The sequence below is a fragment of the Cololabis saira genome, chromosome 19, assembly GCF_033807715.1.
Source record: "Cololabis saira isolate AMF1-May2022 chromosome 19, fColSai1.1, whole genome shotgun sequence".
NCBI lineage: Eukaryota > Metazoa > Chordata > Actinopteri > Beloniformes > Belonidae > Cololabis > Cololabis saira.
In genome coordinates, this window is record NC_084605.1 from 25,552,696 (window position 1) to 25,696,874 (window position 144,179).

The following is a 144,179-nucleotide window of genomic DNA, read 5'->3' on the forward strand; positions in this document are numbered from 1 at the left end:
CTCTACAGTAGATCATTTATGCCTAGTTAGTAGGGGTGTAACGATACACTAATCTCACGATACGGTACGATACACGATATTGAGGTCACGATAACGATACGATACGATATTATAGCAGTATTTTTTTAACAACCTTGAATGAGGAACATATGACTGGAAAAAATTGTCTTTTATTTGAAAGACACAAAATACAAAACAATACTGTGCGTTTGCTCTATTGTTCCAGTTTGTAATGCTTTATAACTGTTTAAGTTTTAAAGAGAAAGTCAGGCCAACCATTTTCCACAAACTGAACTAAAAGTAAATGTCAGGTTTGCATTATGCATCTTCAGTAAACATATTTTGCCACAAACTGAATAGTTTCTCTCATGTATGATTTGACTTTTTTCTTTCTAATTTAACAACTAAAATTAAATAAATAAATAAAAGTAAATAAATACATACAATTTTGCATCATAAAAAAGATTGATTCATGCTCACCTTATAAGTGTAAGAGGAGATTTATTTTTGTTAAGAAGTTTATTTTGGTAATTCAGGGTTCATTATTTTATAAATATATTCTTTATATTCTGATGTAAATCAGGGACTATAATGACACTAGTCAGTTTATCTGTAGTTGTTAATATGTTTTAGATTGGGCGGAGTGATACAGCACTAGGTGCTGTGTTGATGTTCTAAAATCCTACGCTGTTGAGCGGACATTAAAGTACACTGGAGCTCAGCAGAAGTTGCCCGCGTGTTTATCCTACTCACGACCCGAAAAAGGTTTAATTTAATAAGGTAAGATTTAACTCTACACCAGCCTTACATAAGTAAAAGTTCAGAGCTCAAAACGGGACCACAAGACGGGACTAGTTTCTTCTGAGCGGAGTAAGATTTTGGTTCCCGGGTCGAGGTGCGGTCGCGGTCGCGGTCGGATGCGCGTTTCTAGTCAACCCAATAGATTAATATTAATAACCCAATATCGCGATACACTGTGTCACCTCCACGACACGTATTGTGACGTTTTTGTATCGCGAAATTTCGTGGCACGATATATTGTTACACCCCTACTAGTTAGTCCATAAACCACCTGCCGTGATATGATAACTGAGCTCCAGGGGGGTAATGGACAATTTTGGAGGTTTCCGGGCTTCCAGCCAGCAAATTTCCGTTATTCTGCATACAGTAGGAGGGGAGGTTGGGGCTTCCTCTTCTGAGGGACTGTTTGGTTCCCCAAACTGGGAGATGACAATGAAAAATGACAACTAGAAGAAAGACAGTAAAGAATATATAAAAAATTCACAATTAAATCAATAAATTAATAAAAATGCATAAAATGCCTCACAAGTTATGAAACATTTTTAAAACCATGAATTCAGTTTAATTGAGCTTATTTAACATTCCCACCTGTGGTGTGTGTTACCTCTTTATAAATCAATCTAATCTCTTTATTTCTGTTTAACAGGATGGAAACAGCCTGCAAACTGAGCAAAAGCATCTCCGGGGTCTGTCTCAGATAGACGCGAGACCTGTAACAATCCAGTATGTTTGTTAGTTAAATCGACCAAAGCTTTATTACTAGATGGTGTGAACGTAACCTTTCGTCAGGTGGCCAAACAAAGTTGATTAAAACAGTTTTGAGTCACAATGAAATATATAGTTTTAGCATATTAGCTGTCAACATTAGCATAGAGGACAATGTTAGTATGAATTATTGTTTACAGCTTCTGACAAGACTGAAAAATATCATTTCACTTAGGCGATAGAGATGATAATCCTGCAGATGAACCAAAAATCTAAGACAAAAAGGATTGCTTGTACAGGAAATTGTTCGTTGAGAGAGCTTCGTTGTCTTGAGTACTGTCAGCAGACCCAAAAGGAGGAGAGTTCATGAACTCTGCTTAACACTTGCCTGCTTCATCATGAATATTCAAGTACTGATCCAGTTCGGTTGAAGCAGACGCCATGAATAGTAAACGACTTAGACAGACTCATGACAACAGCAGGAGCGAACAGAAAGGACATTCCCGACTTTCCTTTTGTTTTGTTTACATCCATTCTCTGCGTGCAGGTTACCATAGCAACCATGTGAATCTGAGAACATCGGTCAGAGAGGGAGGATTCTGATCAGACACGCTAAAAGTTGGATTCGTGCCGGCATTATGAACATAGTGTCATGTTACTTGACATGTTATATCACACTCCACCTTGTATGAACAGGGAAAAAAAACCCAAAAAACAGGATATATTCTCTGCAGGATCGATGCACAGCAGAAAGCAAGAAAGCAACCCTCACACACACTGTGAACTGCACTTAAATCAAACATCTTGCACTGTAATTGAAAGGCAGGCATTTAGAGGGTATAAAAAGGAAAACGTATTTGTTCAACCTCTTCACGACATTGCTCTTCTAAAGAGCGTCGAGGATCCCCACTTAGCATTTTATCCCTGAGAGAGCCCACTTTACCTCCGTGTCTTTGACTGCTGCGCTATCTCAACACAGAAAAGGTATCCGGAGAGACTGGATGGTCAATTCTTTTGATAAAACAGTCATTGAGTTTAGAGGGTGGTCTAACAGTGCACTGCTTCTTGCATTTGATAATCGGCTTTTGCCAGGTGATGCTGAGCGGATGTGCTCTATGGGCCCGATTTACTAAGATCCTAAATAAAGAGTACTAAATTGCGTGTGCACTGAAAAAGTTTGCGCGTGCTGTTGTTGCGTGGTTTGCGGGTGATCAACTAAGATTGCATGCGCAATTGATAACAGGTGCAAACAGCAGTATTTAAATGAGCTGTTGCGTGTCTTAAGGTTTGCGAGCGCAAACTCTGCGCCATGGAGAGTGGATGGAAAGCACAGTCACAAGTCACAAGCGCAAAATGAAATTGAACGAGTTGGAGTTAGAGATATTAGTGGAAGAGGCAAATAAACACATTCATGAACTACAGCAAAGAAATTTAAACATTACCAAAAGAAACGCAATATCGGAGAAAACCTGCGATAGAATAAATGCAGTTGGTAACACAAAAAACGGAAAAACGTCTGGTTTTTCATATTTCAATTTTAGGCACAGATCAAAAATACGAAATAGAAAAACGGGCCACAGGACTGAATTTGATTTTAATATTTAATTGGTCGGGTTTACGTGACCCCGCGGTGCTCGGCATGATCTGAGGAGAAAAAGACATCAGACACAGAGCTGGAGAGCGCTTTGATTCATCTATTTATGAGTTAAGTTTTTATTCAGATGTCCACAGTATATTGCAAATATTATATATTATATAGCAAACACTGACAGTAAATGTGTGACAGACGGGACCATCATATGGCCGTCGATTTAACGCAGAACCATAATTCAGGCGAAGCTGCAGTCTGTCAGCGGGTCGGAGCGGATTTGGTCATGATGTTTAACCTGTGTTTTGTGATTAATAAGCACGGGTTTTAATTAAATGTAATTTACGAAGGATGATTTCACGTTCAATAAGATAAATAATCAATAAAATACAAGTTTTGGCACAAAGGCTTGGCCTGCTTGTGGGCGAGTGGAGGGGGGCACATTAAAAGAAGGTGGCAAGAAGGCGAAGAACTAAAGAAAAAGTGGCCTTTAATAAAACTTGTGCAACCATTTTTAAAATAGCATGCAGCAGAATAAAGACTCTCTCTCTGCGTATTCTTTGATTTTGGATGTCGCCTCCTTGCCACAATAACAGCAGCAGCAGATTAGCACCTTCCTTTCAAACGTATTAAATACAGACGCAATCACAATACGCGCAATTACTTTCAGGCTTGGTAAATCTCATTGCGCGTGGTAAATGGAACAATTTGCATCTTCCCCTCCCAGTATTTAGGATTTCTGCCGGGTACGCCCCATATTGATTATTCATCAGGGCAAAAGTACTAAATGAATAGCGTGCGCTATTCTGCGGATTTCAGAGACGCAGTCGTCTTTGCACGCCGTTAGTAGATCAGCTCGCACATTGGTTTGCGGGTGCTGTCAAGTTTGCACAGGTTTTAACACACGCAAACCTTTAGTAAATCGGGCCCTATGTGTCATCCAGTCCTGAGAATCCCGGGCCTAACTTTATTTACGCCGCTCAGCTTTACAATACCTCCCACGTTTTGTTTTAATCAGCAGGGCCACAGCCAGTAACAGGAACTGGATGAAGTTTGGAGTTGCAGCTATTCAGGCTGCAGATGTAGTTGCTGATCACAAGTGCTTGTGGGAGAAATGCCAACAAGGCGGAAACAGAGCTGAAGGGAAAAGGTAAGAAGGATTATTATTCCACTGTAGGTGATGGATTCACAACTGGCATAAATGGGATTTGGTGAAGTGTGCCAGGTGGCATGTGTGAGATGCAGTCAGAAGAGTGTAAGGAAGCTTAATTAAATAATTGTGATTCCATCTTTGTCCACTGTTTTCCTTTTGTTGTATTGCTGGCCTCATTTTGAATTTTTAAACTAGGTTTTTTGGTCACTATATTGTGTCTCATTGTTTTTGTGCCCTCTTTCAGAGTATCTGTTTTATAATATTAGTCATTAGCAAAACATCTAAACATCTAAAAATGTTCTCTAAAGATGGTCTTTCACCTTTTTTTTATTTACATTTTTGCTTCTTTCTGCCTGACCTCCTTAACATGGACAACCTCAAACCTCTGGAGTCTTTTATTGTGATATTAGGATTATTTTTATACTCCCAATTCATTTTTTATGGGAAGGTTTATAATCTTGATCAAAATAAACTGGAAAACTGTAAGAAGAAACAATCAGGGGGGGAAAAAACAGTTGTAAAATAAATGAATAAAGGCTCGATAGAAACTAGCATGAAATATTTGCACAGACATGGTACAATTTCTTTTTTTTTTTTTTTTTTTTTTTTTTTTTTTTTTTTTTTTTTTTACCTTGTCTGCACACATATTATTGATTGATACCATGACGGTAGAAACCAAAAGTGTATATATGTGCATTATTACTATATGTAATATATACATATATATACGCACACATATGCGTACACATACATAAATATACACATACAAACCCAGTGTTTTTTTTTTTTTTTTTTTTTTTTTTTTTTTTTTTTGGGGGGGTGGGGGGGGGGGTGACGACATCCACTGCCAATCCAGGAAGCAGGAACACACGGAGACACACGTCAAGCACTGGAAATCTGCAACAAAAAAAACCACAAACAAAGCACGAAACCGGCACGGAGCCATCCAAAACACGAACAGCAGTCGACCTAAATCTTGAGATCTGATCGCAGTCTGAGCTAAGCTATCGCTACCGCTACCTAAACCCAAAAACTAGAGAGCCAGCATGCAGGTGAACAAGCCAGTGTGTATGTCTATGTGTGTGTGTGTGTATGTATATGATCATGCATGTGTGTGTGTGTGTGTATGTGTGTGTGTGTATGCATGTGACTAAATGACTATATGTGTGTGTGTGTGTGTGTGTGTGTGTGTGTGTGTGTGTGTGTGTGTGTGTGTGTGTGTGTGTGTGTGTGTAATAAACCAAACAAAGCTCCACCTGAAGTGTATCTATAGTGGGGGAGGGGGGGGAGCAACCCCGCCACCCGCGAGACCAGAGGCCGACAAGGAAGAGCCCGGAACCCAGGCCACCGGCAACCCCACAGAGGGGAGAAGTAGGAGGGAGGCAACCCACCGCCTGCGAGGCCCCCCCCCCCACCCGGCGGCGGCCGAGGGGGCCCGCGGGCGGGGCCCCCACGGCGCGGAAAGAAGCAGCCAGGGATCCCGCGGCGGCGGACCGCGACCCAGGCAATCCCCGGCCACCCGGTCCGGGCCGGACACGCGGCCAGGAGGCCCTCACCCTTCAGGCCAACGACCCCCACCCGGCAGGGGGCCAGCCTGCCCGGAGAGACAGAGCCGCCCCGGCCGCCGACGCGGGCAGGCGCACCCGTCCCCCACGAAAGTGGCCCTCCAAGACCAGAGGGGCGCCCCGCCGTAGAGGCAGCGGGGGGGACCGGAGACGGGCCCGGAGAGAGGGAACCCCCCAACAAGGCGACACCCGCGCAGGCCCGACAACGGAGGGCCCCAGACCCAGGCATCCCATTCATTCATCCATTCACCTATTCGATACCTATACTAATAATAATATAATATACTATACATAATAATAATAATAATACTAATAATAATACTAATAATAATAATAATAATAACCATCTTTGTATAAAATAATATTGATAAATTATTAAGTTTTTGATGTCCTGCCAATGGAGGCTCAAATCCTCCATGGCAGGACCCTTCCATACCGCATTCCCACCGACACAGACATACAATCACGCACCGTTTCCCCCTCCCCGGGGGGATCCAGCACCGCCAGAAGGCACCCCAGGCTGCACGGCGGGCCCCGCCAGGCCCGGGTAACCCGACCCACCCGTCCCAGGCCCAGGCCGGCGAGGGAACGCGGGTGATGTGGGACCCCCTCCCGCCCCTTGTGTTGAGTGCATGTGATTAATGCCATAAAAACAGGGAGGAGGGAGGGCCAAGTATCGATTGACACAGACCCCCCCCCCTCCCGAACTACGTGTCCTTGTCAAATGTATTTATTAAGTGTTGAATGTGCAGTGTCTATTTTGCTGTTAAAACCGTGAGGCGGGGAGTGCCAGGCCCCGCGGGACAGTGCCCCCCACGACCCGGACCCCCCGCCTTTCGCCTATGTGCGTATGAATCGTGTAGGGGGGGCAAGAGGGGGAGCGGAGGCCGAAGCCAGGAAGCAGGACCAGCAAAGCCGGCCCTGATAAGACACCCGCGTCCCCCCACCGGCCGTCCAGTAGACGGGGGCCGGCCCCCCGAGCCGGGCAAGGGCCCCACCGTACCCCCAAGGGCGCCCCCGGCGCCGCCGGAGCCCCCAGACGGAGGGGGAAACGGTCCAACATCCTCCCATTCATACTGACAACATAAGACATAGATACCTGGGAATGGTGCCACCCCGCCGTCGCGCCCGCCCGTGCACCCCCCGGTCAGGGGAGGCCCCGGACATGGTACAATTTCTAATCTCAAACAGAAACCATTACTATGGTATGAGAAGACGCTCCTTTGGATCTTCAAGTTCAAACAAACAGTAAAAGCTGACAAAGTGAGTCCCGGCGCCACTGTCAGTGGTTTCCCCCCCAGGCTCTACATCGTCTTCTCTTCACGGATTAGAGCGTGACTCCTCCTGGTCTAAAGCTTTGGGAAGGAATGGCTCGTTTTCACAGATACAGGTTTTTGCTGCCATGGGCCATAAGAATATCACATGCAGTTTCTCAGAAGATGACTGCTGTTTTCAGTGATTGTGCTGTGCATCAAATGCTTTGGAGATGAAAACACACAAATGACTCAACCTGGAGTCAGCACATTACTTGTGCATTACATAGTAGAAAAGACCAGAAAGGGTTGCTATTGATAACATTTCATTAGATCCTCTGATGATTCTTAAACACTAAATATTTGATAACCAAACATCAGCTCATGGTTTATTAAAATGATGGACTATTTCTTGTAATCATAACAACTGTTACAATAATATTCCCATCTAACTGGGATTCAGTTCAAATACAATTCATTCCTATAAAGTCCAGATTCAATATTCTTGTAATGCTAATTCATAAGGGAAAGCTTGCTCAGGAACTCAACAGATTCATCAAATCTTTACTTCAGTGCAATCTCCTTCAGAGCAAGCACGAGGCGACAGTGGAAAGCAAAAACACTGGAGAAAAACGATAAAATCCAGCAGAATCAGACTCAGAGAGGCATGGGGTTCTGAGATGACAGGAAAGAGAAACAAACAAACAGAGAGAGATTAGTCCAAGAACATCTGTGACACACAAAACAGAACAATTTAATTGTAAAAGTTATGACATATACATACAACAAGATTTCATTACAACATGCCTTTAATGATTTTTTTCCTTTTCAAGTTCGCAAAATAAGTCTTGAGTCATGACATGCTGAAGAATATGCAGATGCACAGACTTGTAGATAATAAGTCAGAAACATTCCAGTCATTTTGACTTTCTTGGAATATAAAACAGTTATTGTAAAATGAAGGGACTGTGTAAATATTGATTTAATCCATACTTTCTGGCTAAGTGACAGGTACTGATTATTATTATTACTCATTCATTCATTCATTATCTTACCCGCTTTATCCCTTGCGGGGTCACAGGGGTCTGCTGGAGCCTATCCCAGCTCATTTTAGGTGAGAGGCAGGGGTTACACCCTGGACAGGTCACCAGTCCATCACAGGGCCACATAGACACACAAACCATGCTCACAATCACACTCACGCTCACACCTACGGGCAATTTAGAATCACCGATTAACCTAATATGCATCTTTTTGGACTGTGGGAGGAAGCCGGAGTACCCGGAGAAAACCCACGCAAGCACGGGGAGAACATGCAAACTCCACACAGAAAGACCCCTGCCGGGCCTGGGAGTCGAACCGGGGACCTTCTTGCTGTGAGGCAACAGTGCTAACCACTAAGCCACCGTGCTGCCCTAATAGCTGCCTGATAGTAATATTATTATTACTATCATTGATTATAGATCAAACTTTATAAAAGTAGATGTGTTGGTTCTTTCCAACCAAGGAGTGTCCAACCAACACCACTGTTACATGGATAAGGGTGATGTTATAGCACACACTGTAAAAACGAATCTGATACGGTGAAATACTGGCAGCTGTCACTGCCACAATTCTGCTGTAAAAAGAAAGAAAATACCTTCTATTTTATGGTAAAATAGTAGCAGCTGTGGTTGACAGAATTTCACTTTTAAAAGTACAATAAAACCTTTTTTCACATTACAATAAAGCACTGTTCATTTTACAGTTATAATAAATACAAAATATTATATTTGCCACTGAGAAGTGCGTCAGAGCACAAACCATTGCACTGTTTGTGAATGGAAGTCCAGCCTTTTATTATGGATTCATGTGTCGAGAAGATTTAACAATCACTGTGCTGAGCTGCAGCACACAACCAGGATCTGTCTTGAAGCAACATTCTGATTATATCTGGATTGTCATAAACAGTTTCACCTTCATCTATCCAGTACTGTAGTGAACAAAACACCCAGCTTATAGATTTTTAAAGATGCAGAAGTTGTTTACTGTGCTTTAACTGTATGTATGCTGAAGCAGGAGCACTGTTAACAAGTCTAAACCATTAACTGCTCAGCAGAATACAAGCTAACGGGTCAAAATGCAATGATTCAATATAAGTAAAAGCAAGTACGAGAAGTTTTCTAGCTTTTAGTTTATATAATCATGATCAAAGGCAGTATAGCTAGGAAAGATAACAGTGTGACTGATTTGATGGAAGGATTAAGAACTGGATTGTATTTAATGATGTATTGATAAGCACCAACTTAATGAAGCAGCACAGTGACAACAAAAATAATGATGACGATAGTGTGGATGGTGACGATGCCCCTGAAGACTGAGGTAGAGATCAGTGCCAGATGGCTTTAAACACACAAAGCGCTCTCGTTGGGCGGCTTCGCTCTGCTGAGCAGGATTCAGGAAGGTAGAGAGGGATTGGCAGGGGAACAGAAAAGAAAAGCAGGTTTTCGCTTTGTTTTGGGTTAAATTCCCTGGACTGCTTCCTCACAGCCAGCAGCTCTGGCAGCTGAGTAATTAGTGTAAACTCACATTATGTGAATTGGTGCATCTGTTTGCATATGGATAGGTGTGATTGTAACTTCTGTGTGCAGATAAAAGGGATAGTTTACTTACCTTTTTAAAAATAGCTTCTAAAGATTAAAAAACAATCAACTTTCACAGTAGGTAGGATATTTTACCAACTGTGAAGCTTCATTTGAAGCTCAAGGACACGCAAACTCTCATACTGCACCTCCGTTTCCATCTATTTACGCATACATTTGAATATTTCCTTGCATTTATGTCTGTAAGCATACAAGCATTTAGTTGTGAACACATTGTATTTTTGGACTAAGGGATAGTTCATCAACTATTTCCTTTTTTAAATCTAAATCACAAAAAGCTACATCACAAAACGTGAACCACAAATCCCACACAAAGCTCAATCAATGAAGGCTCAAAGCTCAATGAAATACAGGACACTGTTGGGGACGACGACTTTATCTTCTTATCCTTGCTCGGTGCTGTTCATGTAATATTATTTGAGTGGAGCGATTAGGCCCTATTCAGAGAATGTTTATTTCATATTTCAAATTGTCTCATAAAGCTGTCTTGACTTTGAGCACATTCACATTTATCATAGTTTTTTCATGGTTTGCATGAGGATAATTTCCATATAATATCACTTTCAGACATAAACCCCATTTATCTGTCAGTTGCAACTCAGTGGTAGAGAGAAAGTGTGACAATTCAGACACACATTTAAATACCATTTAAAAAATTGTTAGCCACGATACTTCAGAACCTCCGGTCTCTTCTTCAGTGTTGTAGCCAGCGGGCTTCACCAATCACTGGTCCTTGCGTTCCTGACTCCTATCAAAACTGCTCACAACAGCTGTTTTGGCTCACAGAGAAAAAAACAACAACAATATGTCAAGCTCTTTCGGGAATGATGATCATTGATGTCATGAATTTTCTTCGGAGGGATTTCCGTCTGTTAATAATTTGCAATCTGACTCCATAGATGCCTCTTTAGTGGAGAACTCCAAAATGATATTGTGAATGACTGTAACTGTTTAGTGTCGCCTCCATCCTCGGCATGAGCAGCCAGCAGTTCCTTGATTTTATTGCTTCCTGCTCTTTCTTTCCCAATTGCTTCCTTCCTGAATGCCCTGACGGACTGAAGTACTTTTCTTTATCAGTGATACGTGGCAGAGCGACTATGGATTACAGAATCATCTGGATCATAAATGCTTATTTTTGTTTCAGACTCAACACAGTTTAAAGGATATTTTAGATCAGATGATTTTAAACCAGATTCGCCGGATGCAGAGTTGGAACTAGATTAATACAGTTGGTGTCCCACTGTACCTGATGGATTGCTCCCAATGCCGGGATCCCATTTATTTACTATGGAAAGAGAGTAGGTGTGGATGTGTATATCTTAAGAAACCATGCTGATATTTGTGCCTTTTAACCTTCGTCGTGAAGACAATGGACCTAGATTTATGGTTATGATTGCAAACAAAAATGATCTAGAGTCGAGAAATAGATCATAATTATGGGATCTAAAAGAACAATGTCTCTTCACCGATATTTTAATTTACATTCTCATGCTGTTTTTATTAAATTAATTGACTTGTAAATCCTTGTCTGAAGAAGGGTTTACTTTAAATACAACAGGAAATTATTATGAAAAGAAGGAAAACAAAGACAAACCCCCCCCACTTCCTGGTAACTGGATAAGATTAGTTTAGTAAGGCCAGCTGAAGTTAATTATTACCAGAAACTAAATTTTGATGACTTTGGATTTACCAACTACGTCACATCCAGTGATGCTGGAGACGTGCAAATATGCAAAAAGTATTTGCATTACACTTTTGCACTAAACTGGACCATTGACACGTCTGAAAACCCACCTCACAAAAGCGGCCGACCTCAGTTGCAATCCAAGGGCTTGAATCGGGATCCTCCAGATCCCAGCCCTCCTCTGTAACCACTAGGCTACCACTCCCATTTTAATGCAAGCTCTGACATTTTCCTTGTTATTTTTTAGCCTAATCGAGTTACCAAATATACATTCACTCCACAAAACTGTGAACTAAGTGAATTTTGGATATTTTTATTTTTATATGTACCAAAGATCCAGGAAAACCTTGAGAAATGTAACATCTTAATTTGTATAACTATTATTATACGATTTGGCATAATTCTCCCAGACTTTGGCCAAGCAACACCATCCTCATATTGACACTTCTAATCAGACTGCTTGATATTTAGATGAAGGTGGACTGTACAGATGATGGATAGCACCACAGATGTGCTGTAAACAGGGCTGGCTGCTGTAAAGACACAGACAAGACTTTTCTTTTTTTCTTTTTAACTTATTGCAAAATTGTAAACCATTAACTTTTTTTTTTACTTGCCTAATTGGTGTGCACGTGGAATGCATTACATGCACCTCAAAGTAGAAACGCTTTCAACAACCTTGAATAAGGAGCAAATATATATCAGAGTTGGTTAAAATTCATTTATGGAGACTATTTCCTAAATAACCATGACACACCATTGTTTCAGTTTAATCTTGATTTCTTTGGATTAAAGTTTGATGTTTTGTCTCTGCAGTTTTAGTTCTTGTAGAGCTGAGATTATACAGTTATTTGTATGCTCTCATTTATTTGAGCATACATCGTTTCCGGTTAAATGCTTGTGACTAAAATACCTAAAAGCTGCTAACTGCTTTTGGTTATTGGGAAAAACTGTCTCGTTATGAACAAGCTCGTTGGGCTGGAGCATAAAATGGAGACTTAACACATGAAGTGGGAGCAGTAAAGGCTTTATTGTGTTATTAACAAACATCAAGAGCTTTGCAAAACCAGACCTTAATGGCTGCAGGTTGAGCAGCAGCAAGAATGGTGCTCACTCCTGCAAGCCACACCGGGTAAGATGTAACCACACGTGCATGGGTGCAGCCAGTAAAGTCAGGAGAATTTAGCAAAGCTGGTGGTAATACAAAGGAGCAAAACAATCTGAGATGGATTATTTAAAATGAGACTTGTAGTTCAACAGAGTAATTAAAAGAAAAAAACAAAAATGTCCAGGATCTTGATCAGGGCTCATAGAAGGCCTTTTTTTTTTTATCCCGATTTTTTTTTTCCCTTTTTTTTTTCACCTAGTGCTCCTACCTAAGTCAGTCCTGAGCATTGCTCCCCCTCTGCCAACTCCGGGGGCCCTGCACTGAGGTCAAGCCTCCTTCTTACTTGAGGAGTGAGCAGGCTAGTCCTTTTCACCAGACAGGATGGGGCTTCTCTGGCCGGACGTAGCGCGTGGAAGGAGGACGTTATCACGCATCTGACGCCCCGGCTGGCCAGAGGGGGCAGTGTATACCCCAGGACAACTGCATGTTTTTGTGAGAGTAGCTCACATTAGCTACCTAAGGGAACAAGGGCAGGACATGCAAACTCCATACAGAAAGGTGAGAATTGAACCCAGGACCTTATAGCTGTGAGGCAGCTGCCCCCTTGCCACTTCAGAGTCATCCAGTGTTGTATTCTTAGCCATTCTTGGCTGTTTTTAGTCATGCAATTTGGGTCATTATCCTGTTGAAGAACCCATAACCTGCATCGACAGTTTTGAGATTTCACTGTATCCAGCACAGATTGAACACCAGATGCAGCAAAGCGGCTCCAGAACATAACCGAGCCTCCTCCGTGTTTCACAGTCGCTACAGTCTTGTTTTTCTTTTTAATGCTTCGATTTTGTATCTGTGAACATAGATGTGACTTGTCAAAAACCTTCAGTTTTGCATCATCTGTCTGAAGGATGTTCTCTCTTCAACATACATTTTGACTAGTCTGTTGCTTTAAGATTTGTTTTCAACGGTGGAATCGTCCTCGGTCTTCCACTTTGGCTCAAACAGTGACGGATGGGGTGATCTGACACTAATGTACCTTGACCTTGGAGTTCACCTGAAATCTCTTTGGAAGTTGTTCTGGTCTCTTTGATTACCATTAGCATTATCTGTCATGATTTTTCATCTTGTGGGCACATCCAGGAACCCTAAACTTCCATCCATCCATTTTCTATACCAGCTCAATCTTAACCAGGGTCACGGGGGTCTGCTGGAGCCCATCCCAGCCCTTTACAGGTGAAATGCAGGGGGTCACCTTGGACAGGTTGCCGGTCCATTCAAAGGGCCACACATATGGGCAAACAACCATGCGTGCTATCACCAGTACTCGAGTTGAGGGGGGATGAGGGGAGATGGCATCCCCCCTGAAATAAAAATGGTCAAAATCATCCCCCCTGTAAAACTGCCATCCCTCCTTTCTATCCCTTATGTCATTTCATCAATGAATGTGGTCAATGAATGTGGTTATTTCAACATTTAGAGTCATCACCAGAAAAATAACACCAGAAAAATAACTTATTTGACAATTTTCACCTGTTTCAAGTAAATTTTCAATTGAAATAAGTAGGAAAATCTGCCAGTGGGACAAGATTTATCTTACTTTATCTTACAAGCAATAACATCTTATTCCACTGGCAGATTTTTCTACTTATTTTAAGTGAAAATCTACTTGAAACAGGTGAAAATTGTTGTTTTTTCCAGTGATGAGTCTTGTTTTAAGTGTAATGAGATTTTTTTAATAAAATGAGACATTTTACCTAGAAATAAGACAAATATTCTTGTTAAGATTTGGAGTTTTTGCAGTAATCCATTTTACTTATCCTGTGAAGGACAGAGGCATATTGATAAGTTCAGAAAACGTTTTTTTTTATTGTTGTGTTTTGATGTATTTGATGTAAGCCCAGTGGATATTTAAAGCTTACAGAAGGCTGCATTTAACTGCTGCTATGTCATTCCTGCAGTATTTCTGCAGGTGTTTTGGTCAGTGCTATTATTTGCAATATATTATATTATTTGTAATCAGCACAAATTATCTGTCCCCATATGATAAAATCCACCATCCCCCCTGATTTTTTTTTACAACTCGAGTACTGGATCACACACACCTATGGGCATTTAGTATCATCAATCAACCTGTTTACATGTTTTTGGACTGTGGGGAATGCATGGAGATGGTCTTCTAACATGCTTTTCTACAATTTACTCTCTGATCTCCTCAGACAACTCTCTGTTTGGCTCTCTTTGCTCTTTCTGGAAATTTACTCACGCCCATGAAATGCTTGTAAAAATCGTTGAATCCAGGTGGTGATGTGTTTGTTTTATTTCCAAATCAATTCCAGTTCTTTCCTAACGACATATCGTATATGAAAGTTTTGCTGGGAAGTAAGCAGCCAAGGGGTAAACGAGGGGGAAGTGAGAGTGGATACAAAGAAGGGTGAAAGGAGAGGAGATAAAGAGGAGCTGAGGGACTGTGCAGTATCTCTTCCTGAGGACAAAAGGACAAAGAAACAAACAGACACGCCAAAGGACGGCAAAGAGAAGAACACTTTTACAGAAGTTATCTTTTATTGCCACGTAAGAAAGTTGTATATATAACAATGGGAATATACTGTCAGATGGCAAATCAACAGCAAAAGAAGAGCAAAAACTATTTCTTTCATCCCCTCCCAAAATCAAAGGAAAACAGTCATAGCAACACTATGATAATATATTTCTTGGACAATACGTCTGCTATATTTCTTTCCTTTTTTTTCCTCATTTTTATTTTTTTACAATATTTGTAAAGTACCAAAATACAGCTTTCTCATAACGTAATTTCACAAATTAGAAAGTCTATGAACACTAAAAGGACGATGGGGGCATCACGCTGCATATTATAAGCTACTGTGCAAACAATAGTGGGAGATGGGTTCTAACAGAGAAAATATGCTTTACTTGTTACGCATAAATGCTGTGTGGGGCGGGCGGCATAAGTATCCATATACACATATGCATAAATATCACAAACTGGTCTGGACATCAAAAATAGAACATTGGTTCTTATATAACTTTGCATGTAATGCATGATTAACACCAAAATTAGTTAATCGATGAACTGTTCTATAAAAAAAGGATATGTTTGCTATAAGGGAGGGTTGTTGATTTGCAAATAGCTGGCTGATTAATCAAAAGTAACGGGAATTCTGGCCTATTCTTATTCACCGTGGATCAAATCCCTCTAATCGTTTTAATAGCAAACATATTGATGTGGGCTTATGGTGAATATCAGACATTTAAAGGACACCGTCGGAGCAAGCCCTATCGGAGCAGACGCTGACCATTATTTCACAACAAACACTGGGCGTCTTCTGCCTCTGTGTGCATAAGTGAACGACTCCTGATGGGTGGAAAGAAAGCACTTAAAAACCAACACTATGCAGAGTTGTAAACATAGTATAGTGACATATGGATGTTGTATCATATAAATGCTGTTCTTGTTTGGCTGTAATGCACACCACTTTATCAAGTCTAACAAACAACATTGGCACAGGGCACAAAATAAATAAAAATTAGAGAAGGAAAATTGTTAAAATGTAGCTTCTGTTTAAGCCCTTTAATGGTATTCCAAATAAACTGTACATATCACATTTTCAATTGATGATAACACTTCTCTGCTTTCTCACCAATAACTTCATCAGTATGTTTCCGATTCAGACTGACGTCAAGAACAATCACTGCTTCTTGTCTTCGGTACAAAATAAGACGAGTAAGAAACAAATACTCAAACCAACAACAGGCAGACAAAATGCACCAGCACATTTTAGCCAATCTGTCGGGATGGATCAGCTATTGATTAGAGGATCCATTCAGCTGCTTGTTCTGCACTAATTATCAAGTGTGAGAGCTGCTTGACGGTAGCAATGCTGTAGAAATAACTGGAGAGAGGAGTTTCTGTGTGCGGATGTGTGTGTGGAGCTGCTGACTGCTGCTTCCAGTAGATGCATATTCAGATTCATCCATCTACTGTTCATTTTTACTTCCTTTTCTGTCTTTGGGTGCTGTTATTAACTGCGAGGTCTCCTTTCTGGCAGCGAAGACCTTCCAAACCCCGACCATCTCTGGGGTTCTGTGATTAAATGCCACGGTGAAGAGTCGTGGTCGAGCTGTAGTTGGCGTTGTTTTGTTCCTTCTTATATGTCCCATGTGGACCAATATTCTGCCATTTAACCCAAACAGCTGGCTGCTCGGTCTAACAAAAGGGACAGATTTCAGGATTTGTTGATGCTATTCTTGTACTATTAGGCCTTGCTTTAAACCTTTCCTTTCCATTGAGCCCTTATGAAATTGAAACCAGGAAACACCAGGAAAGTCCAGCATCAGATTGTGGATTTATCTCACAACATCTGAATGTGGTCCTTGCTGGTTTTGCTCTTTAATTTGGGGGTGATCAGTTCAATTTCCTTCATGCAGCACAGCGGGAAAACTGGTAGCTAACTGGCAGTGAGAGCTGATAAAGGTTATGGTTTGGCGCAAGTGGGGGAAGGTTCATATTCCTGGAAAGAAATGAAGGTTTTTATTTTGTTATTGTTTTTATTTAAAGGTAGCTTTCCTCAACCACTAACATAGCGGAGTTAAGTATAACCCAATGTCAAAACTACATTTTTCTTGGGATTTGATTTTTCTTTCTGAATTGTGTCAAGTTTAAGTGTTTTGCAACATTTGGAAGTGCTTTGCAGGTTGGATATCAGTTAGATGTCGTCAGGTAGCAAGGCCAAAAACACAAAATATTTAAAAAAAAAAAGGTCCATAGGTAAGATTTCCCCAGACAATTTATCTTTCAGTATGTCTCTTGGTTTCTTCTGTTTTTATTTAGACGAAGGATTGCATCTTAACAACAGAAAATTGCTTATATAGCTTTCTTTTGTAAATACGAAAAAAGATTATCAGACTGTGAAACATCTGTGCGAATCCGACTGGATTTGATTGGATTCAATCTGATTTGGAGAAGGTTGAATGTCACGTGATTTTTGGTTGCCTTTCATCACTAACGTTAAACGTCAGCATGAGATCTTCTGATTGATTATAAATGGGCAAATGGTTTGTTAGTTAACTTGACAACTTGTCTTCATATACACCACCAGAATAGCTAAAAATGTGTGGTGGAAAACACCTCCGATTTTAATATAGTTTAATCTGTTTGGGATTATCTACCTTTGAAGGCTTGCTCTTTGTAAAAAGTGCAAAAACAAGTAAATTCATGACTAAATACCACTGTATTTAGTATTATATGGCCCCATTACTTATTTTGAGCCTGCACACTACCTGTGTCTTTCTGTCTCTGCTGTTGCAATGTTTGTTGACTGACTGATGAACAATACCGGACACGGCTGCCTCCCGAAGCCTCTCCTCTGTCGCCCTGACCCCGCCAACCGTGACCCAGTCAACACAAGCCCATCTCCATTTTCTGTCAGGTTTATTTTGGCACTTTGAATGACTAATGAGGGATGTTTTGTTTTGTTTGTCTATGAACGGTTTCCTCTGCCCTACCTCTGTGGCAGCTGTTCCTGTTGCAGCATTTTTTTTGTTTGTTGCAGAGCTGAATTTAAAAGCAACGAAATGTGCACGGTGTTCAAGAGGACATACAGTATACTGGTACACAACTGCAAACAGAATTACACTTTTTTTACTTTTTTTCTTTTTTGCCTCACAAAATCAATCACCGTTACTTCCTGCAATGCACATGGGAAATACCACAGACATTTCTAAAGGTGCAGCTGAATTATCATTAATCACGTTCTCAACACGACTGTACTCCACTGTAACAGGAAAGATTCATCATAGCCCCGTTATAGTTTCTGATATTTCTGCACTCAAATATGGATGGAAAAAGGTGAAAAGAAGCGTATAAGAGGAAAGGATGTAACGAAATAGATAACGAGAGGAAAAAAAGGCTATATATACTCATATATATAAAAAGCATAATATCAGTAATCGCTACAAAGGGCCAAGGTCTGGAGTTTCACAGTCTTTCATGTACAACAGGCGCGGTAACGTAGCTGACTTTGTCTCTCTGCTGTGATGACACCTGCCGCTCGGCACTGTGGGAGCACAAGAAAAGCAAAGTCCACGCTGTAATATTCTGAGTGTGCCTGAGTGTGTGTGTGTGTGTGTGTATGTGTATGTGTGTGTGCCGTTGAGATGTTAAAATGCTCTGTTGACTTTTTAAATCCTGTTTCCTGCCTTCAGTCAGGTCTCAGGTTTCCAGTCACATGACCCTCAAGGCAGCAGGGTGTTGCACAGCATGAGGCAAAAAATATCCCCCTTTTTAGACCCCTTTATCTTTTGCTCTGCTGGCTTGGTCTTTTTTTTTTTTTTTTTTTTGCTCTTTTTAATATTATTCAGAAACTGTTGGTTTATGTCCTCCTTTCCACCTCAGCTCTATAAGCAGTTCTACTGGTACTGGCATGAAAGTTCATCTCTGGATTTCATATTACTATTGAGCATTGTTTTTCTCCCATCCGATTGTCACATGCATCTCTTCCTCTTGATTTATCTCGATTTAAAGTGAAATATTGACCCTTTTTTGCATCATATTTGTCTTCTAAAAATGTGGTCTTTTGGAGCTTTTGGCAGCCGATTGTGCTTCAGTTGAGTCCAAATAAGCTTTGTAGGAAAGATCTTAGGACTTACATGCATGTCAGTGCTCGCCTCACTCAAACAGGTGGAAGCGGCACCGTAGATGCCAAAATTACAATCATAACAGTGACCGTTACTGCTGGCACACAACAGAAAGATGTTAAATAGGCTTGAAGAAACCCTTCAACAATTTGGCCCATTTATCACACTCACAGGTTTATTTTTATGTTTGAGTCATGTACCCCACATAGACATTTTCCAGCTGGTTGTACTGCTTTTTTTCTTTGTTTGAGTTACTGCACGTGATGCAGTCAAGCTTAGTTCCTTGTGCCAGTGACTTACGCTCACAAAAAAAAAAGTTATTTTGTTTATTTTTTACTCTCACAAGGCCAACTTTTCACCACAGAAACCTCTGTGCAGAAACACAATATTGAAAGTCTAAGTCTGATAGTCTAAACTTAAATTTGGTCCACTTGGATTTCGCAGGCTTTTTGTTGCTCAGGACTTACAAGTGCTGTCTGTTATTAACGCATGAAATACATTATTTAACTAAAGTAGCTGTTCTTTACCACATCCAGCAGGATTAGAGAGCGCTCTGCCAGCAGCTACACCACTTTGTTTATTGCACATGCTATCTTTTTTCTTTAAGAGGAATAGTTCAATGCTTTGTTGCCTGGCAACTTAGCGTAAAGTTCGATCACTGTTAGTTTTACACGTGACCTTGTTTTTGCTCAGATTAAATTAATTATGTACAACATGTTCATTAGAGTTGTTTTAGGCCCTTGTGGGCACATTTATTTATTTTATAATACCATAGGACTACATTGTTTTCTTCCTGTTTCCAAAGTTTGTTACAGTTTGAGTTAATTACCTGGTGCCACTAGCATTGTAATTAAGGTACAGATGTAAACGTGGCATAAACCTTTCTCACTTGGCACTTGGCAAAAATTCACATGTATCAAAACAGCAACAATCGCTTTAATTGTGCAATTATTTTGTGAATAGCTTTTAAATGTATATATAGCTGCCATTTCTAACAGTTGAATTTTGTAGGGTCTTCCAAATGAGCGTTTGATTGCTGTGGTGACCCAAATTTATTGATTCAGATTTTTGTTTGAAGACTGATGCAAATTGTATATTTATTTAAACTGTCCAGAAACCTCAAATGACACGCTACGGTGTTCAGAGGTTCTGCTCTGAAAATTTCCTGGTGTGTGAAAATGTGTCCGCATGTATATATTTCTGAATGTGTGCACAACAAGCACAATGCTCCCAGGATTCTTGACTTAGCTGCAGCCTCCCTGCTTCCTCATCCCTCCTCTGGCCGAGCTGTCACCACACAGACGATGTGAAAAGCAAGCAATGCCAGTGCAACAGCTTCCAGTCTGTGCAGGAGTCTCATGGAAATGGGCGACCTTCAGCTGCATAGCATCTGAACGTGCTTCTGAAGAGCCACAGCACAATGCATGTCTGCAGTCCAAAGCCCAGTGCCACCATTAGGCACATCTGTGTCAAAGCCGCAGGAGATTTGGGTGTGAATCATGAGGGAATGCCTTTTCTTCCAAACCACTCTTTATTTGGCAGATGAGAAAAGCTCCTGTTGGGGTAAACATGTTGTATTTTCTTCTTTTCCATGATGTTTTAGTGCTTTATCCATTATATTGCTTCTCAGGTTTGGTTTGTGAAGCTAATCCATTTCATTTTCAGCAGTTACCCTCTTTGACATTTGCTTATAGCATACCTTAATACTCAGACATCATTACAGAGCCGATTTAAGCTGTAAGACAGCACTTTAACATCACTTCAAGAATGCAGATGTTCCTCCTCCTTAGGCTCTTGCGTAAGCATTGTTATCGGTGCCAACAACTGGGACACCATCCTCCTGAATATCAAGGTCTTTTGAGTGATTTGATTGGTGAGCTTATTAAACAATAACCACCCGGATACACTGTCTCAACGAGCCTCAGCTTCTTCACACAAACACACGTGGAGATCTGCACCTCTGAGTACCCCAGAACTTGGCGACTCTGTTCATGCATTATTTCCCCTCGTTTTTCTTCTCTTTCGTGTTCTCTCAAACAGTTACCTCTGTCTTGCTGTTGGTCACAAAATAGGGCTGCGTGGGGAGGAAGTGTTGGCTGTGACTGTGGCCTCTGTTACTGTGTAGCTGATTCGGCTCCAGGACGGTACACTGGGGCCTCTTGTGCCCGTAGATCTTCCTCCTGCCCACCGTTTCAGTCCCATCCCAACCCTTTATGCCAAACCCCATTGTATGCCCGGCTGCAATTGTGTTGGAACTGTACGTCAATGGGCGGCCCATCGTTGCCGAGCTTGAGCCAAAGGCGGTCTGAGCAGCCCTTGAGAGGCCGAGGGATGTACCACCTGGCATGGTCCCTGACATATGTGCCAGGGACGTAACCCCAAGTCCTGGTGGCTTGCTACTGTGGCTGTGAGCATGAGTGTAAGAACTGTGAGAGCTATGAGAGGTGTGAGCAATGTGACTATGACTGCTTTTAGGTTTCTGACCATTTGGCTTGAGGACCCCTCCTCCTCCTCCACCGGCTATGTGCCTCTCTGTTGGCAGTGTGGAGACAGACGAGATACTGGGCATCTCAGTGATGTAAGTGGCCACTGGTTCAGGAGCCAGTGGACCCAAGGAGGTCATAGGCGTCATGGAGGTAATCGGGGTTAGCGTAGTCATCTGTGTCATAGATGTCATGGGTGTCATAGACGCCATTTGGGCCAATGAAGTCATCTGCGTGATGGTGGGGTTCATGGGATTGGAGCTCATAGGGTTCGAAGCCATAGGGTTGGAGGTCATTGTAGTCATTGACGGCATGTTGCCCATGGAGGGTCTGGAGTTACCCATTGGTTGGAGAGGAAAGCTGCCTTTCGGTGGCAACTCTACCATCAGCCGACGCTTGTTGTAGATTTCGCCGTTGTACTTGGCAGCTAACAGAAGAGGGAGGGAGAGAAAAAGAAAAGATGAGGATGTTGCATCGACACAAAAGAGCTTCAAAGGAACGATTGGAGAAAGTTAAAACGTTACTGTATATGTTAACACATACAAGTATGTATCACCGCTACACAAATATCTAAATTTTACACAAGCAGTCTGAAAATATTACAAAACAAACCTGACAAATCTTAATTTTGATTGTGAGCTTTTTCTTATCTAACTGACCCAACAGGGTGAAATTAAAGGGAAATACCAACATATCTACCCCACCATGCCTCTTATAAAGCCAGGGAAACACCTAGTAGTTATCTTGTTTAATAAATGTGAAAAAAGAAGTAATATGTGGGAGAAAAACATTCAACAGTTGTAAAAGAATCAGTGATCGTTATCAGAGGTAGCTAATGAGCTGTTTATCCTCTATTAGGGACATAATGAAGAGAAGATTTGAAGGAGCCATAAAATCACACTCCCTGCTTTGGCATCACGTCTGTTGTTGATGCTTTCCGTATCTGAATGAGTGCTCCTTTGCATATGCATTTCACAGCTGCAAAAAGGAATAGGTCATTTAATCACCAAATGGGCCGTTTTTACTGCAGCTGTGAAATGTTTGAGAACAACAACAAATGCAAAACACATATTTGAGGAAGGAGAACTTGTGTAAAATCAGGAACAAAAGAGTTAAACCAGTACAGGATACCATAACAGGGCAAACACATGTTTGGTGTTGTTCCATTAAAGGCAGGGTCCTTGATGTTTGAGAGCTAGCAAGATTTGAAAGTGGCACCTCCTCTAAGCCCCGCCCCCTCCTCCCCCTCCCAGCTTAAATCATGTAAAAACTCTAACCAATCCGTTTCATTCGGTCCGAATGAAACGGATTCGTCCAGGACCAGAGGCTTGGCAGGGGGGGAAAGAACCAATCAGATGCCTTCATGCCGCCCACGACCCCTCCGCCCCTATCCCATGCGCGCACTCGCTTCCAGCCTGACGTGTCCACTTCCCACGGGTCCTCCTGGGCTCACAGTGTCCCAGTGTAACCCCCCTCCCTCCCCTCTGCCACGGACCCCCAGTATGTAGTTATTATGTAGTTATTTCCAGAGCGGCTCAGTCCCGCTGTGTGTGAGAGCGGGGAGCAGAGCGTCGGTCCGGGCTGCTGCTGCAGGACTCTCCGCCCAGCAGCAGCAGCCCCCAGGGACACGTGAAGCCGCACTGAAGAGCCGCAGCAGCCGGCTCGGAAGCAGTATGGAGGTCCGTAGGGATGGAGGCGTCTCCATCCCGGCGAGAGCGGAGAGCGCCGGTGCGGCTGGTGGAGCGCTGCGGTGCCGTGCAGGCTCTGTGGCCACAGCCCGTAGCCTATGCCGTAGCCTATGCCATAGGGTACGCCGTAGCCTACGCCGTAGCCTACGCCGTAGCCTACGGCGTACCCTACGGCGTAGCCTGAAAATGTGCTGTCCAAAATGTCCTGGAAAACACGACTCCTGCAAATACGCGTTCCCCAAAGTTTGTGGGGGCTTGGCTTTGGACGGAGCGCTGACGGGAGGGGGAGGAGGGGCGGGGCTTAGAGGAGGTGCCACTTTCAAATCTTGCTAGCTCCCTCTACGCTCAAAGGACGGGCAAGAGCTGTTGAAGGACAATGAGTCTATAAACAACCGATGGAGAGAACACTTTCAGGAACTCCTCAATCGCAACAGCACAACTCAACCAGATGTCATCAGTCACCTCCCTCAGAGTCCCATCAAGGAAGACATGGGGGAACCTCCCACCTTAACAGAGGTCCAAGATGCCATCAGGAGCCTCAAAAACAACAAGGCCACCGGTCCAGATGGGATCCCAGCTGAGGTCCTAAAGGAAGGTGGACCAGAGCTCCTGTGCCGCCTCCATGCCTTCCTTCTGAAGGTCTGGAAAAAAGAAGAACTCCCCTCAGAGCTCAGGGATGCTCTGATAGTGACCATAGTGACCAAGAAGGGGGATAAAGCAGATTGTGGAAACTATAGGGGCATCTCACTCCTTTCAACCGCTGGCAAAGTACTCGCTCGTGTTCTCGCCAACCGTTTACTACCGCTGTCTGAGGAAGTCAGAATCACAGTGTGGTTTTCGTCCATCTAGAGGCACAGCAGACATGATTTTTACAGCACGCCAACTCCAGGAGAAATGCCTTGAACATAAGCAGCCTTTGTACATGGCTTTCATAGACCTGTCAAAGGCCTTTGACACGGTAGATCGTCAGGCCCTGTGGAGCATCCTTCTGCATTACGGCTGTCTGGACAAATATGTCCGAATACTGAGGTTACTGCATGAGGGAATGACAGCCACAGTACTCAACAGCAGCGGTTCCTTGTCTGAGCCCTTCACTGTGGGGACAGGAGTCAAACAGGGATGCATTATTGCACCCACTTTGTTTTCAGTTTTCATCTCTGCCATTCTACACCTCATTGGCAAAGAGCTGCCACAAGGAATTCCGATCTGGTACAGGACTGATGGCAGGCTCTTTAACCTTAACAGGTTCAAAGCCAAAACTAAGATTCAATACACCACCATCATGGAGCTCCAGAATGCAGATGACAATGCCATCGTAGCACACTCCGCAGAAGACCTCCAAGAGGCATCCTGAACGCCTTTGCTAAGGCATACAGAGCCCTGGGTCTGGCCTTGAACATCAAGAAGACCCAGGTGCTACATCAGCCTCCTCCCAACCAGCCACCTACTCCACCCACCATAAAAGTGGACAACACCACGCTTGAAAATGTTGACCACTTCCCCTACCTCGGCAGCCTTCTCTCCTCCGAAGCGGACATCGACTCTGAGGTCAATCATCGCCTGAGCTGTGCCAGCGGAGCTTATGCCAGACTCCGGAAAAGAGTCTTTGAAGACCGAGATCTCTGGGTTGACACCAAGCTCTTGGTTTACAAGGCTGTGGTTCTCCCCACCTTGCTGTATGGGGCAGAATCATGCACAACCTACAGCAGGCACCTCAGAGCTCTAGAACAGCACCACCAGAAAACCTTGAGAAAGATACTCAGGATCAAATGGAAGGACAGACGCACTAACATTAGTGTTCTGGAGGAAGCCAAAATGCCCACCATCACCACCTTAATAATGCAGCACCAACTCCGATGGACTGGCCATCTCATCCGCATGTCTGACACCCGTCTCCCCAAACAAATTCTATACTCCCATCTGGACAGAGGTCCGCGAGCTCCAGGTGGGCAGAAGAAACGCTTCAAGGACAACATCAGGAACAATCTGAAGAAATTCCTGATAACATCTCAGGACTGGGAGCACATGGCCTTGAACAGGCACTGCTGGAGGGCAGCGGTGCAAGAAGGTGCTGCACATTATGAGAAGGAACTCCACCGTGTCGCACAAACCAAACGACAGCTCCGTAAGGAAAAACAGAAACAGGCTCCAGCACGACCACAACCCACCACCACTTTCCCCTGTCCACATTGCACAAAAATATGTGGGTCACGGATCGGCCTCTACGCCCACCTGAAGACCCACAAGTAGACGACCCCGCGAAGAAGACTGTCATACTCGTCTCGAGTGACCGCCGATGATGATGAGAGGTAAGGGACTGAACTATTGTGTTTCACATGTAAGACTCAAATATGAAATTAATATTGTAAAATCACATCATGTAAAGATCTAATTAGGATGTTGCCATATGTACAATAAGGTCAATTGTTAGAAAATTGCTTTCCATGTAAATATAGTCATTAAAAGTTTGTCCCAGTTCCAACTGATTACAAATGTCTTTTGGGCATAAAATTCAATATGAGACTATATACTTTTTTAAAGTTTCATAACATTTATAAGAACACAATAACAGAGCATTGTATATACTGTGTTTGTATTATTGTAGTTGTAGCTGAATATTAATTACAAATTATTATTAGAATGTTGTGTTTTTTATGAGAATTGTCAACTTTTTGAGGAAACACAGATGTTGTTGGAGTAATAGCGTTAGCAGATCGAGCCTCAGTATAAGTGTGTGTGAGCAGTCAGCTTTAAAGCGTCGCATTTATTCCTCGCTCTGTCAGTTAGTGTCACCACGCTACAATCCCTCTTATCGCTGTAAAATGTGACCTTTTTTCCCCCCGTCAAATTCACGTAAAAGTCGAGTCATTACTCTTTGGCTCCTTGTTGCCTCCACATCCTTGAAGATAAAGTTAACACACTCAGCGAGTTTGCTTTGCTGCTGTAACTATAAATCTAGTTTATCGCTTCATGAGCAGTGGAGAGAAATGAGTAAGTGGCGCTGCGAGGGAATAGCAGAGCAGAGTTGTGGCTGAGGATGGGGGAGAAAGGGGTGGGGGTGTTGGAGGAACAGCTCTTCTACCGCCGAGTCGCTGCTAGACCGCCCCTGGGGATCAAAGTTGCTCAGGCGACAGGTGAATCAATCTGAAGGTAGTCAGCTCGACAGTGCAAACATCCAGCGGCGAACGTGAGTGGAAACGTAAAACACCGCTGTTTCACAATGTGGGCTCTGCGTGCTTCTGCCTGAGAAAGCCGGTATCCCACAGAGACTGACATTATGCATCAGGAAAGAGAATGAGCACTGCTCCTCTGAAGCCCCACAGTGCCTGTAACATAAAAACCTTATTAGGGTGAGACCTGTACGTCAGTCTGCTTTTTCTGAGGCAATTAGGTTATGCGCTGTCAAGATTGTGAAAGGCTCAGTAGCTCTAAAGGTCTTTTTACATTTTTACACATATATACATTTTTCTTCTTTTTCTTTGCCCCAAATGCAGCTCGCTGTGACATTTGAGATTCTTTTAGGGTGTTCTTTTTTAAATATTTTTCATGATGCGGCTCTTACAAGCAACCACGTATTCACTGATTCACAACCTGAATAACTTATTCGGCCGCTTTGAGGCACAGAACAGCGCTCCTGCACGCAAATCACCAACTCCGCCAGAGGACCAGGTGCTTCAACTGTCCCCTGCTAACGTGAGACAATCCCTTTCCAGGATTAGTGCCCGCAAGGCCGCGGGCCCTGACAGCATACCTGGTCGTGTACTGAAGGACTGTGCAGTGGAACTCACTGATGTTTTCACAGACATCTTTAACGTCTCACTGAGCCAAGCTGCTGTTCACACATGCTTCAAAGTAACCACCATCCTTCCAATACCCAAGAAGGCCTCCCCGTCCTGCTTCAACGACTACCGCCCCGTAGCACTGACGTCCATCATCATGAAGTGCTTCGAACGGCTAGTCATGCAGCACATTAAATCTATGCTCCCTCCCACCCTGGACCCCTTCCAGTTTGCATATCGGGCCAACAGGTCCACCGATGACGCAATCTCCACTGCATCCACTCAGCTTTCACTCATCTAGAAACCAAGGACTCATACGTAAGGATGCTGTTCATCGACTTTAGTTCAGCATTTAACACCATCATCCCCCAGCAGCTTATACAAAAGCTGGACCGGCTGGGAGTGAACACCTCTCTGTGTAATTGGCTGTTGGACTTCCTGACCGGGAGACCACAGGCAGTCCGGGTTGGCGGCAACACATCCAGCACCATCACTTTGAACAAGGGGGCCCCCAGGGATGTGTACTCAGCCCCCTGCTCTTCACTCTCCTAACTCACGACTGCACACCAATGCACAGCACCAACATCTTTGTTAAATTCGCTGAAGACACCATTGTGCTTGGTCTCATCCGCAAAAACGATGAGTCAAACAAGCAACAACAACCTCACTCTCAACGTGGAGAAGACGAAGGAGATCATCGTTGACTTCAGGAGAGCACACACCCAGCACCCTCCTCTGGCCATCAACGGGACAGCTGTGGAGAGAGTGACCAACACCAAATTCCTGGGCGTGCACATCACTGAAGACCTCTCCTGGAACACCAACACCACATCACTACACAAAAAAGCCCAACAACGCCTCTACTTCCTCCGCAAACTGAGGAGCGTCAAAACCCCAGCCCCCATCATGCTCTCTTTTTAAAGTGGCACAATTGAGAGCATCCTGATCAGCTGCCTCACTGTGTGGTTTGGCAGCTGCACTGAACTCTGCCGTAAGACCTTGCAGCGCACAGTGAGAGCAGCTGAAAAAAATCATCGGTGTCCCCCTTCCATCCCTCCAAGATATCTACAATACACGCCTGACCTGCAAAGCCCTCAAGATCGCAGGGGACATCACCCACCCCACCCATAGCTGCTTCACTATTCTGCCATCAAGAAGGAGACTAAGGAGCCTTCCGGCTAGGACCAGCAGGCTGAGGGACAGCTTTGTCCACCAGGCTGTTAGGAAGCTGAACTCTCTGCCAGCCCCCCCAGTCTGGTCCCACTGTCCTTGGTCTAAGGCACTTGAAACCCTCATAGCACTTTATTGCCACAACTTGTTGCACTATTGTTGTCTGTTTTTATGTATTGTTTTATTGTTTTTTTACCTGCTTTTATTGCACCGTGGATGAGAGGGAAACACAATTTCATTCCTTGTATGTCTGATTATATATTTGGGGTGACAAATAAAGGAACCTTGAACCTTGAACATTGTACCTTGATCTGCACCTCTGCTGTTGAGATGCTCTGAATTCAGGCAAGGTTGTTGAGCTATTCATTTTTCATACATAAGTTCACCGCTTTGATCCACACTGGAATGTTTAATACCCTTCTTATGAAATGTCTTACATGCCGTACGTGCATCGTGTAAGTGTAACCCAGCATCTCCATTGTGGACAGTTTTCAACTATGTTGTTTACTTTGATTTATAATGATAAACAATTTTGTTCAGAAGTATTTGGATGACAAGAGGGTCTTTGTGATTTAGACTTCACACGCCACCACAATAAATTAGAAGATATGTTAAGGTATGAAAGGGTAGAATTTCGTATCCAATTCTAGATATTACACAAAGAAGTGGCATTTTCATTTAGGAATTACAGCTATTTTAATGAAAGCACTTTCATTTTTGGAGGCTCAAAGGTATTTGAGCAAAATCACAATTTTGTAACTATAACCAAATCTTTCATACTTTGTGGGACGTTTCTTCCCTGGAGATCTTCTTTTCAAGTCTGTTGCAATCTCAGATATTGTGCCAGTATCTGGAGATGCTTTATTGGGTCTTCACAGCAGCCTTTGTTAGTATTCTTCTCCATATTTCTCTTTCCGTCATTCTAGTAAGTTTATCTTGGTTTTCTTTGTCCAAACAATCTGATTTCAGAACGTGGGAGTTTGACTTCCCTGTTCTCGAATGCTACCAGTGCTTTTTACTCTGTGTTTACATTCATGAAGGCATTTTGATTGTACATTTTGACATACTTTCTTCAGAGTATTCTTGGTATTCTTCTTTTGTTGATGTAAAAAAATGTTTTTTCATTTCACCATCTACTTTAGTTGTCTTCAGTGGTCTTCCAGCCTGTCGATGCTTTTGAGTTCACCAGTCCTTTCTTTACTTAAAATGCCAACTCAACAGCTGATACCAACTCCAGATCTTTTATCTGCTTCATTTGTCTTTTCAATCAATTGTCCAAATCCTTTTAAGCCTTAAAAATGGAGATCATTTGCTTTAAATTGCTGTATCCCATATTTCTGGGAAACCTCTTGAATTAAAACTGAAAGTCTACACTTTAATCAGATCTGAGCTGTCAAGCTTACTTTGGTTTTTCTTGTTGTTTGTTGTTTACGATCATTAAAGCTAATGGCACCAGCACCAGCATTACATTCATTCAATTAAGAACTTCCTCCCAGAGCTTCAAGTGTTGCTAATGATTTGTTGGGTCCACATCAATATTTTCGATTATCTAGGTGGTTTGAAAAATAGGGTGACAATGACTGGCTATCTTGATGATCAATCTTCAGATTATTTGAGCTTTGAAGATATACAAAACACCTAAAATATAAGCAAATATATCCACCTCTTGTACTATTTCCAACAACCGGGTGAAATAGTTATACTGCATATTTGCCGATCCTAAACACAAGTCATAATGACAGACATAATGAAAAGAAAATCAATTAAACAGTAACAGGGATGCACTCATGCACAGACACCGATTTGATCACTGTCTATTGTCATTTCGACAAAAATATAGATTGTCTCCGACAAAAAAACACAAGATAAGAAAAAAGAAAACCTTTATTGGTCCCACCAATGGGGAAACTGCAAAGCTTATATTTCATGTCAGTGCCTCTCTCGTCCAATTAACGTGAGCTGAAGCTTCTTTCTGTAACACATTCGTTTTCACTTTGACAGGCAAATACACAATTTACTCCTTAACTTGTGAGAAAAGGTAACGCGGCAGGAAGTGTGAAATCTCAAGTGGCAGTTTAACTGATCAATCACGAAACTGAAAGAAAAGAGATGTATGGATTTCTGACGGTTGCATCAGCATCTGTCTTTTGGGTCTTCTGTAAAACCTTACCTTCTACACTTTTCCCTGCTGTGTCATTAGCCTCTGCCGTTTTTCTCAAACGTTTCCTCCAGAGGCAAAGAAGACAGATCCAACCTGTGCACTTCAAGAGATGCGGAGCTGGAGCCTCCCCCATAAAAGGTGTTTTAACGTTGGGTGTCGTGCATCGTAATGCAGACCCAACTAGTCCTTGATGAAATCTGATTTCATCCGTCACATGTAGTTGATTTTTGTTTGAATTAATTTGTGAGATGTTGGCGCCCTGTTTGAAATGCAATTTAAATCTGATTTACTCAAATTTGCCATGCATTCCCAAAGACATGAATGTTGTGTCACTTGCATTGGCACATGTTTCACTGATAAAGCATCTGGGGGGAGGAAGTGCCGAGCTGAATCGGTGCCGCTACTAACATAGCATTACGAAACTCCACAGATAAAAAAAAAACGTAGTTTGTTTTTGAGGGAGCTTTTATTTTGGAAAGCTGCTTCACCAGAGGGGCAATACATTTACCAGTATGTACAAATAATACAACTAAGTAGGAACTTCAACTTAACCCTTGAAAGAAATCGTTTCGCTGCTTTTTTACCGTTACCATGTTTAAACGTTAACAGCCATTGCCATCCCCTGAATGTGCGATATCGGATGTCTTATGTCCTTTTTTTCAGCACAACCTGTCAAGGTTGACATTCCCCCCAGCCTTCAGTTTCTGTCTTGCCCCGCCTGTGTCCCATCTGCCCTGATTGTGTCTGCACCTGTGTCTCGTCATGTCTCGTTATCCCCTCAGTATATCTGGTCTTGTCATTCCCTTGTTCCCTGTCGGACCGTACTGTTTGTTCCCCATGTTTCCTGCCTCGTTTTGCTCTTCAAGTTTTTTGATCCCTTTTTAGTTTGTTTTGATCCTGCTCTGCAGCGCTTTAGTTTGGGTTTTTGTTAATAAATCCTTTTTGTTTTTTGAGAACTCCTGCCTCCCTTTCTCTCCTGCGCTTGGGTCCACACCTTACCCCCAGACGTGACACAACCTCTGCCATCTGATGAAATTACACAGCCGTGCAAAAAGGACATGGATTGATTTAAAAAAATGTTTGCCTTCCTATATATCATCAATAATATACGTCCCAGTTCAACGTTCAATAATTGTTTATATGAACAAAAATTGTCTATTTTGTGGGTTCTGTGCAATTATTACTACTTCCAATTAAAAAAATCTATATAAAATTAATAATACTTTTAACGACACAAAACATAAAAAAGACACAAAAAAAAGTTGCAAAGCTTGAAGATGCGACCTATAACACACACTCCTATGATGTCCATATAGAGTTGTCTATTATTCCCACAGCATTTTACAGAGGGTGCACCTCCAGTGTGGAACCCTGTCGTTTGAGCTCTAATGGTCAAGTAATTAAATCCGCCTTAAGTTATTATATGGTTCAAAACTGGAGCCAAGTATGAGTTACAGTGGCCTACTGATGATAAGTCAATAAAATACAAAATGTCCCCATTTAATAAGATACTTTGCCAACGTTTTGAAAAAAAAACTTAAGAGACAGACAAGATAAGGGCTGTTATGAGATGTAGCAAAGCGCGCTGGCCATAATTGGTCATTTGTACTTGCAGACGACTGCTTCCTCCTTCAGGCTGAGATACACTCCTGCCTCGAGGGACTTTTTATTAGGTTTTTTTTTTACCTTGATTGGTGTTAAAATTCAATAAAGTGACCTTATATAAATGTACAGGGGGCACTGGAGATGGGTATTGATTGACAGAAGCATGGCTTATGGGACTGTTGGGAAAGTGGCAGAAGCAATTAGGAAAACCATTGGGTGTGTTGGGAAGATAGAGCTGATCTAAGGCAGGGCTCCATCTCTAATGGGGTCAACGTGCAGTGAAAACACAAGTCCTTGCTGAAGCCAAATGTCTTCTGGCATAACTTCTGCCTTTCTGTTACTCACACATGCATCTTCCACATCTCTTGTGTGGCGTTTCCATTATTGGCCTGCCAGTAATGGAAGTCCCTAGAATCTCAGGCTCCAGCGCTGTGTATCTCCGGTTTCCAATCATTTTATAGATGCCTTTTTGAATAGCACATGTGGAATAGAAATCTGTCAGTCAAGTTAGAGCCTAGAGGGAGGGGGAGGAGGCCTCCCTTCAATTACAGAAATGGAATCAGATATGAGCAGGTATAGGAGAAGATTGCGATTAGCTGTCCAATGATTCATTGATGAGCAATATGGAGCGTGATGGATTAAGGTGGAAGGTGGGCGGTCAGTGGGGGGTGAAGCAGAGAGGGTGTGTATTGGAGGGAAAAGGAGGTTAGGAAAGTGCAGAGAGGAGGGCAGGAGGTAAATGATAAAGGTGATGACATGAAAGAGAGAAAAGTGAAGATGGGAAATGGGGAGAGTCGGGAGGAAATGAAGGGGACAGGTAAGGAGGCAAGCAGAGTAGGAGCCCAGACAGGTTACGAGAGCAAACAAAAGCGAGGAAGATGGTATAAGGAGAGTGGTGAAAGGAAGATGATGGACAATGAAGATATAGAAGAGCAAAGATAAAGAATTTAGCTCAAAATCGCTGCCTGGACTCATTTCATCTTCAAAAAGGAGCTTTGTTAAAATTTGAATGTAAAATATTTGGATCTTTGAGGATGACCGACACTGGTTCTGCTGCACATTTGATCCCATTAACTTCAAATAATGGACCCTTTAAATTATTTCCAGACATTTGAACAACATAACAGTGTTTCAGATTGACTTGATAGCCTTTGGCCAGTCTTTTTTTGCTTTTTTTGCCTAGCAGTGAGGTTTGCTCCTCATTGTCTGAGTAGATAGCTTAAGTTAGCCTGAGGAATACTAAGTTTCTCTGCTGCATCTCTTTGCAGTTTGTCACCAGCTTCAGGAAAATGCATTTTGTCACTGAAAGAAAATTACTTTCCTTTTCACATCATCATGTCAATATATACAGAACTCCTGCCTCACTCAGCCAGAGGCAGAGGGGCGACTGTTAGGCAAAGTTTGAGATTTTCAATGAGTAGGAGTACAGATTTTTTTTTCAATTTGTTGTCAAGCATAAAAGAAGTAACACTGACACAATTGACACACTAATTCATAGTTATACGCACATTATTTAATTAGCATTTTATTGGATTTCTACAAGACTGCTTCTCTCACAAATACACAATTCATCACTGTTACAGTCATGTGAAAAAGAAGATACACCGTCTTTCATTTGGAATCTTAATGTCCTAGGAAACAATATCTAAACAGGTCTCAGGTTTTACCAAAGCAAGGTTGCAGAGTAACATCTATTAGGCGTCTCAGCTATTGTGTCTCTTTTTTTACAGTTACGGACCTGGTAGGATCCACTGATCTAGCAAACTGCAACTCCATACCACTTGGCTGTAACTGTGCACATGTGCTTTGCTGTTTGCATACACTGAAATGGTGGCGATGACTTGTGCTTAAAGGGCATCAGTTCTTGCACCCAGCTGTCTTTTGGGGCTGTGCTGGAATACCTGACACAAGGCAGGGATTTATTTCAGACCCATATAAGTTCCCAAAAAATGTGCCACGTTTGAGGTGCTGTAAAACATTTGTGGACCTCAGTTAAAGGAAAACCCACCTAATCATAACCTCAGATGACTAACATCACATTTCATATTAAATCCCTTAATAATTTACTGAAACATGGGGGAGGGGGACTAGTTAGTGCTTCCACAGGAGTTAAGAGCATTAGTAGCAGCTGGGTGCTACAAAGCACTTACACTTCAGTAACTGATCATGAACAACGGTCAGTCCATCTAAAATGGAGCATTAATGTGTGGTAACACAATGCCAGAAGGAAAGACACCAACAAAGATCTTAGAGAAACATCTGTTGCTGTCCGTAAATAACATAAAGGTTGCAAGGCCATTTCCAAATCATTTTGAATCCATCAATCTACAGTGAGAAAGACCCTGCACAACTGGAAAACACTCAAAACAACTGCCAGTTTTCTCAGAAATTGATTTCCTAGCAAGATTTCGAACTTTGCCATGTTCACAGCAGTAGGAAAAGACTGCAAATGTGCCTTTTAAGGATGTCAGCAAAAGGTGTGGTCTGAGAAGAACATGGCAGGATTTACTTTTAAAGTTTAATTTGAACAAACCCCTAGAAGTCTGGGAAAATACTCATCCGTAGATATACTACAGATGATACTAAAGTGGAGAGTTTTTTTTTAAGATGCCTGGTTTTATTCGTTTTTTTGCCAAGCAAAAACCGAATAAAACATATTAGCTCAAATACCCCATACTAACTTTCAGAACTGGTGGTGGAGGATTGGTGATTAGGTCAGGTTTTATCACCCTCAGGATCTTAGTCCCTCACGGTCATTAAATTCTCTCTATAATAAGTAGATAGTCAAATGTGAAGACATCTATCTGCTACAACTAAATCATGTAACAGGACAGTGATCAAAAATACACCAATAATCCTACAATAGAACAGCTGTAAAAGCCAGAATCAAGGTTATTCAAAAACCCAAAGTTAGTCCTAAACCCAATTAATATCTTGTAATAGCACGTTAAGTAAGATGTGTGTAAATGACGTCAATGACTTGAAGCAGTCACGCAAGTGTATGCCGAAATTCAATTACAAGAAAAAAAGTACGTTTCAGGCTATTACAATACTGCTTAACTGCCTTTTTGGAGAATATAATATATAATATTTTTAATTTGAAAAAGGCAAATTTCCAGATATCATCGTCATTTACTCCCAGTAATGCTATGAACAACCATGGCTAATTTTCTTTTTAATCTTTTTTTTTCAGTCAAACATTGTACTGTGTGCTCTGGTTTTAGAAAGAAAAACTTAAACATACAGGCAGAGAATAAAAATCACCCACTTCTTTTGAAGTTTATCTTGATTATCTGGGGAAGGAATTGTGTCATAGTAAATGAAGAAAAGGTGATATCTGACTAAACATCTAACAGAAATATAATAAAAAGGTATTCATACTTAAATATATAAGTGGTTCGTAGTATGTTGAAATGGGACGTTTGCATCACAGAAACAATCACAACTGAAAATCTATTGTTAGCTTTGATATGGCGGACACAAATTTAGCTGAGAAATTGAAAAGACAAGCCAAAGTTTGCTTTGGGGCATTGTGATGGAAAATTTAGCCTTGGCCACTTGATTAAACTAAAAATGCTGAGAGTGGCAGAAATTTAACCATGGGCGATTAAGTGTACAGACTGACAGTCTGTCCCAAAAACATTAACATCCACCATAACAATGTTTCTTCATTTAGGCCTTAAAAGAATGATGCTTCCTTTGTTTCATTGTCATCCTGCATCTAGATGCCTGATGTTTGTTCTGACCCTATTGCATGCAACTGCTTAATTTAAATCTACTGAAATCTGGCTCATCTCTCAAGTCTTATTCTTCGAAACCTTTAGTCAGTTTCAGCCTGAATATTCACCTAGTTGGAAAGAACATATTAAAGAGCATTTAATAGGTTTTTGTACAACTGGCACCATAACACCAATGACTGACCCTAATTGAGACATTTTTAAAGCCTTAACTAAATTACCGTATTTTCTGGACTATAAGCCGCTACTTTTTTCATAGGTTTTCAACCATGCAGCTTATACAAAGGTGCGGCTATTCTGTGGATTTTTCTTCCACCGCTCGGGGGCGCTCTAACCGGAATTAGAATCAAAACTAAGACAAAATTAAAGCTGCAAGCAGCGATGAACGGGCCCTCGCATTCACGGCCACCGCCCCCCATAAGCATATAAGAAATGACACCACCCACGACTTCCTATGTCAAACCATTCAAAAGTTATAGCAGAAAAAAGGGACAACCAATCAGAAGAAGGGGCGGGGCTAATTCAGGCCAATGAAGGTCAAGGACTCATTACAGAGACCCATGACACCACCCACGACTTCCTAGGTCAAACCATTAAAAGGTTATAGCAGAAAAAAGGGACAACCAATCAGAAGAAGGGGCGGGGCTAATTCAGGCCAATGAAGGTCAAGGACTCCATAAAGAATCTGATGACACCACCCACAACTTCCTATGTCAAACCATTCAAAAGTTATGGCAGAGAAAAGTATTCTAGGGGGCGCTGTTGAGCCGTTAGGCCACGCCCATTAATGCAAACCATGAAATATCAAATTTATTGCCAAGTCTGGCTTGCATGCAAAATTTGGTGACTTTTGGAGAACTATCAAATATGGACCAATCATATTTCAAAATGGCCGACTTCCTGTTCGGTTTCGGCCATGACTCCAAGAGACTTTTCTTTAAGTTGTGACATGATACAGGTGTGTAGCGATTTTCGTGCATGTACGTCAAACCGTATTGTGGGGCTTGAGGCACAAAGTTTTCCGGGGGGCGCTGTTGAGCCATTTTGCCACGGCCATTAATATAAACCATGAAATATCAAATTTACCGCCAGGCCTGGCTTGCATGCCAAATTTGGTGCCTTTTGGGGAACTATCAAATATGGACCAATCAGATGAAGGGGGGGGCGCGCTTTTTGGTGTCTAGCGTCGCCACGGTAACACTTTTGAAAGAGAAAAGTAATGCGCGTAGTCGCAGGATGGAGACGCACATTTTGATGTATAACACACCTGGGTGCACGATACGGTTTGGGCCGTATTAATTCTCGAAGGAATGGCATATATTGCTCCAAAATTACGTGATTAATTCAGAATGTTCAAATTGGCCGACTTCCTGTTCGGTTTCGGCCATGGCGCCAAGAGACTTTTCTTTAAGTTGTGACATGATACAGGTGTGTACCGATTTTCGTTCATGTACGTCAAACCGTATTATGGGGCTTGAGGCACAAAGTTTTTTCTGTCTGATCCAATCAGATGAAGGGTCGGCACGCTTTTTGGCGTCTAGCGTCGCCACGGTAACACTTTTGAAAGAGAAAAGTAATGCGTGGTGTCGGAGGATGGAGACGCACATTTTGATGTATAACACACCTTGGTGCACGTTACGGTTCGGGCCGTATTAACTGCCGAAGGAATGGCATGAATTTCGCCAAAATGACACGATTAATTCAAAATGGCCGACATCCTGTTCGGTTTCGGGCATGACTCCAAGAGACTTTTCTTTAAGTTGTGACATGATACAGGGATGTACCGATTTTCGTGCATGTACGTCAAACCGTATTGTGGAGCTTGAGGCACAAAGTTTTCCGGGGGGCGCCGTTGAGCCATTTTGCCACGCCCATTAATGCAAACCATTAAATATCAAATTTTTCACCAGGCCTGGTTTGCCTGCAAAATTTGGTGACTTTTTGGGCATGTTTAGGGGGGCAAAAAGGCCCTCCTTTTGTCAGAAAAATAATAACGCGAAGAATTCCTACAGATACAATAGGGCCTTCGCACTGAAGGTGCTCGGGCCCTAATAAATGCAAAGAAGAATACGCTACTTCTTCTTTAGCAGATAGAAGTAGGTAGAAGCAGATTTCAAACCGATAAATAGATAAATAAATAAATACCGGTTATTTTCTCTTGGTTCTGTTCTGTTTTAATCAGCAAAGTTTCTGCCGTGTTAAAAGGATCTATTTAGGTACAAACATGTACATAATTTACAGTTCAAAATCCTTCTGTACATGTAGTAAATATCTAATCTAACAACATAAATATCTGCGGCTTGCATATCTTTTTTTTTAAATAGAGCGGATGCGGCTTATATACAGGTGCGGCTTGTATATCTTTTTTTTATTGTTTTTTTTTTAAATAGAGCGGATGCGGCTTATATACATGTGCGGCTTATAGTCCAGAAAATACGGTATATGGCTCAGATTCCTAAAAATAATCAAACGATGAGTGATATTCACAGATTAAAATATAGCTACAACATAAATAGTGTTTAACTCGGACATCCTTCAGACTTCAAATGGAAGATTCCTCTGTCCATCCATCCATCCATCCATCCATCCATCCATCCATCCATCCATCCATCCATCCATCCATCCATCCATCCATCCATCCATCCATCCATCCATCCATCCATCCATCCATCCATCCATCCATCCATCCATCCAGCAGAGGCTCACACCTCCCCTCTTGCGTCTTTCTTCAACACTTCTAAAGAATTGACCTTTTGTTAGCCTTCTGATTGGTCCCAGAAAAATCATCCTCCGTTGCTACGGGTCAGAATATCCGGTTGGACAAAACAGCCGTCTCTCTCGTTCACATCAGTGGAAAAAGCGTAGTTTTTTTTTTGCCTTATATCGAAATTAAAAAGACTGGATTATTTTTTTTAAACTTTGTATTAATAAAAAGGAACACTTGGGAGCACACTGCACACAGTGCAGTGAGGGTGCAGCATATTCGATCCGAGCCGTACTTCCAAAACAAAGTCGTTTCAGCAGCAGGCTACAACCCATAGCTACAACCGCGAAAGCATTTATTTATTTATTTATTTATTTATTCATTTATTTATCTTAAAACGGGTAAGTGGTGCTCGGGGCACTTGTAAAAGTGATACCCGCTACCCAGAGAAAATCACAGGAATACATTTCATCCCAAAACCAACGGTAAAGTACGAAAAATGTCTGCTTTGGATAAAGCTATGTGGACAGCCAGACCTTCCACCGTGCTATCAGCTAAACTAATCAAAATATCTTGTTTTCGCAGAAAACCTCAATTTTTTAAACTCACTACACGGTAGCCTACCTTTTTATTTATATCTAGTTGCTGTTGATTTTCTTTGGTCCAATAATTAGAAATAAAGTAATGTAAAACCCTTTTTTTACAATGGAAGTGGACGGGAGAGATGACAGTTTTGTCCGACCTAGCAACGAGGGCGGGCTTGACAAAGGGTCAATTATCAAGCCGTTTCCAAGTCAGCCAACAGATACACAGTAATCTCTCCAGGTCTGTGCGAGGACATCCTTACGGTAGGTCGTCCCTGAGATACCGCCCGGAGAAAGGCATCCAAGAGCCTTCCTAACCACATGCCACATCCACCTGTACTGCCTCCTCTCAATGATGAGAAGCAATGACTCAACTCCAAGCCTCTCCTACACAACTGAACTTCTCAACCTATCTCTAAGGGAATGTCCAGCCACCCAAGAAGAAACTCATTTTAGCTGCTTGTAGTCACAATCCAATGACCGTAAGTGAGAGTTTCATCTCTTGACTCTGCCCTCTCTTCACCACAGATGACCTTTGTAGGTGCAGATGCTGGTTTAGTAATGGTTTAGTAATCTTGATTTTCAGTCACTTCAGAAATAAAAGCACTTAGTTATTTTCAGATAAAGATCATGAACTGGGTTACAATTCACACTTTACAACAATCACATTAGAAGGAAAACTTCTTCAGTCTGAAGCAGTCATCTTCTCCATTTTGCAGAGGCTGAGCGTGAACTTATTCAAACAAAGAGAACAGGTCTCCTACGCACGGGTGCAGATCCGATGTCATGATTGGGGGGGACACCAACGTGATTTTAATTTTAAATTTTTTGCCAATATGCAACTCATACCATGCCATAAATTGGTAAAGGCTCGCCAAAAAATACTGCACAGGGAATCATTTATTGTGCTTACCTTTCTTGTTTATTTGTCCTAAACAGCCAACAGTGTGTGTCATTGCTTACTTAACTGTTATATTCCTAAATCATAATTTTAAGGGTTTTGGGCATGTAGTGTCTACTCATCTCAAATTCTTCTTACCATCTTCCTTTTATCCTATGGGACTACTTTATGCACGATCAATTGATATATGGATGAAATATGGAGCCCTAAACAAGTTGTTTAAACTAACTGATCATGTTTTAACACAGTTATGGTGGTAAACAGTTCTAAAAAAAAAAAAAAGACCCATTGTTTTCATTCTGTACACCTCAAAACGGACCGTGGATGTATTATTTTTTTAGAAATATATTTTTAATCAATATTCTACATATTCAACCTTTAAGTTTGAAAATACATTTGTTCAATTTTGAATAATTTAAGGTATTTTTATTGGGGGGGACAATTCACGTTTTTCAGAAATTGGGGGGGACATGTCCCCCCCATCCCCCCCGGGATCTGCACCCATGCTCCTACGTGATCTGGGTTTCATTCTGTTTATTAGAGACCAGGACAGATGATACACATCTTCTGGCTAAGTAATAATAGAAAATTGGACATAGGAAGCATAATTATGGAAGCAATAACCTGTAATGGTAATTCAAAGGGCTTTTAATATTCTGGTTAGTCACTTTTTCTGTATTTTTATTGAAGAGGAGATGCAAAATTAAGTTTCAGAAATGTTCAATAACTCTATTTCAATCAGTCGACTCTCACACTGATCGGTGCGGCCCATTTACCACTTTATGGGTACAAACGCGCAACATTAAACAAGTGTAGTGCAAATGGTTGAAAGCTTAAATGAACTAAAGCATCACTAGATGACAATCCCTGCCGCAGATGATTGAGAGGGTTGCATGTTTCAGCTGGCTGTTTGCAAAAAGCCTCTAACAAAACAATTTGGATACCTAGTGTGACAACCAAATGTCCACCGAATGAACAAATACCCTTATGTTTTTGCATCTAGGCTCTGCTCTAATCTGTCCCCACTTACGTAGATATTGGGGGGTGATGAGCACAACTAAACTCACAATTTGTTAAAGCAGCACAATGTAACTTTCAGCTTTTGTTGAGTTTGGCGGCTCCTTTGGACAAAAGCGGTAGTGCTTTACCAGTAGTGTGGAAGGGTTCCTACCATGCTCCTCAAAGTTACATAGTGCCAGTGAAGGCGATACAGACCCCTCAGACCATGACAGAGGTGTCATTAAACCTGCTGTAAGTTGATGTACCATCACAATGACTCTGGAAATATTATATTAAGGTGGAAAAGTTACATTGTGCTGCTTTAAATCAATTTCGAATCAAAGGCTGGGGAGGAGGTGGTATTTTAAATGAGCTTGGTAGGTAAGACATCAGATGGCATATGAGAGACAAGTACCTGTTGCTCTTTAAACAGACCTATAAACTAGGATGAAGCAACTGGAGTAAACCATGCAGAGGGGTGAAAGGGAACGTAAAATGTTGATCGACATTGCAAGTTTGAACTATCTCCCAAGGGGTTGGATCATTTGTTGCAAAAATATAAGAAAACTTATGAAAAATAACTGCTTTAATTTGTTTTATACATTGAAAGCGAATACTTTGCTTTTTTTTGCCTTTTCAGGTTACGTTGTCTGAATATGTAGTTTTAGAGTGAATGCCTTAACGCAAATAACTGTAATGCTTTGAAACATAACACGTTAACAAGTACCATCCTTTCTCAGTCTGTAATAATGGACACATTTTTCTACCTATGCTAAAATATTCATGTACCTAATTATTATAAACCCGTCTCATTAGCTTTCCCTGCAGGCAGAGGTTTCCTCTGTTTGCAGTCTCCAGAGGATGTGGCCTCCATCTGTTGGGTTTACGTGCGGTGTGATGAACTAGAGCAGGAGTCTCACACCAGACAGTGACGCTTTTCAGCCGATAAGCCGGCAGGTTTCCTTCCATGCTCATGGCATGTGGTTGCTCTGCAGTCCTGCTAGGGAAGAAATGGGTATGTCCTCCCCGTCTATGATGATTTGTTTCTCCACGTGGGAGATTGGTGCTAAATGTGGAGGTAAGACAGAATCAATGTGATCTTCTTTGATCTTCAGGGACTGAAATCAAGAAATACTCGGTTGGCATTTAAGAAAACCGATATTCTTTCACGGAGCCAAGCACAGCTGAAAATATCTGACATGGTCTTGGAGCTATATTTGTCTGCTCTTTGGGGAATTACAAAAATACACTACAGAACAATAATCTTGAGCGGCTCCAGCAGTCACAATGACAGTGTTTATCATCACTTTCGCTCTGCTTTTTCTTCTTTTTTTTTTCAATGCCAGTATAAAAATGCACAAAATGAATTAGTTAATTTGCTGCTGCTTATTCATCTGTTTGGGTGTGTACACGATGTCTCCCTGCCTCTATATTCACCAGCATTCACTGTGAGCTAGCGTAGTTACGGGGTTGAGTCATGGCAACACAACCGCAGACATGCTGACTTTTGCACACAAGCATAAAGGAAACTAAATCTAGTGTCTTTACTAAACAAAAGAAGCAACTCCTTTTTCATTTCAGAGCGCTCCGTCATGTTCCCTGTATCGATTTAGTATTGGATTTATGTTGGGTGCCCTTCCTGACACAACCCATCACATTTACCGGCCTTGTCACTTATCTGAACAACTTAATCATATTTAGTCATCTACAATGTGTTGTAAGACTCTTTTCTTCAGGATTCAACGTGCATTTGTAACAGCAGACAGATCTGGACTGCAGGCCAGACAGTCAAGGACACACTCTGGCTGCACTGAAGCAGTGAATCTTGACAGAGAAGGAACTGCTGCTTCAGAAACAGTTCACTGAATGTTTTATGACGAAAAAAAAAACGAAAAGACAGATGATACTTTCTCCAGATGTAGCAGTGCGGCCGGCTGATTTGACAGGTGTCATCGATTGTAAAACAAAACTGGATGTGCTGTAAGACAGAAGCTGCTCATTGAGCTTTTTGACCAGTCAGCGTATGCCATATCAATGAGTTAAGCTTCCCTCACATTTCTCATGATGTTTGGCAGTGGCATCACTATTTCATCACCGCTGCATTCATTTGAGACTAATGCGATTTCTTTCAGTGTGTGTTGGTCAGGTTGTTGGGGTTTGACATTTACCATAACCATCACTTGACTGAAAGGGTCAACCTACTATGCCACCAATTATACACAAAAAGCTGCCTGTTTAAACAGATACTTGATGCTACCTGGTGCATATTTGCACTTTATTAGAGAAAAGACCAATTTAAAGCATGTCTTTAAAAATACCTTTCAGCAAATTAAACTGCAGTTACAGAAATTGATTTTCATGGCCAATGTGGTTAAATAGCTGTGGCAGAGTGGAGGAGCTGCAGCCACTCAGGCTGACGGGACACAGGTGTGGCCCGTCAGCCTGCCAGCCTTGATAAGGAGGACTGGGAGACTGCAGCTGGGTCGGACTGAGGAGCTGCTGCACAGAAGGAGAAGCTGCTGATCGGGTGGTACTTGTGCACGTGTGTCCTGGGTGAAAGTGCTGTAATAAAAGGGTCTGCACGAAACTCTGTGTCTCTCCATCCTGTCGGTCGGGCCCCGTGGCAGCGAGACCTGCTACACTGGCGCCCAACGTGGGGCCCGATGGGAGGAGAGGCATGGAGCGGGCCCTGGACGCGCTCGCCCAGGCCATTGCGGACCTGGCCGCCCTGCGCCGGGACCAGGGCGGGCATCAGCTCGCTGTGTTGGCGGCGCTGATGCCCGCGGACCGACCCACCCCTGCGCCACGCCGGAGGTTCAACGAAGCAGCGCGGGAGGAGCTGGCGGCGCCGCAGCTGAGAGGCCGTGAGGCAGAAGCTGCGGGCCGCCAGGCGACGGCTCCCGAGGAGGTGGGACCCGCGGAGCTGCCCACCCCTGCTCCACGCCTGATGTTCACCGCGGCAGCGCTGGCGGCGCTGCAGCCGACCGGCCGTGAGGCAGTAGCTGCAGGTCGCCAGGCGACGGCTCCTGGGACGGAGTCGGAGGCGGAGGTGGAGTCAAAGGTGGAGTCAGAGGTGGAGTTGGCTGTGGAGGCGGAGTCAGAGGCGGAGTTGGCTGTGGAGGTGGAGTCGGAGGTGGAGTCGGAGGCGGAGGCGGCTGCAGAGGTGGAGGCGGACCAGCAGGGCGCCGTGACGGAGGAGGCGGTGGTCCTGGAGGCGGACCAGCGGCCAGCGCGGGTCCGCGTCACGGAGGACGGGGTGGTCCTGGACGCACTGTCTGACCCGAGGCCACCATGGGCCCGGTCCCGAGAGAGGCTTTCTCGGCGGTCGGCCCGTCGCCGAGGACGGCCGCCCGACCGTTCCCGCTGGTCGGCCCGTCGCCGAGGGCGACCTCCCGACGGGGCTCGGCGGCCGTCTGAACCAGGAAGGCCCGGGGGCGCAGACGGCTTCCTCTCCCGCTCCGAGGGGGGCGGGGGGGGAGTAGGCTCGGCCGGACAGACCCCGGCGCGAGTTTGGCGTTGGGGGTGTGTGGCAGAGTGGAGGAGCTGCAGCCACTCAGGCTGACGGGACACAGGTGTGGCCCGTCAGCCTGCCAGCCTTGATAAGGAGGACTGGGAGACTGCAGCTGGGTCGGACTGAGGAGCTGCTGCACAGAAGGAGAAGCTGCTGATCGGGTGGTACTTGTGCACGTGTGTCCTGGGTGAAAGTGCTGTAATAAAAGGGTCTGCACGAAACTCTGTGTCTCTCCATCCTGTCGGTCGGGCCCCGTGGCAGCGAGACCTGCTACAATAGCTACAAACCCATCTTTTAGAAAGTGAAGCCAGATACGCCCTCATAAAAGATGAGGAAGTTTCCACGATGAGCAGATTCATTCATTAGTGGCAGGGGAGGGTGTTAGGAATGGATATAAAACAAGCAGCCGACATAGGCTTAGTCTTTCCACGTAGAAACAGGTTGGGACTCACAAGTCTGTGGCAAAATTCATCTCAAAATTATCCTTCAAAACAGAGAAAAACTCGTGCCACAGGGACACAATGGAAAAAGGAAATCCAGGGAGATCACAGTCCGTAAAGGCAAAGACTAGAAACCACAGCGGATGTGTGACTTTCACACTAGTGGGAGGGGGGTAAGCTTGGGTTAGTGAAAGGAGCTAAATCCATCACCCAGCCTCCAATACTTCTTTACAAATATGTATACATACATGCATACGCAGGTCTAGATTTGATTATTTCATCAAAACGACTTACATTGACTGGACAAACAGTTTCTAAAAAAAAAACCTGGCAGAAACTGTTTCTAAAGTACCAGTTTCTTCTTTTCAGGATTCTCTGCTGATCCAACGCAGCCCTCTTCCTACACGTGTTCAACAAGAACGGCAGCATCCCAGAGGTTTAAGGTCAGGATGTCACATCTCTGAGCAGCAATATCATAAGCTCGTAACCCCCTGTCTCAGTCTGTAAGGATGGTTCAATACTTGCTTGATACTCACCTACAGCCTTCAGGGTGGCGTACTTGTTGAGATCTTTGTTGTGCTGCTGCTGCTGCTGTTGCTGCTGCTGCTGCTGTTCGTACACATGAGCCAGCTGGCTGAGGGCAGGGTGAGTGTGCTGCTGGCCCATGCCGGAGCTCGCTCCCACATTGTTGTTAATCTGGCCACCCTCTGCGGACAAGGACGCAAGACAGGAACAAGATTACGACCACGTTCAGAGCTGTAATTGTGTTGGCTAATGAGCAACTCCACTGAGGAGCACGCAGTGGTCAAATGGTTTGTTAAAAAAGGAAATTGACACGAACAAGCCTCATTCACAGTTTTCAGAGCCCACTTACTTAACCTGCTTCACTTGTGCGCTTTAACTTCAGCAGCTTCATACATTTATGAAGACTCGCTTGAGGAAGTCTAGTTCAAATGAATATCTATTCAGTCTTCTATCTATCTATCTCCAATTTCTCACCATAAAAGAAGTGTTTTAAACAGAAACATGTCATTAAAATTGTATTTCTTTTATATATAATGATAATAACCAACCTCTTATTGAAGAAAAAATGTTAAAACTAATTATAGTCATGATCCTCAAGGTCAGTCCTTGAAATTTTCAGCATTCAATGTCACAGTATTGTGTCTTGAGAAGGAAACTTCAGACAGTCAGATACTAGAAGCATTGATGCAATTACCTTGTGATTCATAAAATATTCTCATTTACTCTGATCTAATCTGAAAAGTGCTTGTGGATAATTGTGAGATCAGAAATAATATAGTGTTAATGAAGTTCAGCCTTTCAGTATGAGGACATTTTGCTATTTTAGCTCTTTCCATCTTTTTATCCATTATTTATTTAGCCAACTCTGTATCTTTTACTTTCAGATGAATAATTCAACCGTTTATCCAGTCCATTTACAGCTAGAATTTACTGTCCAACAGCTTTTTTTAAAAATGATTGTGGCCACAAATAAAACCATTATTATCGACAATTAGGGTTGTCCCGATCAGGATTTTTTAGCTCCCGATCCGATCCCGATCACTTGAGTTTGAGTATCTGCCAATCCCGATTTTTCCCGATCCGATCACTTTTTTTGGCTCCCGATACATTTCCGATACTATTTCCCGATCAGATACATTTTGGCAATGAATTAAGTAAAAAAGTAAAGTAAATTAAGTAAAAAAAAAATGTATTGTCATTCTCTCCAACATGGACGTATTTTTTTTTTTCACTGACTTCCTCATTGGATCAAAACAAAGCTTATCAGCTCTGGTGCCACAAAATGTAGAAACATGAAATTGAAATGACATAACATGAAATAACAGAAATAAATCAATTTCACTTCAGAAGGAGGTAGTTTACCTACTAGGTTCAAAAGTTGAATGACATCCAGTCAAACTCACAATCAATAAGAAAATTAAAATACATTTTGGCTTAACCTTAGTGCAGAATTCTCAACAGCATGAAATGAATAGCAGCATATATTCATCGCGGCTGTTATAGTTTTCTGTCACTGTGTTGTAATGTCACGCAGAGCGTAGGAACCAAGTGTGGTTGTTCAGAGACGGACCCTTTAGACCGTAACACCAGCCCGCAAAATAGCAGTCCGTCATCCCTGTGTTGTTACCAAGTCAATAAAGTGGACCAAAAGATGATTACGAGTGACGGATAATCATTTACATAACACTACAGTCACTTTTCTCCAACAGCTTTTCTTTGTTTTTAAAACTTTCAGACCGTTTATCTGAGCGTAGGCTGGCTGTTGTTAGCTCTCTGTTAGCCGCGCTTCCTTCCCCACCAGCACAAACGATTCTTCAGCCGCCGGCGCCGCCCAAAATCTTATAATAAACACACATCAACTGTCTGTATTGTTAAATGCAATTATAAACGATGTAATAATTGATATATGTTAAAACATAGGCACAGAGCAACAAATAAGCAAACAAATAAGACGAAGTCACCTGGAGCTGCTGGCGGCCCCGCTCTGAGCTGCTGGCAGCCAGAGCGGAGCCGCCCGGCTCTTCTGGCCGCTGCGGCGACTCCGCGGTCCCAGCGCTCCCGGGTCGCGGAGTCGGACACCAGCCGGCCGAGCCATAACAGTATGTCCCGATACTTTTTTGGCCGATCCCGATCTTCTGAAAATGACGTGATCGGGCCCGATCGATCGGGTGGCCGATCGGGTGGCCGATCGATCGGGATAACACTATCGACAATATTAGATTAGCACTTTGAAAGGTGAGTGCTGCTCAAGTCAAAACCCAGTTTATCACTTTTAAGCTTTAGCTAGATGGTACAAAGCACCTACAATCTCTTTTGTCATTCAGCCACAAAATCTAAGAAAAAAAGCGGGAAGCTCCCATGAGAGATGCTTCCCTGAGAATTATATGTTCAATAAAAAGACGAGATCAGAAGACAGAAGATGAGACTAGCAATCAAAAGTACTCGGACATGAACAACAACACAAAGGCAACACTTTAACGTTTAAGCAGACTGAATTTTGCATAGAAGTTTTCATAAAAATGTGCACGGCTATCTAATATAAAACGATCCTGCGGATACTGCAGAAGTGGATTGTAATGAAAACATATTTTTCTCTGAATCGACTGCATCTTGACTTTTTTCCCAGAGTCATCCCTGATTTATTCTGATTCAAACACACAGCAGATCAGAACTAGAAACAACCCAAACCCATTCATTTCTTCTACCTGTACGGGTTCGTTCTCTTTCTGCACTTGTGTGTTGGAGCATCAGCATCAGAGTCAATGACTCAAAGAAACTCAACAAAGAAATAAAGAAGTCTGGCTCTGTGCCGCTGACTGCTCTGGAGCTCGTGGAGTTGATTGTGGAAAGTAGACATTTTAGTTGCAAAGGACACTGCACAAGGTCTACACATCAGTGATTAAACAAAGCAGAGGCTTTACTAACTCTGCTGCAGTGTGGACTCCTCCTCCAGGAGGTCAGTCCTGTCAAAGACTTCATATAGTGACTTTATAATACTGACTGAATGACTCACTGACCAACTTCCATTTAATTTCCCTTCTATGCTCTCGCTTCTGGCTTATCGTTTGCACAGATGACAGTTCCCTCTATAAATCAGAAAAATAGTAGCAAACACCCGATCCATTGTAAAAGCTCAGTAGTGAGGATGCGCTAATCCAATTTATCCGGTCTCAATACTGACATTGATCGCTGGGGTTTGCATGTCTGTCAATACCTGATACCAATCTGATACCAGTCTGGTAAAGTGTCTGAATCAAGTTGAGACTAAAAGCATCAGACTTGACTTTAACATTTATTTCCAACAAAAACAATAATTTACAGCCAAAATAAAACAAAATAACACATGTGAGCGTAATGAAAAAAATTAACAACTGAGCACAAAGCTGCTGGATCAGCAATTCAATCTATATAGACCATACATCATATAACCGATGCACATATGCTGTCAATACAGGGGCTGTTATAAACTCATTTTAAACCCTGACAAATCTAAATTACAATTACAATTACAGTAAATGTTAGATTTGGGGTTTTTATATCAATATTCATATCATCTTTAGTGCTTCATATTCAGAGTCTGGTTAAAATTGAGTCTGATCTTTCACTTAAAGCCCCCCCCCCCCCCCCCAACAAAAAAAATAGGCAAGTCTTGACTATGGTGGTAAGATTTATACGCATGTTTTTTCACAATTTCATAATTAAGTACTCTGGACTCTGTTTATACTGGCACACTGAGGTTTAAAGCAAATCTCAAAGATCACACTCATCTGCAGCCGTAACAAAATCCACCAGCTCTTGTGTTTTCCCCAAGTATATAATCCCATTTGCTGCAAAATGACCTCCAAAACTCTGCTTGATTTTCTGAAAGCCATGATGATCCCGTCCTCAACTCTTCAGTTTTTGAGGTGATAATTAGGTCAACCAACCTTCTGTGCCACCCCCTCACATGATGTCTTGGGGTTCTTGGGTTGACCATATTGGGAAAAAAAGATAGATATAGATACCGCCTGTTTTATTTTGAGTTTCTGTTTTCTGGTGCACTACTTTTTGTTTGACTTTCCTGGTTCTAATATTCCCTGATTGTTTGCATTTGTGTCTTCACCTTCCCTCTCCCCTGCTGGTCCATCTCTGTGTCTGTTGTCCACATTTCTTTCCCGTCGGTGTATTCATGGTTCTGTATTTTTTCCCTGTCTGCTTTTTAATAGTAAAGAGTTTTGTTTTTTTTGTTGTCATTGGATTCCTGCCTAGCAGCGCCCTTTGTTTATGATAAAGTCCATTTGCTTGCAACTCTTGCCGCCTCCTACATTTGGGTCCTCACCTCACAATTCTTACCAGGCTTTTAAATCTGCAGACTTCCTGGTTAAATAAAGGTCTGATTGTTAGCATGTCCTCATATTGCAGCAGTTCATCCTCACTTAGTGAGGTGAAAATGTTCCTTTTGCGCTTGCCTAACCTCCACTGCAAAGTCAAATAAAATGAGCAGGTTAATGGCACTCACTGTACTTCTGACCGTTGACACACCCACAATTTTAAAATGAAAAAATAAACAAATCTTGCTCTATTATGCAGAAAATCAGCACGCAAATCATTCTACCGGCTTATGGTCTAAGAAGAAGCGGATGTCTTATATTAATAACAGTGACTAATAATTTCTTTGCCTAATTAAATAGGAGAAGATTAGATTTCAAAACATGTGCAATGGGTTAAATGAAATTCTGAAGCAGATCTGCACAGTCTGACTTCAGAGCAGAGCCAAATGATAAAAATATTATGTGGGAATTGTTCTCCTCCACGTGCTGAGCCTGGCAGATAATTGTAAATTTACTGAAGCGAAGGTGTTCTTTCGCTAAGTGAATACATTCTGTTAAAAGCCCCAAAACCGACACTTGATGATTTGAAAAGGAGAAAAGAGAGACAGAGGGAGAGCGAGGGAAACAAGGGGAAGGCAGAGGGATCAAGACACAAAGAACGGAGAGAAAATGTTACATGAACGGTTGGAACAGACACAAAGAGCGTGTGAGAGGGACAGAGAAAAGAGCCTGAGAAAATGTGTTCAGGTAGAAAAAAACAAGAAAGGCAGACATGAGAAAAATCAACTGGTCTTCTGCTCCCCTATCTGTCTCTTAAAGGTTCCCAGACAGGTAGCCACTTTGGCTTCATAGCAAACAGAGAGGAAGTTGTGCAGCAACAACTAAACAATATTGATTTCCTCCACCAAATCCTCTTTGTTTTATCGCAGCGGTGCATCACTGAGCCGTGAGGTGCACTCGAGGGCCTTATAAACCTGCACAGCTCAAGTGTCAAGACAAAGGAACTTGTGCTGGGATTAATTAAACACTTAGCTCTGGCACAGACTCAAACCACACACCAAAACACACACTGACTGACAAGGAAGAGGGAGAGCAGAAACAATTAAAAAGAGCGCCACAGAGACAGAGATAGGGGGGTGATGTGGAGGAAAACACACTCCCTTGAGATCCCAAAAGGTGTTTGGTGAAAATGTGAAGTTTTCTTGCAAATTACCTCCCAGTTTCTTCAGGTCTGACTAACCCTTTACCTGAACATCGTCTCTTCTTGGTCTAAGGCTAGTTTGGAAACACTGGTTTACTGAAAGCTTTGCGGGTTTGAATGTGAGGAATACAACCTGAAAGGGAGATGAGAGAAATCGTGGAAGTGAGACAGTTGTGGATGGTAGGAATAAGGAAGAAAAGGAGTTAATGGCATGATTCATTACGATGCTGAAGCCATCGCTCTCCGGATTTAATAAAAATCCACTCCGGTCATGATAAAAGCCGGTGCACTGCTTTATCTTTCATAGGAGGCAAAAACGGCCGACATGAGGTCACCAGTTTTCTCATTTCATAATGGATTTTGTCTGCTCGAGGAGGACATTTGTAATATTTAATACACTATCAAGGCAGGGATGCACCTTCTTCTTTTGCGGGCACTGTGCCATGAACTGACTCAGAGCAAACCTGTGAATGGGAACGGCTGCCCAGAACTACAAAAACAGAACATAGAGAGGCTACTCATATTTGTACCCTGTTCACTAATCACAGCATGTTTTTAAATAAAAAACAGTCAAAGAAGACAGTGAAAAGATGCCATGATTAAACCTGCTTTCAAGAGGAGAAGGGTAACACCATCCTTTTTCGTCTTTCTAAGGAACATGTGAAGATAAAGAAAGCTCACAGAAAGCTAGTGTATCTTAGTTTAGTGTGATGGCTCGAATGGTGAAAGGCTCAGCTTCACCCCATCCAAAAGCAGTCTCACATACTGGCAAGGTATTAATAATTTAAGTATAATTCAGGTGTTAATAATTTAGTCTGCCATATACTGCAGGATCCAAATCTTTGACAAAACCTGTCATTTTGAGCATGATTCTATGCTTAGTTGATGTAGGGAAGTGGATTTTGAGAGCATTAGCACACAGATAGCAGAGGTTGGAAAAAAAGTCATTTTTGCCGAGATGTAAATATTCAACATTGAAAGGGAACTTTTAATGTGCAGCTGAACTTCTGACAGACCCATTCTCACACTCACACACACTTACTTTGTTTCTTACAATGAGCACTTGCTCTTAAGACTTGAATATCTTAACATGTGGGGATCAAAAAGTCACCCTTTTGACTTGAAGATGACCACCTCACCATTGGACCCAGCCAGCATGTCCATGCAGGCGCCATCGGGATTAAAAGTGGGCTAGTTGGATATAGAATAGGCTTGGAATTGAAAGGGGAAAATTACATAATCTCTTATGGTTCCAGTCTAATGGACTGAAATTTAGTCCAAACATGCATGTATATAGTAAAGTAAAAGCAGAGGTGGAAAAAGTACAAAAATATTGTACTTAAGTAAAAGTACAAATTTTCTGCTTGAAATTACTTAAGTAAAAGTAAAAAGTACCCATTAAGAACATTACTTAAGTAAAAGTATAAAAGTACCTCAACTTAAATATAATAAAGTACCAAAAGTACATGGTGTAAAATGTACTTAAGTACAAAAGTAAAAAGTACAAAGTACAAAGTACAAAGTACAAAATTCAAAGTACAAAATTATTTTCAAAAGGATTGCAAAGAAATGAAGAATCCAAGAATTTGCTTACAACTCTAAATAATGGTGATATTATTCTGACCCATTTAGCGTTTGTCTCCATTACCCCATTTTAATTTCTCCCTTTGCTCATCACTGCTGCTGTACCCCATTGGCCCCACTGACAGGTCCACCCCCAGCCTGTAGTATGCAGTGACAACATTAGGCAACCCCAGCTGATAAAGGATGAGACTTTTGAACTTTTAAATGCCAAAACCACCTTAGAAGGGGTGGAATCAAAGAATGGTACGCATGGACACGCGTCGGCTGCCGCTCAAGGCTGATTTATGGTTCCACGTTACACCAACGCAGGGCCCGTACCCTACGGCGAGGCTCTGCGTCGATTTAACGCGGAACCATAATTCAGGCTTCAGTCCTCATCGGTACTCGACGCGACTGCGGTTCCTCCGGCCTTCCGGCCCGCCTCTGCGGCGCAACTCTCCCGGGAGCTGCGGCTCCTTCTCTGTATATTCACGCGCCCCCCTTCCTTCCCGTCCGCCTTATGGTTCCGCGTTAAATCAACGCACACCTTACGCCGTAAACTACGGCGTAGGGTGTGCGTCGCCGCGTACCCTACGCCGTAGCTCTGCGCCGGTGTAATGCAGAACCATAAATCAACCCCCGCTGTGCTGTTCTTTAATTTGTAGCGAGTAACGACGTGTCCAATTTTAAATATAGCGGATTAAAAGTAAGATTTTTTCCTTGAAAATGTAACGAAGTAAAAGTAAAAGTACAGAAAAATGAAAGTATCAATAAAAGTACAAATTCTCAAAAATCTTACTTAAGTACAATAACGAAGTACTTGTACTTCGTTACTTTACACCACTGAGTAAAAGTAAAGTAAAATTGTATTTATATACCACATTTGAAGATAAAAATCACAAAGTGCTTCACAATAAAACACAGGACAAAATGTAACATATAAAAACAAATCAAAACTAAGCAAAAGCAAGTTAAAAGAGATTACAGAGTCAACCGAAATTGAGTTACAATGATCGAGACATGGTGAAATGAAGGCATGAATGACCATCTCAGATTGTGACACAACTGGAATCACCTTGGCAATCTTTTTTTAAATGATAAAAAAGAATGAACAAGTGATTTAATGTGAGAATCCAAAGACAAAGCAGGGTCAAACCATAAGTTACCCTGAGGTCCGTCACTGAGGAGTTAACAAATGGGCACAAACAAGGACTTCAGTGTTTTCATCATTCAGTTGAAAACAATTGTCAGTCATCCATCTACTAACATACTGTAATCCAAACACCTAAGCAAGGTCTGTATCTTAAAAACATCCTGAGGTTTAAAAGAAATGTAAAGCTGAATATCATCAGCATAGCAATGATAAAATATATCTTTAAAAGAGCCTAAAATATGCTGCAAAGGGGGCAGATATAAAAATAAAATGAACAATAAAGGCCCCAAAACAGACCCTTGTGACACACCAAATGTGAGTGAAGGAGAAGAGGACTTAAATTTAGCAGCAACCACAGAAAATAATCTTCCAGATAGATAAGAGGAAAAGCATTCCAAAGCAGAACCTGGTACTCCAGCCCAGTGTTTCAACCTGTCGAGCAGGACATGATGATCGATGGTTTGAAAAGCTGAGGTCAAGTCTGACAACAACAGGATGGAACAATGTCCTGCATCACTTTGCATCAGGATGCCATTACTGACTCTAAGAAAGGCTGTTTCGGTAGAGTGAGGCCTGCCAAAACTAGACCGAAAGTGATCAAGGATGCCATGTCTATCTATAGTGCTCCTTAGCCCAGGTTTTTTTTTTTTAAGTGGAAGAATGGAAGTGCTCTTGAAATAATCAGGGACTTGACCAGACAGCGGGGAGGAATTAAGTATTGTGAGCACACAGGGACCAATAGACTGGAAGACATCTTTGAAAAGGGAGGTAGGTAACACATCAAGAGAACAAGAAGATACTTCCATTGAACTAATCTGACAGGGAGAAAGCTGAGGGAAACAAGGAACTTTTCAGCTCTGACTTTTTCAATGAAAAAGGCCAGGAATTTTTCACATTCATTGTTTGACAAAATAGAAGCAGCCGGAGGAATAGGACCAACAATAACGCTAACGGTGCTAATGTATAATATATGTATCAATACCCTCTCTACCTTTAAAATTAAGTTTAAAACCTCAGTTTTTTGACAAAGCTTTTTGAGTTAGGGATGGCTCAAGTGACCTGAAACACCCTACAGTTATGCTGCTGTAAACCTAGATTACTGGAGAATCTCCCATGATGCACCTCTCCTCACTGTTCTCCAACTCTATTAATCACATTGTGGTTTTTGTTATTAATTTGTGTTCCTTCTTCCGAGCAGCAACAGTGTAGTTTTAGTAACATAAATTGCAGGTAGATCCCTCTCAAAGTCCATGTGGGCAAACCCATTTAGAGCTAGCACAAAAACTCACATGGGGCCTATTTTTCAGCCCATTGTAGCTCAAATACGACCCTCACAGAAAAGCTGGCTGGGGGGCCACGCAGTGAGCCACACTGAAGTATTTGCTAGATGAGGTATGCGTCCTGCTGGTGCCATTCCATACCCAGCGAGCCAGACTTGTACAAAAGCATTAAACTCTGCTCGCCATCCCCTCTACAGCACAGTCGATACTTAACAGATGAAAATGCTTCTGTAAAAAATGATTATGCATCATAAAGGGTGGGTCGCAGACAGAGGTGGGTAGTAACGAGTTACATTTACTCCGTTACATTTACTTGAGTACGTTTTGGGACATTTTTTACTTTAATAGTAGTTTTGAATCACTATACTTTTTACTTTTACTTGAGTAGATTTGTGAAGAAGAAACTGTTACTCTTACTCCGCTACATTAGGCTACATTGAGCTCGTTACTTTTCTTTAATCCCTTTTATCCACGTACGCGTCAATCTCATGACATCACTGAGTGATTCTTTGGGAAAAATGTTTGTTTTTGCATGTTTTGTCACATTTACACAGACTCAAACACACACACAGAATTTATATGAGTTCATGGGCTTGTTCTAGTTCTGCCTGGTTAAAAAGGAAAAGTACAAAGGCTTGAAATTTTGTGCTACTTGTGCTTAATTTATTTTTTTATTCTGTTATTTTATTTATTTTATTATTTATTAAAGTACTCTAATTTACTTTAAGATTATTCTAATTTAAGCTATTTTTAATTTTTAATTAATTTTAATTAATTTTATTATTTTTATTTATTTAATTTGCCTGAAGATGATTATTTTGTACTTTTGTCTGTTTGAATGGTTGTGTTAAAAAAATATATCAGATGTTACTCAACAGTTACTCAGTACCTGAGTAGTTTTTTCACCAAGTACTTTTTAACTTTTACTCAAGTAATTATTTGGATGACTACTTTTTCACTTCTACTTGAGTCATATTATTCTGAAGTAACAGTACTTTTACTTGAGTACAATTTTTGGCTACTCTACCCAGCTCTGGTCGCAGATTCTGCTTTTAACACCAGCTCCACTACTTGTTCATTCGGTTGGCTTTCACCACCCGCTTTCATAGTAAATTACTTTTTAAAAGACCACCTTCGCAAGCAATAGAACACCTCATGAAGTTCCAGAATAAAGACAGTGATTTGAACGAGAGTGGAGCAGTGCTCTTAGTCGGGGCCTGGTCGTGGCCATTTGTTGGACATCCTTGGAATGTTTTCATCAGTTAATCACAAACACTTTCAGTGTGAAAGATTGGATTGATAATTGCCTTTCAAAGACTAATAAAGCGTGCAGCTTCTCGTGGTGAATCACATTCACACTCTTCTAACCCTTCCTACTTCCTAAAGGAGAAATGCCCATCACTGTTGTTTTCTTGCAAAACAGAAGACTATTTACAACCTCATAAACATATTTAGTAAATTCTAATGACATCTTACTATGAAGGTTACAAAAAATGAGGAGAAATTAATTTGAGCTCTCTAATGCAATCTAATAGATAACTAGTCTTATGGATCACATCTCAATATGCAAATTCATGCCTCTTGAGATTAACGTGATCCAGGATCGCTGCATATCTCTTTCATAGTGAAAGAGACTGCACGTAACAGAGTGAGGACAAACAAAGCGCCCTGATGACATCATCCCACGGTGAATTTATTCACCAGGATGAGTGACGGCTGTCGGTGGGACGTCCGTCAGGATGATGAGAGTCACCTGGAGGGAGTCCGCCGGTGAGGTCGAAGAACCTCACTGAGCTGAACCAAAAACAAAAAGTACCCTCTGAGGTTTACATTTTCATATGTCTCCTGAAGTTACCAAATGTGATTATTTATCTTATACTAGATGTTACCTCAAATGAGTGATGTCAGCAGATGACGGTAATAGTGATTTGCTACAAAACCAGTGGCTATGAAGAGTCTTTGAGATGCAAGATGGGTAGAAACTTTTGTTCCACTTTTGTTTGGGGAGAACATGTAAACTCCCACAGAGTTTACATGTGAACCAGGAACCAGGGATTAGCACCATCTACCAAGTACTCCAGGGGCCTCATTTATAAAAGAGTGCGTAGGATTCATACTAAAAGTGTATGTGCGCTCAAAAGCCGAAAATCAAACAGGGAAAAGCCTTTGAAAAAAAAGAAACTGAGATAAAAGAAACGGGGATCGTACGGTAGTATTTTCTGCCGAGGTAGGACAACTCGGCAGAGAAGTATATTATTTCATCCTACGGGTAGGACGATTCGCGGAGGTAGGACAACTCGGCAGAACACCGGCTTGAGTGTACATGGATCTATAAGTCTGATATGTGATGACATTAAAAGTATGACATGAATCTGGCTTCATTTCACCACCTCACCGCCTGCGTCGCCAGTTCCCCATGTCTTCAAAATGTTCATGCGTGAGGGTCAGAGTTTGCGTAAGATACGCACATTTTTCCGTTAGTTTTTTTTTTTAAATCCCAACCTTTGCGTAGAAGGTAGCGTGCGCATCTTTCGAGCCCTGTTTTGTGCACACACAAGCTTTATAGATGAGGCCCCTGATCTTTATTATTATTTTTTTGTTTTCTTTTTGAGGAAGAAGAAGAAGAAATGGACATGGATCAAAGGAACAAAGAATATGGGTCAGTGATTGTACAGCATTATCGGTGTCCCTGACAGAGACCATTTACACTTCTAGAATCACAGAATTAATACAGGTTTGAAAGTAACTTATACCGCCCTAAAGATGACAGTTTTCCAGTGATATCCATGTATTTTTCAAAAAGACATTGTGCACAAACTGAGAAAGTAAAGGGTTTGGGTTCTGACAACATTTATAGAAATTTAGAAATTACATTACATTTTACATAAAATGCAACAACCACATATTGTTCCACCTGAAACACTTCCTCGATGCCAGAACAAATTTAAGGTGCTGTGAGAGGGAGTGACAACATTACAAAGTAATGAAAGTGTTTCTCTCCCAGCTCATTTTGAGATTTCCCAAACGGATTTACATGAGCAAATTAAAACTGTAGAAAGGTTAACTTTGTCTCCTAGGTGATAAGGACACAGTAAGTGTAAAAGTCGCTGAATTTCTGACGTGGAGTTGTGCTTGCAGAGGGGAAGCAGTTGCTTTTTTTCTTTACCCTCATTTTAGGACTCGAGGACACATTTCCATGCTGCGTGGTGCGTGAGCGCCTGGATTCCAGTGCCTGTGACTGCAGCAGCGAGCCAGCATGTGGATGATGAGCTTATGACCAGCAGGTAGCAGACAGATGCTCTGTGTGAGCGTGCACCACAAAACCCTGGCGAGGCACATGCGTACAGCACCAAAACACAGCGATTTCAAAGCATCCAGCATGGAGCTTTGAGGCAATCCTCCCGGGGAACAAGAGGGGTACATGACATGCACTTTTTTCTCTTTTTTTTTCTTTCATGCGCCAGACAAGAACATACTCCGTTCTACCGCACACTGGAGGCGTGGCGGTGGACTAGAAAATGAATTCAGCTGTGCCCCGAGCTGTGTGCTCTGAGTGAAAGACAAAAATGACATAAGAGACGTGAAGACAGACAGAAATATCAAGAGAGACACCGAGCAAATGCATGCACGTGGGAGTGCTTGGCTTGACTCCACCGCCACTGGCTGTACAGTGTAATTTCACCGCCTGTTTGAATCGGCTCGGAAAATTGTAAGCAGCTGACTCATCTATTATTCCCTCTTTCTCCTCACTCTGCGCGTTGATAAACCCTCTTCTTTTCCTCAGCTGCAAAACTGCTTTCCTGACATTACTCATCTCTCGCTTCCTTTCTCTTGTCATGGCAACAGTTTTCTCTTGTGTAGTATTTGCTCGGTGAGTTCGCATTGTCCCACAGTCACCCACGCCCACATATAGACAGGCAGGCCTGGCTGTACTGTACTGAAAAAGTCTTTGTTATGCAACCTCTGTTATGCTGCCTGCTGCTTTGTCCATCCGTCTGTTCAGCCCTCTCCTCCGACTCTCTGTGCATCTGATTGTCTTCTCCCAGCTTGTTCTGGGTCACAGGTGCACAGATTTGTCAGGTATTGTCTGAACCTCATCTACGTTTTATTGAAAATACCTGCTCTGGTTTAATAAAAATGACTCGTCTTTGTGTAACCTGTCACGATGGAACTAACACCTGGACCCAAATGCACGACCGGAGACAAGTTCAAAATAAAACAATCTTTTAATGCAAAGTATAAACAAAAATTCACTCCACAGAGGAAAATTCTCAAACTGCAAAAACACAAAGAAATGCAAAACCAGACTTTAACAAATTGCCTGACGTGGAACCTCGAACACTTGACGCAGCAGACAAGACGAACTGGCACAGGACAAAGGGGAACACAAACTCTAAGTACCCACACACACAAGGTAATGGGAAACAGGTGGAACAAATCGACGATCAGACAGCAGGAAAATACACGAGGGGAAGGGGCAAATTACCTGAAACGAGAGGAGAGTTAGATTTCAAAAAATAAAACTGGAAGCCACGAGACAACATAGACACAAGACAAAACTAAACACAACTTAAAGTTTATTGGACATGAGTGTAACCAACACTATTGACAATGAAAAGCTGTGCAAATACAGCCTGAAATGAAAGATAAGAAGCGAAAAAAGCTGCTGCCTGTGTTGTTTTGTAAAATTGGGATTGACTGTAAACATATTAGAAAAAGAAAATAGAGCAATATCCTTCTCCAGACTACAAGTCAGCAAGTCTAAATTTATCATGCAGCTAATTCTTGACTTGTCAGGCGTCATTCACCCTCGTGTGACAGCACGCGCACACACATCCTGGAGTGGGAGTGTGTGGGGTCCTCTCTGCATCTCTTATTTAGTCACGCTGAAAATGGTAAGCAGGTTACGTGTGAGCCTGTGTGAGGCAGCAATTGAGAGCTTCCTTTTTATTCGCCTTTCCGTCTGTTTGTGTCACATAAGAAGCTGCATCTGTCTTGACCCCATCCCCTCCTGCCCGTATCTCTCCTGTGCAGCAGCGGGAGGGGGGAGGGGGGGGCACAGTGAGGATCAGGGGGCTTGTGAAGGCCCCGCTATGTGCCGGGAGTGGGGTGTCAAAAATCCTCTTTGTGTGGCTGGCGGGAAAGAGGGATTGCGGGAGGAAGTTTTGGGGACTGTGTGACTGATTGGCATGCAGAGGAGAAACATCATCAGGTGACGCCGATAGGCATTGTAAACAGGAATGTTTTGAGCAATGACAAACAGAGACAACAGAAGAAGAAAAGAAGGCTCAGCAGGTTTTTTTGTAAATGCTGCCACCATCAACAGCAAGGAGCAAGTTTTAAGTCTGAGTTGAAATGCTCACAGAATTTGACACCAGGGGCCTGTACTACGAAGCGGGATTTGGGGTTAGCGAGGTAACTTCAGGTTTAACCCTGGGTTTTCAGGACTACGACGGTCGTTCACTTCTTACCGGGGTACATCGCCATGGTAACTTATGCTGAACAGCTAACCTGCTCCGGAGCAGGTTATGTTCGAGATACAGATCGCCGGGTATAAAAGCACCGCCCACTGACCAATCAGCTCTCTTGGAAAATGGCATGCCCTTTCGAAGAGAATCCAGTGGAGCTCGGTGCGCGGATCGTGAGAGGATCCCTCCTGTCTTCTTCTTGTCATTTTTTTTTCTGTTTGCTGCAAGTAATGTCAATGCTATTTCATTGTGCTTTTGTATACTGATATCATCCTAAAACAGAGAGTGATAGAAACACTAAAGCCTTGTACTTGTTGTACTTCTAAGATATGAAAGTGAGCCTACTTACCGCTTTGAATTATGTTTTTATATTTATTTTTTATTTGCTCCCATGTGCGTTTCACTCCGCTGGGGTTGCAGCTGAAGGAATGAGGCTACAATTGTCATACACGCCATACGAATACATCTAAGCAACACATGCATTTAACAGAATAGACAACTGTAATTATAGTCAGATCTACTTATGCCCTAATGATGGGGCAGTGATGTTTATATCCCTATGAACTTACGCATTTATACAGTTAGCGATCTTTTGCCAGCTGTCTTTCCTGCATTTTGCAGCTGCAACTGTGTTGCTTTTTGCCTGTATTATATGCCTATACTCATCATATTTCCGTAAAATTATTGTTTGCTCTTCGCTACTGAAATAAGCGGCTCTGACAGCGGACTTCTCCATGCTTGCGATTGGTCATGCGCTGAAAACACCGCCCCTTTTATGTGCACGCGCTCATATCCAGATTGGAGAAACCTGGGTTGATATACCGAGTTGATAACCACCGTCGTGTGACCGCTTAGCGTGATTGCAATTGTCCCGCTTAGTGAATCTGGATAAGGAAAAGATATCCTGGGTATGTCTAACTTGCTTCGTAGTACAGGCCTCTGGACCTATAGCTCCATGAGAGGCAAAACAACGTTCCAATGCAGGAGCAATTCTACGGTTAGATCCACTGGTCGATCAGCTGGTGACGAAATTTCTTGGCCTTTTAGTTTTGACCAGCGATCAGTCATTATATAATACTGTGCAAACGTTTTAGGATCCCTGTTTGATTAAAGTTTCAATGACCCTCCATATTAATATTTAAAGGCCCTGTTGCTACTTGATGACTAAATCAACGTATGCTGAAAAAAATGTGCCGAATATGCTGGTGTGCATCAAATAAGTTGATGGGAGCTTTAGCATAATTGGGATGAAGCACGCTGGCCTACGTTGTGGTAAGGCAAGGTCATTGAAAATTGTTGTGCAATCATAACATTTCTTGATATATGTTCGCGCATGGCTCATACGCCCCGCATAAGCGCGCCACAAGTTAATGTTTATGTGCGCAGAACCTGTTACTGACCTTTGAGCTCTGCGGTCTGAACCCATGTGTAACTGATATCAAACTTATCTCCAATGCATATTGAAGTATGTAGACGTATTTGGAACTGAATAACTTGCTGAACTTACAGTTACCGTATCATGGCATAATTGCAGCATTTTGGGGAATGGTTTATAGAAATACGGTTCACGGGAGGAACCCGTCAGAACTCCATAAGACTCTATGTTGAGCAGATGTCCATCCAGTGGTGTTGATGCTGCAATGTCTAGTTCAGCTTTGAGTGGCAGTATTATTATAGGCTACGTCAAGTGAACACCAGCAATACAATGCCCTGCGCTATGGGTAATTTAAGCACCTTTTCCATTTTACAATTTGTTGAGTTGACTCGCCTTGGTCTCAGTCGTTTTCCACTACAGTTCAGTACCACCTCAACGTGGGTGGGGCCTCCACATATACCTTCTCGTTCTGTGTCGGCCATGACGCACAGAAACGTGTAGACCTCCTCATTGCACCTCGAGTAGCTTTGCTTGGAATTTTTGTCGCTGTACCACGGTTTAGATGTTGTATAAATATTGTGACCCCTGTCACCGGTTTTCAAATATCGCAGATGTGAAGGAGAGACATTTCTTTCTGGCCAATCATTGGCCTGGAGTCTGGTGACGTTGCATTTTCAGCCCAACTCAGTTTGCTTAGAACCCCGGCTAAGTAGGTGCAAAAAAAGGAGGTACTAACTGGTACGATCACCCATGGAAAACCCTTAAAACAGAGCCGAGCCGAGCCAAGCCCAGTAGATACTGACCTCAGAAAATCCCATATCGATCAAGGTTTACATAAAATCAAACCACAAAACATTTAAACATTCCATTTGACCTCCCTCAGCAACAAGATTTCAGTCTTTTTAAGAGACGTCCGCAGTCATATTAATAAGGATTTTTTTTCTGCTTGTATCCTAGGGACTGGAACAGAAATATGCACGCATTAAAACTTTGACAATACAATAAGCAGTACTGTAAAGGTCAGACATGCATATTCATATCTTTTTGTTTGTCACTATATAGAACACAAATTTACTCATTCACCAGAGTACATTAGGTTCACGTTATTTCATGATTGAACTTTATAGGTCAGCACATCCACCAGACTAATAAGCAATAGCCACATCAACTAATTCATAACCTTATATATGTATACAATCAATGCTCTAGAAATCAATGAAATTGAGGAGCGCACAATTCCTGATGGTTTCAAGGCACTGAATATTTATGACATGACTTGATCGTCCTGGTGTCAGCAACTCAATTTAATTTTCTGATCGATATCATTTTAAAATAATGTCATGATTAAGTATATTTTAGGCCATTAAAGACATTTTTTTTTTTTCAGTTTAACTTTAAGTGCGTTTCCATTAGTGGGACTTCTGGGTAATTATTCGGGGCTGGACACGTGTCTCAATTACCAGAAGCGTAACTCAGATTGGCCGACAAGAACTACCGGGAGTGGGGGGATGGGGGGATGGGGGGCCGGGGGTTCTCCGCTAATCAGGATTTCAAAATGACATTCAATCAGGACCTTCATTCGCTTGCCTGAAATAAGCTGGGATAGGCTCCAGCAGACCCCCGTGACCCTGCAAAGCAGGGCTCTCAAACTAGCGGCCAGCGGGCCAATTGCGGCCCGCGGGATGGTATCTTGTCGCCCCCCACCTTAATATGAAAGGTAATGTTAGTGTGGCCCGCAAGCTTTATATTGTAGCAACCCTGCTGTTAGCAGACTTTTTTCTCGACATTTTGACTTTTTTCTCAAGATTGTACTTCAACATTAATCTTGACATTTCATTTTTTTCTCGAAGTGCATAATGAAAAAAAAAATATTCCCCCAATTATAACTAATATAGATACATGCAGCATGTGTTGCCTTCATTCTAAGGCTTATACAAGACTTTTCATTTTTTGCGGCTCCAGACATATTTGTTTTTTGGGTTTTTGGTCCAATATGGCTCTTTCAACATTTTGGGTTGCAGACCACTGAGCTAGAAGAAGAGCTGTGCGGCGCTGCAGCTGCCCTCTGAACGCCTCTATCTTCTGTGTAAATTTACACCAATAAATGAACAAAGCACAACAGTCATTACTGTATTTTGTTAGATTTATTTTAATTTTATTTATTTATTTATTTTATTTTGTTAGTGAGAGAACACCGTGGGAGTTGCTAAGAAGCTGCTGTTAAGCCGGAAGCTCATAAAATATACAGTAGGTTTAAATAGGTGTGCCCCCCTGGAAAAATGTAATGCCCCCCCACCCTCCATTTGTTTCTGCAGCCGGTCTGAAGGCACTGGTGCCGAAGTACATATGATGCGCAGGTGCGACGAGCACAGGTCCCGGAACGCACATAAAACGACGCTCAAAACAGCACAGCGTGCCACTTACAATGCAGGGGGGACTTATTTAGGCCGTACTGCAGCGACAGTATCAGTCTTTGTGTAAGTGATTAATAAAGTGGCGTCTTGAGCAAAGGCGACCTCTGTGTCCAGCGGAGAAATGAACAAAACACACACACTTTGTTAAATTGAAGGAAAATTCAAGGGACACCATGGCTCCTTTACGCACATGCTGCGCTGAGGTTTTGTGAGCTGCTACTAAATAACTGCTAGTAATGACATTTGAGAAGTTTGGATTTTTTTTAGCAACGTTTTTTTGTGGAATACCTGATACCCCAGCCTCACCCAGGTACTGCCTCCAGCGGCCCCCAGGTAATTTGAGTTTGAGACCCCTGCTGCAAAGGATAAAGCGGGTATGGATGGATGGATGGACTTTCAGTTGAACATATTTTATGTAAACACAATTCATTTGAACCATTTGGACCAGAGACATTGTGATAGGAGTACATTCGATAAAGTTGGGATTTACAAGAATAAATGGACCAATGAGTCGGTGCAGGTCTTTTTAGCATATTAGCCCAATGGCCACGGTAACAGGATGTTTTTTAATTCGGATTTAATTATTCAGAATTAAGTTATTCAGAATTAAACTATTTCCCTTCGAGTTTACAAGGAAATAGTAATTCCAAATTGAGGTTTACATGGAAAACGTTTGATCGGCTTTATCCAATTCCGCTTCAGGTCTGGGGGTTGGGAAGGGTTCTGATTGGACAGGGGGACGGATGTCTTTACGTATTTACGTCTACCGGAAGAAAACAAACTTACTCGATTACAACATGGACGACCACATTATTAGCATCCTTTTGGATTTGTTTGATTTTATTTTTGAAGCAGCAGCACGACAACATCCTGTTGATGATTTTCTTTCGTGTGCTGAGGAGGAGGGAGATAGAGTGCCGGAGAAGGGAGGCAGAAGACTGTGCTTTGGCAAATAGCAGAAACCGGTCAGTTCAACGATTGCTCCACCTCAGCCCACTGCTGCATCCAGCTTGCAATGCCAGACAGCAGTGGATGAAAGTGAGAAACAAGGACTGGTGGAACCAAATCTTTATAATATTTATTAGATAAATGGTCTCTGCTCTTGACCACCATTTACTGCGTGCTGCCACCTTGAAACTTTGTTTGGAAAACAAGCCCAGTGCGGAATATAAGCGTCATCGCGACAGACGGGCGTGGGAACGAGCAGCGCAGAAAGACCGGAATTAATTTAAAGCGGAATGAGTGTATACATGATCGCGGAATTATTCTATTCGGATTTAAAATCAGAATAAACCAGCCACTTACTTCGGAATTAAGTTTAATTCGGAATGGCCATTTTCATTCGGAATTAGGTGTTTAGATTGTAATTTTTAATCATTTTAAATCGGATTTAATTTTAATTCTGAATTCTTAATTCTGAATTAAAGAGGAATTAAACTTCCCATGTAAACGCACTGGATGTAGAGGTCCAGCAAGGGGTTTTTATTTTTATTTTAAATGCTACCACCGTGGTGTATGTTTAAAAAAAACGGCTCCTTTGACTAAACAGAAGAACAAATAATGAAAGAGCTGGTATTCTTGAGTTTTTATTCCAATTTGGACGTAGGGTCCCTTTTTTATTTATTTCTTCTTCTCTTCTTCTTCGTCTCCTTTTATGCTGTATGCAAACAACAAAAAAAAACATTATCGCCACCTCGTAGTCAGCTTTGTTATTTGTTCAGTCGATGTATCTTGTGTGACGCTGCAGTGTAATTGAGACACGCTGGCTGAAGGGGCTGAGGAGGGGGTCAGCCCTCTTAGCGGCTCCTGTTTGGTTCTCTGCCAGTGGAAATGCACCCATTTATGCCCATCCTCTTCTAATATAATCAGTTCTAGTTCCAAAAAGACAAAAGATGATAAAAGCAAAATGCTGAACTTGAGGCTTCAAACTGCCAATTCCAAACCAGGGCCGGTCCTAGGATTTTAGTGGCCCTAAGCAAGACTTTGTCTGTGGCCTCAAATCCACTCTAACTGCAAGCACCAAATCACACACGGAGACATGTAATAAACATGGACCAATGAATCATGAACAAATCTCTTACTTCATTTGAGCATAACAAATATTTGAATGAACTTTTATAAGGAAACAGTTTTGTGCAATATCTTTATGTGTTAAATAAATTGAACTGATCCCCAAGGAAGTCAGAGGTGAGTTTGCTTCACACTCATCGGTCAGTAAGAAACACTTCTCTATTTCGCAATAATGGCCTCTTCATGTACTGTATAGAATAAACATCATACCACACTGAAGAAAACTTTCAACCGGACATGTACAGGGCACTTTTGCTTCAGTTCGCAGACCCAGAGGCAACATTTATCTTTTATAAGAAGCCTATGGGACAACAGGGGCATAAAAACTGACTGATCAACAGCTGAAATGAAAGACTGATAGAAAAACAGGAGGCTGGGAGTGATGAATAAAAGCGTCAACCACAAGATATCATATTCATGTTCTGTAATTAAAAGTGTTCATTTTTGGTCATGCTGAATGAATTTATGGGTACAACAGGTTGGGCTCATGTGCCTTAGTTTAATTTTTTAGCATCACATAAAAACTTAAATTATGTTTAAGTAGATAAATCAACCAATATGTAAATTGATAAAAGAATCTTATATGCAGTATTAAAAGGCAAATCACTGGCCTCAGCAGTCAGTTATTTTCCCTCAAACAGTGCCTTTAGGAGTTGAGCATGCGTCGTCATGAATAATATATATCATGTAGCTTTGCCTTAAGGCTTGTGTGAGGAATTCAGCGCGCAACACTGTCTGTTTGCTCCAGAGCAATATGTCAGATCATCAGCCTTATCTCTGGCATTGTTTTCCAAACATTGTTCAGCTCATTATCATCGCCACATGCTGCTAGCTTTGTCTTGACTCATTAGTGCACCGCGCTCTCATTTATGAAGAGATGGTGAAAGGGAAGCTTGGGGCTGCGGGTGCACGGTGCACGGTGGGAGGGGGTGTCGTCAATAAATGTGTGCAGCCACCTCTATTCCAAACCTGATCACATATCTGAGAAATTCCCACGAGGACTGACCGTTAAACAGACACTGGTGCGATGCAGAGACGGTATTAAAAGCCTGTCATGGGAAATGATAGCAGAGAGAACAGCTTATCTACCCTTAATTGTTCCTCCCAGAGCCTTTGAAAGCACAATGAGATCCTCTGCATCTCTTTATGCGAGAGCTTTCCGTCATACCTTCTTGCTTCCATCTTGAAGTTCTATTGATTCCCATTGTTCCTCTCCTCCTTTTTCTCATCTTTTCTTCGGGACTATTTACAGCAGGGTTCAACAGCTGGGTCACCTTTGCATTGTCTTAAATCTAACAAGACGTGGTTGAAGCTAATTCTCTGAATCTATTGTAAGAAATCACTTCGATAGCTGTGTAATCTAAACATTTCCCGTTCCTGGATTGTTTGAAAGGTTGTAATGGTGTGGGAGCTCATCCCACACAGATAGCCAAACAGTTCTGATAACAATCATCTCTGATCCAATGAGACGCTTCTTTTAACATATTTCATTATATTCCTCCTACTTATCTCCTTCCATTTCTTAAACCTAATAGCAGAAGGGGGCAGCCATTCGGACACACATTATAATATAATGTTTCACTGCACTTGGCTTTGCTTTTATGTATACATGCATGAGTAAGCGAATCTGCTTTGTTGCATCTTCCCTGCATGAGGAAATGGAAACTGCAGACTGGCAGACGAAGTGAGAAATAACACATCCGGATTAATAATTTAAAAAAAACAACCTTCTTCATCAGACGCTTAAAGCCATAAGTCATCTACGCTGCTGATTGATGACACATGAGTGGGAGGAGACCAGGTAGAAAAAGGTGTTGCGGGAGAGAAGTAGTAAAATAACAGCTATTTCATATCAACAAGAAATCAAACTCCTAATTAGCCTCGTTTTTAGCTGCATGGAGAGCAACACTTTAATAAGCTTGAATTCAAGTATTAGTGGCACGACAGCAAAGCAGCTGTGAGTGGTATAAAGGTCTCTGTGTGGTAATCCCTGGTGGGGTCTCCACATACAGCATATGCCCTGAAACAGGTATTTGATATTATATGAGCATCCACATTAAATTAGGTTTATTTACAGTGGTGGCAGAATTTTGGGGGGGGCGCACTGGCGAGTGGGGATTACAACACAAGTATAAACTACTACTACTTGAACATAAATGTTTTTGTTATTTTTTATTACATATCACTACATATACTACATATACATGTAGCATATTTTACATAAACATATTTAAAAATTTTCAAGTAACAAAATAACATATTTGAACCATTTTTCAGATTTTTTCAGTTATTATATAGATATGTTGACAGATATTGTCTGAAAAATGGTTCAAATATGTTATTTTGTTATTTGAAAATTTTTACATTTGTTTTGTTGATGAGAAAATAAGTTTCTCTATTTTTCTTATTTTTTGAGGGGGATATTTATTGTTTTTCGGCACTACCTTGTTCTCTATAGCTGATATAACATGAATTACTCCTATGTGGGATCAATAAAGTTCTTATTTTTGCCATCTCAGAAAATTAAATAAATTATATTTGGTGCCTAACTGTTTCCCAAGTATATTAGTGCGTGTGTGGATGAATAAATGAGACGTAAAACGTACATTTCTTTGTAGAAAGGCGCTTTATGAAAATAAGTCCATTTACTTGTATTAGTTTACAGCGCAGTCTTGCCACATCCAATATGGCGGCGTCGTTGATGTATCGCAGCAGCTCCATGGGGCGGATACGGATACATGTCCATGGTTGTGACTCCGTTTGTAGCGAGTGACAGATGCAGTCGCGTGTCTACACTGTCAGGGGTGTGACTTTGATTGACAGCTCATGAGTCAATCAGATTGGATAAAGAATGACAGAAAACACGCTGATTGGCCACGGGCGCAGAGAGCTGCGCCCGGAGGAGAGTCTTTGAATAACCAATTAGAGACCAGCATGAAGTCACATGGAAGAAAAGTTTAAGAACATGCAATACACACTCATTTGGCCGGCGCCCCTCGCCATTGAAACTTATGTATTTTGGTCTGCACAAAAAACAATTCTGAATAAACCCAGTATGGGATGGGAAGGCTTGAAAAATTAAGTCAGACACATTTTATGAGTGCACAGATGTGATAATTACTTTTTATTACGTAATTTATGTGTACTGTGTCTATATATGTTTTATTTTTTTCCCCCTGTAATTTTAATGGGGGCGGTGCCCTAGCGCCCCCTATTGACAAGCCGCCACTGTTTATTTATCCATATTCAGTGATTTAGTCATGCTCACTTTAAGTTGCTGACCTGTGGACTTCAAGCAGCCCAGAAATCCCTGGCCTCATTTTACTCGCAGTGAAGTATAGCCTACAGATTTTTGAATAAAAAAAATGAAGCATAGACACTTTAAAGCGGACATATTTTCCGTTTTTTCAAAGGTTGAGGTTCTTCAAAGGTTGAGTTCTTATTGAAATATATGTGACATGTTTTGATCAAAATGAGATACAGTACGTTCGCTCAATTCTCAACCGTGTCTTTACTATTCTGGTCAAAGCAGCTGGTTTTAGGGGCCGGAGTCAATCACTTATACTTTTTTTTTTTTTTTTTGTCTGCACACATATTAATGATTGATACCATGCAGGTGAAAACCAAAGACATATATGTGCATTATTGCTATATTTAATATATATACATATATATACGCATACATATGCATACACATACATAAATATACACATACAAACCCAGTGTTTTTTTGTTTTGTTTTTTTTTAGGGGGGGGGGGTGTCGGGGGGTAATTAAAAGTCTTATCAAAGCGCCACCTGAAGTGTATCTATAGTGGAGTGGGGGGGGGGGGCAACCCCGCCACCCGCGAGACAAGGGGCCGACAAGGAAGAACCCGGAACCCAGGCCACCGGCCACCCCACAGAGGGGAGAGGTAGGAGGGAGGCAACCGACCGGGGCCCCCCCGCGGCGGCGGACCGCAACCCAGGCAATCCCCGGCCACCCGGTCCGGGCCGGACACGTGGCCAGAGGAACCTCACCCTCCAGGCCAACAACCCTCACCCGGCGAGGGGCCAGCCTGCCCGGAGAGACAGAGCCGCCCCGGCTGCCGACGCGGGCAGGAGCACCCGCCCTCACGAAAGTGGCCCTCCAGGACCAGAGGGGTGCCCCGCCGCGGAGGCAGCGGGGGGACCGGAGACGGGCCCGGAGAGAGGGAACGCCCCAACAGGGCGACACCCGCGCGGGCCCAACAACTTATACTTGACGCCATCTCTTTCCTTTATGGGATGTAGGTGTTTTGAAAGTAGTGTTACAGTTTTGCATGACTCACTTCAGAGGTACAGCAAATGAACCAAAGTATTTTAGTGTTAAAACGAAGATGGACAAAGTGAATCCGGATTTGGGCTTGTGATGTCACAGAATCCTGTGAATCTTAACTGTTCACTGAAGTATACATTTTCAATTAATCAATCAATCTTTATTTGTAAAGCACTTTTAAAACAACCACTGTTGATCAAAGTGCTTTACAGTTAAAGTCAAATAAAAACATGGACTACAAAAAGAATCATCGTCCTTTGACTGAGCCACCTTCAACTGCAGACCCTTCCAACCCAACGCCGGGTCCCAGCACCGTGTTATTACAATAAACAACACAATAAGCCATGGTACAGTATATCTAGTAAGAAAGATCATGCTCTGCTATGGGTTTATTCAAGGCTCATAACGTCAAATCATGGACAGTGTCAAGTAACCAAAGTGATGATAGCTTGCCCTTTCACACCATAGACTGCAGTGCAGTGTCACTGAGAAATATCCCTAATTGCGCTCATATTTATGTCTTTTTCCAGCTCTGCCTTATGAGTCACATAAACAAAGAAATAAAAACCTGCCTCACTAAAGTGTATGATTGACAAAGAGACAAAGAGGAACCCTGATTCATCATGATGATGGAGTACCACTTACGGAAACAGCACCAACAACTCAAGGGCCTCTTGTTTTCCTCAGAATTCATCTGTCTCTCACAGTAAAGTCCTCCATCTTAAGTCCTGATCCCGATTATTTTGGCCTGATTATTTCTGAAATTTAGCCACAGAAAAAAGACCAGTTCCTGCAATGTGTCCTTCACAATTGTCCTCGTATACATTTTTTTTTTTTTTAAGAGATCTCGTTTGAGTCTTTCTGACCTTCCTGACTGGCAGTATTCAAAAGCAGCGGTGCCACCTTGACTTGTTTGGCCGCACACAGAGTTTCTTCCTTCAGTCTGTGTTATGAGTCAGCAGTGGGGCTGGCTTTTATCAGCTGAGGGCAACACGCTGTTAGAGACAAAGCAAACCAGGCAAAGTGAGCGAGCTCAGGGGGGAAGCAATGGAAGATGGTGATTATGGTGATGTGTGTCTTCATGAGGGGCTGACACTTCTGACAACATGTCACTACCGCTGACCCGAATGTCATCCCGAAGAGGAAGAAAGGACACCAGCGGTGAGTCTGTCAGGTAGGATGGCATTTAGGATGACAAAACATAAGCAATTCAAATGAACAACTCTTACGTTAAGTTGGAATTAGTTTTCTTATTGCAGCTAGTGTATTGAGTAACTTTCAATTTAAGCACAATTAAAGGCCATGCCATTGATTTAACACATGAAGTCGTGTTTGCTTCTCAAAATAAGAAATGTTTAGTCTCTCCAAACTTTTAAAAGCACATGAAAAAAAACGACTAAAAATCACTGAAAAAGCCTCTAAGGCCTTGTTTACGCTTAATATTAACATCCATCCTGAGTGATCCAATCACAAGGGACGGGATAACTCTTCACACCAAGAAAAACAAGGGCAATTGACTTGTTTCAAGCCTTTGAGGATTACAATTCACACTTTAAAAAGCTCCCATTCATTACTTTTCCTCCCTTTCAAAGACTAAAATGGACTTAAACTGTAACATACACAGTTTTAAGGCCATCTGTCATTTTAAGAGGAACGTCATTGATTAAGCAGCAAATAACCTTTCGAAATAGCAGTTAGGAGGTCCTGCATTTGCATTTTATCTATTTTTCCTCCAAAACAATTTTTTTGTTTGTGCAAGCAGAATTTACATATTTGAAGCTCCAAGTGCAGTTACCCCAGCCAATGCCTCTATCCCCACGCGGGGTCAGCCCTGACCCCCTTAGATGCGATTAAGTTAAAAGAGCAACCTCACTAGAAACCTTCACTTGTGTCTGTTGCACCTGACTGGAAGAAACATGTCTGATTAGTTTGGAAAGGTGATGAATTACAGTGTGAGTGTGAGCAGAGCAGAGGGACAAACATGGGTGCTCACTAGACAACACAGAAAATAGATGATTTAGGCTGCACAACCTAGCAGAAAGTAAATGCGGCATTCGATCAATATTAATATAATTCAATATTGTTAAATATGGGACTTCTAAAATAATGTTGTTTGTGAAATAATTCTTAAGGCTTAAACAGAAGACATCCGTTATGCAGATGACCCTTCAATGTTCCTGCAAAGATTGGTGACCCTGTTTGTCTTCACACTGATGAAATAATGTGGACATATTGGATCACAGACTGTATCAGATAATTGGTTCACATACCCAAGAACACAGGTGATATTATAGAAAACATAAAATATGAATAAATCCTCGGACATTATGAAAGGAAATGGTGATCTTTGGTCTGTGATGGATTGGAAAACCTGTCCATAGTGCACACCTGCCTTCATCATCCCAAGAGGGGTAGGCTCCAGGAGACATCATGACACTGAATAGGAAAAAATGGGTGTATGTAATGAATGGATTTCATCTCAGCTGATGTGTTTATTCTTTATTTGTCCACAAAATTGCCCATGTTTCCTGTCAGGACACAGACACAGCTGCTGACTAATGCGATCTATGATGGTACTAATGTAGTATTACTTTTCCACTATCTGCTGCAATTCTTTTTTGAAAGGGTAGAAGAAAACCTCCAGCATCTCCTTTTCTTTTTTTGAATTCTGCCATTTTCATCAACCTTTTCTAACGTGCAGCTTTACAATGCAGCATTGATGGACTGCACCGCCCCTCCACCAACCAGCCGGCCAATCAGATCAACATCGATCAGCAACGGCTCGGGCGGCTGCTGGCTAAAGAGACAGGAGAGGTGCTGTGCCATACTGTATTAAAACATGCAAAGTTATTGTGTGAAACATTTAAAAGAAAACTGGGATTTTTGGGAGACTAATTTAAGACACAGTCCATCCTCTAACACTGAACCCAGCAGATTAACTGAAGGCAAGACTCCGATGGCTGATAGTGTTTAATTAAGCATAACCTCTGAATCTATTTTCCCGGCAGTCCCTGGCCTGCGGTCCAGCTTTGCTGAAGAGAAGCTTTCTGTTTAAAAGCTTTGGTCCGCTGCACCTGGTCCTTGGGCTGAATCCCTGGCAACTTAAATTGTTGGAGCACAGCTGTGAGGGGCTTTTCCTGGCGTGCGAAAGGAAAGCCGGGCAGTGGGCAGATTTCCCTCCCGCTCACACCTTCGCTGCAAGCCAGCAGCAGAAAGATGAGAAAAGCGCAACAATTATTGTTGAACTCGGGCGAAAAAATGGAATACAAGAGCTGCACAACACCGGACTGATTTAATCAATGCCAGCCTGCAATTAAGAGGCTCCTTTTTTTCCCTCTTCTTCTTTTGATGAACAAAGACACAGCTTCCAGGTGACGGTCTAGTGAGGAAGAGTACAAACAACCTATTGTTGTGCGCTTCCTAGAATTGGCTCAGAGCACAACAGCTCAATAGCTCGATCGTCAGATGCAATTTGTTTTGCTCCCAGCGTCAGCTTTATGACACCTCAAGCTTTTCCCGAACAAGGTCAACAAACACGGCTCTCTCTTTCATGTTTGCGTGTGTCCTGTTAAAAGCCTCCCAACGACACACCGCCGCACATCTCTTCCCGCTCACCGCTCCATCTGCGAGGCGCATCATCTGTCTCATGCTCCTTTCCCTCCTTTAACGAGGAACCTCAGCTTTGCCTTCTGTTCGCTCACGGGGGGACCGGCGACGGGAGATCTTTGCTTCATTGAGGCCACGTATGTTTGGTATGATGTTCGTGCGCACGCGCATGCTTTACTGGGGAGTCAAGGCAGAATTTGTTTTAATTAAATGTGAATGAGTGCTTTATTGTACAAGTGGCATCAGTTAATTAAAGGGAGGAGGGCCGTGGTGGGGCCAGATTTGGGACGCTTGGTGTGACGAGTGATCTGTTCTGTTGCTAGCTGCCTCTGTGTCAGCCATATGCCAACAGTCTGATATCCACACATGATGCGCCTGCTTATTTGCCTACCTGTTTATTTGTCCTTTCCTTCTCTGTACGCCGCCTCCTCTATCTTAGTCGCCCGCTCCCTCAGTCCATCTGTTGTCAGAAGCATCCTGAGTATTTATATGCCTGTCTGTCTCCTTTTTTCTTTTTTTTCATGTCTAGTTGGAGCTCAGAGAAAAACAGAGCAGGTCAGCACACACTTATTGCACCACCGTGTATTAACGCACATATCCAGACTGACATGTGACATCCCACAGCCCCTCAGGAGAGGTCCTGAGGGTTTTTCTATATAGAGGAAAAAAAGATTAGCCCACAAGTGAATCACACCGGGCGCCACATGACCTGCCGATTCATCCACAAAGACGCCCTGGTTACACTCTATTATTAGACATAAAAAACCAAATAGAGCACTTATTGATGGTCTGTGCTGAAGGGATCGGCAAAGGCAAGACATCAGCTCCCTTCAGAGAATTACCAAAGCGAGTACAAAAAAAAGAGAGGGGAGAGAAAAAGTAGGTTACAGAAGACCGGCTGCCTCGCTCCATTTGTAAGCAAGAGAACACAAGCATTGGCATAGTGCTTCGTGTACAGCGCCCGAGTGTGTGTGTCAGCGCGCTTTAATGTGTGAAGGTGTTTCTGTGTCATTATGAGAAATGATTCGACTTTAATAATGGAAAAGTACAGAAACAAAGTAGAAATGGCAGCAATTAGTGATGCTTGTCAGTCATGTAGATGTGCTCTACAGTCTCATGAATTATTCTTACATTTGCAAATGTCTATTTGTGCAACAGTTCAGAGCTGACTGTTGTAGTTGTCTTTGCTCTTCCGTGTGCCTTCGGTTTCATGTGCAAATCTGCAGGACGCTTCAGCAGCACTGATGCGAGGGGCCGCGCGAGTTGGTGGTCCTGCAGAGCGCCAGCGTTACCGTCGGCTCTCCTCCACCGCGCCGTGTCTTGGCAACAGGGAGCGCGAGGGAACCAGTGCAAGCAGACAAAAACACCTCCATCTGCCTCGTGATTGGTGCAGAGTGAAGAGGCAGCGGGGCGAAAGGCAACTTCCGAGCAAAAGCACAGGGGTTAGAAGTGGGTCAGGAGGATTTCCCCTCATGGACCACTTCCTAACCCACTGGGCACAACTTTCCAAGAGCTCTGAGCGAGAAGCGCTCATCGTGACAGGAAGGGCGCAATTAGGTTCAGAGGTACCGGTATTTGGATTGTGACTATATTTTGCTAACAAAACATACATACCCATACCCGTCCAAATTGGAAGAAAAACTCAAGAATAACAGCTCTTTAATATGTAAAACTATTTTTTTGCGTGAGCTCCTTCATTATTTGTTCTTCTGTTTAGTCAAAGGAGCTCTAAATGTAGGAGAAAACAGGTCTTGTTTCTTTGAGTTGTGAATAAACACAAATCCATTTGAAAGACAGTGAGAACAGCAGGAGAAATGAAATTTCTTAGAGAAACGGAAGAAATGCACAGGTGAGCTCAGTAAGATGAAGAAAGTGATGGATGACTGCAGTCGCACAGCTAAACCTGAAGACTACATCCATTTATGTTTCTAAACACACAAGGCAACATGAACTGTGATGGACAAAAATCAACTGAGAAAAAAACTGCCTGAAAACATATTTAAAGACAGAATGTGAGCGTGTGTAGATGTTCTTGCCATTTGTCTCTGTGATGAACTGGTGACCTGCCCAGGGTTTACTAACCCACAGGTGAGCCAAGCCTACCGGCCTGGACCTGTAATTGGTCAGCCGAGCTTCCATGGGCCCCGACAGGCTCTGCTAGCCCTCGTTTCAGCTCTGGAAATACTTGTTTCGGATGCTGTTGGCCCGTGGTCCGATAAGTCGACTTGGAAGGATCTTTAAAGGGTCCGAGGTAAAGGTCGGCCGACTGGCGGACCCGGCTGCTACAAGAGTGTTATGCTAATGAGCCAGAGAAAGCCTGGCTGGCATGCTGTGGTCGGCCCTTGCCTGCAGCCTCGACATGAGAGCGAAACAAGATAAAAATAACATTTTCATCTCCAAATTATAAAATCATTTTACATCTTTATCCCACTAGATCTCACATAATCCTTAATTTGGTGTTCCTATGAAGTGGGTACTGTAGCATAAAGCTGCAGCACCAAGTTTATAAAAGGCACACAGAAGTGAGTAGGGTGGGGTTCAGACGCTGACTGCAGCCTCGGAGACAAGCCGCCAAGAATAGGGAGGAAAAGACGCGGTTGAAAATGGGGCTTCTGATCTGTACCCTTTTGGTAATTTGACTAAAAGTTCTCACACACAGTCAATCAAGACCTCAGGAAACTTTGTCAACCCCTAAAAAAAACGTACATTAATGTATTCTTAGTACATTTTGGTAGTATCTTTGGCTGTGTGCTCATGCAGCAGATTGATGGTTCTGAGCTCTGAGTTTGCATAATTGGATCCTTAAAGGTGTAATTTAATGTTCTGGTGGGCAAATGCAGTTATCTTGTTAGTTCAGACGTCTCCAACATGCTTTTGCTTTTAAAAAACGTATCATACAACGAATTTATGGACCAAAATAGTGCAATTTGTAAATCAGAAATTTGGAGGAAACTTTCATGAATTTTCAGACGAAGCAAACAACAACAACCAGGCAAATCACTTGCACATCGACTTACAGCTCCTGCATCCTGTATTTATCTGAAATCATTTCATATTTCGCCGCTCACTTTTGTTTCCGTCCGTGCATGAACACACGCTCTCGCATGCAGAACATACACACTCACAGACGTCTCCACTGCAGTCCCGTAGTCATGTCTTCCCAAATGAACTACATCTAAACTGGTTAATTATGAGATTCATCACTGTTAGCACCTGTTAGGTAATTAATTCCAATCAATGCCTTCTGGGGAGGAAAATTATCCCCCATAAAAACACAGTTTAGCCGACATCACTCTCTGTCTCCCTGCTGTTCCCGTCTTCCTTTCTCTCTTACCCCCACATATTCCTTTAATCAACCTCTGTGATCCGTCACAACATCCATCTATCCATCCATCCATCCATCCATCCATCCATCCATCCATCCATCCATCCATCCATCCATCCATCCCTGCCACTGTTAACTGTTCATCTCAGAGTAATAAATAAGCTATTCCATGTGATGGCACTTGCACATGAAACAAACCTAGAATACCATAAACAACAGATGGGCAGACAGTGTTAAAGTGTTGGCACGGTGATGGAAAAACCTGATATGTCTGTTGGCAAATGCAATCAGAAAACATTAAACAATTAAGGCAAGAAATGGTTCAGGGATGGTGGTGGTTTTTGCCAGAAGCCCGCCCTCAGCTTCACAACCATGCAGCATCTTCATATCAAAGCCAACTGTATTCTATACAATTCTGAAACATATTGCAAATGTAATCAGATGTCCGTTATGGGACATTAATGGTGTCACTCCGGGGATGCAGCAGCTGCAGGGTTGGGACTCACCACTCAGGTTTGAGTCATGTGTTTGAGTTACCTTTCAGGGCTGATACTGATAGATATACGCAGGATGCAGATGTGCTGTGTATCACAGGTTTGTGTGGATTATGAGGACAAGCTCCTTTCCTAACATTGCCTCAAACAAGAAAATAAACAGTAAAAATTATTACAATTCAAATAAGATGTTAGTGCAAGCCATTTGGCAGCTCTGTAGCCAGCTCTACCCTGCATCTTCTTCCCTTTTCTTTTTTTTTAAACGTATTATTCAGTATTTAGTAATGTGTATTGTGTATAATGTCCATCCATCCATCCATCCATCCATCTATATTATTCAGTCTTTCGATCAATTGGAGCTTATTCCACCTGTGGACAAACAACCACACACGCTCGTCTATAATCGAAGAGTTATCTTTCAGGGTTAGACACACACACACACACACACACACACACACACACACACACACACACACACACACACACACACACACACACACACACACACACACACACACACACACACACACACACACGCTCATCTCAAATGCTGTGAGAAGGATTATAATTGGACAAAGTAGCGAGTGATAGATATAGTGGGTCAAGGGAGGCGCTCATACATAAATCTAATCTGTTGTGCACACAATGCCATGTGGAATAACTTATACACCATTTATAGCTTTTAACTGTTGATATTGGGCTTTGCAGAGCTTACTGCAACAATGCACACAATCATTGAGGTGGAGAGGATGAGAAAGAATAGGATGGGTGGAGGAGGAGGTGATGGTGAGTGTCTATTAGGGAGCAGATTAAAATCAATACAAATATAAAAGTGGAGTAAATGACTTATGTTGAGCAAGATGAAAGCCATTATGATGCTGAAACAACATGGAGCACAGGCGGGCAGCTAACTGGGATTGAAGCTTGTCCTCCTGCTCGTAGATGTATAAAACAATGGAGGAAGCATTCGGTCACGTGACCCATTGATTTCTGAAGACTGGTTCTATAGCCTGTTTTTCCTCACATGAGGGGGCAGTCGTGTTGCTCAGCAAGCCGACGGGAACACGCCCACCGCATGTCAATGAAAGCTTTGCTCCCGGCTTTAGCCGACACTGGGTTCGTAAAAGCGGCTGAGCAAAATAGCATGTCATTTACAGATGAGGAAGTGATTACGGCTAGCCATTGGCTGAGCTGACGTTCAATCAGTCACATTAGAAATGTAATGCTTTATGTAAACTAAAACTTTGCTTTGAACCAGGCTGTAAATATGTTTATTTCAGCTCTAAAGTTGGACATTTTAACATGGGAGTCAGATTGATGCAGATTGACTCTCCTTCGGAGCCAGCCTCTATTGGTCAGCTAAGGAACTGCAGCTTAGTTCCACACGAGCGTCAATGCGGAAGTGAGATGCTTGGAACTTGGTCCTGTTCCACAAGACACACTGATCCTTGCATACATGGATGAACAGGATCATGCAAAAAAGAAATCAGAATTTAAATAGAAAAAAGGGGATTTGACTAACATTTCAGGCTCAATGAGGACTTTAGGCTGCCTTAGGACTCACCTTGAGTCAGGTTTTGACCTTTCAAAATTCCTGCACAGTAAAAAAGTTATTAAAGTCTCAGGTCTGTTATGCATTCCTACAGAGCTTAAATATTTAATATTAGACCAGTGCATTGAAATTACTTTACTTACTTTATGGTTAGTTTTCCAGAATATGAGGAATTTTCAAAGTTTTAAACTTTCCATGAGATTTAACAGCAACATATGGGGATTGATGAGAATGAAAGTGCAAATATGCGCAGCACTGGCCATGCAATGAAAAATACTTTGTGCTAGCACAGTGATTGCTGTTGCTATATAGTAGGCTGTCTACAGACATAATTGCAGTATGACTCGAAGCCAGACACCAGAGGGACTCCAGCTGTAGTGGCATGAGATACAATATGCAAGGTAGAATAGTCAGCTGTTCACTGGAACTTTGCGTAAAATATATCAAACCATCTTGCTATTTTTCATATTCTGCGTCTGCATACTGCATACTACGTACTACATTTCCACTCGTAAGGGCTTCTACCGTTGTATCCACTGACGCTCTGTGAGCTAAAATTCATCGCTGTGTGAAAACACTTCCTAAAAGTGAGCAAAACGTCCTTCAAATGAAATAAGTAACAGAAAAAACGTGAGTTCATGTAAAAGCATCAGATTTCCATTGAGAAAACATTTTTAAGGCATGAGGGAATTACTTTCGTATGTTACACTGGTACTTTTACAGTTTTACAGTTAGCACTAATATATTTAGGACGTGCATATGTAGATGGAATGCTATTTTAATGGCCAACATCGACATTGGTGACTTACACCGTAAACGCTTTTAGTCACCAACTTCACTCAATAATCTAGACATCATTGCATTTTCTGTTGAGACTTGTGATCACCACAAATGTTTACTTTCAAATAATTTAAGTCGTACGTATTGTGGGGAGGTAGGGGAGGAAAAGCCCAAGTCTGAGGCTCTGACATCCCTGTTTGTGCCATGTTGTCCACTCACTTTCACAACAGCAGCAGAGCGTAGCAGCAGAATCTGCATTCCTGCTGCACTGACCAAGCAGCCTGAACGGGAAATCACTGTCCCTCATCTTCCACCTATTAACTATGCAGAATTTCCTGTTTGCACCTGCCAAACTCATTTCAATACCACTGCTTTGCAGGTGACATCTAACAGCTGCAGATGCAAGAGCACGCAAACTAAAAAGAGACCTGGCACACAAGGGATCAAGGATGAATCAACAGAGGAATGTTGCAATTGTATTTTTGAAAGCACAATCCCACAGATCTGTCCTCTTTCTACCGCAACAGGCCCGAAAGATCAGCGGGCTGAGATACAGAGTTCCTCACTCATCAAACAGCCGCAGCCCTCTCCATCACCTCCAGTCTTCCTTATTTCTAGCAATCTCTCTTTTTCCCATCTCTGCCCTCCATTTACACTCGTCTCACTTTCCTTCCTCACTTCAATTCTGTCAGTCTGGCTTTATCTTTCAGCCTGGCTGTGCACAACTAGTCTCTATCTGCTTCTGGATATCAGAGGAGCGGAGGGGGGGGGGACTTTCAGATCCCCTCTGCTTCTATTTCCCAAGGTTTCTCAGGGGGATTTAGTCTGTGCTTACCGATGAAGGTGATGGCGGCGGCTGAAGGCACCGTCCCTCTAGATGTTTGTCTCTCATGCTTCTCTGGAATCCCTATTCCTCTCCTGCACTAAACCCCTTGATTCATCTGCGATCTCTTGGAGCAAAAGTGTCCGTGACTTGAGCAGAGACCCACAGATGCAGAAATTATATCTGCTGCTAAACTATATGTAAAGTGAACGCTTCATCGCAGTCAACGTAGTTTACTTTACGCACTCCTGGCATCGTGAATGTACTCAGTGATTTTCCAATAAGGTAAGTCCTGCAGGGATTACGAAGCTCATTAAATTGCTTTGTTTGCTGACTTAGTGTCACGCTGCTGCCAGGGATCTGATGAGAAAAACCCTGAAACGGCCTATTTGCATATATGTATGAGATACAACACGGTGGCCAATAAAAAGGAAAGAACAGAGAAACAAAACAAATAGCCACATCAGGTCAGGGGTGTCACACTCAAGCATCTGTAATAACAGCTTTGAAGATGATAATACCCACAAATATTGTATTTCTCTGAAACATTAGCATTCCTCATATATAGTGAGGTGAGCCACTTAATTCCACTTTATCCCTCCTCTGAGAGCGGTGGTACAGGTTTGTGCGAACATGTAAATATCAATTTGGGTGCCAGTTACACTCACCAGGCCCCATTCTTGAAATCACTGAGTTGATTTGCGCATAAATCACTTCTTTATTTAAAGCCTGCTGCGGATTCACAAACACTGCGTAAAACTCAAATTTATTGATTGGCAGTGCACTTGTCGTGCACGTTAACAATCATAAATCCCCACCCAGGGACTCACCAATATAAGCCAGTGTGCATCCTCCACCTGCAGGTCTACCTGTGGACACGGTGCATGGTAAAAAAGAGACACCTGAAGGGGGACTTGTGCAGTCAACGCCTCATCTTCTGTCCAACGAAGCCTCCCAGAAACAGAGATAATATGTTGTCCCTATCATTGGAGAGACCACTTTGCTGTATTACTTTAACAAACAATTTATAAAATGATGGATAGGATTTTTTTTTTCTTTTTCTTCGACTTGGAAAGGATTCCTGTTTCTGCTGGCATATGCTCCTTCCCCCATCTCTCCTGATTTACATGAAATTCCTTTCAATTCAGATAAAAGTGCTCTATTTGCATCTATTTTCTTGTTTAAAACATGTTTTAAAAGTGTCTGCATGTTGTAAAAAGAACATGTAACAGATGAATGGTTCAAGGACAAGCAGTAGCTATCTCCGTGGTTGGAGGCAGGAGTGGATTTTGTTGAGCTTCATTGCTGCTCCATCCTTCTAGGGTTTGTAGAGGCGTTCGGTGGTGTTAAAAACCTTTTGCTTCTGGGGTATCTTCAGCAACAAATCAAAACTCATAATTTCCAAATTGTAACTGGGAAAAAAATTATAAATAAAAAAAACCGAAAGAACGCCTCAACAAGAACTCAAATTTCGTAATTGAGATACAAAGTTCTATCACTGCCAACCAAACCTGTCCCATTCACGGCCATTTCCACCTGTACTGAACGTTCCGAACCGATCACAGCAGGGTGGAGCTGGGCTTGAGACCCGTAGAGGAGACTCCAAGAGAAGTTATCAAAAATAACCAGGATGCTTATTTTTCTGGAATCCCTACTCCACTTCAAACTATTTGAGATGTTTTTTCTTGTTGCTCTAGCTTTCTTTCAGAGGCCAACAAATAGAGCATTTCTAGCTTGTTTATTTCTTGTCTTAAACATTTAAACATGAAAAGTTGCTGTTTAATAGCATAGGAGAAAAAAGCATGTACAAATAAGTTTCATATTCCCACTTGTGAGGTGGAGTTATTCGGTAGATAATCTGACTTGGGTCAGGGTCTGTGATGTTACATTATCCTTCTTGAATTACATATTATAAAACTTGGAAAAGTGAAAATGTTGTTTTATGTCAAGGTTTCAGAGTTGGCTGTTAGTTCAGAACTCCAAATATATGCTCTCAGACAGAAGAAAATTCTTTTTTTTTTTTTAATAAAATGTTCCCTTAAAGCAATGTTACGGTGAAAATGAAACACCATTGAGATATAGAAGATTGCAGGAAAATGCTACACTACTGGTCTAAAGAGTTATTTGCAGCACATGTTTAAAGATGCTGAAGACCTCGAGGAGATGATGCAATATCTGGGAAAAATGCCCATTTGTTCAAAAATAAAAGAGTATGACTGAAACCTGCATAAAATAACAACAAAAAAAGATGCTGTGAGCGCCCCCAATTCCATTTCATGTCTTAGCCTGTTGCCTGTTTTACAACCTATCATAATACCCCTTTAAAACAGAGGGCTGTGATGCAACTTCCACCTGAAAAGGCTCCTGAATGTCCTGTATCAGTATTTTAAAAGCATTTAAACATAATTTGGCTAATTGTTACCACAGTGAGGTTGCCAGGCAACTAGTGGTTGTCTCGCTGGGTCTGTAACCCAATACGTGTGTGTATGCTATAAACAGATATTATTGTTTGGTATGCTGGAGATGCATTACCATAGCAACGCATAATTACAAAGTGGTGTCTCAACTCTAATGGAAGATAAATAATGATTAATCTTGAAAGTAAAATAATGTATATGTGGCAAAGTGAAACGATATGCTTACAGTTAATTGAATAGTAGTTGATATTGCAGCCAACCAACCTACATCTTTATTTGTTTGACTTTAAATGCATTCCAGTGCACGTGTCCCACATTTGCACACTTAAAGAAAGATCAGGTTCATATACAAAAATTTCGGACCAGGTGACACATCAGAAAGAGATCACTCCTTTCATCTAACTCCCTGGTAAGAAAGCATATAAAGCATCTTCTTACCATTTCAAATCTTTCTTTTAAGGATGGAACAGGGAAGCTGTACAGAGTCGTCTTTCATGTTCAAACTCTGGGTTTCCAGGTGATAGAAGTTAGTTCTAGGAAGGTTCAAAGTCTCGACACGGCATTCAGACCTCGTTCACTCTCTACCTTGACTCTGATGCGTGTCTGGCTGTGTCATCCTTTCTGTAACAGCAAAATAAGGCAAAATAAGAACTGTTACTCTGTTGAACACTTTGCTCATTATTAGTTATGATGTGCAAAATCTAAACGTATGAATCTGAACAGGTTGATAAAAACCATCTAGCTTTGCTTCATTTATTTTATTTAAAAATAAATGCTATGCTAATAAAAATATGCATAAAAATATGCTAATGATATATGCCAAAGGAAGGTTCTAGTTAAATGTATAATATATAAAGTATAATGTATTGCTCCATGGTGTATATTGAGTATTATAATGTATGGAGAATATGAATATGTGTATGTATGTATGTATGTATGTATGTATGTATGTATGTATGTATGTATGTATGTATGTATGTATGTATGTATGTATGTATGTATGTATGTATGTATGTATGTATGTATGTATGTATGTATGTATGTATGTATGTATGTATGTGTATGTGTATGTGTATGTATGTATGTGTATATGTATACGGCTTAATTTAGGGTGGCAAATTATATTTTGTGTTGTAAATAACCGGGGCAGGGCTAAATACGTTTTTTTAACTTCTCCCTGCTCCATTTCGAGCATGCAAAAAAAGGAAAAAAAAAAGCCAGTGAGGCATGTTTTTGTTTATGATTGTTATGATTTGTATTATACTGTATTTATCATGATTATTATTTAACTATTGTTCTTTGGTTTAAATATATATTTTTTAGCATGTTCGAAATAAAGTTTTTCATTCATTCATTCATTCAAAAAAAAATTGATTTTGGACTTTGGACTTTTTTTACTGCTTTTCTATGGAAAGAATTATGAGTCCCAACTCCATAAAAAAGCATAGAGAGAGAAAAATGCCAAGAGAAAAGGCAGCAGTGACCAGAAGCCGCGTGGAGCTGGGAGCAAGCCGGCCAATGTTGCAATCAGAGGACTGCTAAACAAAACTCTCCAGATTTTTTTTTTCTTCTTCTTTTAGCAGCTACACGCTCCAGGGAGGCAGACAGGCACAAGATCTGTCGGAGAAATAGCCCAGCATCGTGACGCATTTCACCCAGCCACATGTCCCCTTTCCGTGGGCCAGCGCCCAGCAAGATGGAGGCGGGGGTCTGTGAGCCCAGTCCATGACTTTATGTGTTTCGCTGTTTGTGTGTGTTCATATTCATGGACGAAGAGGGGAGGGCGAGCGAAGGGAAGGCAGCCAATGTGTCCTGACCTCCTCGAGGCAAGGTGGCGAGCAAGCCAGGCCATACTGGAGCCTACAGGCAAGAGAGAGAGGAAACAGGTGGAGCTCACTCTCCCAAGACTGCTGCCCTGAGTTCGGTCATGGTATATGTGTGTGCTCGTGTGCGAGTGTGTGTGGGGAGGGTGATAGCGCTTGAGGCGGGGATTCACAAATGTGCTTTCTCAGCCCATAGCCTAAACTTTCCCTCCCAATGATGCTGGTGGCATCGTTGAGCTAGCCAAGCAAATCTTCTGGCTGCCCCTGGGCCAAACAGGCCTGGAACAGATTTGTTGTGTGTATACGTTGATCGTACACGTGTGGGTGCCTCTTGGTGTCCAAATGCATGCATGTACATAAGAAAGAGAGAAGGCAAAAAGAGCCATCTGTAGTTTGGGAAAATGGAAAGTGATCTGTTGCTTTGGCCGGTTCATCCAAAACAGACTGTTCTCTTTCAGAGCCAAGGCTTTTCAAAATAAACACATGTGGAGAGGTGAGTGGACCGCTCAGCTCCTACAATAATGGAAATATAAGAAGATGTACACCTGCCCAATCAACTGAGGCAGAGCTGGAACATAATGAACAGATTTTTGTTTCTGAGGTGCAGGTTTTCACGTCGGCTATCCATGTAATCTTTACGTTGCTGCTGCAGGTGTACGTCACCTGTATTGATCACTGGAGATTGTTTTGGTTGTGAAAGTGAAATGAGAAACCATGCCAGAGACCTCAGCTGTGTTGCAGGCTTCAAATTGTGCCACAAATTGTTGATGACAAGTTGGCAAGTCTTAAATTCCTCCTACATCGCTACATTCCTAGAAAATCTTCTTTCTTTTTTTCTACTAGCATACAATCTGCTTTCCATCTAGCACACTTCTGTTGGTCTCAAACACATGAATAACTAATTTGTTCTCATGCTCCTCCCGGTCTCAGACTTATGTCAAGTGCGTACCCCTCTCCCTCACTCATTTGGTCAGGTGCGTGTGGGTCATGTTCATTCTAGTATTAGTCTTGCATCAATCCACAATCAATATTCTCTGTAATCTTCTGCTGCAGCTGCGGAGCCATAAATCAGTCTTTGGGTCAGGCCCACATCTCACTCCGTCTGTACATGCTTTTCTGTGTTTTTAGAGTCATCTGAAGTGTTGCATTGATGACACTTTAGACATCAACTGACTCAGTTTCTGGGGAAACTATTTCCCAGAAGTCCATTTCTGAGAGAAGCCTAAAAGGTCTAAATATAATGAAAAGAGGGACGGCAGTCCTTTAAAGTTGAGGAGTGGCATAATCTAGTAAACTTTCAGAGGAGTGCAGGTATGTGTTTTCAGTGTGCACTTGTATAAGACCCACATGGAAGAATCACCCCAAAAAAAAGATTAAGCTGCAATCTAATACAATTCAGGCATTTTAAAATGCACTTTTTAACATTTTGGAGGCCAAAACTGTTTGAAGTAAACATATTTCCAGGAAAAAAGGTGCAGAATTTTGTTAAAGGGCACCTCTCCAGCTAATGTAAGCACAAGGATGGATCAAGCCATGGGCTTCTGTTGCAGCCGTTGGCACAGGGGACACTTCCTCAGTAGAGAAAGAGTTGATTAAATTAAAGGGGACCTATTATGAAAAACAGGTTTTTTCTTGCTTTAACATATATAAAGTGGTCTCCCCTCAGCCTGCCAACTCAGAGAAGGATGAAAGCAACCAAATTCTGCAGAGTCTGTGCAGCCGCCCGGATGAGCCGTCCAGTGTCATGTGGATCTACGAGCCGTTCAGATTCTGCTCCCTTTCATTACGTAACCAAAATGCAAACCACGCCCACAACTAAACACTGTGTCCTAACTGCATGCAAGTGTCCGACTATCGCGTCGCACTGCGTGACATCGGACGCTCTCTGTCCATCTCCCTCCAGCAGCTGCTACTTTATTGAGGTTTTTGTAGTAAAATGAGGAGGCATCATAGAGATAACTTCTCATTTCAACTAACTGGATCAGCCGTTCCTCATCCTTGACTGTTTCCTACAGCGCTTTCAACCGGCTTTCAACGCGAGCGACAGGAAGAAAATAGAAGCAGGGTGTCCGACGAATGTTCAGCTCAAAACGGCGCGCTGCGTCGCTCGCGGCCAGTCCAATAGAAAATAAAGCAATGAAATTGATTTTGTTGCTGATGCTCGCTCGCATCACATGACATGCAGTTAGGACACGGTGTTAGGACACGGTGTAATAACTCCGCCGGCCGGAGCTTCCATTTTTTCGTAGCGGTGTATTGCGTCATTCAGGCAGCCAATCAGCACAGTGCCTCATTATCATAGCCCCGCCCACTCAGAATCCTGCATAGATAATGAGGTTAGAGAATGGGATGATAAAGACATGGCTCAGAGGCTGAATTTCTAATTTATTTAGCAATAACAATCAAAAGCTTGTTTTTAAGACATTCAAGGCCTGTTTAGAATAGGTATTAGATGCCATAATAGGTCCCCTTTAAATACCAGCAAATTCTGGAAGCAATCTGTAAAAGGACTGAAGGCGAAAAGAGGATTGCTTCTACGAAATGATAACGACCCTGAACACACCTCAAAATTCACAATGGACCACCTTAAGAGGCACCAGGCAAACATTTTCCAACGCTTTCAAAGTCCCTTGATCTAATAATCATTAAAAGGCTATGGACAGGCCTCAGAAGAGTAGTGCAGGAAAACATAGTGCAACAGTATTAGAGAACTAGAAGCTTTTATTTGCAAAACTGGATGGAGGAATGGATGAAAGTCCCTGATACAAGGAAATATGTCTGCAGAAAGCTTTTATACTAGTGTGTATAGTGTGTTTGTGTGTGTATGTAGTGCAATTCAGAGGAGTAGACTTTTATTTTGCCATTATAAAAAATAGAAAAGGGGAAACAGGGAAAATAGCTGCAGATTAGTGGGGATTTTACACAGCATATTACACAGTGTTAACACATTTACATGTTAGGGGGCCTAAATGCACTTACAATGGCACTCTGAGATTGGTTTGCTTCACTGTAGACAGTAAGCTTGTTATTGTTATAAGGAGCATAGCTGTTTTCTCAGAGGCGCCTGTGCTGTAATGACAGATATGAGGTTGTATGCATTGATCCAAGCGCCTTTTAAAACTAAGACACAGGCAGAATAAATTAGAAACTGTGCTGAGATACTTCATATTAATAATTAAAGTTATTTGAGTGAAGCTGCTGAGCAGGAAATATCCCAATATTTGAAAAATGTTTGAGTCTTTTATTTGAATCATTGATTAAGAAGAGTTTAGTGTAGCAGTTAATGAGAAACCAGTGGCGATAACCTTGTTCAAACAGGCCTACTGGAAGTCTGCGCTCGTTCCCGTGACTGCCTCTGAGCGCTTTATGATCACACAGTCAAATATAAATGAGACTGAAATAGATGAAGATGGGTGGATGTTACATTCCTCACTGCTCCAGAGATTTGACTGAAGAGCACCAGAGTTTATGACACACACGTAGACGTATATCGTGAGCCTGTAGGTGAGCATCCGCGTGAACGGGCGAGCGTGCCATCGTAATTGCCTGTCAAATGAAAAAATGTGACTTCCTGAGGGTAAATGAACTGATTAATATTCGTGAGCAGAGCTGGGAAGTTTGCCTGAGTGGAAGTTGAGATGTTTTCCATCCCTGCTGCCTCCTTTATTACACCACGACACGATAAATAGATGTAAAAATGCACACTGGAAGATGCAAAACACCGAAAAGCACGCAGCAGACCACTTTCACTCCGCACCAAAACACTCTGCACTTTCGTGTCTGCTCAATGAGCGTTCACTCCGATACATGTTATGTTTCAGACCGAAGCCGGTGCTCAGAAACAGCAAGCAGCTCAGAGCAACTTGCTACTGCTTTGTGTGCAGGATTTCAGAAAAGAGGCTAAATCATTCTTTCTTCTTTGGATTTTCTACTTCTCTCTTCTCATTTTCTAAATCGCCTTTCTTCTCTTTCCACGTCTGACTGGAAGTCTCCCTTCTTCCCACCCGGAGCACCGTCGACATCCCATTGGCCAGCACCGCTCCGCTATTCAGCTGCCTGTCGCTGATGTGCTCGCTGGCTGCGTGGCCCCAGAGCTCTAATAAGCACGAGTCTAATGGGGTCCCGAAGCTGCCGCAGGGCCGCACATTAAGATATGTAGGCAGGGAGAGGGCGCGGGAATGAGGCCCGGGAGAGGAGGATGAGACACCTCTGTACTTGCTAACTCACTCTTCTTGCAGTGTTGCTCCCTGTAGTCAGATTTAATCCAGTAACCAGGCTCCAAATGACTCAGAAACACAAGATTTAGAAGGATTCCAACCAACTACATCACGCCTCATGCAGGGTTTCATGGGGGAACCTGATAGCAAGAAACAAGCAACGCATCGCTAGGGGAGGAAATGTTCATGTGAAAAACACACAAATGTGACAGCAGTTTTATTTTTGTTACTCGATAACTCATTCATTCTTTTATGAATTCTTGTTTACGTCTTTTGCAGAGAGTACAAAGGAAGTCTATCTATAATTCCATCATGCAGCCTGTTTCCTGATATTAGAACGGAAGTCTGCCTTTCCAGGGGATGGTGGATGAAAATCTTTTTCCAACTAAAGCACCCAGAACTTAAACACTATATTTCAGTCCTCTGTCTTTTGGAGTTTCCATTATGGTTAAGGGGGTAGTTCAGGGTAGATTTGGCAAATGCAGGCAGCTGAAGTAGCCTACTCCTCTCCAGCCCAGCTCAGCCTCTTATGCCGGCGAGTACACTTCAGCTCCATTCATTTAAAATCTGCTAATCTTACACAATTCAAAGAGGTTTTAGGAAGCTTTTATTTGTGCTTTAATCGAAAGAGGTCGCTTTGTTATCTCAATCAGAGCTCTTTCTCCTTATTCTCTCTGCAGCTCACTTGATCATGCAACCCACGGTGCTCCTGGGTCATCCCGGACCATTGAAACCGAATAAATATGAGTTTACCAACAGGAGTCACAGTGATTGTAATTACTGTTTGGTTTTGAGGCAGAAATGAAACGCTACTCAGAAATGCTCAGCACAACAACCACCTCCCCACAGATTCGGCATGATTTCCAGAGTATCTCGATGTAAACATCGCGGACACTTGTAAGCCACAAAGCTTCCCAAACGTTGGACTAGCCATTGCCAGTGTTAGCAATGCTAATTCATAATAGGGCTGGGCGATATGGACCAAAAGTCATATCTTGATATTTTCTAGCTGAATGGCGATACTCGATATATATCTCGATATTTTTTCTGTGCCTTAATTGGAGTTTCCCCCAAAGCATTATAGCATAGCATCTCTGTTAGCTTCATTTTTTTCTGAGGCAAATCCTTAAAAAAACAGTCAGTTTTAATACAAAGCCTCGTGCCAAATGTCACACAGGTTCCTTTATTAACAGAGGTCTGCACAATATCAAAATGTATAAAACAAATGAAATAAAAATAAACTGCCTGCATATATAGAATAAAAATGCTTCTTGAATAAAATAAAACAAATATCCCTTTCCTGCATAACAATTAAATTAAAATACACTGTGCAATTAATACAATGTAGACAGTAACAGGCAGACTTTTCCACTGAGGTTGACAGTTGTGCAAATAACAAAACATTTGTGCAAATCTCAAATAAAACATTCAAGTCAATTTGTCACAAAATAAGCTATATCAAAATCGTAAAAAAAAAAAAAAAAGAAGTTTTTTTTTTTTAATAATCGATATAAACGATATTGCCTCGTACCATATCGCGTTTGAAAATATATCGATATATATTAAAATCTCGATATATCGCCCAGCCCTAATTCATAATAATGCTCTTTTTAGCACGTACATACAGCGTAGCAACACATCCACTGGTTTGAACAGTAGCCTACCATGTGTACCCCTGACTTCATGTGGATAAAATAAGACTGAACTTTCATAAACTGCAAGGTTAGAGCTGAGTTTGATTTTGTTGATATGAGTAAAAGCCATGTTGGATTTTGAAGTCAGGGTAGGTGACATCTCTCTGACTTTCTGAGCTGGAGATCTGATTCTGACCCAAGAATTATCTAAAAGAAATGAAGTCTTGATAAAATCAGTCAATGTCCCTTCTAGTCAAGATTTAGGTTTACCATGGTTCACCATGACAGAATTTACCTCAGCAGGTAGACTCCTTAAAAGGATCCTGAAGCTCCTGTGGTCCAAACGCAGGTTAAACCTGTTCTCAGACTTTCATCTAAGAGACTTGGTTTTGAATCCCACGTGAGGACTGTTTTCAGTTTGATTCTATTTAACCTGTATTTAACCACATTACAGCCATTGAGATCAAAGATCTCTTTCACAACGGAGACCTGGCCAAGCGGTCAGACTTTTGAGTTCAGGAAAGTGACTTTACATGCCGGTGCAAGGGTTAGCACTATGACCTCATAGCATTAAGGTTATGGTTATGAGCATGCTCTTTTTCATAACCTTGAATGTCTACTGGAAATTGCTTCGGCGTGATATTCCAGAGAGCCCAGCCTGAGTAAACATCTCCATGACGAAATGATCCATTCAGTCTACACACCGCAGCTTAGAGCAATATTAGACGGGTTGTTTGACTTGACTGTCAAATAAATTAGAAAAAGAAATGTTGAGGAATATTTTGCTACAAATATACCTTATGCTACACATAAGGTATGTGTGGAAGCTAGCTCCGGATGTCGTGGAAGTCAGTCCAGGAGGCGACGGCCATGAAAGACAAAGTCAGGGATGGAGCCCCTGCTCCGCTTGTCTCGCCTGTTTGAACATAAGGACAGAATCACACTTTCAAACTGAGATGGAGCTGGAGTGAAGCCTCAAAGATAACTACCTACAGCCCTGTCATTTTCTCTTCCACAGCTTCTCCTTGCTTTTTCGGCCCGAGTGTAGGTTCACAGGCTGCAGCTCCCACACTCTGCAATCAGATGTGACATGCTGAAGACGCGGATGACAGCTGGGAAGACAAGGTCACACAGTCCCCCACTTTTAATGACGGATATGTACTACTCCTTTTGGCAGGCCTGTGCTGTGCACAAAGAGACATTTACCCAGTGCATAAGCACTGTGCACACGAGCACACACTCGTGCACACATGCACAGTAACAAGGCGGAGCAGGAGTACTTCACAGACAGCACCTTTTCTCATTTCTGTGCAAACTCAGAAGCAATTACCTATTAAATTTTAATCTTTCCCATCTCTGAATGCTTAGTCAAAGATTATAATAACCGCGGAGATAATTGATCCTGCAAATGGTGAAGTTGTGAATACAGAGTAATGTGTAAATTAAGTGCATGTGAGTGGGTATATGTCTCATTTTGAATATGCTGGTATCTCTGCCCACCTACAGCTCTTTAGTGTGATACCCAAGATGGCAATCACAGGAAACAGAAGCCCGCAGCTGGTCTGGACAGCCTGTTCGGTGTTGTAATTTAAACCCACAGTGACCTTTTTCAAATTAAGCACTACTGATAACTTAAATATTAGATTATACAGTCAATGCAGTAAATCAATTAGCTAATTGTTTTCTCAGTGTTTCTCAAGAAGGAGACTTCTCGTTCACAGAGTGGAAAGCTTTGGTGAAAGTCACCCTGAATCAGACAGTCTTAAGACGTCCTCGTGGCAATTTGTTCATTAAAAAGTGATTTTATACAGAGCATATGACAAATTCGAAGCTCTGGCTTTCCAGAATGATCATTGTCGTCTGTCTCGAAGTGCTCACTGGTCTGTTTGACTCCTCAGTTTTACCATTTCCCCTCACTCCTCTTCTCCTTCGCTTCTTTCCTCTATTCCCCTCGTCTTTGTCTCCTCCCTTCCCTTTGATCCTGAAAGTGAAGAGACGCTGGATTTTCAGCCTTTTAAGGATTCAAACACGGCTCTGGGTTTTTCGGATGACATGAAAGTGCGCGAGCCTTCCCAGCTGGGGAATTTGCAAGACGGCTCGAGTTTGCAAAGTGGCCCGGGCGTTGATTTTAAATGTGCAGGAGGCGGTGGGGGGCTCCTGCCGGAGACGCGTGGAGGCCCTGACGTTATAAACGCAGGCTTCAGACTGCTGCGTTACATGCTGACACCGCTTGTTCCTCAGTTGTGTGCTGCACGTAATACTGATCAGCAATTATCAGCCCACAGGAAAGCATGAATTAGGAGTATAGGTTTGCTCGTTTACGTTAAATAATGCACTTACAAAACTGGTTACGGGGGATTACTGTCCAAACAAACAACATTCTGGAGTAGTTTGAATGAAAATAGATTTTCAGGCACAATCCTATATGTGAACAGACTCCCTTTGTGTGCACAAGCATATGCACAACTGGCTCTTTCAACCAAGGCTCTTATCTTTACAGCGTAATTACTGCTCTCCTCACTCTTTTCCTTCCACCCCCACCTGTCCTTTGCATTTGCAGTTGCACGCTTGTTGAAAAACCAGCTCACCTTATTGAGTCTATTTACCTCCGTTAATCACTTTGAACAAGAACAACATGCCCAGATCCAGTAAATCCATGTCTAATTCCTCTTTCTTTTTTTTTCTCTCCCCGCTACAACCGAGTTAAATCACCCCGGCCGCCGACGGGAGGGACCCGTAAAGCAATCAGGTGGTCGTCGGCGGGGATCTTGCCAGATCACGGAGGTTAATAACATTCCGCGTGATTACACAGAGGCCCGGGGATTACAGGGTTCTGGGGAGCAGGTTCCACATTGCAAAATAAAATCGCCATTTCACAGCCGTGTCCGCATGACCACTTCAGGTGAGAGGCCGCGCCACTATCTCATCTCCCCCACCGCGCCGTGGCAAGAAATGGGCTTAGCGGAAGGTGACAATGCCTGAACGTGTCATTTCATTTATCCGTTTTCAAGGCAACCCCTTCCCTCCCCCCACTCTCTCTCAGAAACTAAAATAATAATGAAACCTTTCCCCCCCTTTTCTATGAAATGTACTCTCCTCGTGAGTTTCATGGCGTCTGTGGGTGTAGTGCTTCATGCTGAGTAGGGTTATGTCACCTTGTTGTTAGTCAGGGGAGCTGTTGTAGGATTGCAATATTATCTCATTCTCACAAATAGCTGCAGTTGTTCAACCCCTCCCGCTCACAACCACTTCCTTACATGTACAATACTCTTCTTAAATCAGCAACGATCATTTCAATCTGAATTGTGCCAGAGGGACAACTGTTACCTGCGAGGAAAGAAAAATGTGGCGATGCTATTGAGACGGAACATTTTTTGCTACAGTTTTAGTCTTGATTATGGTGTTATTTGAGTTCTGTTCACTTCTCTTGTTTCCGCACATTTTAGCCGATCTACTTCTGCTCTTTTGCTGCCTAAACTCTCGTTTTTATGTTTATCTTCATTTCCTGTTTCCTTTTGAGAGTATTTAGCGTGCACCCTTCTTTTGCCTCTGTTGAATTGTTGACACCTGTGTCTCAGTTGAGTTTTGGTCAATGTCCATCCCAGACAGCAAATAATGTAGCCCATATCTGCAGTTTTCTTTGACTGACAACACTGACTCCAGATGTGAGTGACGGCCTAAGCTCACCCACACCTGTCCCTGCACAATTATTCATTTTCATCTGACCCTTGACCACGTCTGGTCCTCACAAGATGTACGGACGATGTCAAAACTAGTTTATGAGATTTGAGCCACATCTGGCATATGCAATACATGACAAAACCCAAGTTGGACAAAGTTAATGATCTCTGGGTAGATCTGGTCCATTTGCCAACTGTGCAACTGAGCCATGAGTGCCCAAAGTAAGCCAGCGTGGACCCAGATGTGTCTGCTCTCCAGTTGTTATTATGTCATTCCTTCCTTGCTGGTTTGTTATCGTTTGTCTGATTTTAGCATTTTCTGATTGCATCTACAGTACATTGATGTTTGATGGTCTGCACAGCCAAAAACCAGCCAAAAACTGTAACTTTTTACAAGTTGAATTCAAACCACATTTGGCTCCAAATGTGAATCCAATCGGATTTGCCAAAATATGTCTCAATTTGAATGGTCTGGTTGCGCAAATGGGATTTTAAATAAGTCTTTTGTGACATTTTCAGTGTGACACAAACAATGGCTACATCTACTAGTGTGACGAGGGATTCCTTTAGGTAGCCTTAGCTGTCTGTTAGCTAAGAGCTAACCTACCCGGACCTTGCTGACACACCAGCGGAGACGCCTGTCCAAATTAAAGCAGGACACAAAAGTATGATCCATCGCTGGCATTTTCTTGTAATGTTTGTAAAACTTGCATCGTGATTCGGTATCATTATTAGCAACAAAAGCCAGATTGTCGTGCTCAATTTTGGCTTGTTTACATCCGTTCTATGCATACTACAGAAAGCATCTGGATTAAGGAACTTCAGCAAGAACATGCAGATAGATCTGATCATTTACAAGATATAATACTTTTTATATAACTGATTACAGTTTTTATAATACTTTTTTCTATATAATAATTTATTTTTTATTCCCTGTCGTCACTGGACTTTGTTTTGGTCTCCACTCGTTTCCGTCAGTGGCTACAGATCTAGTTTACCGTCACCAAATATGTATAATATACGACCATTGTAATGTGACCTTGGGTTCCTTGAAAGGCGCCATATGAATTCAATTTATTATTATTATTATTCCAATGTCTTCTACTTGGGTCCTGTCCTTCAAATTTTGACATTTTTTGCTAGCCGAGTATCTGAATGGGGTAGAGAATGAACACATCTAACTGGTGATTATTTTCAAACTAAAAGTGGTCAAATAAACTTAAAAACACAACATCTATTAATCAAATGTCTGAAAACTTCAGCTCAACTTATACAAGCCATCAGTCACATGTAGCTTAAGAAATACAGCTCGAGAACCGAGGGACAGACGGCACTCTTTGTTGCTCTTTATGGTGAATAAAAGGCACAGATCTGCTTTTTGTTTTGGCAAAAGAAATCCAGGCTGATGATGCAACTTTGAGGGAATCTGAACGTTGTGCATTTACTGTTTTCTTGTTTATATTATACATGCATGCTCTGTGCACTCTGGTCTATACATACTTGCTTTTGTGTGTGTGTGTGTGTGTGTGTGTGTGTGTGTGTGTGTGTGTGTGTGTGTGTGTGTGTGTGTGTATTCATCTGTTTGATCTTCAGTGTTAAACACAAAGAAGCCTGCTACTGTAGCAGCCCACGGGACACAGCAGAAATAGATTGCATTCATATGCTTTGTAATACAACACCCCCCACCCCATCCAAAAAATATCAAAAACCCAACACACAAACACCACATCACCACCACCTCTGCCTCAGCAACTCACGCACACACTCCCACTTTCCTCTCTCTCTCATTATATCATGTGGACTCAAACCAAAATAAAATGGTGAATACAGTAACAGCTGCATTTGAAAAGCTGCAGAACAGACTGGCAGATCTTCCTGGGTGGTTTACGAACCGGATGGATGTCTGGCCGGGAAGAAATGAAACAAAACCACAACATCCAGTCATTTTGAAAGGAAATAGGAGAACGCCTGCAGAGAGTGTTTTTCGTGCTGTGTATACTCTAAAAGGAACAACAACAACAAAAAGACCTAGGTGATCAACCCCCTTGTCCACACATCACTGCTGATGAGTTGATGGAGGCCACAGACCTGGACACACACAATAGGCAGCTTTTCGCTGACACACATCACCTCCCACACTTCAATATGCCTCTAAGTTGCACACACGGCTCATGAGAGCCTGTAAGTGGCTGTCCAGAGGTCCCAGAGAAAAACTCACGGAGGTTTGCAGTCCTAGACACAAAGTGCTGCGAATGCATCCCGAGGGCCTCTTCCCCACGGAACTGCTCAGCTGGACACCCGCCCTGCAGGACGCTGGCCACGGCCCTGTCAGAGGAGAGGAGAGGAGAGGAGAGGAGAGGAGAGGAGAGGAGAGGAGAGGAGAGGAGAGGAGAGGAGAGGAGAGGAGAGGACAGGAGAGGAGAGGAGAGGAGAGGAGAGGAGAGGAGAGGAGAGGAGAGGAGATCAGATGGAGGGAGAGATGCAGTCATGAGGAGATGTGCGTAACATAGTTCATTTAATTATTCGGTTTGGCTGCACTGGCGCGTCTTTTCATGAAACTGTGTGGAGCAGCTGACTGGAAAAAATTAGATTTCCCCACGACAAGACAGTCACCATGTGAAAGTGTGTAAAAAATAATTTAGATAAACGCTCAACGAGACACACTGCCGCCGACTACAATGGGGGAGATAAGCAGAAAACAGCAAACAGGCAGATTCACAACTGTTGATTAAATGATGGCACGCTGGTTGCCATAGAAACCGCATCCAGTGTGTGGATTATAACGCGTTTAATGCAGGTCGCAGTTTGTTTATAATGTCATACTATTTGATGCTCAGATGAGGGATGGAGAGAGGGACCACACGCTGCGCGTACATTCCTACCGCAGGTCCGTTTTAAGGCTGATTTATGGTACCGCGTTACACCAACGCAGAGCTTACGGCGTAGGGTACGCGGCGACGCACACCGTACGGTGCGCGTCGCCGCGTACCCTACGCCGTACGCTCTGCGTCGATTTAACGCGGAACCATAATTTAGGTTTAAACAAGCGCGCATGCAGACGCAGGCTGGCGAGGACGCGCTCACCTGGACATGTTCTCCCTCTGGGGCCGGTGCGCCTTTTCCAGTCCCAGTTTGGTGAAAATCCCCACGAGGGCCATGATGGCCACTACTCCACAAATGATATAAACAATTAAGTTCGTCTTGTCTTTGGTGGTGTCGGTGACCTTGTTGATTTTTTTGTAAGGGGTCTGTCCGGTCTTCATCCACACCGGGGTGTCGTAGTTCTTACAGGTGCTCTGGTCCAGCCGCGAGTGCTTGAAGGAGCAGCAGAAGCGGAAGCCACAGGTGCCGCAGCAGTACAGGTAGTTGCCCGTCTTGCAGATGAACGGCGGGTCCCACTGGCCCATCACGTCGTAGTAGCCCCGGCACTGGTCCTCGGAGTGCGGCGTCTCCTCCGAGACGCTCTCCTCCTCCCGGGCCGAGCCGTTGGAGGTGGCGATCATCACAAATCCCCCAAGGATTTGTCCCGGCTCCCCGTCAGCCTTGCACACGAGAGCCATAAGTTTGAGCAACAAAAAGCCCAGGAGAAAGTATTTTCCTCTCATTGCGTTTTTTCCTCCCTTCAATTTCACGCGGACACAAAAAGATTTGGAGAGTGGGGAGAAGGCGCATGCTCATGACAGGCGGAAAAGTCCAGAAAAATGCATCCGAATAGCGACGCACCGTCCTCCTCGCTGATGAGCATCTTTACCAACAGATCATCATACAAAAAAAAATAATAATAACGAAAATAAAGACAAGAGAAAATAACAAAAAGGGAAAAATAAAATCTCTGTGGACTGAATTTGACTTAATCTAAGTTACTCCTCTGCTCCCCAGTGAGCATCCATGCGTCCGCTGAAGAGGTTGTTACAGGCTTGGATGGAAGGATTTTCAGGAGTGCACCAGTTTCCATGTCCATCTGCGCGCTCTTACGCACAAGAGTAGGCAGAGACACAAGCACGGCGAGGATGAGAGCGCAGTGAGGAGAGGAGAGCCGGGGCGGGAGAGCCTGTAAGAGAGGAGGAGGAGAACAGTGGGGGGGAGAGACAGCCAGGGGCTGAGGATAGAAAGAGAGTGAGGGTTTATTGTGAAATATTATGATAAAAGCCCCGGAATACGCACATATCACCATTATGTTGTGCGAGGGAATACGTGGGAGCCCGCATTTTTTGCCACTTCTGCGCATTCCCGCTGCCAGTGTCGGAGAAATCCCGAGATCACAAGTAGCTTAATGTGTTGTATAGACTGGTTGGGAGATATTTGAACAGGGGGGTGTGCTTTTTGACTAGAGCCCTTTCAGTAAAGATGGTCAAGGGGTGGGAAAGCACTGTTTTTTTTAAGTATATATAAAATATAATTTCAGACAACTTTTGAAATGAAAAATAAGCTCAGTCAGCCAGAAGTGTAAAGTCTAAAAGTAAGCAGTCGGTTCCAATGGACTCCTTCGGTCATCATGTCATGGGAACTCTCAAAGACTTGAAACAAGGCGGACTTTCTTTTCTTTTCTTTTCTTTTCTTTTTCTTTAAAACGTTTCATCTTCCATCACAAAGACTTCCTCATTTCCTCAAGAACATGGATAGACTCTTTAAAATCCATGTCTTTTTTTTTTTTTTGCCAAACAAAAGTATTCACTTCCTGAAAATTCGTCTGTGAAATGGGTCTGGTACCTTTCCCACTCACGTCCACGTCCACCGGTACAATATGTCACCCAACAGTGCATTTGGGTTGTGGTGGGGTTTATATAATGACTTCTAAGGAAGCATCCAGGAACAAAATTTCAAACCAACTGAGATGACTGCAGAATTGGTTATAGCACATTGGATCATCATATTTTCACTCGACTGCACCATTTTGGATGTCCTTTGTTGATACCAATCTGACTGTCACTCTGCCTATGTCACATGCTTACTTTGTCTGATTAGTTGTATGCCAATGGCATACAATGGCATTCATTTCTGTGTCCCTATACTGCTCCTTGGAAATCAAAGTCAAATCCAGGGGATCAGACCCATTTTTTTAATTTTTTTTATCGAAGAGAAAAAACAAATCAATATGACTGGCTGGAAGTTTGTTCACTCTGAACCCAGAATTTTAATTCAGTACTTACCAAATTCTCCAGTTGTACTCATAAATCAATTTTATATTCTGACACCTTTTACTGTTTATATCTCATTCATAACATAAGAGAATGTTTTATCTGTTATCTGTACCATCTTAATTCAATTCAGTGTCTGCTGCAGCCTAAATCAGCTGTGCTCAGGTAACAGGCAGGGTTACACCCTGGACAGGTCGCCAGTCCATCACAGGGCCACATACAGACAAACATCCATACACACTCTCCCCTAAAGGCAATTTGGAGTAATCAGTTAACCTGACATGGGTTTGGACAGTAGGAGGAAGCTGCAGAACAGGATTATTTATTTTATTTTAGATTGCTTTTTCATGAAAACGTACAGGGTATATTTTACAATCAGTGTCATGTAGCGCATATACCGTCTTGTCCAAGTAGCTTGAAAAACTGAATTAAAATGTAATTTATTTTATTTTATTATTAGTTTGCACACAATAAAATTAACACTTGCAATCAAAATAGTAAAACAAATGTGACAGGAGAGGTCAAAAAGCCAACAGGCTCCCCTCAATTTAGGAAGTAAAACAGTAATTACAAAAAATCAAAAAACAAAAACAAGACGAAGACGAAGACTATAAACAAAAACAAAGAAGGTTTGACTACATAGTTACAGATCATCAACACACAAAAAAAACAAACAAACAAAAAAAACAAAGAAAACTTGACATTTTTTAAATGTGAATTAAATGAGATGATACATTTCTTTTAAAAATCTCTAGAGAAGCAGAGCTTTTGATAATGTGAGATTTGGAGTTCCATATCTGTACACCACGATATCTGAGGGAAAACTGGCCGTGTTTAGTTTTATAAAAAGGAAGATGAAAATGATTAACCTGTCTAGTATTATATGAATGTATTTGAGAATTATAAGTAAAAATTACTAAACGATAGTGGTAAAGAAAAAGGCAAAAACATATGTTTGTATAAAAACACACATATCTGATGAATATTTATGTCATATACTGAAAGAAGTTTGAGTTTTCTGAACAAAGGAGTAGAGGGTTCCGTAGAGTTAGAAAAAGTTGCCAGTCTTACAAATCGTTTTTGCATTAAATAAAGTTGATGAAGACTGGAAGGGTATGTATTTGCCCAAACAATATTACCATAAATCAAATAAGGATAAATCATAGAATAATACAGAGTTAATAAGCAAGAAATATTAACGAGATTTCGCAGTTTGCTGATGATGCCCAATGACTTCACAGTTTTATTATGAATGAAATTTATATGTTTTTAAAATATATATGAAATTTTATTTCAGTAATTCTTCAATTGTTACATGATCAAGTAAAATTACCGCAGAATATGAGAAGTAATGTGCTACTATAGCCCATATACCCTTCAAAGTATGGTATCTGCCACACCAAGTATCAGGGTACTTTATCTGGTCGAGTCAACCTTTAGACAATATCATATGGAGAGAAACCCTTCAATAACCCCTCAACAAAAAACACTTGCTGACAGCAGAGAGGAAAACTCCCTTCTGGAGCCAGAGATGCTTCTCTGAGATCAGTAACCAGTATTCAGTAATCAGGCTCGGTAACATCAGCAGACCGAAACCAGGAGCTGGCTCTGGGTGAAAGGAGCTTTAAAGCTAAAACCTGACTTATTAAAAAAGGAGCAACTTGAAATGTTCATCTCAACACACAATATCAGCCTTTTAAAGGAGCACTTTTGATACTTCCTTTTTTTGATTTCTGCAGTTCATCAAGTGAACTTGTTTTTGTTCTGAAGGCATCGTTACTACCCTGAGATAAACATACTTACCTGCATTAAAATAAAAAAATACACGGATTATCTGCAAATCATGCATGTCTTATGAAGGTTCTTAATGTTTTACAAAAAAAACATTTTAAATCATCTAGAACAGGGGTGGGCAATCCTGGTCCTCGAGGGCCGGTGTCCTGCATGTTTTAGATGTTTCCCTGCTTTAACACATCTGATTCTAATTAATCATCGTCATCAGCTTGTCACCCAGGGCTGCACAATTCTGTTAATGACACAGTCACTTGTATCATGGTGCAATGAAGCAGGGAAACATCTAAAACCTGCAGGGACACCGGCCCTCGAGGACCAGGATTGGTGACCCCTGATCTAGAACATTCAAAAGTGGGAAAACATACAAACTGCCCCTACCCCAGCTGACATTCACTGCTGTGAAGAATACAGCAGGAACATGACCTCTCTCCATGGTCCAACTTCTGTCCAAGGTTCTTCTCCTTGTGAGAAAAGTTAGCTGTGGGCAGTGATAAAATTCAGATGATATGGAAATGGAAACTTTCAGTTTAAGATGCATCCTTGGGAACTGCATATGCTGAATGATAAGAGGAAAAATGCCTGATTATATTCATCTGCTGAAAATGTGATTTGCAGATCAAATTTGAGCATTACTACATTTCATTTGTTTTTTAAATTACCCAAAGCATCTTCAGGGACTTGGAAGCTGCTTGCCTTGTTGGAGATTTGTTCAAGGATCCAGTGCGGATGTGCTGGGACGTACAGGCCTACAGCCTCCAGGGAGACGTATACGTTTGGACAGATTATTTGGTAGCCTTCCATTAAATTAAAGAAATAAAAACCTACAATGGTCACTAAAATTAATGGAAACCGACAAAAGTAATAGATCACACGGTGCTTTAGCATTGTGATTCAACATGATGCTTAAAAATGAGCATCCTTGGTAGTCTTGAGATTTCATTTTATACAGCAAAGCAGCCTCAGAACATAACCAAGCCTCCTCCATGTTTCACGGTAGCTTGAAGGCATATTTCTTTGTGTCTGAACATGGCGGTGATGTGACTTGCCTTAAAGCTCCAGTTCTTTCTCAGCTGTCCAAAATACATTCCGCAGAAGATTTTTGACATTTCAAACAGAAATGGGTAGTGTGATCCGACACTGATGTATCTTGGCCTTGGGGTTTACCTTGAATCTCATTGGAGGGGGTTCTGGGCTCTTATACCTTGGTATTATGCGGCTCCTCAATTTGTCATCAGTTTTCCTCTTGTAGCCACATCCAAGGAGGTTGGTTACAGTGGAGCTTAAACCTCTGAGTGAAATTTGCAACTGTGATCACAGGAACAGGAGCTCTTTGGAGATGGTCTTCTAGACTTTACTTTAAACATGCTCGTCTGTAATTTTCTTTCCGACCTTTTCAGACTCTCTGATCTGTTTCCTCTGGTAAATGTCCATGTCCATGTCCATGACACCAAACAAAAGAGGGATTTTTTTTTTCGTTTATAAATGACTAACTGCCAGATTGAAGACACCTGTGATGCCACTGATGGGATAAGCTTTAGTTTAACACATTACTTTAGTTAGATTATTATCTTGCCTCATTTTCATTTGTGTCATTTTTCAGTAAATTATTTTAACTATTGTCAGTTTCAAGAAGCCTATAATTATAGTGACCACATTCAGTTTTTTTTTAGTTTTTTTTACTGTAAGGGAACAAACTCATTTTTCAATGTTTTTACATATCTTAATTTGGCTGTTTTATGAAACTGTATGTATGAGATCATACAACTGATAGAGGTATAACATTACCAGACTAAATGGTAATGGAATTAAACATGTGCATGATGTGATGCAAACCAGAATCAGAATCATGTTTATTGGCCAAGTGAGGTCAAACACGACAGGGAATTTGACTTGGTTATTTTCGCTCAAACTGACCGTAAAGACTAGCAGAATGTGGCATGAATATATAAAAAGATTTTTAAAATAGCCACTAAAAACAGGAAGAGTGCGAGCCCCCTTCCTGATTTCTTATTCTTTTGCATGTTTGTCACTAGATCATCAAACAAATTTAAATATTATACAAAGATAACACAAGTAAACACAAAATGCAGTTTTTAAATGAAGGTTTTTATTATTAAAGGGAAAGAAAAATCCAAACCTACATGGCCCTGTGTGAAAAAAGGAAATCAGGAAGGGGGCAAACACTTTTTCACACAACTGTATTCTATACAGTAAATATTCTATATTTTGACAGCTTCCCAATACGTTTGTTAGAATCGCATGTATGTTGTAGTCAGTACTGGAGTTGAGGGGGGATGGGGGGGGGGGGGGGGGGGGGGTGGCACCCCCCCTGAAATAAAAACGGTCAAAATCATCCCCCCTGTAAAACAGCCATCCCCCCTTTCCATCCCTTATATCATTTCATCAATGAATGTGTTATTACTGCTATTTCAACATTAAGAGTTATCACCAGAAAAATAACACCAGAAAAATTACTTATTTCACAATTTTCACCTGTTTCAAGTAAATTTTCACTTGAAATAATTAGATCTGCCAGTGGGACAAGATTTATCTTCTCATTATAAGCAATAAAATCTTGTTCCACGTGCAGATTTTTCTACTTACTTCAAGTGAAAATCTACTTGAATCAGGTGAAAATTGTTGTTTTTTCCAGTGATGAGTCTCGTTTTAAGTGTAATGAGATTTTTTTACTAAAATGAGACATTTTAACTAGAAATAAGACAAATATTCTTGTTAAGTTTTTGCAGTGATCCATTTTACTTATCCTGTGAAGGACAGAATCATATTGATAAATTCAGAAAACGTTTTTTTATTGTTGTGTTTTGATGTATTTGATGTAAGCCCAGTGGATATTTAAAGCTTACAGAAGGCTACATTTAACTGCTGCTATGTCATTCCTGCAGTATTTCTGCAGGTGTTTTGGTCAGTGCTATTATTTGTAATATAATATATTATTTGTAATCAGCACAAATTATCTGTCCCCATATGATAAAATCCACCATCCCCCCTGAATTTCATTTTACAACTCGAGTACTGGTTGTAGTGGTTAGTAACCATAGTAACACTGTTGAAACTTCAGAGAAGTTGCACACAGATTCGTGGAACAGGCTGCGTAGTCGATCACCGATCCCCCAGTCGTGGATCTCAGCCGCTGCACTTCACTCTTCAACCCGGCAGCAGCTCCACAGGTCGGCGCGGAGGCAGGCTCAGCAGCTCCGGGGTCCCGCTCTGCTTTACCGGGGAGATCCTTCATGCCATGGCCGAGAGCCAGGACATATTTCTCAGGGCCAAACAGCGGACGTTCAGCGGACTGACTGAAGGTATCCCGCTGTGGTTAGCGGCTTTAGCTCCGCCGGCCAACTAATGTGCTAATGCTCTTTAACTGAGTACTTACGCAAGTTGTTTGCTGGCAGCAGTTTAAAGGTTTGTCAGCGACAACGATTTATTTTTAAAGCTTTTTTTAATATACGGGTCACCACTGATAGGTGGCTGCTACCTTGTCTGTAAATAGTACTATTACTAAAGTAATAAATAAACTCTGAAATATATAAATACTGATAATCATGGCTGTTCATCCTATTACATGTTTGTACACATATACATATATATATATATACATATATATATATATATATATATATATATATATATATATATATATATATATATATATATATATAATATATATTGTGTGTGTGTGTGTGTGTGTGTGTGTGTGTGTGTGTGTGTGTGTGTGTGTGTGTAAATCAGAAATCCTTAATTTGTTTAGGCTTAATTTAGTAAAGTTTCTAACCTTGATTGTATTTAAAATACTTCCTGTCTGCTACTGAGATAAGTTAGTTTTCTTTTTTTCTACTTCATCTTACCATAAAATTAGTTCAATTCAATTTTATATATATAGTGTCTAATAGGCAAGGCAAGTTTATTTATATACTGTAGCACAATTCAACACAAGGTAATTCAAAGTGCTTTACATTGACATTAAAAGCGGCAAGACATAATTAGACAGTAGATAACAAATAAGATTGAATAAAATTATGAATAAGATGATAAGAAAAGAAGTAAAATAATAAAAAGCACAAGCTGTTAAAAGTAAGGGCAGTAGAGAACAGCAGGTAAGTATTTAATTTAAGAGTACCGGTACGCTTCAGTAACCAGTAATGTTTTTAGGCCTGATTTGAAGGAGCTGACAGTTGGAGCAGACCTCAGGTCTACAGGAACTTTCTTCTGAAGTTTGACAACAAAAGTTTTCTCCAGACGCTTTCCAGAGACCCAGAACATAAACCCCCGAGCAATTATTACATAAACAATGGCAGGTAAAAACTCCCATAGTGGGAGAAAAGCCTTAAGCCAAACAGTGGCAAGGAAAAACTCTCCCTTTAAGAGGGAAGAAACCTTGAGCAGGACCAGGCTCATGAGGGGGGACCCTCCTGCCGAGGGCCAGACTGGGGGTCGGGGATGTCAACAGCACAGCAGGCAGGTGGAAGCAGCAACGGGATGACCGGGGGTGGGGACCGCAGGCCAGCACGCAGCTCCAGAAGCTCCGGCCCAATCAGCAAGCCCCAGGTTAGGGGCAGGGTCGGGGAAAGGTTGAGAAGGGGCAGGGCCAAATTAAAGACAGTAAGATGGAGATAATCTAAAATAAAGTCCCATAGTTCAGTAATGTTTTCATCAGTTTCTACTTTGAGTATCTGTTTAGTTTTTTTTAGCGCCCCCTGCTGGAACATCCTTTACGGAACTTTGTTTGGATTTGATCCAATTGGGTGAGATGAGATGTACAGTATTTTAATTGTACAACCTGTTGCGTCAAAAAAATTAAATAAAAAAAAAAGTAAAATAAAGTTTTATTTAAGTAAGTTGTGGTTTCCCCCAGTGTAACCACATATAACAGCTTCCCCATGTCTCCGATCATGTGTTAATCTAGTAATACGTGTTTAAGAGTCACATCTGACTAAAGTAGAACGTTGAACTGCCACACCCTGATCAGTGAAACAAAGAAACTTGTGTGGGCTCTAACAATATTTGTGATCGCTTTTAATATTTAGCTTTTTTTTAGGGCTGAAATATAGTGCATCTTTATCTAATCTGTGATTTCCATACAGTCCCTTGACAGAACAGGTCTGATGTTAAATAAAGTATATTAAAGTATTTGATTAGTTAAAATAACAACAGCTTGCCTGCATCCCTTCAAGAAGTAGACCAGTTAGACCAATTAAGGCTCCAACAAAAAAAGTTGACATAAAATATTGCAAGAAAACGTCATACTACATTGATCTTGGGAGTTCACAAAATTTAAAATTCATCAACAGTTTTCCTTTTTAGCAGAAAAGTTCATCATTGTCCCCAGTGTGTAGTCATAAATTATGATCAAGGTGAGGTTAGTTCAGGCTTCTTAAGTAATTTGGTTGAAGATAGAAGGATCATAATCGTAAAAGAAGAATGTGTTTCCACTCCTAATTTCATAAATGTCAATTACACAGAGCAGATCTTTGTTAAGCTTTTTCTCTACTCGCTCCCAGGAGCAAGATGCTCTTTGTCTGCCTTTCTTTCCCCATCTTTGCTCAAGTTTCTCTGGAGGACTGAATTATCATAAACTCATTTGGGAGAGTGATGCATTGAGAGCATATTAAGCACAATGGATGCTCAACAGCTACAGTACTATCTCCTGCTGAGTGTGAGTGAGGGGATTTGTGCTGAATGCAGTCTCTCCACGGCGACAGCATCACTACATAACTAGAGGTAGTGATCCTATTGTACATCCTCCAGAAATTGAATGAGTGGAATAGAAAGCTGTTATTTACTCCTATTCTTAACATCTGTCCACCTTCAGGCAACAATACTCCCCTTTTATAACACCTGTTTTTCTTTCATCAATGTTATTCCTTGTGATTACCATCAGCCTTTTCTTGGTGGTACTGCTAGTCTTGTTAATGAATATTTGAAAATGATTAGATTGGATTGTGTAAATGGTCCTTGCTCAACATGTTACTTTGTTATTCAGGATTAGTTATCAGTAAAGAGTGCATCACTTCCCCTAGCTGGGCTTCAGGTCCCATTTTTGAATCCTGATCATAACCCCTTCTGCTAAAAGTGTTGTGCACATTTAAAGAATTAATTTTGAGAAGCTTCTATTAGGGCTGCACGATTAATCGTTAAAAAAATCGCGATCTCGATTCATGCTTGAACGCGATCTCATTTCCAAATGACGACGATTTAAATTTTTTTTTTTTTTTTTTTAAGATGGCTGCATAAAAAAAGGACTAGGCCTATGTTCTAGGTTGTTGTAGTCCTGTCATGGTCAACTATCATGTTGTCATGTTTGTTATATTTTGTTAATGATTGTGGATTACATTTGGAGAAACATCTACCTTTCTCATCACCTGACACATATTGCACATAAATATTGTTAAAATTGTTATTGTTAAAATTATTTAAAGACAAGAGAGATGTTTATTGTTTTTATGTTCAATGTCAGCTGTTACAGCAAAAAGCAGCCAGAGGAATAATTTGTTGCCTCAGAACTACAGGATCTGTTACAAGTCCCCTTTCTGAAAGGGTGTTCAACTCAGGGAGGAACAAATATTGTTAAATTGTTATTATTGTTTAAATTATTTAAAGACAAGAGAGATGTTTATTGTTTTTATGTTCAATGTCAGCTGTTACAAAGTTGATGCCAGTCTTTTATTTTGTAACGTTTACCTTTTGTATCGGCAGCTTCTTAATAGCAGCAAAAGGCAATGGGGGGTTCATCCCAGCCAGAGGAATAATTTGTTGCCTCAGAACTACAGGATCTGTTACAAGTCCCCTTTCTAAAAGGGTGTTCAACTCAGGGAGGAACAAATATTGTTCAAAATTGTTATTATTGTTTAAATTATTCAAAGGTTTGTGTAAAGAAGACAAGAGATGTTTATTGTTATTATATTTTTGTTCAGCTGTTGCAAAGTTAAAGTAATAAGTGCAATAAATTTTATATTGGAAAAAAATCGTGAGAGAATCGTGATCTCAATTCTAAGCAAAAAAATCGTGATTCTCATTTTGTCCAGAATCGTGCAGCCCTAGCTTCTATATAATTTTGCAATGCTCTAAAGGGCTTTAAACGGTAAATATTGTGATTTCACCTAACCCGTAAAGATTTTTGTGGATATATAGATGATGTATAGCCTCTCTATGGAAGCGTTTTGTGACATAAACCTTTAGAAAGATTTGCATAGATCCGACTTAAGATTGTGATCACTGACGGTAACGTGAGTGAAACTGCTTATCTTGTTACATCGCACATCCTGGCATTCACATGAGTGTTATTTTGACTTGCCACCTACCTACATTTTTTCCAGACCAATCACTTTCCCCAACTTGGCAAAATCATTCCCCACACCTTCCCCAACAGGTCAGCAGTGATTGTTCACACTTGTATCTTGTCAGCTCTTGAGTCTGTATGTTGTCCTCCCTGTCCTTCCTTCCTTCCCCACTGGTACATTGTCATTTCATATTTCACCCCCCCCTGTGTTCCTTCCTGCATTGCTCTTCTGTCTGCTCCCTGTCTTCTGCTTTTCGAGCCTTGCTTATTTTGGATATTTCCACCTTTTCAGTGCCTTTTGTTATATAAAGGAAATTGCTGGTATTACTCCTGCCTCCCTCCATCTCCTACGACTATATGACCCATCAATATGACCCAATTCCCATCCCACAGAGACCCCACAACCCAGAGGACTCAAAATACGTATACTAATATCCCTGTACCAGGTTCCAGGAATGGCGAGGGCTCTTTTGGGAGCACCAGAAGGACCTGATCAATCCTAACCGGGTGGTCATAAGGTGTAAATACACCTAATAGAAATTTGGCAAATTTATAATGTAGAAGTCATATTTTTTGGGAACATGATAAAACCAAAATTCCCTCATGTCTCCGCGGTCAACTAAGAGGGTAATTCCTGTGGTTGTTCAGCAGCTATCCCTATTTACTTTCTATTTTTGATGCTGGAAAAGCAGCCTTTTATTAGCTGAAAGATGACAAGTCCAGTAAAGTATCAGTGGTGTTGAAAAGTTAGAATAAGAACATTGTTCAGATCAATTTCCATCTCTCTAACATGTTGACTTATTTAAATATAACATAATTGCATCGTGCAAGTCAATGCTTGTTTGTTCTGTTTCCAGATGCTGAGCGTCAGTGGACCGGACCGTTTTGCTTCATCCAAGCTGCAGACCCCCAGCTTGGGCTGATGAAGGCCTGGAGAGACGGTGATTGTGACGGTGGGGGGGACGAATGGGCTGAGGAGGTCGAGCTCACCAAGCAGGCTGTGGAGGCCGTTAATCAGCTCCGACCTCGACCGAGATTCGTGGTGCTGTGCGGTGACCTAGTCCACGCTATGCCAGGTAGGGCCAAAGGACAGAAAAGAATCAAATAAGACTATTACTTCTGCTAGGGACTGAATGACTTGGAGTTGACAGGAAAGCTGCTCTGACGATTGCTTTTGTGCCAACATCAAATAAATTTGTCACAGTAGTAAAACTTGACAGACATTTCTCTGCGTGAAACCATACTAATTTCTTACGCTATCCATTGTACGTGTTTCCAGATAGGCAAGGCATGTAATCTGAGTCTTTTTGTGAGATATGGTTGTCATTTGTGAATCTTGGGCACAGTTGATTATTTTTGCTGCAGTGTAGCAGGTCAGAGAGATTTGTTGGGAGATTTGAAATGTTAACAAAACTGCATTCTACTAGTCTGAAATAACCGTTGAACAGTGACACTCCTCTTAGTAAATCCAGGATACTGTTCAACTTCAAACCTGAATGTTGAAAAAACAATGAGAATAGTCTCTCAGGAGATTACTAACAGCATTTTTTGCAAGATTAACAGCCTGTCCTAACTGCATGCGAGCGTCCGACTGTCGCGTCGCACTGCGTGGCATCGGACGCGCTCTGTCCACACTGAACGCGTTATCGGCCCCACGTTCTACCACGTTCTTTTGATTGACAGCTGAGACTCGCCTTTTAAAAGGCTGATTTATGGTTCCGCGTTACACCAACGCAGACCTTACGGCGTAGGGTACGCGGCGCACTCACCGAACGGTGTGCGTCGCCGCGTACCCTACGCCGTAGGCTACGCCGTCGATTTTACGCGGAACCATAAATCAGCCTTTATTCACCCGCCCGTGCGTTCCTGAAAGAAACTCCTAAAATTACTCCTAAAAGAGTAAAGGGACAAGTAAATGATGGGTGATTACTTGTAATCTTCCTACGTTTGTACTTTCTAAACAGAAAACAAGCTTATTATTCGGTGGAATAAGTGGGGAAAAAACCGAACGGTGACGCAATCAAACAGCGAACAGCGTGGAGTGACCGGCGTGTGGTGTTAAATGCAGCAAACATGTCAGCATGTCAGATCATTACTGGGATGTGGGTAAAAAGCAGAGGACACGAGAAATCCGGCAGGATCCGGCACAAATTAAGCCCTAATAAGATTAAGATAAGATTCTTATTATATCTTATTATCTTATCAGAACCTTCCAGTTTCCTGGCGATCTCCCTCCAGCCAGCTGCCACTTTATTGAGGTTCTTGTATTGAAATGACTGTTTTCTACAGCGCTTTCAACTTTTTTTATCAACTTTCAACTGGCTTTCAACGCGAGCGACAGGAAGAAAAAAGAAACAGGGCGTGCAACAAATGTTCAGCTCAAAACGGCGCATCGCGCCGCGTCGCGCCGCGTCGCTCGCAACCAGTATAGACAGTACAATAAAAAATAAAGCAATGAAACTGTTTTTGACACTGACGCTCGCTCACGTCGCATGCAGTGTGGACACGGTGTAACAAGTCAAAAGAAGTAGATTGTCTCCATCCAGTCTGAATCACATGAGGTGTCACCAGGGTTTATATCAGATGGAGATAAGGACAGGTCATTATTTTGTCATCCACAAGGCATCTGTCAAAGAGATGAGTTTGGGTAGAAATGGTATGGTGTGACATCTCTCATGAATACCGTGACCTTTTTGAAACCAGAAAGCATTTTTCCAGAGACTGGTGGTTTGAGATGATCTGTTAACAATTAGACTATAATTTTGCGTCAGCTGCAAAGTCTCCACTGTGTTCTGTCATTTCATTATGATTACTCTCCAAATTACGATATTTTCTGACCTCCACAACTTAAAATTTTATAACAGATTATGTCATGTGAAAGTATCAGTTTCAGGTTCATTTGATGGAATATTTGGATAATTTCAGGAAGTGTGGTCTAGCTTTTGCCATCTTACATCCCTTCTCTCAGCAAAAAACAGCCAAAGGAACTTTGGACTCCCGTCCTGGTGGTCTTTTGGGATAACTGCGGTCTCACAGGCTGCTCATTATGCTCTAGTTTAGTGAGTCTGTCCCTCAGTCGTCATAGAAAATAACAAGAGGCAGGTCAGTGCTGAATCTGCAGTGGTCTGGGCCCGTGGTGTTTATGGGTTGATCTCGGTTTCTTATGCTCACTTATGAGGGTAGGAACTGTGGGTAGAGATGAGGACACGGATACTGAAATCAGTTTGCAGGGTCACTGACTCCTCTTTAGAGACGGGGTTCTGTCATTCAGGAGGAACTCAGAGTAGAGTCCAGCGACCAGCCGGGATGGGGTCCCAAGGCCGACCCAGGACAGCTGGAAGGTAGGGCTGGGCGATATGGACCAAAAGTCATATCTCGATATTTTCTAGCTAAATGGCGATACTCGATATATATCTCGATATTTTTTCTGTGCCTTAATTGGGGTTTCCCCCAAAGCATTATAGCATCTCTGTTAGCTTAATTTTTTTCTGAGGCAAACCCTTAAAAAAACAGTCAGTTTTAATACAATGCCTCGTGCCAAATGTCACACAGGTTCCTTTATTAACAGAGGTCTGCACAATATCAACATGTTTAAAACAAATGAAATAAAAATAAACTGCCTGCATATATAGAATAAAAATGCTTCTTGAATAAAATAAAACAAATATCCCTTTCCTGCATAACAATTACATTAAAATACACTGTGCAATTAATACAATGTTGACAGTAACAGGCAGGCTTTTCCACTGAGGTTGACAGTTGTGCAAATAACAAAACATTTGTGCAAATCTCAAATAAAACATTCAAGTCAATTTGTCACAAAATAAGCTATATCAAAATCATTAAAAAAAAAATGTTAAAAAAAAAAATGTAAATTTTTTTTTTTTTTTTTAAATCGATATAAACGATATTGTCTCGTACCATATTGTGTTTGAAAATATATAGATATATATTAAAATCTCGATACATCGCCCAGCCCTACTGGAAGGGTTATAGCCATTTCTCAGTATTCACACTTTGAAACTGGAACAGCAGTCTCCTTGACAGAGAGATGGACATGTGTCCTCCAAAGTAAGTTCCACTGAGTCATATTTGCCAAAGACGAACTACCACGTAAACAAGTCAAAAATAGGCGGAGTTGGATTTGTGAAACAGCATGTTGCTTGGTTGCTTCACCTCCCCAGAAGGCCTGGAGGAGAGAGGAGGGTCCGGACTTCTGTCTTCAGGCCGCTTCCCCAGTGACTCAGATAAATGAACATTAATGGATGGTTGGAAATATTGTATATCACCATCTATTCTCACCGTAGAAGGGGGGATTTTGTTTCATATCGCCTAACAATTGCACACTTGAACCAAGCTGTTATTTTTTCACACACCTGAATTCAATATAATCTTTAGATAAACTCGTCATCTCAGAGGACCACTTACTTTTTCCTCTTCTACATAGTATTGAATTACATTTTCTCAACTAGGATATTTCTACCTCGTTCTTTAAGCTGGCCTCTCCTGATCTTGTTCTGATACTCGTGAAAATGTGCTCACGTTTGAACTAATATTTATGCAGAAATATTGAATATTCTAGCATTTTTATAAACTTTCAAATGACCAGTGTATGCAGACCTTAGACTAAGTAGTCCAATCATTTCAGCTTCCTACCTTTTATTTAAAAAGCTCATTATCTGAAATGATGAAATCCAACAATACAAACATTTGAATTTATAATTGAAATAGGAACATTTGTAATTTCTAACCAAGATAAGGTCAGAATATTCACTTGGCTGGTGATACAGAACACAGTGTGTGTTAGATTGTCAGACCCACCTCACACAACGTCTGTGATCAGCACCTACTGGTGCAGAAAAGCAGGATGGGCTTTCCCACATTTTCTACGTATTAAAATTGAATGAAATGTGTCTGGTATACATTGATGAATGCTTTCTCTGCTGCTCAGTGAGACAGTCCTAATCTATTTAATGCACTCTGTGAAAAACAGAAGCCTTGGGCTGGTGCAGCCGCAGAATATCTCTCGCTGCGGTCGGTATGAACATTCGCCTCTGGCATCCCATTAGCCTTTTTCCCAGCCAGAGTCAGCAAGCAGCATTTTCCCACATGATTTCAGCTGATATTTATCTTTGAAAAGCAAAGGGCCTTTGGCTATTCTCAGACTAATGCTGATTTTAGTTTATTGATCAAGCTCAGCGGCCTTTGATTTCTGGCCAATTCTGGGAAGCTAATAGGGGATAAAAAAAAGTTAGTTGTAGGGATGATTTTCAAAGTCTTTGCCTGTAAACACTGGACCCCCCAGTGATAGAAAGTATCTATAAAATGACTCTGGTTACCTTTGAGCTATTTCAGGAAGGTAAGTATTTGCTTCTTGTAGATTAGTTTGGATGAGTCTGCTGGCTGCTGAAAAGAATATGGATTAGTTTGTTTCGAGCATTAATGTAAAAATAATATCCATCCGTGGAGTTCCCTGGTCTTGTTCCATCAATCTCATTCTGCGAGTTGGTTAATCTCTTTTAACCGAAGCAGCACCTGGTGTACTCGGTACAACAGATGTTTTTTTTCAAACTGTAGTCAGACTAAAAGATTCATGATCAAGCTGCATTTGAGAATAGTTTACCTCCATAAATGTCTTGTTGCATGAATAGAATACAGTTCTGGTGTTTGACTAATAAAGTGTTCAGACTGCTCTCTTATGTCATTTTGCCTCTCAGCTTCATTAGTGTCATAGACATGATGATTAATACCACACAACCTCTACAAAATAAGCCTTTCACTACTAAAATACATCTTAACTCCTGTCATTTCTCAAAGATGTGGACCCATATTCATATTCTAAGTAAAGGGCTTCGACTGTGCACTTTGGCAAGTATGATTTTGTAGAGGCATCTCTACTGAAGTGAAATGAGAGACTGGGGCTCGGTTTGTGTATTTTTCCATGACTTTTTAACACAGATGAAATGGGTTTGCAGGACTCACTGTTACATTAATGTTCAACAAAAGAGCCGTAAGGTACCACCTTTACTAACTACCTCTGCATTATAATTAGGGGGCTAGATGTGCTGCCCGCCTCGCTAACTGGCCTCAAGGAATGGGCAGTGAAGGAGAGGAGCAGTCAGTGAGCAGACCTGCCTCATATCTGCATGTCTCTCACTACTCTCCTCACATGTTTGATAGGCGAGTGATCAAAGTTTCCCTGGATTTGGTCCTGCAGACTAAATTAGGCATTAATCATACTTCAATTACGGTATTTCATTATATGTAGTGTGTAATGTAGAAACTGTCCTTGGCTCCACGCTTTTACATTTTGACTCGAGGTAAAATATTCATACTCTACACATAGTCACAGCTTTCTTCCCTCGTCTCTTTTTGGGTCATAATGACCAACAACTGCAGCCTCACAGCAGCAGTCATGAGCACTCCTTCGCTGTCACTCCCCATCATGAAAGTTTCGCTGCAGGCCTCCAAGTATCCTTATCATCTTTATTACTGCACCATTTAAACCAGAGCGTGTTTGCCCTCCATTTTCCAGCACGCTCTCTCCATCTCCCACTGATCAGTCACCTCTGGAGTTTAAAGCGAGATGTGTTTCAGTTGGTTTTGTAGAAATGAAGTTGAAGCCCAAAAGCCTTGAGGACCTTCTAAATGGTGCGGCGTCAGCCCTTGTTACTGTCAGCCCCAGCAGAGCAGGTTGCGTGTGCCATCCTCATTACTCGCCACGTCCATCACCAGCCTGGTAACTGGACGACGGTATTGACGGGGAGGAGGGAAGAGATATAGCTAAAGCTGCTCCCTCTGTTTCTCGGATGACATTTCCCCTTAAACTGTTTACTTACAATACAGAATGAATGGGTGGCAGCCAGGGAAGCTGGCTGTCAACTGGCATTGTCAACACTGCTGCCTGTTGGCGACAGGAAATTGGCAACTGTATTTCTGTTCCCACAGATTTTACTCACTATCGCTCCTCTTCATTGCTCTCACATTCTGTTTTCCTAACCATCTCTTTGCTCTATTGTCTCTCTGTTCCCTTTAGTAAACAGAACGTGGTCACGTGCCTCATACTTTATTTTGACAAACTTCATTTGCAAGTCTGTCAGCATATATAAACATACTAATTTATGCTTGTCTCTGATTGATCTCTTTGAAGCCTCCATAAATCTCCTATGGAGGCATCAAAGGCTCTGTTTGTTCATGTAAGTGTGGGTCATCTTTTAAGGGGTTTGAGCTTTTTAACAAGACTTAAAGGAAAGTAAACTAACGAGTGATGTCTTCGTTTTGTAATATTTTTATAATCAGCTTCTGAAACACTGGTTCTTCATTACGGAGTATTTCTACCTTGTTCTAGTCGGAAAGGTGAAAATTGTGATCACGCTTTTTTTCAGCACCCCTCAGGTAGATAAATTAGGACAATACCATGTGCACATATTATGGAACCAAGTTAAAAATTGAGGAATATCTGTCTTCCATCTTTACGTTAAAGTTACAGGATATCTGTATGCATGCACCTAAAGACTTATTGATGAAGTGGAGATCTGTCCCAGTTATGTGCTGAAACTGAATTCAGTCATTCATTGGTGTCACATTACGGTATTCCTTAATGAACAATCCAAGCACCTAAACTAAACAAATGTCAGCTGAAAAAGAAAAGGAAATTGATAGAGAAATGTTGGCCAGAAATTGCTCTGCCACCACCAAGCCACACTTGCCATACTTCACTGATAAAATGTCCTTCGATCTGAGGTGATTCCTCTCCCACCCAGCTAACCCCCAGGAGGCACTTTTCTCATCTGAAGCATTTCCATCAATCTCACCTCTCCTTCTTTCCCCGTCTACGTCCGTCTCGCATGCATTCACTTTCTTGTGTCTTCCTCATTTACTTTCAAAGCTGACAAATGAAGAGGATAAAGAGCAGGGAGTTTGGGGGGGGGGGGTGGAGGGAGGGTGCTGAGGGATGAGATGAGGGGCTAAAAGAGCGAGATGGAGACCTGATTAGATTAGAGAAACATGCTGGACTTGATACTCTTCTAATGAGCACTACAAAGGATTCGAGCTGTGTCCCTGGGGGTCCGCATGGAATTTTACGCCTTACACAGCGAGGAAAAATATTTAAGTATGCTCATCTGCATGTGGTTAAACATACCAAGGTGAAGCACCGGTTACCTTGGGACTTTGCTGTCGTCTCTCTATTGCTGTGGAGTTGTTGGAGGGAGTCTTAAGACTCTCAAGACTTTCAAACCAGATATTCAAGGCACAAACTTGAAGGAACATCCTGGAATTTAAACAACTATATAGGTCTAAACGTTCATTAGGGACCAAAACAACGCGACTTTGACTTAGCACTTGGGAAAGTTGACCTATGCCAAAATAAATAGACATTTTAAGCCTTTGACAATACTTAAAATGTATCAGTTACATCAGTACATTCAGTACTGTTAGAAGCTGAAAGCACAACTATATTTAAGTATGGAATATATACAAACGGGGACAATTTTATTACCCTATCATAACTAAAAAGAAACTTAAACCATCTCTGAATTCACATAAAACTGCAAATTGAACCTCTCCATGCAAGATACATTAAAGTAGTCCTAGACCTTAAATTTACCCCCTCCATGTTTCACCGAGGATGTTTGGATGAGGTTTAACGGCACCAGGAAATGTTTCCACACTTGTACACGGCAGCAAGACCCCAACACTGAGGAGTCCATTTAGTCTTTGCAGCCGGTCTTGAAGGAAATTGATGGAATGCTTACCCTGTTGGACAAGCTAAACTAGAACCTGCCAAAGTCTTGAATTGGTGTAACAATCTCATTAAATGAGTAAGACCTCTCAGTCAGAAGGCCGGAGAGAGAGCACAGAGAACAGCATTGTGTTTTTTCTCACGGATAACCTGTGCTGTTCATCTCAACTGCTTTTCCAAAAGAGGAAAACAGAGTAAGAGATTGGTTTCACAACCTGCCTGGGATTCTTAATTATTTCCTATAAAACTTCAATCATTTATATGTACAAGTCACTTGTGTGGACTCGTATGGAATTTCTTACATAGCTCCGGTTCAAAGAATGCATCGATGGTTGTTGGTCGGGGGGTACTGTTGGTTTTACACAAATTTTAGGGTGTGTGGCTTAGCATGAGACCATTTTTTAGGACGTTCCTGCCACTTTAAGTGGCCAATAATTATATACTGAAAATTATTTACCCCCAAAAAATAATGCTAGATGCTGAGGAGGCTTTTGTATTTTGTACAAAGTACGTGTATTATGTATATGGGCACAGTGTAAGGATGTTGGGTTCATTGGGCAGACATGGTCACATGCCTTAGATTCGGTTATTATGGGCATGCCAAGTAGTGGCATGACCATATTACAATCGTCCAGAATGGCCCAAAGGGCAATGTTGCTAGCATTTTTCAAAACAAGCTGAAGTCACAAAAGTCCCACTGCGCACCAGCGGGTGTATACACGAATCCGGCGACCGGTTTGTGGGCGGCGCCATCGCTGCGGTGGCAGGTGTCAATCTGCCACCGCAGCGCTGTTATTGTAACCTGACGCTCTACAGCATCATTATAGCTGGATTGATGATGTTAGACAGTGGCCTTCCATAAATAATGAAGGTTTCTTAAATTAATGCTGATGTTAATTTATAAATAATGATTTGTTTGAGCGATAAGCAGGAAAGAATAGAGGAATAGGGAGATAAGGGAGTGTATGATTAAACACTGTAATATAGCTCTCTCCACCTCCTCTCCTTACGAGGCACGTCTGCACAATTAAATATTACCTGTTTATGTTTTGTTTTATTTTAGGTATCCAAGAATATTTTATTGATCGCCTGGCGTCCGATGACGAAAAAAAACGCAATTACAGGTCTCTAATTGAAGGGCAGAACTATCTCAGCTCCGGATGATACAGAATACATACATACATAACCCCAATCTGCAGATAAAACTAGTTTGTTGAGGAAAAAATATCAACTCTATTTGTAGCTGCAGAAGAAAAAAATTATCTCACGAGGAAAAGAAAAATATTGCTCACGCCTCGGAGCCAGATCTTCAGGATAAAAAAAAAGAAAAGAGAAGTAAGAGTAATAAAAAAGATGTACTGTATGTTGTTATATTATACTAATTTATTGAAACACATGGCGAGTCAAACATTTACCAAAGCAGCTGCCAAACACTAAACAAGGTAGTAAGACGGTGGTTCTGCAGAACTGCGGCAGTAAATCCTCATCGGAGCTTCATTCTTTAGTAGTGATTTCATATGAACCCAAACCGTTAATAATCATTATTTTCTCCATATACCGCTCCCTGGCTTCCTTGTTTAAGGTATGGTAAAGGTACGGTAAATTCCAGTTCCTTTCCAGCAGTTTAACATCTTTTTTTGCGTTCCGTCTGTTCACTTGGTGAAACAGAAAAGTAGTTTTGAAAGTCCCTCCCGTCTTCATTCACTATCAAAACAAATGCACGTGACGGGACAGGAGTGTTCCGATGATACAAATACATTAAGAGAGCCTGGCAGGGAGCGGAGCATGGATCTATATACGTATATGTCTATGGGCTGGAGCAGAGGAGCGGAGCCGCCACCGCAGTAATGGCGGCCGCTCGACTTCCGGGTTTCGCCGGATTCGTCTATAGCATGACCCCGCTCTGATATGGAAGAAAAAAATCCCCAAAAAATAAAACACGCCCGAGAAAACCTGAAAAATGAAGGCGATATATTAGTTTACAGAAAAGGTTTCCCTTTTTATGGGCATGCCAAGTAATGGCATGACCATATTGCAATCGTCCAGAATGGCCCAAAAGGCAATGTTGCTAACAAGCTAAAGTCGCAAAAGTCCCACTGCGCACCAGCGGGTGTACAGCATGACCCCGCTCGGATGTGGAAAAAAAAAATCCCCAAAAACTAAAACACGGCCGGAAAAACGAGGAAAAACATGAAAATGAAGGCGATATATTAGTATCTAGAAAAGGTTTCCCTTTTCTTATTATGGGCATGCCAAGTAGTGGCATGACCATATTGCAATCGTCCAGAATGGCCCAAAAGGCAATGTTGCTAGCGTTTCGCTAACATGCTAAAGTTGCAAAGGTCCCACGTCACACCAGCGGGTGTAAAGCATGACCCCGCTCTGTTGTGGAAAAAAAAAATCCCCAAAAAATGAAACACGGCCGAGAAAACCTGAAAAATGAAGGCGTTAAATTAGTATCTAGAAAGGTTTCCCTTTTCTTATTATGGGCATGCCAAGTAGTGGCATGACCATATTGCAATCGTCCAGAATGGCCCAAAGGGCAATGTTGCTAGCATTTTGCTAACAAGCTAAAGTCGCAAAAGTCCCACGCCACACCAGCGGGTGTACAGCATGACCCCGCTCGGATGTGGAAAAAAAAAATCCCCAAAAAATAAAACACGCCCGAAAAAATGAGGAAAAACATGAAAATGAAGGCGATATAATGGTATACAGAAAAGGTTTCCCTTTTCTTCCTTATTATTCTTATTCCGCACTTTTTTTTGTCCGTTAATACGGCCCGAACCGCAACGTGCACCCATGCATGCCATACATCATTGGATGCGTCTCCATCATGCCTCGATGGGCATTACTTTTCTCAGTAATAGGGGTTACCATGGCAACGCTAGTTGCCAAAAAGCAAAAAAAAAGGCGAAAATTTGAACACTTTTTGCTCGGCCGAACTTTATCGTAGAGACATCGTTCAAACTTTCAAACATTCGGCCCGATTGTCCCTAACAGTACGTACAACCTAATTATGCCAAGTATTACAGTTTTTGTGATATTTACCTTTCAGGTTTTTTTTTATTTCTGTTTAACTTTGGACGCTTGTTGCTAGGCAACAGGTTATCGTAGAGACATCTTACAAATGTTCCCTAACTCGGCACGCTGTGGTCTTCAACATATTAAAATTTCATGAAGCTGTGATTTAAGGACATTTTTTGTCAAAATCCATGCCAAGTGGCCCCATTCATTCGGATGGGGTTTTTTACCATGGTGAAAAAAAAACCCTATCCGTTAACATAGTCTGAACCGGAACATGCACCCATGCATGGCATACATCGTTAGATGCTTCTCCATCGTGCCTCGATGGGCATTACTTTTCTCAGTCAAAAGCGTCGCCGTGGGGACGCTGGATGCCAAAATGCGCACCCTATTAATAACTATAGGGAGCACAGGAATGAATGCAATACAACCATAAACACCTCAAACTGACATAGAACCACCCCGAACACAACCACTACAGCCCCAAACCAAAGCAGCGAGAGGGGACAAATGGGCAGTAGGGCATGCCCATATCAAAATTTCCAGAAATTTTCTAGTTATTATTATTATGGGCATGCCAAGTAGTGGCATGACCATATTGCAATCGTCCAGAATGGCCCAAAAGGCAATGTTGCTAGCGTTTCGCTAACATGCTAAAGTTGCAAAGGTCCCACTGCGCACCAGCGGGTGTAAAGCATGACCCCGCTCTGTTGTGGAAAAAAAAAATCCCCAAAAAAAGAAACACAGCCGAGAAAACCTGAAAAATGAAGGCGTTAAATTAGTATCTAGAAAGGTTTCCCTTTTTTTATTATTATGGGCATGCCAAGTAGTGGCATGACCATATTGCAATCGTCCAGAATGGCCCAAAGGGCAATGCTGCTAGCATGCTAAAGTCGCAAAAGTCCCACTGCGCACCAGCGGGTGTACAGCATGACCCCGCACTGATGTGGAAAAAAAAAATCCCCAAAAAGTAAAACACGGCCGAAAAAATGAGGAAAAACATGAAAATGAAGGCGTAAATTAGTACCCAGAAAAGGTTTCCCTTTTCTTATTATGGGCATGCCAAGTAATGGCATGACCATATTGCAATCGTCCAGAATGGCCCAAAGGGCAATGTTGCTAGCATTTTGCTAACAAGCTAAAGTCGCAAAAGTCCCACTGCGCACCAGCGGGTGTACAGCATGACCCCGCTCTGATGTGGAAAAAAAAAATCCCCAAAAACTAAAACACGGCCGGAAAAACGAGGAAAAACATGAAAATGAAGGCGATATATTAGTATCTAGAAAAGGTTTCCCTTTTCTTTTTATTATTATTCTTATTCCGCACTTTTTTTCGTCCGTTAATGCGGCCCGAACCGGAATGTGCACCCATGCATGGCATACATCGTTGGATGCGTCTCCATCATGCCTCGATGGGCATTACTTTTCTCCGTAATAGGGGTTACCGGGGCAACGCTAGTTGCCAAAAAGCAAAAAAAAAGGCGAAAATTCCCACGCTTATTGCTCGGCCGAACTTTGTCGTAGAGACATCGTTCAAACTTTCAAACACTCGGCCTGATTGTCCCTAAAGGTACGTACAAGCTCATTATGCCAAGTATTACAGTTTTTGTGATATTGACCTTTCTTTTTTTTTTTTTTTTCCATTTGACTTTGGACGCTTGTTGCTAGGCAACAGGTTATCGTAGAGACATGGTACAAATGTTTCCCGACTCGGCACGCTGTGGACTTCAACATACTCAAATTTCATGAAGCTGGGATTTAAGGAAATTTTATGTCAAAATCCAGGCCACATGGCCCCATTCATTCGGATGGAGTTTTTTACCATGGTGAAAAATAAACCTATCCGTTAACATAGCCTGAACCGGAACATGCACCCATACATGGCATACATCGTTGGATGCGTCTCCATGGTTCCTCGATGGGCATTACTTTTCTCAGTAAAAAGTGTTACCGTGGCAACGCTAGATGCCAAAAAGCAAAAAAAAAGGCGAAAATTCGGACGCTTATTGCTCGGCCGAACTTTATCGTAGAGACATGGTTGAAACTTTCAAACACTCGGCCCGATTGGCAGTAACGGCCCCTACAACCTCATTATGCTAATTACTACAGTTTTCGCGATATTGACCTTTCATTTTTTTTTTTTATTTCTGTTTGAATTTGGACGCTTGTTGCTAGGCAACAGGTTATCGTAGAGACATCGTACAAATGTCCCCTGACTCGGCACGCTGTGGAATTCAACATACTCAAATTTCATGAAGCTGGGAATTAAGGAAATTTTATGTCAAAATCCAGGCCAAATGGCCCCATTCATTCGGATGGGGTTTTGTACCATGGTGAAAAAAAAAACCTATCCGTTAACGTAGCCTGAACCGGAACGTGCACCCATGCACGGCATACATCGTTAGATGCGTCTCCATCTTGCCTCGATGGGCATTACTTTTCTCAGTCAAAAGCGTTACCGTGGCAACGCTAGATGCCAAAAAGCGCGCCCCATTAATAACTATTGGGAGCACAGGAATGAATGAAATACAAGCGTAAAAACACCTCAAACTGACATAGAACCACCCCGAACACAACCACTACAGCCCCAAACCAAAGCAGCAAGAGGGGACGAATGGGCGGTAGGGCATGCCCATATCAAAATTTCCAGAAATTTTCTAGTTATTATTATTATTATTCTTATTCCGCACTTTTTTTCGTCCGTTAATACGGCCCGAACCGCAACGTGCACCCATGCATGGCATACATCGTTGGATGCGTCTCCATCGTGATTCGATGGGCATTACTTTTCTCCGTAATAGGGGTTACCGTGGCAACGCTAGTTGCCAAAAAGCAAAAAAAAAGGCGAAAATTCCCACGCTTATTGCTCGGCCGAACTTTATCGTAGAGACATCGTTCAAACTTTCAAACACTCGGCCCGATAGTCACTAAAGGACCATAAAACTTCATCATGCTACTTATCACGGTTTTTGCGATATTTAACTTTCAATTTAAAAAAAAAAATCTATTTTATTTTGGACGCTTGTTGCTAGGCAACGGTTTATCGTACAGACATCATTACAACATTGACCAACCCGGGACGCTTTGTACTGCAACATATTTTAGTCTCGTCATGCTTGCTATTACGGTTTTTGAGATATTCCACATTGTTCATTTTGATGCTAACGGAACTTCGGATGCTTGTTGCGCGGCAACGCGGTATCGCAGAGACTTTGATTCAACGTTAAAATACTCAGTTTGATGTGGACTACAACATACTGAGGGCTCATTACGCTGTCGTTTACATCTTTTGAGATATTGAAGCCAAATTGTCCCATTCTATCCTATGGGGCTTGTTACCATGGCAACAAAAACCAATGCATTTGTATGGGGGAGCATGTGAATAAACAATCTGTTAATGCTGCCTGAACCGGAACGTGCACCCATGCATGGCATACATCGTTGGATGCGTCTCCATCGTGCCTCGATGGGCATTACTTTTCTCAGTCAAAAGTGTTACCGTGGCAACGCTAGATGCCATAAAGCAAAAAAAAAGGCGAAAATTCAGACGCTTATTGCTCGATCGAACTTTGTCGTAGAGACATCGTTCAAACTTTTAAACACTCGGCCCGATTGTCCCTAACGGTACGTACAAGCTCATTATGCCAAGTATTACAGTTTTTGCGATATTGACCTTTCTTTTTTTTTAAATTTCCGTTTGAATTTGGACGCTTGTTGCTAGGCAACAGGTTATCGTAGAGACATCGTACAAATGTCCCCTGACTCGGCACGCTGTGGACTTCAACATACTTAAATTTCATGAAGCTGGGATTTAAGGAAATTTTATGTCAAAATCCAGGCCAAATGGCCCCATTCATTCGGATGGGGTTTTGTACCATGGTGAAAAAAAAAACCTATCCGTTAACGTAGCCTGAACCGGAACATGCACCCATGCACGGCATACATCGTTAGATGCGTCTCCATCTTGCCTTGATGGGCATTACTATTCTCAGTCAAAAGCGTTACCGTGGCAACGCTAGATGCCAAAAAGCGCGCCCCATTAATAACTATTGGGAGCACAAGAATGAATGAAATACAAGCGTAAAAACACCTCAAACTGACATAGAACCACCCTAAACACAACCACTACAGCCCCAAACCAAAGCAGCGAGAGGGGACGAATGGGCGGTAGGGCATGCCCATATCAAAATTTCCAGAAATTTTCTAGTTATTATTATTATTATTCCGCACTCTTTTTTCGTCCGTTAATACGGCCCGAACCGCAACGTGCAGCCATGCATGGCATACATCGTTGGATGCGTCTCCATCGTGATTCGATGGGTATTACTTTTCTCAGTAATAGGGGTTACCGTGGCAACGCTAGATGCCAAAAAGCAAAAAAAAAGGCGAAAATTCCCGCGCTTATTGCTCGGCCGAACTTTATCGTAGAGACATCGTTCAAACTTTGAAACACTCGGCCCGATAGTCTTTAAAGGACCATACAACTTCATCATGCTAGTTATTACGGTTTTTGCGATATTTAACTTTCAATTTAAAAAAAAAATCACTTTTATTTTGGACGCTTGTTGCTAGGCAACGGTTTATCGTACAGACATCATTACAACATTGACCAACCCGGGACGCTTTGTACTGCAACATATTTTAGTCTCGTCATGCTTGCTATTACGGTTTTTGAGATATTCCACATTGTTCATTTTGATGCTAACGGAACTTCGGATGCTTGTTGCGCGGCAACGCGGTATCGCAGAGACTTGGTTCCAACGTTAAAAGACTCAGCTTCATGTGGACTACAACATACTGAGGTCTCATTACGCTGTCGTTTACAGCTTTTGAGATATTAAAGCCAAATTGTCCCATTCTATCCTATGGGGCTTGTTACCATGGCAACAAAAACCAATGCATTTGTATGGGGGACCATGTGAATAAACAATCTGTTAATGCTGCCCGAACCGGAAAGTGCACCCATGCATGGCATATATCGTTGGATGCGTCTCCATCGTGCCTCGATGGGCATTACTTTTCTCAGTCAAAAGTGTTACCGTGGCAACGCTAGATGCCATAAAGCAAAAAAAAAGGCAAAAATTCAGACGCTTATTGCTCGGTCGAACTTTATCGTAGAGACATCGTTCAAACTTTCAAACACTCGGCCCGATTGGCACTAACGGGCCGTACAAGCTCATTATGCCAATTATTAAAATTTTTGCGATATTGACCTTTCATTTTTTTTTTAAATTTCCATTTGACTTTGGACGCTTGTTGCTAGGCGACAGATTATCGTAGAGACATCGTACAAATGTTCCCCGACTCGGCACGCTGTGGCCGTCCACATATTCAAATTTCATGAAGCTGGGATTTAAGGAAATTTTATGTCAAAATCCAGGCCAAATGGCCCCATTCATTCGGATGGGATTTTTTACCACGGTGAAAAAAAAACCTATCCATTGTCATTGTCTATCATGTAGCCTGAACCGCAACGTGCACCCATGCATGGCATACATCGTTAGATGCGTCTCCATGTTGCCTCGATGGGCATTACTTTTTTCAGTCAAAAGTGTCCCAGTGGGGGGCGCTAGACGCCAAAAAGCGCGCCCCATTTTTAACTATTGGGAGCACAGGAATGAATGCAATACAACCGTAAACACCTCAAACTGACATAGAACCACCCCAAACACAACCACTACAGCCCCAAACCAAAGCAGCAAGAGGGGTCGAATGGGCGGTAGGGCATGCCCATATCAAAATTTCATGAAATTTTCTAGTTAGTGCCACGGCTGCGCCACGTGGCACGCCTCCTCCATTGAGCTGCGCAAGCTCAATGGAGGAGGAGTGCCTCGTGCGCAGCACGAGGCACTCATACTATTGCTCAGGCTTATTTATTATTTATTATATATTCTTCCGTAAAAACTTTGTCCGGCTACTCCTCCTACAGCTTTGAGAAAACGCGAAAAGTAAAAACGTAGAAACGTGCGCCTTAATCGGGAATCGATGGGTATGACTTTTATTAGCGATTGGCGTGCACGTTTTTGCGCAACGTGCACAAACGTGCGCTTTTTGCCCCATCCGGAACGCATTGCGTGAACTTTGGGGCCTCACCACTCGCACACCGTTACTCGAAAAATTATGAACCGATTTAGAAAGTTGTAGGCCCTGAATTTAACTACAGTCCTGTGGATTTTCAGAACGATGGCACGAATAGTTTTTGCACGAAGTGCAAAAACATTTCCAAATTTCCAAACTAATGGGGAGCTCATTTTCCCTATGTATTCCTATGGCGCCATTCAAAGCGGATGGGAAAATGTCGAGAAAAAAGACAAAATTCACCTTTTTTCTGAGTCACGTATCTTTCTCATACTTGCACGTAGAAACGTCATTCAAACTTCAAAACGGAGGAAAACTTCTCTTCTCTCTCCAAACCCGAAACAGTTTTTTCCTAAAATGTACACTTTTCAAGATATGAGCCCTCAAGCGAGGACTGGAAATCACTTTTTTTCAAATCTAGAGCACGGGAGTCAGTTTCCTAGAGTGTAGTTACACTGAAAAAAAAACATGATTTCTTATTTGTAACTCGAGGTCACGGCCAAACCGTAAAAGGTAGACAGATAATTTTTGGTCAGAATATAGACATAGGTGTTGTGATTTATAAAATGTGACTTTGACAGGCGTGGTGTGCACAAAATTTTAACGGGGGCGCCAACAGACACGCCAGGTCCTGTCTCTCTCTTCATTGACTCCCATGTTAAATTAAGTTTTCTTAAAAAAAATCTCATTTTTGTTTTCGAATTGCCGTTACTAACACATTTTAAGGAATATCTGTATGAAAATAACATTTAGATAATCTGGTAGGTTCTCTGTTTCTCAAAATGTTTTCGTTTTTCTGCTAAGAGCTACGGTTTGAGCGCAAAGTGGAGTGATTTCAGGTTTGTCACAACCAAAAATCCAGCTGAGTCATTCCCGCTCCCTCTGTATCAGGTTCTTGTTGCCCCTAGCAACCAGAGCTCAGCTGTTGACTGATTAGACTGACCCAGAACTGGTCACATGACTCACTCAGTACAGAATTCATAGTATAACCTGGAAAATGGAGAAATCTGAACCCTGACCTTTTAACCTTAGATGAACACACACACACACACACACACACGATAGGTGTTATTATGGGATGTCAGGTGTTTTTATAGGATGTTAGTGTTATTATGGGATGTCAGGTGTTTTTATAGGATGTTAGTGTTATTATGGGATGACAGGTGTTTTTATAGGATGTTAGTGTTATTATGGGATGTCAGGTGTTTTTATAGGATGTTAGTGTTATTATGGGATGGCAGGTGTTTTTATAGGATGTTAGTGTTATTATGGGATGGCAGGTGTTTTTATAGGATGTTAGTGTTATTATGGGATGGTAGGTGTTTATTATGGGATGGTAGTGTTATTGGTGTTAGCGGTCCCGTTAGCGGTTCTGTTAGCGGTCCTGTTAGCGATCCCGTTAGCGGTCCCGTTAGCGGCCCAGTTAGCGATCCCGTTAGCGGTCCAGTTAGCGACCCCGTTAGCGGTCCCGTTAGCAATCCCGTTAGCGGTCCCGTTAGCGGTTGTTAGCGACCCCGTTAGCGGTCCCGTTAGCGATTCCGTTAGCGATCCCGTTAGCGGTCCCGTTAGCGGTCCCGTTAGCGGTCCAGTTAGCGATCCCGTTAGCGGTCCAGTTAGCGACCCCGTTAGCGGTCCCGTTAGCGGTTCCGCTAGCGGTTGTTAGCGATCCCGTTAGCGGTCCCGTTAGCGGTTCAGTTAGCGATTCCGTTAGCGATCCCGTTAGCGGTCCCGTTAGCGGTCCAGTTAGCGATCCCGTTAGCGGTCCAGTTAGCGACCCCGTTAGCGGTCCCGTTAGCGGTTCCGCTAGCGGTTGTTAGCGATCCCGTTAGCGGCTTGGTTAGCGATCCCGTTAGCGGCTCGGTTAGCGGTCCCGTTAGCGGTTCAGTTAGCGATTCCGTTAGCGATCCCGTTAGCGGTCCTGTTAGCGGTCCCGTTAGCGGTCCAGTTAGCGATCCCGTTAGCGGTCCAGTTAGCGACCCCGTTAGCGGTCCCGTTAGCGGTTCCGCTAGCGGTTGTTAGCGATCCCGTTAGTGGTCCCGTTAGCGGTTCAGTTAGCGATTCCGTTAGCGATCCCGTTAGCGGTCCCGTTAGCGGTCCAGTTAGCGATCCCGTTAGCGGTCCAGTTAGCGACCCCGTTAGCGGTCCCGTTAGCGGTTCCGCTAGCGGTTGTTAGCGATCCCGTTAGCGGTCCCGTTAGCGGTTCTGTTAGCGGTTCTGTTAGCGGTCCTGTTAGCGGTTCCGTTAGCGGTTGTTAGCGGTCCCGTTAGCGATCCCATTAGCGGCTCGGTTAGCAATCCCGTTAGCGGCTCGGTTAGCGGTCCCGTTAGCGGTTCAGTTAGCGATTCCGTTAGCGATCCCGTTAGCGGTACCGTTAGCGGTCCAGTTAGCGATCCCGTTAGCGGTCCAGTTAGTGATCCCGTTAGCGGTTCTGTTAGCGGTTCTGTTAGCGGTTGTTAGCGGTCCCGTTAGCGATCCCATTAGCGGCTCGGTTAGCGGTCCCGTTAGCGATCCCGTTAGCGATCCCGTTAGCGATCCCGTTAGCGATCCCGTTAGCGGTCCCGTTAGCGGTTCCGTTAGCGATCCCATTAGCGGTCCCGTTAGCGGTTCCGTTAGCGGTTGTTAGCGGCTCGGTTAGCGATCCCGTTAGCGGCTCGGTTAGCGGTCCCGTTAGCGGTCCCGTTAGCGATCCCGTTAGCGGTTCAGTTAGCGGTTCTATATTTTCTGTAATAACTTTTGAATGGTTTGACATAGAGAGTCATGGGTGGTGTCATTGGAATCTGTATCGAGTCCTTGACCTTCATGGGTGCAAATAAGCCCCGCGATCATCCGGCAGTAGTCCGTGGCACTTCAAAATTTCCCGGGAATTTTGTCTAGTTATTATTATTCTTATTCCGCACTTTTTTTCGTCCGTTAATGCGGCCCGAACCGCAACGTGCACCCATGCATGACATACATCGTTGGATGCGTCTCCATCTTGCCTCGATGGGCATTACTTTTCTCCGTAATAGGGGTTACCGTGGCAACGCTAGTTGCCAAAAAGCAAAAAAAAAGGCGAAAATTCCCGCGCTTATTACTCGGCCGAACTTTATCGTAGAGACATCGTTCAAACTTTGAAACACTCGGCCCGATAGTCTTTAAAGGACCATACAACTTCATCATGCTAGTTATTACGGTTTTTGCAATATTTAACTTTCAATTTAAAAAAAAAATCACTTTTATTTTGGACGCTTGTTGCTAGGCAACGGTTTATCGTACAGACATCCTTACAACATTGACCAACCCGGGACGCTTTGTACTGCAACATATTTTAGTCTCGTCATGCTTGCTATTACGGTTTTTGAGATATTCCACATTGTTCATTTTGATGCTAACGGAACTTCGGATGCTTGTTGCGCGGCAACACGGTATCGCAGAGACTTGGTTCCAACGTTAAAAGACTCAGCTTCATGTGGACTACAACATACTGAGGTCTCATTACGCTGTCGTTTACAGCTTTTGAGATATTAAAGCCAAATTGTCCCATTCTATCCTATGGGGCTTGTTACCATGGCAACAAAAACCAATGCATTTGTATGGGGGACCATGTGAATAAACAATCTGTTAATGCTGCCCGAACCGGAACGTGCACCCATGCATGGCATACATCGTTGGATGCGTCTCCATCGTGCCTCGATGGGCATTACTTTTCTCAGTCAAAAGTGTTACCGTGGCAACGCTAGATGCCATAAAGCAAAAAAAAAGGCAAAAATTCAGACGCTTATTGCTCGGTCGAACTTTATCGTAGAGACATCGTTCAAACTTTCAAACACTCGGCCCGATTGGCACTAACGGGCCGTACAAGCTCATTATGCCAATTATTAAAATTTTTGCGATATTGACCTTTCATTTTTTTTTTTTATTTCCATTTGACTTTGGACGCTTGTTGCTAGGCGACAGATTATCGTAGAGACATCGTACAAATGTTCCCCGACTCGGCACGCTGTGGCCGTCAACATATTCAAATTTCATGAAGCTGGGATTTAAGGAAATTTTATGTCAAAATCCATGCCAAATGGCCCCATTCATTCGGATGGGATTTTTTACCACGGTGAAAAAAAAACCTATCCATTGTCATTGTCTATCATGTAGCATGAACCGCAGCGTGCACCCATGCATGGCATACATCGTTAGATACGTCTCCATGTTGCCTCGATGGGCATTACTTTTTTCAGTCAAAAGTGTCACCGTGGGGGGCGCTAGACGCCAAAAAGCGCGCCCCATTTTTAACTATTGGGAGCACAGGAATGAATGCAATACAACCGTAAACATCTCAAACTGACATAGAACCACCCCAAACACAACCACTACAGCCCCAAACCAAAGCAGCAAGAGGGGTCGAATGGGCGGTAGGGCATGCCCATATCAAAATTTCATGAAATTTTCTAGTTATTATTCTTATTCCGCACTTTTTTTCGTCCGTTAATACGGCCCGAACCGGAACGTGCACCCATGCATGGCATACATCGTTGGATGCGTCTCCATCATGCCTCGATGGGCATTACTTTTCTCCGTAATAGGGGTTACCGTGGCAACGCTAGTTGCCAAAAAGCAAAAAAAAAGGCGAAAATTCCCAAACTTATTGCTCGGCCGAACTTGATCGTAGAGACATCGTTCAAACTTTCAAACACTCGGCCCGATTGTCCCTATTGGTACGTACAAGCTCATTATGCCAAGTATTACAGTTTCTGTGATATTGACCTTTCATTTTTTTTTTTTTTTCCGTTTGACTTTGGACGCTTGTTGCTAGGCAACAGGTTATCGTAGAGACATCGTACAAATGTTTCCCGACTCGGCACGCTGTGGACTTCAACATACTCAAATTTCATGAAGCTGGGATTTAAGGAAATTTTATGTCAAAATCCAGGCCAAATGGCCCCATTCATTCGGATGGGGTTTTTTACCATGGTGAAAAAAAAACCTATCCGTTAACGTAGCCTGAACCGGAACATGCACGCATGCATGGCATACATCGTTAGATGCGTCTCCATCTTGCCTCGATGGGCATTACTATTCTCAGTCAAAAGCGTTACCGTGGCAACGCTAGATGCCAAAAAGCGCGCCCTATTAATAACTATTGGGAGCACAGGAATGAAAGAAATACAAGCGTAAAAACACCTCAAACTGACATAGAACCACCCCGAATACAACAACTACAGCCCCAAACCAAAGCAGCGAGAGGGGTCGATTGGGCGGCAGGGCATGCCCATATCAAAATTTCCTGAAATTTTCTAGTCTTATTCTTCCGTTTCTTCTTCTTCTTACTCCGCATGCTTTTTTTCGTCCGTTAATACGGCCCGAACCGCGACGTGCACCCATGCATGGCATACATCGTTGGATGCGTCTCCATCGTGCCTCGATGGGCATTACTTTTCTCAGTCAAAAGTGTTACCGTGGCAACGCTAGATGCCAAAAAGCAAAAAAAAAAAGGCGATATTGCGGCGCTTATTGCTCGGCTGATCTTTATCGTAGAGACATCATTCAAATGTTCCCAGACTCGGTTCGCTTCATGAAGCTGTGATTTAAGGAAATTTTATGTAAAAATCCATGCCAAATGGCCCCATTCATTCGGATGGAGCTTTTTACCATCGTGAAAAAAAATCCTCTTTGTTAATGTAGCCTGAACCGGAATGTGCACCCACACATAGCATACATTAACACATGTGGATCCATCGTGCCTCGAAGGGCAATACTTTTCTCAGTCAAAAGCCTTACTGTGGCAACGCTATATGCCAAGAAGTGGAAAAAAAGGTGAAAATTCGGACCCTTATTGGTCGGCCGAACTTTATCGTAGAGACATCATTCAAATGTTCCCATACTTGGTTTGCTTCGGACCAAAAGATCTTTCAACCTCATTATGCCAATTATTACAGTTTTTGAGATATTAAACTTTTAATATTGGACGCTTGTTGCTAGGCAACAGGTTATCGTAGGGACATGATTCAAATGTTTCAATACTCGCCTCGCTGTGGACTACAACATATTGAAATTTCATGAAGCTGTGATTTACATAAATTTTAAGTCAAAATGCCTGCCAAATGGTCCCATCCCCAAAGGTTTATCAACAACCTTTAACGGTTTATTAACAACACTAAACTACTTGTTGGCCATTATTAATCACCCTAAACCACACAACCCCAAAGCAGGGGCTGTGGTTTATTAACAACCCTAAACCACACCCCCTGTGGAGACTGACATAGAACCACCCCGAACACAACCACTACAGCCCTAAACCAAAGCAGCAAGGGGGACGAATGGGCAGTAGAGCATGCCCATATCAAAATTTCCTGAATTTTTCTAGTTCAGAGTTGGTATCGGTTTAATGCGAAAGATAGTGAAACAAAAAACATTTCTGAACTTTCAGTTTTTCATGCAGTAGTATGTACACGACAGTAGTCTTTGGGCCCGATTTACTAAGATCCTAAATAAAGAGTACTAAATTGCGTGTGCACTGAAAAAGTTTGCGCGTGCTGTTTGCGTGTGGTTTGCGGGTGATCAACTAAGATTGCGTGCGCAATTGATAACAGGTGCAAACAACACTATTTAAATGAGGTGTTGCGTGTCTTAAGGTTTGCGAGCGCAGATCTGCGCCATGGAGAGTGGATGGAAAGCACAGTCACAAGTCACAAGCGCAAAATGAAATTTGACGAGTTGGAGTTAGAGATATTAGTGGAAGAGGCAAATAAACACATTCATGAACTACAGCAAAGAAATTTAAACATTACCAAAAGAAACGCAATATCGGAGAAAACCTGCGATAGAATAAATGCAGTTGGTAACACAAAAAACGGAAAAACGTCTGGTTTTTCATATTTCAATTTTAGGCACAGATCAAAAATACGAAATAGAAAAACGGGCCACAGGACCGAATTTGATTTTAATATTGAATTGGTCGGGTTTACGTGACCCCGCGGTGCTCGGCATGATCTGAGGAGAAAAAGACAATCAGACACAGAGCTGGAGAGCGCTTTGATTCAATCTATTTATGAGTTAAGTTTTTATTCAGATGTCCACAGTATATTGCAAATATTATATATTATATAGCAAACACTGACAGTAAATGTGTGACAGACGGGACCATCATATGGCCGTCGATTTAACGCAGAACCATAATTCAGGCGAAGCTGCAGTCTCTGCGCTGATCCTGACACAGCGGGTCGGAGCGGATTTGGTCATGATGTTTAACCTGTGTTTTGTGATTAATAAGCACGGGTTTTAATTAAATGTAATTTACGAAGGATGATTTCACGTTCAATAAGATAAGTAATCGATAAAATACAAAGTTTGGCACAAAGCTTGGCCTGCTTGTGGGCGAGTGGAGGGGGGCACAATAAGAGAAGGTGGCAAGATAGAAGGCGAAGAACTAAAGAAAAAGTGGCCTTTAATAAAACTTGTGCAACCATTTTTAAAATAGCATGCAGCAGAATAAAGACTCTCTGTGCGTATTCTTTGATTTTGGATGTCGCCTCCTTGCCACAATAACGGCAGCAGCAGATTAGCACCTTCCTTTCAAACGTATTAAATACAGACGCAATCACAATACGCGCAAAAACTTTCAGGCTTGGTAAATCTCATTGCGCGTGGTAAATGGACATATTTGCATCTTCCCCTCCCAGTATTTAGCGCTCTCTGGCGGTTACGCCCCATATTGATTATTCATCAGGGCAAAAGTAGGCTACTAACTGAATTGCGTGTGCAATTTAGCGCATTTCAGAGACGCAATCCTCTTTGCACGCTGTTAGTAGATCAGCTGGCACTTTGGTTTGCGGGTGCTGTCAAGTTTGCACAGGTTTTAACACACGCAAACCTTTAGTAAATCGGGCCCTTTGTGAGGTAACGTGGAGACCTACTGTATAGGCGTAGTCAGGTTAGTGGAACCGGTTGTGGGTACTTTTACGCGTAATGATTTACAGCTATTTTGCATCAGTTGTGAGGGACTGAATAAATGAGAAGCTTGTGAAACTCACAATAAAATATTATCAAAGACTAGACGAGGGAAGCCAGTAGAAACAAGCTGTTCCGGGAGCTGCTGTAGTTTACCGCAGACAGAGAACGGTTGAAATTATTGATCATGATCAGAAAGAGAACAGATGCTTCAGCTGAACACCAGATGCTGTTAATCAGTTTAGATGCTATGAAAAAATACTTGGACGATGCAGCTAATTATCTCAGATAGAACTATGAAGGAAGAATATGTTGACTGTGTTTTTTTTTAATTTGTTTAATAATAATTTTTTTTCACTTTAACTTTGTTGAAAGTAATAAAAAGTGCATTCACTGCAGTTCTGATACTTCAGTTTTTAATTTACTTTATCAGTCTCTGATTCCAACTAGTACAACTCAATAACAGCGATATTAGAAATGACTTTGTAGCTTTGTAGCGCAGTGGAGCTCATGTTGCAGTCAGAGGAGACGGGACAGGATTTTGTCCTCTGCTGGCAGATGGATATATGGTGGAGGATTAACAGAGGTCACCCTTCTCCCAAGCCATTTAGCGTCTTGAGAAGTTTTTCTTTGTGGCAAAAATGTAGAATGTGCAGTTTTGAGGAACACAGATAAGTGTTAGGGATTAATAACTGCTGGAATCAGACTTCAGTTTATACTTTGCAGAAAATTGTTTTTTAAAATTGTCCTATATAGTTTATATTTTAGTTTAATAAAAAGTGTGCATCTAGTGTTGTATCTTACAATTAGATTTTTTTTTAGGCTCATTTTGTCCAAATATATTTGGACAAAGTGACAGAATTCTAAACATGAACATGGACATTACCAAAGTCTGAGCTTCATCCCTGGATATGTATTACTGAGATTTCACAGTTAGCTGCTTGCTGGTGGGCCTGTCTTCAGTTATGTCTTGAGTAACTGAAAATCAATTTATTCTGGGTTGAGATCAGGGGTTATTCCATTTATTTTCCTTCAAACAGTCTTGAGCTGCTTTCACAGTATGTTATGTGTCATTGAGGCAGTCAGTTTGAGAAATGTTGAGTATTTGTAAAGTACAGCACACAAAAGCACCACAGGGCACTGTACTCTCACCATTTCTCTTCACGCTGTACACCTCACACTTCCTGCACAAGTCAGCCCCAGCATCTGCCAGTGAAGTTTATCTGGAAGATATCACTGTACAAATGTTATGCTCTTGTTAAAAATGAGTATCACGTGATTGAATAAAAATTCTTAATGCCATGTCATGCACAACCCTTTGTTTTTTTAACCTAATAAGGAAGACCTTAATTTGAAGAGTGACAAGTGAAAGCCACGTTTTACCTTTATCTACCTTTTTTACTCGTCATTTCTCCCCGCTATCACAAGCTGTTCTGCCAGTAAAAAGGCTCTTATGTAATGAGCTCAAGCCAAACATCCAAGGAAATGTTCCCTTCAAAAGTAGGCCAGTAAAATAATTACTCAGATATAAAAAGAAAAGGAAAGAGAAGAAGATGGAATAACTTAAGAGCAGTGTCTGATTGTTTTTGGTCTATAAATTTAAAAATATGTATATAGACTGAAGTCTCACCCGTTCCCTGCCCTTTACCCACACCGGGACTGAATTGATTCAGCTCAAAGCTGAATTATTTTTGCTCCCTTCTTCTCTCTGTAAACTTCATGCTTCTTATCCTCGTGTGCCTGTTTTTTAACTATTAATTGAAAACATCTTAAAAATAGCTTCAGGCTTTTTACAACGCTGAGTTTGGCAAGTGTCCAATGCAATTCTGGCCTGCATAGTTTGGTTTGGACTGAGAAGATACCACCAGAATACTACTCAACATGTCAGTAACCATGGCGATATAAAGCTGAGCTCTACAGAACACTGATTATTCTCAGAGTCATCATCATTATCCAAATAATCCTTCATTCCTCGGGCAACTCTCCCCTATAACACCCCTCACACTTTTCAGTCAGACACTCTGCACCAACATTTTATTTCTTTTCTTATGGCTTATTCTCTCTGCACTTTTAAGGTGTGATTGTTATCACATGACTGTTTTGCGGTTTTTAATAGATCTCTGAAATCTGTATTTGTTGATGATCAGAATGTTTGTTTGACAATGAACTCCCCAATCTTTGCTCCAGGTACACCATTCAGAGAAGGTCAGGAGCGAGACCTGAAGGCAGCGTTGAAGGGGACAGATCCCGCCATCCCTCTGGTGTTTGTCAGTGGGAACCATGACCTGGGTAACCAACCCACCCTCAGCTCCGTGCAGGAGTACTGCGATGCTTGGGGTGAAGACTACTTCAGCTTTTGGGTGAGTACAAGCAGCTTTATGCAACTATTCAGTCTGTTATTTTTTTCCTTTCTTGCTTCTCACGCTCTTGTTGTCCCAGGTGGGCGGAGTTCTCTGCCTGGTTCTGAACTCCCAGCTGTTCTACGACGCCTCGGCCTGCCCTCAGCTGAAGGAGGCTCAGGAGACGTGGCTGGAGGCACAGCTGAGGAGGGCCTCCTCCTCCTCTTCAGCGGTAGGAAGACATGACTTTTAATCTGATTCATGAGGATGTTTGGGTAGATAATGCTTTCGGTTTTGATCGCCGCTGCTGTAAGACACTTATGTTTACACTTTCTTTCTGTGTCTCTGCAGGATCCCAAACCCAAACATGTCTTGGTGTTCCAGCACATTCCTCTGTACTTAAAGAGCCCTGATGAAGAGGATGACTACTTCAACCTGCAGAGGGTAGTTAGGCAAAACCTACTGGACAGGTTCAAGCGGGCAGGTAGGGGGACACAGAAACATAATTCACAAAACTTCTTATATTGTGCCAAGAATAACTATGTTAACCATTTACCGTAGATTACTGGTTTTCTGCATTAATTTGTCATTAATCTGATGTGATATTTCTGTAAAACACAGTAATAGAAAAAGACAATGTGCCTGAGCTGGTAACAAAGAAACAGTTATATCTCTTGATTTGATTTGATTTGATTTGATTTGATTTGATTTTGTACATGTAAAAGACAACAATTAAAGAGAAGATAAGAAAAAGAATTTCATACTTTAACACTTAATATCTTAATTACATGTGCAAAAAGGAGTAGGAAGAAATGTAAACTTATTTAATCCTACCCCCATTCACTAATCATTTATTAATACATAGCCTATTTATAATAACTAACTATACTGTACTCACACACTTACCTATACATACATACACATAGTTGAGTATTTCTATATATTTGTACACACATGCCCATATAAATATTTATATAAGTATACTTATTTACACCATCTGCTCTATATATATGTATATATCTACTTACACACGTATTGACACACACACACACATATATATATATATATATATATATATATATATATATATATATATATATATATATATATATACACACACACACACATATACAGTATATACACATGCATACATACACATATAATTATAATTAGCTGCCCATTTCTGAACGTAAATATAAACAAATCTACCAATCACCCAATAGTGTTATCTGCAGGCCCCTAAAGGCCGCTAAACCCCTTCCTCTTTGTACCTTGTGAAAATCATGTCTTCAAGAACTGAGAAAAGAAAGTCTAGTTGGCTTGTTTGAAGCCTGTAGGATTATCATGACCCGGATGACAGAGAGTATCAGCATGTCCCTCGGGATAATATCAGGATGAGTTTTGGGTCATGCCGCTGCACAATAAGCACAGAAGTTAAAAACACACGTAAAATCCACCTTTTGGGGTATCAGAGGCCAAACATTACCTTGAAATATTTTTAATTCAAATATGCGTACATTTCCTTACAACCAGAAGGGTTCTTTTGTAAAACCCATCTGCGTCTTCCAAAGCTCTGGAATAGCAGCTGTATTATAGTATGATAAGGGATTTAGGCCACTGTGAAGTGGTATATCTGCAAAGTTTCTTGTCTTAATACGTCTGAGCTAATACTCCTGTTAAACCTTTTCACTTCAGGCATATCTAACTGAGCCAAAGTTAGGATCCTAGCCCAGAGGATTAATATGCCATTATCCAGAACCACAGGAGGAGCTCCCAACACACACACACACACACACACACACACACACACACACACACACACACACACACACACACACACACACACACACACACACACACACACACACACACACACACACACACACACACACACACACACACACACACACACACACACATTACATTATTTAATTCAATTAATTAATGTATTCACCTCCTAAAGAATAATTATTTAATCAAAATCCATTGTTGTAGGATTACAAGAGAATGATACAAGGGTACTGGACAAGAAAACTCACAAGGACAATAAGACTTTGAGAAGTGACTCAACTAACGCATATACGTAGTCTCCGTCTGGCTTATTCTCCACTATTGATTGACAGGATCTTTCATGCGGGCGTGTGCAGTGCTTCTTAATCATGCATCAAGGTGACTGTCAAGAGATGGTATTAATTTCATTATCCATCCATTATTGCAGCATGTATTTAACCATGTTGGCCCGTTTTGGTCTGATGAACCTCCACTCCCATGATGGATCGCTGCTCCAAGGGAACACTAGTTAAAGTTTTAAACAAGCCTTTTATATGCAGGGACAGAGGACATTTCTGTACGTGCTATGTGCACGTCCTTTCTCCTTTTTCTCTATTGTTCACGTATGACCTGCCACCAGTTATAGATTCACACCACATACAGCTCATGTGCATTCGCCACTTGCATATGATCACCATCCTGTCAGTCTTGGGAAATTTAATCAAACATCTGGAGCCATAGTACAGTTTCTCTGGTCGGAAATGCTTATCTCCAAATGGTATGAGACTGACTGGACATATTTATAGAATTGCAGGAGGTCAGCTTTATGATGGATTTTGGTCCTCCAAAATATAAAAGCCTTTTTAGTTTACACATTTGTGACTGCACTTTAAGTTGAAACCTTGGATTTCTTTATTTAATAGATATTATTTGTTTGTTAATTAGAAAAAAGGTTAATAATTAATGTATTAATTAACAAAATAAAAATGAAAACACCAATGGTTTTGGATCAGTACCCAAAGCCCAGGAATCAGAAGTGGTATTGAGAGAAAAAGGTGGAACATCTGATTCATTTTTTTCCCCTCATCATTCTGACCGCAAGAAGACTGTGCCTTAATAAGAATTTGAAAATTATAAAAAACGAAGTACAAAATATGCACAATAAGCGTCAAAAGGAACTTTATGACATATTAGCCAAGGCACTGCTGGATAAACATATCAGTTGGCAAACAACAAAATTATTGCATGTTTACTTTTTTAGTTAATTTCATTATATATTTGGTATATGTATATGCTATTCAATGTATTTAAAGTGATATTTTTTTAATGGGGCTGTTTGAAGTGCTAACCTGCAGTGGTCACAGTGCTGATGGGATGTTGGCAAACTGCGGCATACCATTGCACACAGGACATTTGGCATCATTACATCCCTCTGCACTTGGGAACAGCTCAGGAGACATTTAAAAAAAAAATACATAAATGAAACAAAAACATAAACATGAAGAGTTGCAGCACTCTTTCCTCCCACCGGTGTTGTAAAACACTTGGATATCCTCTTTGGAGAAATGGTCACAACATCACGTGAAAAATTAAGACACAAAATATTAGTCAGTCAATTATTTTTGTATTGTCCACCCTTAAATTTTCACTCTGAAACGATCACTGCCCACATCCTTAAGGTGCCAGCCTAGTGAATACACCCTGCCAATACATTTCCAATGCCAGAATAAGGTTTGCAGTCATACACATACTGTCTATAATCATAAAATAGACTGATGCAAGTATTTTGTAATGCTGGTATTCACTCATCTACATTGCTGGGATAAAAATAAAAAGATCCATTCCATAATTGTGTGCATGGAGCTTAAATTTAACTGCATCTCTTAAGACACAAACATTTACTTTACTTATGTCTGCTGCAAAATGTATAAACCATAGGAATCTCCACATGCCTGAGTTCCCTCAGGGAAGGCAAACATGAAACATCCCAGTGGAGCAATTGCTGATTTTTCAGAAGAGATTGGATATAAACCAGGAATTGTAAATGACGATGGTCATTTTTTTTTGAAGGCATATAAAAAAAACAGTTTTCAGGGATGGTGTGTTTGTCTTCCTGTCTCTGTGAGGAGGGACCATGTTTCCTCTCATCTTTGATGAATCATGTCTCATTTGGACGTAATGTTGTTCTCCTCTAATCACGTATTGTTTCCCCCCTCGTTGGTCCGTCTTTAATGCTGCACCCTGTGATCTGAAGCATCCAGATGTGCTCGTGCACTCTCTTGATCATTATTGGCATCGCTGCAAAGGGCAGCATCATTAAAGAGCACCCATTGTGCTGCTTTATTTTCTGTCTTTTACGTACTGTTTGTGTCGGCCCTTCTCATTTCATGTTGCCACTGTTTCATACAATGTCACGCATATGTGTGAAAGTAATCCTTTAGAGTTTAAGTTTGCTTGACATTTCTCGAGTTTGACCTTCTAGACTGAATTCAACAGCTCAGGTTTCAGACAGCTCTGAGAAGTCACTTTTAAAAATATTTTCAGGCTTTTACGCAGACCTTAAATGAGGCAACATCCTCACAAGCTTTCATTTCATTTAAATTGTGGAAGCTTCTGTTACAGTTCAGACTGGCATCCTCACAACTCCATCAAATTCAACCTTTGAAAACAGAAAATCATTGATGCTCTCTAAACTCTGTTTCGGTTTGTAAACACAGCCGTTGCAGAGTAATGTAGGTGGCAAAAACCATAAGTTCAAATGTTCAACTTTATAGCAAAGAACATGCTTCAAACCTGATTTGGTATCCAGAGATTTCATATTTTGTTTACCTCACCATTTAGAAAATATATTAAACCACAAATGTGTGCATGATGTGGGCTGTTTATTACTTTATTAGTTTTTAAGCGACAGCTGCGTTGGAGTCTGTTATGGTAATGGCTTGTTGTTAACACTTAGGCTACTTAGATCCCTAAGTAAACTTGACCTCTGAGCTCTGGATTTTTGTGTTAAAGATAACATATCTTATTCTTCTTTTAAGTGTAAAGAATATTCTGGCCAGATCTGGTTTGGTCTGGTACAGTCTGCAGTAAACGCTCAGCAACTATTTTAGCTTAGCTCGCCTCATGCTAACCCGTGATGCTAACTAAAGTTAATTTACATGCATTCTGACTGAAACCAATCATTCATTTGCAATTTTGATGTTGCTTCTCAAACAAACTCTGAAGTGAGGACTAGCGGAGCTGAAATGAACCCGGTCCAAGCTCTGGTGGCAAAGATAATCGCCCCGCTCCAACTCAGCCACAGCTCAGCCACTCCAGCTGCAGCCAGAGCTCGGGCGGAGGCCACTGGTCTTCAGTCCTCACGTCAGATGAAGAAGAGGATCTAGTTACAGAGAAGAGGATCTAGTTACAGAGAAGAGGATCTAGTTACAGAGTTGAATGTTGAATGTTACAGTTTGCCAGATTAATTAGCGTCATAAATTCGCACCAGCTAGGGTCAACAGGTAGCTTGCGATAATTCAGGTAAGGTGGGGATGTTCGAACCACGTGCCAGGCTTGTTTGTCCATTTGCCCATTTTTGGATCAACTGGAGTTTGAGGATGGACAGCCTGATCAAAATGGCGACAACTAGAGCTTCAAAAATCCAGTTTCAGAGCCAGTTTTCCAGAAACCAATGGGTGACGCTGGAGAAGAGTTTGCCCAGTAGTTTTTATACGGCGTGTGGTTCCCACACATCCTTCCCTGTTTCATGTTAGCAATAGCAACACTGGTAGCTAACGCACAGGTGTGGCTTATCAACAAGAACATGGAGACAGAACAGCGAGCACAGCTGACCTTGTCCGTGGTAGCAACTTTTATGCAACCAAAGTCCGTATTTAATAACTTGAACTGCCTACATGCGCAGGAATAAAACCATTATAGGAAAAATCTGCTGCACTCATTATTTTTAGCAGCTTCCAACCTCCTTCCTCGCATAGACACGCATCCAGTGATCATGGACGGTCATGTTCTCTAGGCATTTTCTGGCAGTAGCCGCCTCCCGTTTTAGTTGGAATTTCTCTCATTTCCATCATTAAGACTTATTAAAGGAAACAGTGTTTGGCTTGAGACGGAAAGTCTGAAACACCTGTTCTGTGACACGGTAAGGTGATAATGACGGTAACCTACGCCTGACACCGATGTGCTGCTGTAATATTTGCTGCTGCAGATGTCAGTTTGGTCTGCTGGACTCAGACATGTGCAGATGTACGTGATGGATGCCAGTCAGAGCAGCTCATATCACATGATTAAGGTTGAAAGCCTGAAATGAGAGCAGGTTAACTTCTCACACATACACACACACACACACACACACACACACACACACACACACACACACACACACACACCTTTCTCATGCCTGATTCTCAGGAGGATTCAAAGACACTGAAAAAGCATTAAGCACTGCCACCTAAGCATGGATAACATTCTTCTGTGGAGATTTTCAGTAAGTTAGTACTTGACCAGGATAAGTGTCTACGCCTGAGTAGCCACACATATAATTTTATCTGGAAGACAAATGTAGTTTTACCAGGAGTTGAAGTATTATATGTTTTATTGGGTGAAATTGCTGTGGAGAGCTTTATGATTCAGTGTTTCTTTGTTCCAATAAAACATGAACATTGTTCAAAACCTGGCATGTTCTTAGCTGGAAATGTTTTTCTTATTTGGCTGCAGGAAAGCTCATCTTAGAATAAAGCCAAATGGCAGGCTGGCAAGTTTTAAAGACACAAATTGGACAACTTTCCTCTTTCTTTGTCAAGTGCTCCTCACTCTGTGGAAGGCAACTTTCAAATGGGATAACCAGATTTCATACAAACTTTTGGGTGTCAGAGCAGTTCTCATAGTTGGGTGTAGCTTTGTGTGTGTAGCAGTGTTGCTGATCATGCTGGAGCATCTTTTCATGCTATCAGTTGAGTCACAGCAGCTGGATGTTTATCTCAGCATCCGCAGAGTCGTTTTCTGCAGCATTCACCGCTGAAATGACACGATGCATACATTGAATTTAGCCCCATGCAAGAACATTGATTTAATCTGCATTTTCATGCATTTTTTTACTTCCCTTTCCACTTAAGCATTTATCTAAAAGGTTTGTGCACCAGTAGTTTGTAAATAAATGAA

The 144,179-nt window shown here is 42.0% G+C and overlaps 2 protein-coding genes across 2 annotated transcripts in view; one reads left to right on the forward strand and one right to left on the reverse strand.

The window, feature by feature from the left end:
• Nucleotides 1-20,631: 20,631 nt before the first annotated feature.
• Nucleotides 20,632-98,675, reverse strand: shisa9a (shisa family member 9a). The gene is made up of 4 exons (XM_061708204.1): nt 98,002-98,675; nt 97,136-97,242; nt 45,449-45,619; nt 20,632-22,060 (listed from the first exon to the last, which is right to left on the reverse strand). The coding sequence occupies exons 1-4, from the start codon at nt 98,520-98,522 to the stop codon at nt 21,183-21,185; spliced, it is 1,677 nt and encodes a 558-aa protein (XP_061564188.1). The 5' UTR covers nt 98,523-98,675; the 3' UTR covers nt 20,632-21,182.
• A 6,309-nt stretch (nt 98,676-104,984) lies between these two features.
• cpped1 (calcineurin-like phosphoesterase domain containing 1) overlaps nt 104,985-144,179 on the forward strand; it is a 55,074-nt gene continuing 15,879 nt past the window's right edge. Inside the window, exons 1-5 of the mRNA XM_061707656.1 lie at nt 104,985-105,169; nt 110,004-110,222; nt 137,098-137,270; nt 137,350-137,481; nt 137,601-137,733. Coding sequence (XP_061563640.1) covers nt 105,106-105,169; nt 110,004-110,222; nt 137,098-137,270; nt 137,350-137,481; nt 137,601-137,733 — 721 coding nt within the window. The 5' untranslated portion in view covers nt 104,985-105,105. The remainder of the gene's footprint in view (nt 105,170-110,003; nt 110,223-137,097; nt 137,271-137,349; nt 137,482-137,600; nt 137,734-144,179) is intronic.

Bases quoted from the DNA above. Each gene is read 5' to 3' on its own strand.
- shisa9a (XM_061708204.1), bottom strand. From the start codon at position 98,522: ATGAGAGGAAAATACTTTCTCCTGGGCTTTTTGTTGCTCAAACTTATG. The intron at 45,620-97,135 runs GTGAGTTTTTCT...CCTTGTCCGCAG, and splicing joins GTCTAGGACTGCAAACCTCC to AGGGTGGCCAGATTAACAAC. The intron at 22,061-45,448 runs GTGAGTATCAAG...CTCTTCTGTTAG, and splicing joins CGCCACCCTGAAGGCTGTAG to CTGCCAAGTACAACGGCGAA.